General features: G+C 45.2%; 6 protein-coding genes across 12 annotated transcripts; 1 reads left to right on the forward strand and 5 right to left on the reverse strand.

Annotated features, from left to right (window-relative positions):
• Nucleotides 1–2819: 2819 nt before the first annotated feature.
• dnajb12b (DnaJ heat shock protein family (Hsp40) member B12b) lies at nt 2820–6827 on the reverse strand. The gene is made up of 5 exons (XM_064963862.1): nt 6614–6827; nt 5948–6119; nt 3459–3604; nt 3066–3239; nt 2820–2938 (listed from the first exon to the last, which is right to left on the reverse strand). Exons 1-5 carry the CDS (start codon nt 6744–6746, stop codon nt 2847–2849), a joined length of 717 nt encoding a protein of 238 aa, XP_064819934.1. The 5' UTR covers nt 6747–6827; the 3' UTR covers nt 2820–2846.
• A 4628-nt stretch (nt 6828–11455) lies between these two features.
• LOC135537845 (acyl-CoA desaturase-like) lies at nt 11456–32197 on the reverse strand. Its single transcript, XM_064963855.1, has 6 exons — nt 32041–32197; nt 31503–31763; nt 30725–30855; nt 26647–26852; nt 19384–19616; nt 11456–18039 (listed from the first exon to the last, which is right to left on the reverse strand). Exons 2-6 carry the CDS (start codon nt 31732–31734, stop codon nt 17834–17836), a joined length of 1008 nt encoding a protein of 335 aa, XP_064819927.1. The 5' UTR covers nt 31735–31763; nt 32041–32197; the 3' UTR covers nt 11456–17833.
• A 10940-nt stretch (nt 32198–43137) lies between these two features.
• On the reverse strand, nt 43138–72411 carry sec31b (SEC31 homolog B, COPII coat complex component). 4 transcript variants are annotated; one of them, XM_064963848.1, is made up of 26 exons: nt 72297–72411; nt 71022–71136; nt 70334–70457; nt 70020–70215; nt 69692–69787; nt 69055–69195; nt 67004–67146; nt 66506–66605; nt 65954–66115; nt 65403–65555; nt 64648–64881; nt 63893–64060; nt 63540–63675; nt 63114–63292; nt 59541–59667; nt 58742–58887; nt 58388–58561; nt 55856–56032; nt 55300–55543; nt 54337–54840; nt 51508–51563; nt 50791–50949; nt 49064–49183; nt 48836–48907; nt 44522–44720; nt 43138–43711 (listed from the first exon to the last, which is right to left on the reverse strand). In XM_064963848.1, the coding sequence occupies exons 2-25, from the start codon at nt 71098–71100 to the stop codon at nt 44541–44543; spliced, it is 3870 nt and encodes a 1289-aa protein (XP_064819920.1). In that variant the 5' UTR covers nt 71101–71136; nt 72297–72411; the 3' UTR covers nt 43138–43711; nt 44522–44540. The 4 variants fall into 4 exon arrangements, with proteins under 4 accessions (XP_064819920.1, XP_064819918.1, XP_064819922.1 ...); XM_064963846.1 differs by having other exon boundaries at nt 43138–44720; XM_064963849.1 differs by lacking the exons at nt 43138–43711; nt 44522–44720; nt 48836–48907; ... (1 more) ...; nt 50791–50949; nt 51508–51563 and adding an exon at nt 53003–53823.
• An 11980-nt stretch (nt 72412–84391) lies between these two features.
• ndufb8 (NADH:ubiquinone oxidoreductase subunit B8) lies at nt 84392–93292 on the reverse strand. 2 transcript variants are annotated; one of them, XM_064963860.1, is made up of 5 exons: nt 93144–93292; nt 92634–92760; nt 92177–92276; nt 85333–85488; nt 84392–84559 (listed from the first exon to the last, which is right to left on the reverse strand). In XM_064963860.1, exons 1-5 carry the CDS (start codon nt 93253–93255, stop codon nt 84467–84469), a joined length of 588 nt encoding a protein of 195 aa, XP_064819932.1. In that variant the 5' UTR covers nt 93256–93292; the 3' UTR covers nt 84392–84466. The 2 variants fall into 2 exon arrangements, with proteins under 2 accessions (XP_064819932.1, XP_064819933.1); XM_064963861.1 differs by having other exon boundaries at nt 84517–84607.
• Nucleotides 93293–94466: 1174 nt separating this feature from the next.
• Nucleotides 94467–96464, reverse strand: LOC135537847 (glutathione peroxidase 6-like). 2 transcript variants are annotated; one of them, XM_064963858.1, is made up of 5 exons: nt 96369–96464; nt 96117–96210; nt 95563–95693; nt 94932–95062; nt 94467–94775 (listed from the first exon to the last, which is right to left on the reverse strand). In XM_064963858.1, the coding sequence occupies exons 2-5, from the start codon at nt 96199–96201 to the stop codon at nt 94718–94720; spliced, it is 405 nt and encodes a 134-aa protein (XP_064819930.1). In that variant the 5' UTR covers nt 96202–96210; nt 96369–96464; the 3' UTR covers nt 94467–94717. The 2 variants fall into 2 exon arrangements, with proteins under 2 accessions (XP_064819930.1, XP_064819931.1); XM_064963859.1 differs by lacking the exon at nt 96369–96464 and having other exon boundaries at nt 96117–96354.
• A 1025-nt stretch (nt 96465–97489) lies between these two features.
• LOC135537846 (F-box/LRR-repeat protein 15-like) lies at nt 97490–102438 on the forward strand. 2 transcript variants are annotated; one of them, XM_064963856.1, is made up of 6 exons: nt 97490–97657; nt 97926–98104; nt 98227–98729; nt 100673–100820; nt 100970–101054; nt 101936–102438. In XM_064963856.1, the coding sequence occupies exons 1-5, from the start codon at nt 97636–97638 to the stop codon at nt 101009–101011; spliced, it is 894 nt and encodes a 297-aa protein (XP_064819928.1). In that variant the 5' UTR covers nt 97490–97635; the 3' UTR covers nt 101012–101054; nt 101936–102438. The 2 variants fall into 2 exon arrangements, with proteins under 2 accessions (XP_064819928.1, XP_064819929.1); XM_064963857.1 differs by having other exon boundaries at nt 97492–97657; nt 97945–98104.
• The last annotated feature ends 2057 nt before the right edge of the window (nt 102439–104495 follow it).

The raw sequence follows: 104495 nt of genomic DNA on the forward strand, positions 1-104495 counted from the left end.
ACATGGTAAACTATACAGGTTAGTTAGACAACAACAACAACCTGACATGGTAAACTACACAGGTTAGTTAGACAACAACAACAACAACAACCTGACACGATAAACTACACAGGTTAGTTAGACAACAACAACAACCTGACACGGTAAACTATACAGGTTAGTTAGACAACAACAACAACCTGACATGGTAAACTACACAGGTTAGTTAGACAACAACAACAACAACAACCTGACACGATAAACTATACAGGTTAGTTAGACAACAACAACCTGACATGGTAAACTATACAGGTTAGTTAGACAACAACAAACTGACATGGTAAACTATACAGGTTAGTTAGACGACAACAACAACAAACTGACATGGTGAACTACACAGGTTAGTTAGACAACAACAACAACCTGACATGGTAAACTACACAGGTTAGTTAGACAACAACAACAACCTGACATGGTAAACTATACAGGTTAGTTAGACGACAACAACAACAAACTGACATGGTAAACTCACAGGTTAGTTAGACGACAACAACAACAAACTGACATGGTAAACTATACAGGTTAGTTAGACGACAACAACAACAAACTGACATGGTGAACTACACAGGTTAGTTAGACAACAACAACAAACTGACATGGTAAACTATACAGGTTAGTTAGACAACAACAACAACAAACTGACATGGTGAACTACACAGGTTAGTTAGACAACAACAACAACCTGACATGGTAAACTACACAGGTTAGTTAGACGACAACAACAACCTGACATGGTAAACTACACAGGTTAGTTAGACAACAACAACCTGACATGGTAAACTATACAGGTTAGTTAGACAACAACAACAACCTGACATGGTAAACTATACAGGTTAGTTAGACAACAACAACAACCTGACATGGTAAACTACACAGGTTAGTTAGACAACAACAACAACCTGACATGGTAAACTACACAGGTTAGTTAGACAACAACAACAACCTGACATGGTAAACTACACAGGTTAGTTAGACAACAACAACAAACTGACATGGTAAACTACACAGGTTAGTTAGACAACAACAACAACCTGACATGGTAAACTACACAGGTTAGTTAGACAACAACAACAACCTGACATGGTAAACTACACAGGTTAGTTAGACAACAACAACAACCTGACATGGTAAACTATACAGGTTAGTTAGACAACAACAAACTGACATGGTAAACTACACAGGTTAGACAACAACAACAATCTGACATGGTGAACTACACAGGTTAGTTAGACGACAACAACAAACTGACATGGTAAACTATACAGGTTAGTTAGACAACAACAACCTGACATGGTAAACTATACAGGTTAGTTAGACAACAACAACAACAAACTGACATGGTAAACTATACAGGTTAGTTAGAGTTAACTGGTAACACTGCAAAACCAACTACTGACCTTCAGCCTAGCAATCCACTTTGCACAGGCTGATTTCACACACACAAATATATGTACAAAAGTATGTGGACACACTTTCAAATTAGTGAATTCGGCTATTTCAGCCACACCCGTTGCTGACAGGTATACAAAACTGAGCACGCTGCCATGCAATCTCCATAGGAGAACATTTGTAGTAGAACGGCCTTACTGAAGAGCTCAGTGACTTTCAACAAGGCACGGTCATAAGATGCCACCTCTCCAACAAGTCAGTTCATCAAATGTCTGCCCTGCTAGAGTTGCCCCGGGCAACTAAGTGTTGTTAGATTGAAGTGGAAACGTCTAGGAGCAACAACGGCTCAGCCGGGAAGCGGTAGGCCACACAAGCTCACAGAACAGGACCGCCGAGCGATGTAGCCCATAAGAGCATAAAAATTGTATGTCCTTGGTTGCAACACTCACTACCATGTTCAAAACTGCCTCTGGAAGCAACGTCAGCACAAGAACTGTTTGTCAGGAGATTACATGAAATGGGTTTCCATGGCCGAGCAGCCACACACAAGCCTAAGATCACCACGCGCAATGCCAAGTGTCGGCTGGAATAGTGTAAAGCTCACCGCCATTGGGCTCTGGAGCAGTGGAAACACGTTCTCACACTTCACCTTCTGGCAGTCCGTCAGACAAATCTGGTGTTGGCAGATGCCAGGAGAACGCTACCTGCCCCAATGCATAGTGCCAACTGTAAAGTTTGGTGGAGGAGGAATAATGGTCTGGGGCTGTTTTTCATGGTTCGGGCCCCTTAGTTCAAGTGAAGGGAAATCTTAATGCTACAGTATACAATGACATTCCATACGATTCTGTGCTTCCAACTTTGTGGCAGCAGTTTGGGGAAGGTCCTTTTCTGTTTCAGCATGACAATGCCCCTGTGCACAAAGTGAGGTCTATACAGAAATTGTTTGTTGAGATTGGTGTGGAAGTGGAACTTGACTGGCCTGCACTGAGCCCTGACCTCAACTCCATCGAAAACCATTGGGATGAATTGGAATGCCGACTGTGAGCCAGACCTAATCACCCAACATCAGTGTCAGACCTCACTAATGCTCGTGGCTGAATGGAAGCATGCCCCCACAACAATGTTCCAACATCTAGTGGAAAGCCTTCCCAGAAGAGTGGAGGCTGTTATAGCAGCAAAGGGGGGGTACCAACTCCATATTAATGCCCATGATTTTGGAATGAGATGTTGGACAAGCAAGCGTCCACATACTTTTGGTCACGTAGTGTAACAATACAGTTCTACCCAAGTAGATCATTCTCAGTTTGCTGTGCAAAAACAACAAGGACTCCCCCTACTGTACAGCAGCAGTACATTAGAAAACCATTAGAAAATGGCTAAATGTATCTACTTAATGACCTGAACTGGAAAATGTGCAATCACGAAAAAAAAAAACACTGGCATACCTCTCTTTGTTGTCCCCGTTGACCCGCTGGTCTCTGATGCCCATTTCTGTATACATGAACGTTGCCTTGAGAAGCAAAACAGACGACCAATAGATGAAGCATTAGCAGTGGAGGCGGCAGTAAAATTTGTAGATGTAATGGTTTCTAATGACTGTGTGTGTGTGTGTGTGTGTGTGTGTGCGTGTCACTCACTTGCTGGAAAACCCCCTCCGAAGAACATATTGAAGAGGTCCTCAGGTGAAATATCGGCCTGGAAGTCGCCGTTGGTCTGGCCCTGTCTTGACGGATGTCTCTTTTCCTCACCACACTGGTCATACTGTTTCCTCTTGTCAGCATTACTCAAGCAGGCATAGGCATTTCCAATAGCTGGGCGAAAACAAACACCTTTTTAGGTACCTTCAAATTACATTAAATGATATACAATTCATTGGACCGGTTTCCTGGATACAGATTAGACTAGAAAACATTCTCAGTTTAACACGTTTCAGTCCAGGACGAGGCTTAATCTGTGTCCGTCAACCCGGATCCTTTGACTGGTTATCACATTCAAACAATTAAGAGAATAAGTATGGTTTGGGGGCGCACCTTTAAACGCCTCAGTGGCACCCGGTGCGTGGTTTTTGTCGGGATGGAATTTCAACGCTAATTTTCGATACGACTTCTTGAGATCTTCTTCAGATGCATCTTTCTTCACTCCAAGAATCTCATAGAAGTCTTTACACTGTTTTATTCTGGAAACAAAGAAGAAGACCACTATAAAAGACAAAACACTCAATTGTTTCAAGACATTTTCATGTTCCGATAAGGAAGATTCATTGTGGAAAGTGGATGTTAAACAGATGTTTGATGATAATGTTCTGGAAGCCTTGACGCAGTTTCAATATAACATGCCATTTAGCAGATGCTTTTATCAACAAATATATATATACACACTGCTCAAAAAAATAAAAGGGAACACTTAAACAACACCATGTAACTCCAAGTCAATCACACTTCTGTGAAATCAAACTGTCCACTTAGGAAGCAACACTGATTGACAATAGATTTCACATGCTGTTGTGCAAATGGAATAGACAACAGGTGGAAATTATAGGCAATTAGCAAGACACCCACAATAAAGGAGTGGTTCTGCAGGTGGTGACCACAGACCACTTCTCAGTTCCTATGCTTCCTGGCTGATGTTTTGGAACAAACTCCCTCACGACGCCAGGACAGCGGAGTCAATCACCACCTTCCGGAGACACCTGAAACCCCACCTCTTCAAGGAATACCTAGGATAGGATAAGTAATCCTTCTCACCCCCCCCACTTAAATGATTTAGATGCACTATTGTAAAGTGGCTGTTCCACTGGATGTCAGAAGGTGAATTCACCAATTTGTAAGTCGCTCTGGATAAGAGCGTCTGCTAAATGACTTAAATGTAATGTAATGTTTTGGTCACTTTTGAATGCTGGCGGTGCTTTCATTCTAGTGGTAGCATGAGACGGAGTCTACAACCCACACAAGTGGCTCAGGTAGTGCAGCTCATCCAGGATGGCACATTAATGCGAGCTGTGGCAAGAAGGTTTGCTGTGTCTGTCAGTGTAGTGTCCAGAGCATGGAGGCGCTACCAGGAGACAGGCCAGTACATCATGAGACGTGGAGGAGGCCGTAGGAGGGCAACAACCCAGCAGCAGGACCGCTACCTCCACCTTTGTGTAAGGAGGAGCAGGAGGAGCATTGCCAGAGCCCTGCAAAATGACTTCCAGCAGGCCACAAATGTGCATGTGTCTGCTCAAACGGTCAGAAACAGACTCCATGAGGGTGGTATGAGGGCCCGACGTCCACAGGTGGGGGTTGTGCTTACAGCCCAACACCGTGCAGGACGTTTGGCATTTGCCAGAGAACACCAAGATTGGCAAATTCGCCACTGGTGCCCTGTGCTCTTCACAGATGAAAGCAGGTTCACACTGAGCACATGTGAAAGACGTGACAGAGTCTGGAGACGCCGTGGAGAACGTTCTGCTGCCTGCAACATCCTCCAGCATGACCAGTTTGGTGGTGGGTCAGTCATGGTGTGGGGTGGCATTTCTTTGGGGGGCCGCACAGCCCTCCATGTCCTCGCCAGTGGTAGCCTGACTGCCATTAGGTACGGAGATGAGATCCTCAGACCCCTTGTGAGACCATATGCTGGTGTGGTTGGCCCTGGGTTCCTCCTAATGCAAGACAATGCTAGACCTCATGTGGCTGGAGTGTGTCAGCAGTTCCTGCAAGAGGAAGGCATTGATGCTATGGGACTGGCCTGCCCGTTCCCCAGACCTGAATCCAATTGAGCACATCTGGGACATCATGTCTCGCTCCATCCACCACAGACTGTCCAGGAGTTGGCGGATGCTTTAGTCCAGGTCTGGGAGGAGATCCCTCAGGAGACCATCCGCCACCTCATCAGGAGCATGCCCAGGCGTTGTAGGGAGTTTATACAGGCACGTGGAGGCCACACACACTACTGAGCCTCATTTTGACTTGTTTTAAGGACATTACATCAAAGTTGGATCAGCCTGTAGTGTGGTTTTCCACTTTAATTTTGAGTGTGACTCCAAATCCAGACCCCCATGGGTTGATAAATTTAATTTCCATTGATAATTTGTGTGTGATTTTGTTGTCAGCATATTCAACTATGTAAAGAAAAAAGTATTTAATAAGAATATTTCATTCATTCAGATCTAGGATGTGTTATTTTAGTGTTCCCTTTATTTTTTTGAGCAGTGTATATGGTCCCAGCTCAGCAGGAACGTTGGGCGGCAGGTAGCCTAACGGGTAAGAGCGTTGGGTGAAAAATCTGTTCGAATCCAAGCCAGCGACCTTTCGCATTTAACCCCCAACAACTGTTCTCCGGGCAGGGATGACATGGATTTCGATTAAGGCAACCCCTCGCACCTCTCTGATTCAGAGGGGTTGGGTTAAATGAGGGGAGACACATTTTGGTTGAATGTATTCAGTTGTGCAACTGACTAAGTCTCCTTTTCCTTCACTTTCCTTGTAATTACATTTTATATGATAATAATTGCAATGATACTAAATTCCATGCATCCTACTTCTTGACAGCATCCAGTTGATCTGAGGTGTAGGATTTGGCTGTCTGTGAGGCCTTCTCTCCTTGGTCTTCCTCCCCAGGTCTTCGCTGCCTTGGCCCAGTGCCATCACTGGTTCCTGACTGGTTGTCATGTCCAGGGGTGAAACCATTTTTTGCAATCAAGTCCAGCAGTGCTGGAAATACAGATAGAGAGTAACATTTAGAGGAACATTCGAGTATCGTAGTTTCCCCCCAGAAACGTCTCCACTGAGCAGGCCCATTGGGGCAAATCTCAGATGACATCTCCCTCTTGTACAGTCAAAAGCACACGGAGTGAGTGCTTCGAAGTAACAGCGTCAAAGACCGCTAGCTATGCAGCTACACAGTTTGTATTTAACCAGCAACATGAGATTGGGTGCAACTGAATGTACTGACTACATAACTTACGTTAGATAGCTCGCTAATATAACCAGCAGAATTAAACGGACTGTGTATACTACAACAGTGACAATGCAAAATCCAGACAGATTAGATGTTTTATATGAAAACTCGGCGATAATTAGCTAGCTATAGCAGCGAGATGGGTAACGTATTTTCGTAACTATAGAGGGCCCTCAATTTCCCCAGTAAAAATGTAGCCTGGATGCTAGCTGGCATTCATGTCGCTTCTCAAGCGGCCGTCTCTTACCTCTCGCCTTATCCGTCGGAAAAAGTTTCTGTGCCTTTTCTAGAAATCTAACAGCCTTCTCTGCTTGATTATTTGTTAATGCAGCAGTTGCAATGTCAATGCAACGCTCTGCTTCGTCCCTGTTTACTTCCATTGCGGGACGCAGCTTGAGGTAAATAAAAAAAGAACGCTATAATAGCTGTTGTAGGGCGCTTTCTAATGACGCCACGCAGTAAGTAGGGACGAGGTGGTGGGGTCACGCTGGTATTGCCTACTAGATGGAGCCAAACTTTCCATAACAGAGCCATCACCTACAGAGAGATGAACCTGGAGAAGCAGGCTGGTCCTGGGGCTCTGTTGACAAACACAAACAGAGCCCCAGGACAGCAACACAATTAGACCCAACCAAATCATAAAATAACAAAAATATAATTAGTTGACACATTGGAAAGAATTAACATAAAAACAGAGCAAACTAGAATGCTATTTGGCCCTAAACAGAGAGTACACAGTGGCTGAATACCTGTCCACTGTGACTGACCCAAACTTAAGGAAAGCTTTGACTATGTACAGACTCAGTGAGCATGGCCTTGCTATTGAGAAAGGCCACCGTAGGCAGACATGAGAAGACAGGCTATGTGCTCACTGCCCACAAAATGAGGTGGAAACTGAGCTGCACTTCCAAACCAACTGCCAAATGTATGACCATATTTTTTTTTCTTTACCTTTATTTAACTAGGCAAGTCAGTCATATATTTCCCTCAGATTACACAGACCCACAAAGAATTTGAAAACTCCCATATCTATTGGGTGAAATACCAGTGTGCCATCACAGCAGCAAGAAAAGGGCAACCAGTGAAGAACAAACACCATTGTAAATACAACCCATATTTATTTTTTATTCATTTTCCCTTTTGTATTCGTTGCAACACTGTATATAGACATAATGACATTTGAAATGTCTCTATTTCCTTTGGAACTTTTGCGAATGTAATGTTTACTGTTCATTTTATATTATTTATTTCACTTTTGTTTATGATCTATTTCACTTGCTTTGACAATAAAGCCCTTTGAATTGAATTGCCCTTATGGGGCCCCATGATTGAGCCAGATGGTGTTTTAAGTGGAATCAAATCTCATTGAAGTACGGCTACGTACCGTTTTATCGCAGTTCCAGCAAAATGCTTATGTATCTAGTTCAAACAGTGCAGTAATATCTAGCAATACATTTTTTTCCACCTTTATTTAACCAGGTAGGCAAGTTGAGAACAAGTTCTCATTTACATTTGCGACCTGGCCAAGATAAAGCAAAGCAGTTCGACACATACAACGACACAGAGTTACACATGGAGTAAAACAAACATACAGTCAATAATACAGTATATAAAAGTCTATATACGATGTGAGCAAATGAGGTGAGATAAGGGAGGTAAAGGCAAAAGAAGGCCATGGTGGCGAAGTAAATACAATATAGCAAGTAAAACACTGGAATGGTAGATTCGCAGTGGAAAGAAAAATAACAATTACGCACATATTCCAAAGGTTAAAATAATAATAATAATAAAGAACAAGATATTAAGACGTCAGAATGAGCCAGAGTTGGCACCACGTGTTCAAAAGTGGTGTGGAAAAATTAGTAAGTGTCTTTTCTCTGGTTTGGAGTTTTTCTTGATCTCATGACCTGGTCTCTCTGCTGTCTCCTGTAGTCCACGATCATCTCCTTCCTTTTGTTGACGTTGAGGGAGAGATAAGCAAACTGACCTGTATATTTGTCTATGGATTTCAACCGGAATCCCTTATTATTACCTTAATAAAATCATACGGGTTGCAGGTTTGAATCCCGGGTCCGATGAGAATAGTCTGGTGGGATAGCTAACAGAGGCGTGTTATGAAATCCTAGATACCGTGGCTTGATGTTGGGCTGAAACAGGCGGGTATTCCCAAACTGGGGTACACGCGCAATGCCGTCGGGGGACGCAAAATAAAAATGTGATTCACATTTAAAACAATAATTGTAATATTTTCCAACGGGGCTATACATTTGGGTGCATTTTTTTTCTCCCCTAAGTAGCCTCGTTTCACTGCCCCTGTAACAGAGGGGAACCACTACTTCAAGGTCTCAGAGCAAGTGGCGTCAATGATTGAAACGTTATTTAGCGCGCACCATCGCTAGTTGGTGCGCGCTAAATAGCGTTTCACATCCGTCACACCCCCTCGATGATGGTGGAGCAAAAGCAATGACAGGCAGACATAGTGGAGTCGTAACGCGCGTGCCAGCAGTTGCTCCCGACGCCACTTGGGTCCACTGCAGCATCCACTGAGAGGTTCTTGCTGCCAAGGGAATGCTTGACAGCTTGAAAGACGTTTTGGACACTACAGTGAAAATGGATAACTTTGCTAAAGCAAGGCCCCTGAACTCTTGTGTATTTTCTGCATGATGTAGGCAGCAACCATGTAACGCTTTTACAACAGACAGAAGTGGGCTGGTTATCAAGGGACAAATTATTGGCAGGTTTTTCTCATTTTTTTTTTTAATTGAGAGAAGTTTTCTTTACTGACCATAATGTTCACTTGTCTGACCGGTTGCATGATGACGAGTTTCTCACACGACTGGCCGATCTGTGTGATATTTTTTTCTCGCCTGAAAGATGTGAATCTATTATTACAGGGACTCTCAGCAACTATATTCAATGTGCAGGACAAAATTGAGGCTATGATGAATTGAGATCCGCACTTTTTTTAAAACATTTTAGTCTGAAATGACATACCTGAAATCTAACTGCCTGTAGCTCAGAACCTGAAGCAAGGATATGAATATTCCTGGTACCATTTGAAAGGAAACACTTTGAAGTTTATGTAAATGTGAAAGGAATGTAGTAGAATATAACACAATATATCTGGTAAAAAAAAAACGGTTCTTTTTTTTGTACCATCATCTTTGAAATGCAAGATAAAGGCTATAATGTATTATTCCAGCCCAGGTGCAATTTAGATGTTGTCCATGAGATGGCAGCACTGCATGTGCAACGTTTTAGACTGATCCAATGAACCATTTCATTTCTGTTCAAAATGTTTTATGAAGACTGCCCAAATGTGCCTAATTTGTTTATTAATAACTTTTCATGTTCAAATCTGCCCAAATGTGCACTCTCCTCAAACAATAGAATGCTATTCTTTCACTGTAATAGCTACTGTAAATTGGACAGTGCAGTTAGATTAACAAGAATTTAAGCTTTCTGCCAATATCAACAACCTCATGCTAATCGCATTAGCCTACATTAGCTCAACCGTCCCATGGAAGGGACACCGATCCCAAAGAAGTTTTAAGAAGTTGGAGTTCTTCTCTGTCTGCATTAACAAGGACAACACACAGGTCTTTCCATCATTGTATGATTTTTTGTGTGCAAATGAACTCAAGCTTACGGACAATGTCAAATGTGATACAAAGCAAATGGACAATGTCAAATGTGATATATAGCAAAGCACTTGAGTGAGTTGGGTGCGCAAATACGCTTGTACTTTCCCGAAATGGATGACACAAACAACGGAATTCATTATATAACTTTCATGACCTGCCTCCAGTCCACTTACTGATATCTGAACAAGAGAGCCTCATTGAAATTGCAACAATCAGTTCGGTGAAAATTGAATTTAATCAGAAGCCACTGCCAGATTTCTGGATTGGGCTGTGCTCAAGAGTATCCTGCCTTGGCAAATTGTGCTGTTAAGACACTGATGCCCTTTGCCACCATGTACCTATGTGAGAGTGGATTCTCTGCCCTCACGAGCATGAAAACTAAATACAGGCCCAGACTGTGTGGAAAAATATTTAAGACTGAGACTCTCTCCAATACAACCCAACATCGCAGAGTTATGTGCATCCTTTCAAGCTGAGTTATTCACAATTTTTGATGAACAAATACGGTTTTATATGTAAGATGGTTAAATAAAGAGCAAAATTATTGATTATTATTATATTATTATTTGTGCCCTGGTCCTATCGGAGCTCTGTGTCACTTCCCACGAGCCGGGTTGTGACAAAAACTCACTCATTCTTATGTTAAATAAATGTATCGTATAGTGTGTGTGTGTGCGGCAGGCTTACAATGGGAAGAAAAAAAAACATTTGAGAGTGGGCTGACCTTGGTGCTAGAGGGGGTATGCAGCTGGAGGTTGAATATGTGAAGGGGTACAGGACTATAAAAAGTTTAGGGACCACTGATCTACCGTAACTTGTCCAATAAGAAACATTGGTTTTCATTTTCTGTTGCAAAAAGTTTTGAAACGGTGTGCACTGGTGAATACACGACTCAGTTAATTTCCCCTCATCTTTGGAGTGTTGATTGTGTTGATTGTGCTGATTGTGCTGATTGTGTTGATTGGGTTGATTGTGCTGATTGTGCTGATTGTGTTGATTGTGCTGATTGTGTTGATTGTGCTGATTGTGTTGATTGTGCTGATTGGGTTGATTGTGTTGATTGTGCTGATTGTGTTGATTGGGTTGATTGTGTTGATTGGGTTGATTGTGTTGATTGTGCTGATTGTGTTGATTGTGCTGATTGTGCTTGGGCTTTTTATCAGGTCTGTTATTATTGAGATTATTATATAATATTTACAACTTTACTTACAGATTAGGCAAAAGGTACATTGTATTTTTTATTTGACTGGGCATTTGAACAATATATTAATTCATATCAATGTGGCATTTAAATACAGGAACATACAGTATCTTCAACACAGTATATTTCCCACCTGTAGAAAATCTTCTATTTACGGTGCATTACAACATTCCTTGCAAAATGTGTCAAGACTGTTGCTAAGGCATTTCAAGAACACTGGAAAAATAACTGCACAGCAAAACAGTAGAGCAACAACAATTCATTTAATTATACATTTATTGAAAATATCTCTGAATTTTAATTCAGAATATATTTCACATTTTACATATACCAGAACATAAGAATGGTAACAGTTTAGCTTCCCTCAACATGACAGAATTAACCATATTTATTTTGGGATTGTTGAATAATACTGCAAGAGAAGTATTTGAATGACTTGTTGTAATAATTTGCAGTTCAGTAAAACTCTACGATTAGTTCTCACGAGCATTTCACATTAAAGTATCCTGTTCCCAGATCAACGTGTGCTGTATAGCCAACTCCTACAGCTGTTTGGATGTACAGCACAAACCGATCCGGAACTGGGACCAGGCTAACATTAAAGCCCCTTTATGTCCATGCAGATGTCATGTCCTGTCTCTGTACCTCCTTCAGTTCGGCACGTCTATCGGACTCAGCCATTGTCCACTAAAGTACATTAAATACAGTCAACCACCGATTCATTCATAGCTGATGGAGCTAAAACACTTAGATCTGCATTGTGGTACCTGTCATTTCTGCCTTTGGCTGTTTTTAACCAAACGAAACGGGATGTGAACACAGAAAGGATTAGGAATGGATTAAAGTAATCATAAGGCATTGGGCTGTAGTAGAGTATCCCGACTCAGTCTTTTTTAAGTACAGTCAACAATGTCATTTCCTGTGTTATATATATATATATCATGTTAGTGGTAAGAGCTGTTTGAAAAGACTGCCTGAAATTTCAGCCTGTTTTGGTGAGAGGGAGTTTTGGCCTCACATGGTGACATCACCATGTGGTAAATGAGTTAATCGACCAATAAGAAAGAGAGTTCCAGACCTCTCTGCCAATAACAGCTGGTTTTCAGTTTCCCCCTCCCCACTCAGAACCACTTCCAGACAGTTCAAGCTAAACATTTGCTTGAGAAATTACTCTTTGCTACAAAGCTATTTTTCTTTTTGACCATTTTAATTGAAAACAATCACAGTAAGGTAGTTAATTGTTACCCAGAAATGCTAGATATTGCGATAAAAATAGCTGCTTTCAAACCTTTAAAATTGTTTAAAAAGGTGCTCAAATAACTAATTTTAAAGTTCTGTGCTACTGCCAAAGGAAAAAAGTACTTAAAAGCAATACATTTTCATGCCATTTTCTTTCAGTAAATGAAAACCACAAATGGCAAAAAAAATACACAATAAATGCATACAGAACATTGTCAAGTTAACATACAAACAGAATCTTTCAAGTTGAATGAAAAGTAACTCCCCTATTGAACAAGCTCCTAAGTCACAATCTGAGCCTCTGTAGAACATCCAAAGGCCCCTAGATCTTCTATCGACCAAATAACGCCTGGGCCTACTGCATGTGTTACTACCTTACTGAGAAAAACACATCACCAAGAATGCTTCCGTGTCAATGTTATCTTTTGCATGCTATACGACTGTCTCAGGTAACAACTAATTGACTTTATTTAGCTAGTGTCAGGGAAATCAGGGCAGTTGTTTAGGTTATGACAAAGACCACACTTTTAAGCGTTGGCCCAGTAACCAAAAGGCCACTGGTTCAAATCCCAGAGCTGACTAGGTGGGAAAAAATATGCCGATGTGCCCTTGAGCAAGGCACTTAACTCTAATTGCTCCTGTAAGTTGCTCTGGATAAGAGCCGTCTGTTAAATGTCTGAAAACGTTTTAAAAATCATGTACAATCTTATGACCTAAGTAGCTTGCTAAACAGCATTATCCAGCTACAAGCGGCTAATAACGTCTCTATGGTAAGGCTGCACTAGACAATGTCCAACCAATGGCACATTATGGGCACATAGAGGTAACTGGCAAAAATCAAAACAACACCAACATCGTCTCAATAGAACGCTGGCCCGCCACGAGCCAGAACAGCTTCACCTTGGCATAGATTCTACACGTGTCTGGAACTCTGTTGGGAGGGTTCCGACACCACATTTAGGAGAAATTCCACCAGTTGGTGTTTTGTCGGCGGCGGTGTAAAACGCTGTCTCAGGCGCCGCTTCAGAATCTCCCGTAAGTCTTCAATTGGGTTGAGATCTGGTGACTGAGACGGCACATGGTTTACATCGTATTCATGCTCATCAAACCACTCGTGCCCTGTGGATGGGGGCATTGTCATCTTATGGGGACGTAGCCATGGTAACCATAATAATGGCCTGCCCAGCATTTGTATGCATGACCCTAAGCATTATGGGATGTTAATTGTTTAATTAACTCGGGAAACCACACCTGTGTGGAAGCACCTGCTTCAATACACTTTGTATCCCCTCATTTACTCAAGTGTTATTATTTGGGCAGTTAGATTTATTATCAAATATTACGAGAAAAAATCAACTAACATTTTCATGTTATGGCAGAGAGGAAGGTATGGAAGAAATGTACCGTAAAGTAGTTGGTGAATGTTTTAAACTAAATGTGGATTAACTCCTTATATAAGCGTGTTATCAGTAAGTTAAATATTATGATGCTGGGGATACTGGGGCAGGTAGCCTAGTGGTTAGAACGTTGGGCCAGTAACTGAAAGGTTGTTAGATCAAACCCCCGAGCTGACAAGGTACAAATCTATCGTTCTGCCCCTGAACAAGGCATTTAACCCCACTGTTCCTCGACCAGTTAACCCCACTGTTCCTCGACCAGTCAACCCCACTGTTCCTAGACCAGTTAACCCCACTGTTCCTAGACCAGTTAACCCCACTGTTCCTAGACCAGTCAACCCCACTGTTCCTCGACCAGTCAACCCCACTGTTCCTAGACCAGTCAACCCCACTGTTCCTCGACCAGTTAACCCACTGTTCCTAGACCAGTTAACCCACTGTTCCGAGACCAGTTAACCCACTGTTCCGAGACCAGTTAACCCCACTGTTCCTAGACCAGTTAACCCCACTGTTCCTAGGCCAGTTAACCCACTGTTCCTAGACCAGTTAACCCCACTGTTCCTAGACCAGTCAACCCCACTGTTCCTCGACCAGTTAACCCACTGTTCCTAGACCAGTTAACCCACTGTTCCGAGACCAGTTAACCCACTGTTCCGAGACCAGTTAACCCACTGTTCCGAGACCAGTTAACCCCACTGTTCCTAGGCCAGTTAACCCCACTGTTCCTAGGCCAGTTAACCCACTGTTCCTAGACCAGTTAACCCACTGTTCCTCGACCAGTCAACCCCACTGTTCCTCGACCAGTCAACCCCACTGTTCCTCGACCAGTCAACCCCACTGTTCCTAGACCAGTCAACCCCACTGTTCCTCGACCAGTTAACCCACTGTTCCTAGACCAGTTAACCCACTGTTCCTAGACCAGTTAACCCACTGTTCCTAGACCAGTTAACCCACTGTTCCTAGACCAGTTAACCCCACTGTTCCTAGACCAGTCAACCCCACTGTTCCTCGACCAGTTAACCCACTGTTCCGAGACCAGTTAACCCACTGTTCCGAGACCAGTTAACCCACTGTTCCGAGACCAGTTAACCCCACTGTTCCTAGACCAGTTAACCCCACTGTTCCTAGGCCAGTTAACCCACTGTTCCTCGACCAGTCAACCCCACTGTTCCTCGACCAGTTAACCCACTGTTCCTAGACCAGTTAACCCCACTGTTCCTAGACCAGTTAACCCCACTGTTCCTAGACCAGTTAACCCCACTGTTCCTAGACCAGTTAACCCCACTGTTCCTAGACCAGTTAACCCCACTGTTCCTAGACCAGTTAACCCCACTGTTCCTAGACCAGTTAACCCCACTGTTCCTAGACCAGTTAACCCCACTGTTCCTAGACCAGTTAACCCCACTGTTCCTAGACCAGTTAACCCCACTGTTCCTAGACCAGTTAACCCCACTGTTCCTAGACCAGTTAACCCCACTGTTCCTAGACCAGTTAACCCCACTGTTCCTAGGCCGTCATTGAAAATAAGAATGTATTCTTAACTGACTTGCTTGGTTAAATAAAGGGAAAAATAAATACTGCAGGTCCCTCTTCAGGGATTCAGAAGTACATTTTATGGCCATAATCCTAACAACTACATTTTACATTCACCTTTTACTAGTTTACTTTTATCAACAAATCATTTTTTTATTGAGTTGTCTTTTTGTCAATGCAATTAAAAAGTGCTGTAGACTACAAATAGCTTGTAAAAAGTATACACAGCCTACAGTAGAGTGGTCATGGCATAGACAGAGGACTGTTTCATATTCATGGCCGGATTACCAACTGGGAAATTAGCTTTAAAACGGAACATTTTTTATCTCTGCCCCATGGCTAAATGTGTACAATGGCAGGAAGTTAGCTTTTAAAAAAATGTCTTGCTCCACTGCCATGAGGGGAGGGGGGGGGGGCTTCAAAAATACTCTTGCCTTGGTCCCCAGATGTGGTTAATCAGCCCTGCTTCTATAAGCAACAGCACATAAAAATATATTTTGTACTATATATGTTTTTTTTTGTATAGCTCTAACCTGCTTGACAATCTAGGAAGGGGGAGCATGTATTCTTCATTTGTTTTCTAAGATGTATAAAATCTCTTTTTGTGACATTACCGCCATGCCTGTGCTTTATCCAGCTCCACTGTGACCCCTCTCATTTATCCAGCTCCACTGTGACCCCTCTCATTTATCCAGTTCCACTGTGACCCCTCTCATTTATCCAGTTCCACTGTGACCCCTCTCATTTATCCAGTTCCACTGTGACCCCTCTCATTTATCCAGCTCCACTGCGACCCCTCTCATTTATCCAGCTCCACTGCGACCCCTCTCATTTATCCAGCTCCACTGTGACCCCTCTCATTTATCCAGTTCCACTGTGACCCCTCTCATTTATCCAGCTCCACTGTGACCCCTCTCATTTATCCAGCTCCACTGTGACCCCTGTCATTTATCCAGCTCCACTGTGACCCCTCTCATTTATCCAGCTCCACTCTGACCCCTCTCATTTATCCAGCTCCACTGTGACCCCTCTCATTTATCCAGTTCCACTGTGACCCCTCTCATTTATCCAGCTCCACTCTGACCCCTCTCATTTATCCAGCTCCACTGTGACCCCTCTCATTTATCCAGTTCCACTGTGACCCCTCTCATTTATCCAGCTCCACTGTGACCCCTCTCATTTATCCAGCTCCACTGTGACCCCTCTCATTTATCCAGTTCCACTGTGACCCCTGTCATTTATCCAGCTCCACTGTGACCCCTCTCAATAGAGTAAGACTCCTTCCGTATCATTTAAAACACTGTGCTGTAAACTGTAACAAATGTTGAATAACAACCAAGTCAGTTAAAACCTAATAAATCTCATATACTCTATGAAATGGAACATGGTTTTCCACGTTTCAGTACTCTATTCTTCATTAATATCCAGTAAATCACTGAGTATTAAAGTAACTTCCAAATGTTTATGAAATATGAAATAGTTTTCCTTCCAATTTAAAAAGGAAGTCTGTTCAAAAGCAGCTTTTCTGTGTTGGAATGGTGTGGGCGTGTCTACCGGTCATTACAAATATTCATGTGAGTAAACCGCTGATTGGCCAGCACTTCATACTCTATGAGGAAATAGCAAGCCTTTTTTAAACCGTCTTGTTTGAGATATAAGTTTGAATTGGAGTTTTTGAAGTGTTTTTTTTTCTTCTTCCTCCCAATTTATGTTTTGGCCAAAAATACAAGTATAGGACGAGTCCGCAACATTATTTGGGTTTGAGTAAACAGAATATGACCTTTTAAAAGTGAGACTTTCACTGGACAGTTACTTTAAGAATAGAAAAGTATCTGTTTTGGTTGCATGACCCACATTACATGAAAGCTATGGACACAACTGACAGTTTCACTTCAAGACGGGAGATTTAAAAGGTGTCACAACAAACAAGTTTAAAATGTTTTTTTTTTTTTTTTTTTTAAAGCTTTCTTATTTTTCCAATCTCTCCTTTAATACTTGACAGCAGTATTCAAGAGAAACTCTGGATTGATTGCCTTTGCAACATCAATGTAACATTGCAGTAGAAGAAGCATTCACAGCTCATGAACACCTCTCCAGCCTACTGTGGGAGGCTCGACCAATGGCAGCACACCAGCTTTGGCAACAGACAGATTTGTACCATTTCACACAACAGACTATTTGCTGCAGCGAAGAAGAAATTAAACAGTAAAACGTAAGGTGATTTAAAGTCCCTATTTTAAAAGCTAACATGAATCTTTAAGAACTCTTTAGGAAATCCGTAAAAAGCTCACAAAGGAGAAGAGTGAAGCTGTGACTGTAGCTACAAGATCGAGAAGCATCTCTCAAAATTACACTGCAAACTAAACTTTTGTCGGTTTTATATATATGTATTTTTTTTATATTTTTTTACATTGGTTTTGTTTTGGAGCTTTTTTGAGATTGGGGAAAACCTCCTAGCCACTCCGGTTCCGGGTGCTTCTGTCCCCAGTGCGCTGAGCCCGGGCCAGCACTATTTCGGGGGACACTCTCTTGCGGTCCTTTGCCAGGCCGAGGAAACACATCAAGTCGATGAAACAGGTGGTCAGGTTCAGTTTGCAGCCAAACTCACTTGATGCATAATCATATGGGAAGGTGTGGTGATAGTTATGGAACCCTTCACCTGAAAGTGACGGGAAACCACAGTCAGGAACCCTTGGCCGTTATTTACACACCATCATATATTCAAGATATCTTGTAAGATGTGAACACCCCAGACACGGTTTGATATAGAGCTACTAGAAATATTATATTCGGTCAACTCAAAAACCTCAAATTCATGGTCTGCATAAACTTGCTCCTCATCGACAATGAATAACCAATCCCCTTTTGGATGCTAACAGCGGGGGCTGAGGTTTGAGGGCCTCCCGGGTGGCGTAGTGGTGAAGGGCGCTGTACTGCAGCGCCAGCTGTGCCACCAGAGACCCTGGGTTCGCGACCAGGCTCTGTTGCAACCGGCCGCGACCGGGAGGTCCGTGGGGCAACGCACAATTGGCCTAGAGCCGTCCGGGTTAGGGAGGACTTGTCCATTCAGGATATCCTCGTCTCATCGCGCACCAGCGACTCCTGTGGCGGGCCGGGCGCAGTGCACGCTAACCAAGGTTGCGAGGGGCACGGTGTTTCCTCCGACACATTGGTGCGGCTGGCTTCCGGGTTGGATGGTGCTGTGTTAAGAAGCATTTCAGAGGACGCATGTCTTTCGACCTTCGCCTCTCCCGAGTCCGTACGGGAGTTGAAGCGATGAGACAAGATAGTAGCTACTAACAATTGGAAACCACGAAATTGGAGAGAAAAAGGAGTAAAATAAATGTTAAAAATAAACATATTACATTCAATATCACCCAGACAAGCACAGAAGTCAATGCTCGTTCTGTTCTGCGATAATTGTGTAATATAGAGTCATTTATTATTTATTTTTTTTACCCCGTTTTCTCCCCAATTTCATGGTATCCAATTGGTAGTTACAGTCTTGTCTCATCGCTGCAACTCCCGTACGGACTCAGGAGAGGCGAAGGTCGAGAGCCGCGCGTCTTCCGGAACACAACCCAACCAAGCCACACTGCTTCTTGACACAACGGCCACTTAACCCGGAAGCCAGTCGTACTAATGTGTCGGAGGAAACGCCGTACACCTGGTGACCGTGTCAGCGTGCACTGCGCCCGGTCAGGCCCGCCACAGGAGTCGCTAGTGCGTGACGGGATTTCCCTGCCGACCAAACCTTCCCCTAACCCAGAAGACGCTGGGCCAATTGTGCGCTGCCCCACGGGTCTCCCGGTCGCGACAGAGCCTGGACTCGAACCCAGAATCTCTAGCGGCACAGCTAGCAATGCGATGCAGTGCCTTAGACCACTACGTCACTCAGGAGACCCCAGTATAGAGTCATCTACGATATAACTACATGTTATAAAGGAGCGACTTAATGAAAGAGCTTAAGATATTTTGAAATTGAAAGAGGTAGCTAACATACCTATGGCACTAAGGGTGACAAACTTGTTCTCTCGGGGGTTGATGTTGGTGTCGTAGGGCCGGTTTCCCCACATGTGGGCAGCACTGTTGACCAGCCAGGTAGCGTTCAGTACCAGGGTGTACCTCAGTAGACCCGGCACGAAGTAGCCCAGCCACAGGCTCTCTCCCCACAGGCACCAAGGAACAAACATGGGGATGGCGAAGCACATCAGCACCACTGACATCTTGTAATACCTGTGGAGAAGACCAGAGACATATCCTCTATGACATCTAGTAATACCTGAGGATAAGACCAGAGACATATCCTCTATGACATCTAGTAATACCCGTGGAGAAGACCAGAGACATATCCTCTATGACATCTAGTAATACCTGAGGATAAGACCAGAGACATATCCTCTATGACATCTAGTAATACCAGTGGGGAAGACCAGAGACCAGAGACATATCCTCTATGACATCTAGTAATACCTGTGGAGAAGACCAGAGACATATCCTCTATGACATCTAGTAATACCTGTGGGGAAGACCAGAGACATATCCTCTATGACATCTAGTAATACCTGTGGAGAAGACCAGAGACCAGAGACATATCCTCTATAACATCTAGTAATACCAGTGGAGAAGACCAGAGACATATCCTCTATGACATCTAGTAATACCTGTGGAGAAGACCAGAGACATATCCTCTATGACATCTAGTAATACCTGTGGAGAAGACCAGAGACCAGAGACATATCCTCTATGACATCTAGTAATACCAGTGGATAAGACCAGAGACATATCCTCTATGACATCTAGTAATACCAGTGGGGAAGACCAGAGACCAGAGACATATCCTCTATGACATCTTGTAATACCTGTGGAGAAGACCAGAGACCAGAGACATATCCTCTATGACATCTTGTAATACCTGAGGAGAAGACCAGAGACATATCCTCTATGACATCTTGTAATACCTGTAGAGAAGACCAGAGACATATCCTCTATGACATCTAGTAATACCTGTGGAGAAGACCAGAGACCAGAGACATATCCTCTATGACATCTTGTAATACCTGAGGAGAAGACCAGAGACATATCCTCTATGACATCTTGTAATACCTGTGGAAAAGACCAGAGACATATCCTCTATGACATCTAGTAATACCTGTGGAGAAGACCAGAGACCAGAGACATATCCTCTATGACATCTAGTAATACCTGTAGAGAAGACCAGAGACCAGAGACATATCCTCTATGACATCTAGTAATACCTGTGGAGAAGACCAGAGACCAGAGACATATCCTCTATGACATCTAGTAATACCTGTGGAGAAGACCAGAGACCAGAGACATATCCTCTATGACATCTAGTAATACCAGTGGAGAAGACCAGAGACCAGAGACATATCCTCTATGACATCTAGTAATACCAGTGGAGAAGACCAGAGACCAGAGACATATCCTCTATGACATCTAGTAATACCTGTGGAGAAGACCAGAGACCAGAGACATATCCTCTATGACATCTAGTAATACCAGTGGAGAAGACCAGAGACCAGAGACATATCCTCTATGACATCTAGTAATACCAGTGGAGAAGACCAGAGACCAGAGACATATCCTCTATGACATCTAGTAATACCAGTGGAGAAGACCAGAGACCAGAGACATATCCTCTATGACATCTAGTAATACCTGTGGAGAAGACCAGAGACATATCCTCTATGACATCTAGTAATACCTGTGGAGAAGACCAGAGACATATCCTCTATGACATCTAGTAATACCTGTGGAGAAGACCAGAGACATATCCTCTATGACATCTAGTAATACCTGTGGAGAAGACCAGAGACATATCCTCTATGACATCTAGTAATACCTGTGGAGAAGACCAGAGACATATCCTCTATGACATCTAGTAATACCTGTGGAGAAGACCAGAGACATATCCTCTATGACATCTAGTAATACCTGCGGAGAAGACCAGAGACATATCCTCTATGACATCTAGTAATACCTGTGGAGAAGACCAGAGACATATCCTCTATGACATCTAGTAATACCTGTGGAGAAGACCAGAGACATATCCTCTATGACATCTAGTAATACCTGTGGAGAAGACCAGAGACATATCCTCTATGACATCTAGTAATACCTGTGGAGAAGACCAGAGACCAGAGACATATCCTCTATGACATCTAGTAATACCTGTAGAGAAGACCAGAGACCAGAGACATATCCTCTATGACATCTAGTAATACCTGTGGAGAAGACCAGAGACCAGAGACATATCCTCTATGACATCTAGTAATACCTGTGGAGAAGACCAGAGACATATCCTCTATGACATCTAGTAATACCTGTGGAGAAGACCAGAGACCAGAGACATATCCTCTATGACATCTAGTAATACCTGTAGAGAAGACCAGAGACCAGAGACATATCCTCTATGACATCTAGTAATACCTGTGGAGAAGACCAGAGACCAGAGACATATCCTCTATGACATCTAGTAATACCTATGGATAAGACCAGAGACATATCCTCTATGACATCTAGTAATACCTGTGGGGAAGACCAGAGACATATCCTCTATGACATCTAGTAATACCTGTAGAGAAGACCAGAGACCAGAGACATATCCTCTATGACATCTAGTAATACCTGTAGAGAAGACCAGAGACCAGAGACATATCCTCTATGACATCTAGTAATACCTGTGGAGAAGACCAGAGACCAGAGACATATCCTCTATGACATCTAGTAATACCTGTGGAGAAGACCAGAGACCAGAGACATATCCTCTATGACATCTAGTAATACCTGTAGAGAAGACCAGAGACCAGAGACATATCCTCTATGACATCTAGTAATACCTGTAGAGAAGACCAGAGACCAGAGACATATCCTCTATGACATCTAGTAATACCTGTGGAGAAGACCAGAGACCAGAGACATATCCTCTATGACATCTAGTAATACCTGTGGAGAAGACCAGAGACCAGAGACGAGAGACATATCCTCTATGACATCTAGTAATACCTGTGGAGAAGACCAGAGACATATCCTCTATGACATCTAGTAATACCTATGGATAAGACCAGAGACATATCCTCTATGACATATAGTAATACCTGTGGAGAAGACCAGAGACATATCCTCTATGACATCTAGTAATACCTGTGGGGAAGACCAGAGACATATCCTCTATGACATCTAGTAATACCTGTAGAGAAGACCAGAGACATATCCTCTATGACATCTAGTAATACCTGTGGAGAAGACCAGAGACATATCCTCTATAACATCTAGTAATACCTATGGATAAGACCAGAGACATATCCTCTATGACATCTAGTAATACCTGTGGAGAAGACCAGAGACATATCCTCTATGACATCTAGTAATACCTGTGGAGAAGACCAGAGACCAGAGACATATCCTCTATGACATCTAGTAATACCCGTGGAGAAGACCAGAGACATATCCTCTATGACATCTAGTAATACCTGTAGAGAAGACCAGAGACATATCCTCTATGACATCTAGTAATACCTGTGGAGAAAGACCAGAGACATATCCTCTATGACATCTAGTAATACCTGTGGACATCTAGTAATACCTGTGAGAATATCCTCTATGACATCTAGACCAGAGACCAGAGACATATCCTCTATGACATCTAGTAATACCTGTGGAGAAGACCAGAGACATATCCTCTATGACATCTAGTAATACCTGTGGAGAAGACCAGAGACATATCCTCTATGACATCTAGTAATACCTATATCCTCTATGACATCTAGTAATACCTGTGGAGAAGACCAGAGACATATCCTCTATGACATCTAGTAATACCTGTGGAGACCAGAGACATATCCTCTATGACATCTAGTAATACCTGTGGAGAAGACCAGAGACATATCCTCTATGACATCTAGTAATACCTGTGGAGAAGACCAGAGACCAGAGACATATCCTCTATGACATCTAGTAATACCCGTGGAGAAGACCAGAGACCAGAGACATATCCTCTATGACATCTAGTAATACCTGTGGAGAAGACCAGAGACATATCCTCTATGACATCTAGTAATACCTATGGAGAAGACCAGAGACATATCCTCTATAACATCTAGTAATACCTGTGGAGAAGACCAGAGACCAGAGACATATCCTCTATGACATCTAGTAATACCAGTGGAGAAGACCAGAGACATATCCTCTATAACATCTAGTAATACCTGTGGAGAAGACCAGAGACCAGAGACATATCCTCTATGACATCTAGTAATACCTGTAGAGAAGACCAGAGACCAGAGACATATCCTCTATGACATCTAGTAATACCTATGGATAAGACCAGAGACATATCCTCTATGACATCTAGTAATACCTGTGGAGAAGACCAGAGACCAGAGACATATCCTCTATGACATCTAGTAATACCCGTGGAGAAGACCAGAGACATATCCTCTATGACATCTAGTAATACCTGTGGAGAAGACCAGAGACCAGAGACATATCCTCTATGACATCTAGTAATACCTATGGATAAGACCAGAGACATATCCTCTATGACATCTAGTAATACCTATGGATAAGACCAGAGACATATCCTCTATGACATCTAGTAATACCTGTGGAGAAGACCAGAGACCAGAGACATATCCTCTATGACATCTAGTAATACCTGTAGAGAAGACCAGAGACATATCCTCTATGACATCTAGTAATACCTGTGGAGAAGACCAGAGACCAGAGACATATCCTCTATGACATCTAGTAATACCTGTGGAGAAGACCAGAGACATATCCTCTATGACATCTAGTAATACCTGTGGGGAAGACCAGAGACCAGAGACATATCCTCTATGACATCTAGTAATACCTGTGGGGAAGACCAGAGACATATCCTCTATGACATCTAGTAATACCTGTGGATAAGACCAGAGACATATCCTCTATGACATCTAGTAATACCTGTGGAGAAGACCAGAGACCAGAGACATATCCTCTATGACATCTAGTAATACCTATGGATAAGACCAGAGACATATCCTCTATAACATCTAGTAATACCTGTGGAGAAGACCAGAGACATATCCTCTATGACATCTAGTAATTCCTATGGAGAAGACCAGAGACATATCCTCTATGACATCTAGTAATACCTGTGGATAAGACCAGAGACATATCCTCTATGACATCTAGTAATACCTGTGGAGAAGACCAGAGACCAGAGACATATCCTCTATGACATCTAGTAATACCTGAGGAGAACATATCCTCAAGGTACAAATCTGTCGTTCTGCCCCTGAACAGGCAGTTAACCCACTGTTCCTAGGCCGTCATTGAAAATAAGACTTTGTTCTTAACTGACTTGCCTGGTTCAATTAAGGTAAAATAAAAAAATAAATAAACAGCAGATCAGTCTGTCAGTCTAGCAAAACTCTCTCTACAGAACCAAACCCAGCAGATAGACCTCTCTCTACAGGACCCAACCCAGCAGATAGACCTCTCTCTACAGGACCCAACCCAGCAGATAGACCTCTCTCTACAGGACAGAACCCAGCAGATAGACCTCTCTCTACAGGACCCAACCCAGCAGACAGACCTCTCTCTACAGGACCAAACACAGCAGACAGACCTCTCTCTACGGGACCCAACCCAGCAGACAGACCTCTCTCTACGGGACCCAACCCAGCAGACAGACCTCTCTCTACGGGACCCAACCCAGCAGACAGACCTCTCTCTACGGGACCCAACCCAGCAGACAGACCTCTCTCTACGGGACCCAACCCAGCAGACAGACCTCTCTCTACGGGACCCAACCCAGCAGACAGACCTCTCTCTACGGGACCCAACCCAGCAGACAGACCTCTCTCTACGGGACCCAACCCAGCAGACAGACCTCTCTCTACGGGACCCAACCCAGCAGATAGACCTCTCTCTACGGGACCCAACCCAGCAGACAGACCTCTCTCTACAGGACCCAACCCAGCAGATAGACCTCTCTCTACAGGACCAAACACAGCAGACAGACCTCTCTCTACAGGACCAAACACAGCAGATAGACCTCTCTCTACGGGACAGAACCCAGCAGATAGACCTCTCTCTACGGGACAGAACCCAGCAGATAGACCTCTCTCTACGGGACAGAACCCAGCAGATAGACCTCTCTCTACAGGACCAAACACAGCAGACAGACCTCTCTCTACAGGACCAAACACAGCAGATAGACCTCTCTCTACGGGACAGAACCCAGCAGATAGACCTCTCTCTACGGGACAGAACCCAGCAGATAGACCTCTCTCTACGGGACAGAACCCAGCAGATAGACCTCTCTCTACGGGACCCAACCCAGCAGATAGACCTCTCTCTACAGGACCCAACCCAGCAGATAGACCTCTCTCTACAGGACCCAACCCAGCAGATAGACCTCTCTCTACGGGACCCAACACAGCAGATAGACCTTTGTTAAGAGGCTTCTCCAACCTTCTGAGTCATACTGGTGATCTAACGATGAACAGGACAGGTTTAGTGGGGAGTCATGCTGGTGATCTAACTATGAACAGGACAGGTGTAGTGGGGAGTCATGCTGGTGATCTAACTATGAACAGGACAGGTGTAGTGGGGAGTCACATGCTGGTGATCTAACGATGAACAGGACAGGTTTAGTGGGGAGTCATGCTGGTGATCTAACGATGAACAGGACAGGTTTAGTGGGGAGTCATGCTGGTGATCGAACGATGAACAGGACAGGTTTAGTGGGGAGTCATGCTGGTGATCTAACGATGAACAGGACAGGTTTAGTGGGGAGTCATGCTGGTGATCTAACGATGAACAGGACAGGTTTAGTGGGGAGTCATGCTGGTGATCTAACGATGAACAGGACAGGTTTAGTGGGGAGTCATGCTGGTGATCTAACGATGAACAGGACAGGTTTAGTGGGGAGTCACATGCTGGTGATCTAACTATGAACAGGACAGGTGTAGTGGGGAGTCACATGCTGGTGATCTAACGATGAACAGGACAGGTTTAGTGGGGAGTCATGCTGGTGATCTAACGATGAACAGGACAGGTTTAGTGGGGAGTCATGCTGGTGATCTAACTATGAACAGGACAGGTTTAGTGGGGAGTCATGCTGGTGATCTAACGATGAACAGGACAGGTTTAGTGGGGAGTGTCTTCCCAGATTATGGAGTGAACAGATCAGTTATGAAAAAGATAATTCAAGGAATACGGTTGAAATGGATCGTCAGGAAGGAACACCTACTTCCTCTGGAACATGACGACCTTGTCAGCCTTCAGGTCACTGAGCTCCAGCTTCTTCCCCTTCTCAATGACGTCCGGGTGTTTACGCACCAGGAGCCAACCGATGTGGGCGAAGAAGAACCCTCGGACGGCGTTGTGCGGGTCGGCATCGGTCTCTGAAAACTTGTGGTGAACTCTGTGGTCCCGAGCCCATTCAAAGATATCATTCTGTAGTGGGGGGCACAAAGACAAAATATTTAAACATAGAATCCATAGAACGGGCCTGATGGCATAATGGGTGGACTTGGCAGCCATTTTGAGTGTACCCATGTCTAGGGCAGCCATTTTGAGTGTACCCATGTCTAGGGCAGCCATTTTGAGTGTACCCATGTCTAGGGCAGCCATTTTTTTGAGTGTACCCATGTCTAGGGCAGCCATTTTGAGTGTACCCATGTCTAGGGCAGCCATTTTGAGTGTACCCATGTCTGTCTAGGGCAGCCATTTTGAGTGTACCCATGTCTAGGGCACATTTTGAGTGTACCCATGTCTAGGGCAGCCATTTTGAGTGTACCCATGTCTAGGGCAGCCATTTTGTACCCATTTTGTGGGCAGCCATTTTGAGTGTACCCATGTCTAGGGCAGCCATTTTGAGTGTACCCATGTCTAGGTTTTGAGTGTACCCATGTTAATATACTGGTTAAGACAGCGGAATAATCCCATGTGGAGCGTTCGAAAGGAAACAAATTCATTGGACCGGTGCTGATTCGACAGGATGAGCATTGATCACGTGACCAGCGGTCGGGACATCAAGTAATGAAGTGAATTTGGATCATTTGAAAAACATTTAAATGACCAGAACGACAGTTATTCTGTGTTTACTGAGTAGTTAGCTGAAATTAACTACGATTGTGTTTATTCTCCACTTTCATGGCAAACTTTCAGTACGGCTAAAATTCACTTGCAGTCCTTTTTAAATCAACAACGCGGCGCTGGTCCAATGAATTTGTTTATTTTCAAACGCTTCTGCATGGAATTATTACATTGGCCTAAACGTTGTTAGCTTCAAACTAGACCAATTCAGGAAATACAAACAGGAAGTGTACCTTTCAATCTTTGCTGTGTTGCCAACTCAAACTACATGACAAATATCCATTCCATGTGACATATACAGTGGGAATGTTTTCAGACTCATACACTTCTTCCAAACGTTTGTTAGGTTACAGCCTTATTCTAAAATTGACTTGAAAAATAATTCTAATCAATCTACACACAATACCCCATAATGACAAAGCAAAAATATATATACAGTGTATAGATTAAAAAAACAAAACATTTTTGCTAATGTATGAAAAAACAACAACAACGGAAATATCACATTTGCATTAGTATTCAAACCCTTTACTCTGGACTTTATTGAAGCACCTTTGGCAGCGATTACAGCCTCAAATCGTCTTGGGTGTGACGCTACAAGCTTGGCACACCTGTATTTGGGGAGTTTCTCCCATTCTTCTCTGCAGATCCTCTCAAGCTCTGTCAGGTTGGATAGGGAGTGTCGCTGCACAGCTATTTTCAGGTTTCTCCAGAGATGTTCAATCCGGGTTCAAGTCTGGGCTCTGGCTGGGCCACTCAAGGACATTCAGAGACTTGTCTCGAAGCCATTCCTGCATTGTCTTGGCTGTTCTTAGGGTCATTGTCCTGCTGGAAGGTGAACATTCGCCGCAGTCTGAGGTACTGAGCGCTCTGGAGCAGATTTTCATCAAGAACCTCTCTGTACTTTGCTCCGTTCATCTCTGCCTCGATCCTGACTATTCTCCCAGTCCCTGCCGCTGAAAAACATTCCAACGACATGATGCTGCCACCACTATGCTTCACCGTAGGGATGGTTCCAGGTTTCCTCCAGGCATGATGCTGCCACCACCATGCTTCACCGTAGGGATGGTTCCAGGTATCCTCCAGACATGATGCTGCCACCACTATGCTTCACCGTAAGGATGGTTCCAGGTTTCCTCGAGACATGATGCTGCCACCACCATGCTTCACCGTAGGGATGGTTCCAGGTTTCCTCCAGACATGATGCTGCCACCACCATGCTTCACCGTAGGGATGGTTCCAGGTTTCCTCCAGACATGATGCTGCCACCACCATGCTTCACCGTAGGGATGGTTCCAGGTTTCCTCCAGACGTTATTCAGGCCAAAGAGTTTAATCTTGGTTTCATTATAGATTCTTGTTTCTCATGGTCTGAGTCTTTAGGTTCCTTTTGGCAAACTCCAAGCAGGCTGTTTTTATGTATTTGTTTAGTATTTAACCTTTATTTAACTAGACAAGTCAGTTAAGTACAAATTCTTATTTAAAATGACGGCCTACCAAAAGGACACAACACTACATAAAGAGAGACCTAAGACAACAACATAGCAAGGCAGCAACACATGACAAAACAACATGGTAGCAGCACAAAACATGGTACAAACATTATTGGGCACAGACAACAGCACAAAGGCTGTCATGTGCTTTTACTGAGGAGTGGCTTCCGTCTGGCCACTCTACCATAAAGGCCTGATTGGTGGAGTGCTACAGAGATGGTTGTCCTTCTGGAAGGACCTATGTGCCTATGCTGCTCTGTACCATCACTCATTCATATATCTTTATGTACATATTCTGTATCCCCTTACACTTGTGTGTATAAGACAGTAGTTTTGGAATTGTTAGTTAGATTACTTGTTGGTTATTACTGCATTGTCGGAACTAGAAGCACAAGCATTTCGCTACAAAAAATAAAGGTGAAATAAATAAAAAATACACTCGCATTAACATCTGCTAACCATGTGTATGTGACAAATAAAATTTGATTTGATTTGAGGTTGTCCCATCTTCACAGAGGAACTCTGGAACTCGTCAGTGTAACCATCAGGTTTGTCGTCACAGCCCTGTCCAAAGGCCCTTCTCCCCCGATTGCTCAGTTTGGCCGTGAGGCCAGCTACAACTAGTCTTGTTGGTTCCAAACTTCTTCCATTTAAGAGTGATGGTGGCCACTGTGTTTAAGGGGACCTTCAATGCTGCAGGGATGTTTTGGTACCCTTCCCCAGATCGGAGCCTCGACACAATCCTGTCTCGGAGCTCTAAGGACAATTCCTTCGACCTCATGGCTTGGTTTGTGCTCTGACATGCACTGTCAACTGTGGGACCTTATATAGACAGGTGTGTGTCTTTCCAAATCATGTCCAATCAATTGAATTTACCACAGGTTGATTCCAATCAAGTTGTAGAAATGTCTCAAGGATGATCAATGGAAACAGGATGCACCTGAGCTCAACTTTGAGTCTCATAGCAAAAGGTCTGAATACTTATGTAAATAAGTGTATATGTAAATAAGTGTATATATATATATATATGTATATATATATATATATATATATGTATATATATTAATTATTTTTTATACATTAGCAAAAATATCTCAAAACCTGTTTTCGCTTTGTCATTTTGGGGGTATTGTGTGTATACAAATATATTTCATCCCAATTTAGATTACATTTACATTTAACATTTAAGTCATTTAGCAGACGCTCTTATCCAGAGCGACTTACAAGTTAAGTTTTTTTTTTTTTACCTTTATTTAACCAGGCAAGTCAGTTAAGAACACATTCTTATTCTTCAATGACGGCCTGGGAACAGTGGGTTAACTGCCTGTTCAGGGGCAGAATGACAGATTTGTACCTTGTCGGCTCGGGGGTTTGAACTCACAACCTTCCGGTTACTAGTCCAAAGCTCTAACCACTAGGCTACCCTGCCGCCCCAGATTGAGGCTGTAACGTAACAAAATGTGGATAAAGTCAAGGGCTCTGAATCCTTTCCACAGGCACTGTAAAATTAGCATAATTTGAATGAACATTCTACATTACAGCCTGATCTCATGAGCAGCTCACATTCCGAGTGCACGAGGTCGTCTGCTTGACCAGGCTAACAGAATGATACTTCGGGAAAGCTTGTTCATCATAACAATGGAAGAGGTGTGTGTGTGTGTGTGTGTTCCGCTACTGTCTGTCTTCTGATGTTCAACCCGGTTCAATAAAGGTGAAGTGGGGAAGAGCCATGCTGTACCTGAAAGGCCATGGAGTTGGCAGTGGCAAGGAAGATTCTGAGAGGTAACGAGGCCTTGTAGGACCTGTGGCTCCATAGCCGGTGAGCCCCCGCAGTCACTCCTAAAGCACTTGTTAAAAAGCAAAACACAACTGTGTGGAAAGAGAGAGAACAAGGAAGATAGAGGAACTAAATATATTTCAATGGTCAGATGACAACAGCTCCTCGCGCAGAATCATTTGCATGATAAACAGAGGAAACGCGACCATAAACATGAATAGCATCAGGTGGCAGAGAATGGGTCCTGTACTCTCTGTTTTTCCTAAAAACATTCATTCATTTGTTTGCCATCTAATCCAGAAAAAGGGTATGCTATTCCGTAACAGAGTATAAACGAGCGATAGTGAATAATAATATACACCGTCAAACAGAGTGGAAGGGTCAACAGATTAGAATGTCTCTTTTACATAGAATCATTCATTTGGAGTTCATCTCCGGGATACAATAATCATATGTGGAGTAAGAGTTTTTTTTATGAATGCATAAACACAATTGTTTCTAGAACTTTCTACATGTCTGGTTATTATAGTATTACATTTGCAGAGAGATGACAACCATCCGTGTTCACCAGCAGGGGAGAGAGAAAGAGGCAGGCAGCTTGCGCTACGCAGCATTGAAGACTGGCGAATCCAGCTGTGCCGTGTGCCCAATCCGAGGTGAAAATTAACTACGCCATAAAAACAATAGGAATACGAAAACTCATTTGAAATAACAAGTGGGTTAGCTTTATCATACTTACACCAAGCCCAGGTCAAAACATGAGCAGATGGGACGAGGGTGATGCCGTACACGGCTCCAATGTGCAATAAAGTCATCAATATGATATTTCTCCACACGAGTATCATTGAAGGTTTAGGACCTTCTTTCTCTTTGTACGTTTCATCAAAAACATCATCTCTTTTTGCCGCCGATTCTGCGAACACATCACCGATCCTGTGTCTCCCCGGACCCTCTATCTCCGTGTCTGTCATCCTCGCCGTGATTTTGTTGATGAATGAAACTGGCAACGAAAGCAGACATTTTGTTACCTTCAAAATAACGAGACAACACAACAGTCATAAAAATAGTGGCGTGAATGTGAATTAAATGTAATGTTTCTGCAGAAATTGACATTTGTAACTAATGTCACTCTAAATTGTGGTTAAACGTTGCACGATGGTGACCAAACCTGTCTTGCTGGGTGATGCTGAACACTGGCATCAAGACACCGCGTACATTAGTTAACTACTGTTGGATGAAACATCCCCGTATTATATTAAATTAAATATCAAACGTACCTTATGAAGACAACTTTTCTGTTAATTGATGCGAACAAATATGACAGAATCCAGTTTCAAATGGTGGTAAACGGCACTGAATTGAAAATAATATAAGAACACTGTGAAGACCTAAGTTCCAGTGTTGCTGAATCCGTTTACCTTGCTAGGTGCTCCGGGGTTTGGAGAAGATATTTGCGAGACTGTAATTGGACAAGCTGGGTTTGATACCACCTTTCTCGCCTCGTTTCATTGGTTGCCCTGTTATCTGACGTTCACGTTGTTATAAGAACTTGTTAATAGAATATTCTCATCATTTACATAATAATATACTACAGTCTGGTTTTCATGTCTATGCATAGTCACATGTACAAATTACCTCGACTAACCTGTGCCCCCGCACATTTACTCGGTACCGGTACCCCCTGTATATAGCCTCGTTATTGTTATTTTATTGTGTTACTTTTGTTTTTGTTTTTGTAAATATTTTCTTAACTATTTCTTGAACTGCACTGTTGGTTAAAATACGCATTTCACGGTAAGGTCTAAACATGTTGTATTCGACGCATGTGACAAATAAAGTTGGATTTGATTTATGACTACAGTACAATTCTGTACAGTCGTCGTCGTCGTCGCCCCCCCCTCCGAAGATGAATATTGGGTGGAGAAAGTGTAGGCCGACTTTAGTCACATATCATTCATACAATATTGATCAATAATAATCTATTGTACAGGTTTACACAAATAGTTTAGATGTTTTATTGGATTGGCACTCTAGAAATTGAATGCAATACTGACAATACCAGTAGCCCATGCTAAAAACCTCAAACGGTTGGTTTGGATCATCAGTGATAGCGACACTGTCAGCACGATGGGACTATATTCAGCCATTAGATAGTAGATAGGCTGCAGTCGTTCCTCCGCTCTCTGCTTCAGCTTTGCCATGTGATGTTACCACGTCGAGTGCTGTGCTTCCACACCTATATGATGAATTCCACAGGAAGCCTCTGAATGTCACACCACATTTCAGTGGCTTCGGTGGTTCATGCGCTTTGTGAAAATAGGCATGTCTTTAATGTGCTTGATTCATTCATCGTATATATATATTTTTAAATATCACCACTTTCTTTCAAACACTGAAGAAAGAGAAGAAGAATACTTTGTCCATTGATACAGCCACACCCACACCCACACGGTTGCCCTGCAATGATGGGAATGCAGTGAGAGATAATGTCTAAGATTGCTCGACTTGGGCCGGAGCTGTCCCGACGAGCTCCGTACCCGGACTTCACATTTTTTGGTAATTGCAAACCAGCTCCTCTATAAAACAAAGTAGCATGTCGCCGGCGCAGATTCACACACCGAGGCAGAACACGGCGATCAAAACGGAATGGAAGGCGGGATCTGCATTGAATAGGAATGAAAATTGGGCATTCATTTCCTGATTCCGCTTTGTTGAAATTGATTTGCCGTTAGTCTGTGAAACTATGCATGACTGTAGGCTGTTCCAGATTGTGCAGATTGAAAATGCGCCAGTCTGAATGGCATGGTGTCAAATTAGGGTTTTTAAGGTCATGAAAGGTAATTGAAATTAGTTTAATACTTTTTGTTAATATAATTAATGAAGGCACACTTTTAAATATGACCAATCACTTAAAAATCGACATATCAGCCATTACCGGAAGGACCATTCATTGCGTGACTGTTGTACGCTGCACGTGTGAGAGTATGGGTGGTCTGTTGCCGGAGGAGAGAGAGCGCGGCAATTCAGCAGCAGGTATAACATAATGACAGACCACAGACTAACTACCCTGAACTAAAATATAAACGCAACATGCAACAATTTCAAAGATTTTACCGAGTTACAGTTCATATAAGGAAATCAGTCAATTGAAATACATTAATTAGGCCCAAATCTATGGATTTCACATGACTGGGAATACAAATATGCAACTGTTGGTCACAGGTACCGTGTGGATCAGAAAACCAGTATCTGGCAGGGGCGCAACAAGCCCCCACCACATTCCCCTATTTTAGTATTGTAATGTGATACAAACCAAGGAAAATATGTGCTTTTAGGACCATGCAGACCTTTGGAGTGTTTATCTGTCTGGATTTTACAAAATAAAATAAAATATAAATACATATATATATATATGTGTTCGGAAGTTTACATACACTTAGGTTGGAGTCATTAAAACTAGATTTTCAACCACTCCACAAATTTCTTGTTAACAAACTATAGTTTTGGCAAGTCGGTTAGGACATCCACTTTGTGCATGACACAAGTAATTATTCCTACAATTGTTTACAGACAAATTATTTCACTTATAATTCACTGTATCACAATTCCAGTGGGTCAGACGTTTACATACACTAAGTTGACTGTGCCTTTAAACAGCTTGGAAAATTCCAGGAAATGACGTCATGGCTTTAGAAGCTTCCGATAGGCTAATTGACATAATTTGAGTCAATTGGAGGTGTACCTGTGGATGTATTTCAAGGCCTACCTTCAAACCCAGTGCCTCTTTGCTTGACATCATGGGAAAATCAAAAGAAATCAGCCAAGACCTCAGAAAAAAAATGGTAGACCTCCACAAGTCGGGTTCATCCTTGGGAGCATTTTCCAAATACCTGAAGGTACCACGTTCATCTGTACAAACAATAGTACGCAAGTATAAACACCATGGACCACGCAGCCGTCATACCGCTCAGGAAGGAGACGCGTTCTGTCTCCAAGAGATGAACGTACTTTGTTGCGAAAAGGACGGTACAAAAGTATCTATATCCACAGTAAATCGAGTCCTATATCGACCTATATCTTCATAGGAAAAGTGCAAATCAATCCCAGAACAACAGCAAAGGTCCTTGTGAAGATGCTGCAGGAAACAGGTACAAAAGTATCTATATCCACAGTAAAAATGAGTCCTATATCGACATAACCTGAAAGGCTGTTCAGCAAGGAAGAAGCCACTGCTCCAAAACCGCCATAAAAAAGACAGACTACGGTTTGCAACTGCACATAAGGACAAAGATCATACTTTTTGGAGAAATGTCCTCTGGTCTGATGAAATACAAATAGAACTGTTTGGCCATAATGACCATCGTTATGTTTGGAGAAAAAAGGGGGAGGCTTGCAAGCCGAAGAACACCATCCCAATCGTGAGGCACGGGGGTGGCAGCATCATGTTGTGGGGGTGCTTTGCTGCAGGAGGGACTGGTGCACTTCACAAAATAGATGGCATCACGAGGGAGGAAAATTATGGGGATATATTGAAGTAACATCTCAAGACAATAGTCAGGAAGTTAAAGCTTGGTCGCAAATGGATCTTCCAAATGGACAATGACCCCCAAGCATACTTCCAATGTTGTGGCGAAATGGCTTAAGGACAACAAAGTCAAGGTATTGGAGTGGCCATCACAAAGCCCTGACCTCAAGCCTATAGAACATTTGTGGGCAGACCTGAAAAAGGGTGTACGAGCAAGGAGGTCTACAAACCTGACTCCATTACACCAGCCCTGTCAGGAAGAAGGGCCCAACATTCACCCAACTCATTGTGGGAAGCTTGTGGAAGGCTACCTGAAACATTTGACCCAAGTTAAACAATTTAAATGCAATGCTACCAAATACTAATTGAGTGTATGTAACTTCTGACCCACTGGGAATGTGACGAAATAAATAAAATCTGAAATAAATCATTCTCTCTTCTATGATTCTGACATTTCACATTCTTAAAATAAAGTGGTGATCCTAACTGACCTAAGACAGGGAATTTTTACTAGGATTAAATGCCAGGAATTGTGAAAAACTGAGTTGAAATGTATTTGGCTGAGGTGTATGTAAACTTCAGACTTAAACTGTATGTCCCCCCCACTTCTAAAACCAAAGTTGTGCCCCTTGTATCTGGTGTGACCACCATTTACCTAATGCAGCAAGACACATCTCATTCTCATGGAGTTGATCAGGCTGTTGATTGTGGACTGTGGAATGCTGTCCCACTCCTCTTCAATGGCTGTGCAAAGTTGCTGGATATTGGCGGGACCTGGAACACGCTGTCGTACACATAGATCCACAGCATCCCAAACATGCTCAATGGGTGACACGTCTGGTGAGAATGCAGGCTATGGAAGAAGAAACACAGTTTCAGCTTCTAGGAATTGTGTACAGATCCGTGTGACATGGGGCTGTGCATTATCATGCTGAAACATGAGGTAATGGCGGCAGATGAATGGCACGACAATGGACCCCAGGATTGCGTCACGGTATCTGTCCATTCAAATTGCAATCAATAAAATGCAATTGTGTTCATTGTCCACAGTTTATGCCTGCCCATTCCATAACCCCACCGCAACTATTGGGCACTGTGTTCACAATGTTGACATCAGCAAACGGCTCGCCCACACCACGCCATACACGTTGTCTGACATCTGCCTGGTACAGTTGAAACCGGGATTCAAGGTCAAGACCCTGGTAAGGACGACGAGCACACAAATGAGCTTCCCTGAGACGGTTTCTGACAGTCAACTGTCCAGGTGGCTGGTCTCAGACGATCCCGCAGGTGAAGAAGCCGAATGTGGAGGTCCTGGGCTGGCGTTGTTACACATGGTCTGCGGTTGTGAAGCCGGTTGGACATACTGCCAAATTCTGGAGGCAGCTTATCGTAGAGAACATTAGATTCTCTGGCAACAGCTCTGGTGAACATTCCTGCAGTCAGCATGCCAATTGGACACTCCCTCAAACCCTGAGACATCTGTGACATCTGTGACATTGTGTTGTGTGACAAAACTGCACATTTTAGAGTGGCCTTTTATTGTCCCTAGCACAAGGTTCACCTGTGCAATGATCATACTGTTTAATCAGCTTCTTGATATGCCAGACCTGTCATGTGAATAGATTATCTTGGCAATGGTTAAATGCTCACTAACGGGGATGTAAACAAATTTGTGCACAAAATTTGAGAGAAATAATATGTTTGTGCGTATGGAACATTTCTGGGATCTTTTAGTTCAGCTCATGAAACATGGGACCAAACTTTTACATATTGCATTCATATTTTTGTTCAGTGTAGATAGCCAATTCAAAACAACGTGTCGCAGTTATCTCGCTAGTTAATTATAACTAAGCATTAATGTCGTTGTCTCCTTTCCACCCGCACTAGCCTAAATAAATCTGCACCGTTGGAAAACTGGGATTACCCTCTATTAAACCGTAGCCGTGTAATTGCGACAACAAAAATGGTAAGAATTGACAAATGACTTGCTGCGCATCACAGGAGTTTGGTGGTACCCGAACTGGGGAGGACAGGCTCATGGTAATGACAGGAGTGGAATCAATGGAATGGTATCAAACACATCAAACACCTGGTTTCCATGGTTTCCAGGTGTTTGATGCCATTCCATTATGCTCCGTTCCTGTCATTATTATGGGCTGTTCTCCCCTCAGCAGCCTCCTGTGCTGTGCATAGATATCTCCTGAAATAGGAATATTTGAGCCTTTATATATAAACAGTTAAGCCGTGTTCACATTGGCAGTTTGAAGTGACTCAAATCCTATTTATTTGCATAATCTTAGCTTGCTACATAACGTCTGTGTGATAGGAAGCACAAGCACCACCACTAATCAGCCTACACCACTATGGCATACACCTGTTGTTACTATGACGACTAGGGTAGCCTTGTCTGCAAATGACTGCTGTTTGAACACACACAAATCCGATTTGGCCACGCTGTTTGGACAAGTCAGTAGTCCAAAACGGATTTGAAAAACATAACTGATTTGCGCATTAGGGCCTGCAGGAACAAGGCTTTAGATACCTTGCTTTGAAGTATCCTACCTTATCCATCTGATCAATATATCCATCTGCAAAAAGGGGGGCAACCATCCTCCAGGAAAACAGTGGTGAAAAAAAGTACTAAATTCTCATACTGGAGTAAAAGTAAAGATACCTTAAAAGAAAATGACTCAAGTAAAAGTGAAAGTCACCCAGTAAAATCCTACTTGAGTAAAAGTCTAAAAGTATTTTTAAATATACTTAAGTATCAAAAGTGAATGTAATTGCTAAAATATACTTAAGTATCAAAAGTAAAAGTACCAATAATACAAAATTCCTAATATAAATTCCTTATATACAGCCAGGGTCACACGCCACCCTCAGACATAATTTAAAACTAAGCATGTGTTTAGTGAGTCCACCAGATCAGAGGCAGAAATGATGACTAGGGATGTTCTCTGTTTAGTGAGTCCACCAGATCAGAGGCAGTATGGATGACCAGGGATGTTCTCTGTTTAGTGAGTCCTCCAGATCAGAGGCTGTAGGGATGACCAGGGATGTTCTCTGTTTAGTGAGTCCTCCAGATCAGAGGCAGTAGGGATGACCAGGGATGTTCTCTATTTAGTGAGTCCTCCAGATCAGAGGCAGTAGGGACGACCAGGGATGTTCTCTGTTTAGTGAGTCCACCAGATCAGAGGCTGTAGGGATGACCAGGGATGTTCTATGTTTAGTGAGTCCACCAGATCCGAGGCAGTATGGATGACCAGGGATGTTCTCTGTGTAGTGAGTCCTCCAGATCCGAGGCAGTATGGATGACCAGGGATGTTCTCTGTGTAGTGAGTCCTCCAGATCAGAGGCAGTAGGGATGACCAGGGATGTTGTCTATTTAGTGAGTCCTCCAGATCAGAGGCAGTATGGATGACCAGGGATGTTCTCTGTGTAGTGGGTCCACCAGATCAGAGGCAGTAGGGATGACCAGGGATGTTCTCTGTTCAGTGAGTCCTCCAGATCAGAGGCAGTAGGGATGACCAGGGATGTTCTCTGTTCAGTGAGTCCTCCAGATCAGAGGCTGGATGACCAGGGATGTTCTCTGTTTAGTGAGTCCTCCAGATCAGAGGCAGTAGGGATGACCAGGGATGTTGTCTATTTAGTGAGTCCTCCAGATCAGAGGCAGTAGGGATGACCAGGGATGTTCTCTGTTCAGTGAGTCCTCCAGATCAGAGGCTGGATGACCAGGGATGTTCTCTGTTTAGTGAGTCCTCCAGATCAGAGGCTGTAGGGACGACCAGGGATGTTCTCTGTTTAGTGTGCGAATTGGACCATTTTCTATCCTGCTAAGCATTTAAAATGTAACGAGGACTTTTGGGTGTCAGGGAATATGTATGGAGTAAAAAGTACATCATTTTCATTAGGAATTTTGTGAAGTAAAAGTAAAAGTTGTTCAAAATATAAATAATAAAGTACCCCAATAAACAACTTAAGTAGTACTTTAAAGTATTTTTTACTTAAGTACTTTTCACCACTGCAGGATAGCTACTGGGTGTGCAGACTTTAGTTCAAGCCCTGCTCTAACCACATTGTAGCCTAAACATCAGTTGCTCAACAGGACCTTGATAAGCAGACTTGGGTGTTTCAGGGATAGATTAAAAGTCAAGCCTGAACACCCAGAAGCTCTCCAGATGGAGGGTTGACCACATGTTGACAACATGTGACTAAGAGTGCAGGTCTACTTTGAGGTTAAGTGCCTTGATCAAACACCGTGACATCAGCTCAGGGATTCGATACAGCAACCTTTTGGTTACTGACACGATGCTCTAACCACTAAGCTAGCTGCTAAAGGCTTGTAAGTAAGCATTTCACGGTAAGGTCTACCTACACCTGTTGTATTCGGCGCAAATACATTTTATTTGATTACTTAACAGATCCATGGCTGTGCTATCTTTGTCTTTGAGGTCAAAGCTCTCAGTAAATTGCAAGTGAGGGGTTCCCTAAAATTCAAAGCTGGCTAGAGCTCTAGGAATCATGTCTGGGTAGGACTATGAATATAGATATTTTCTGCTCCTCAAATGGCACTCTATTGCCAATATAGTGCTTAACATGACCAGGGCCCTCTTTTCAAAAGTAGTGCACTATATAGGGAATATGGAGCCATTTGGGATATATCCCATATGACACTGACACACCCCACCAACACAATAAGACTGTGTTCATTTCCCATTGGTGAATATAGGATAATTACATATGCATTGTGTTTGATGGAGGTTATGGTTACATCACCTTGTCAAGAAGAGGTTACTTTAGGTCATAATGGCACTAGGGCGGTTCACCTGGTAAAATCACCCGCACAACAGTCTACGTCGTCTGATTCAACACAACCAATCAGCAGCAGTTCTTCAACATGTGTTCCCCTCTGACCAATCCTACGACATGCCTGCAAAGTGAGTGAAAACCTTAGCAAGGCATCACGTCTGAAGTAAAAGGGAAAAAAAGAATCCAACCTATAAATTACGGTCATTCCTATATGAGCTCATTGGGACGTCCCTACCCTAAACCCGAACCTTACCTATAATTTACATTCCCCTTGGATGATAGTGGCACAGATGGTACAATGAGCCAGATCTTTCATTGGCTGTATAAATGTGAAGAAACCGCTCACTACCAAATATGGTGATAAGAGGAACCCCAATAGCCGGCTGTGGGAGAAGATGGAGCCAGATGGATTTTGGCCTACAATCTGCAAATTTTCTCATCGATGAAACATTTGATCTCCATACGGTTCTGTTTCCAAATCTAGAGTCTGTAACAAACATAGTAGATGTGTTGTTGATTTTACGCGTTACCAAATGTTTTAAAAATTGCGTTGTTTAAAAGGAGTGCAAGGGCGAATTTTGATATTGTACACGTACACTTCAGAGTAGGCGTTCCTTTAACAGACATATGCAAATAAACTCTAGAACACGCCAATAGGATCTCACTAGCTCGTGCTTGGCTCTGCCCACATCCTTCCTTGTTCTGCCCACTATGATTCATTTGCTCTCATTGGAAAGGACAGGCTCTGGTATATCTTGGGTTAGTTATAGAAATCTTTGATAGTGGGGTGACGTGTTCCCACCTTAAAAACCTCCAGCTTTGTTGTATGGTTATAGCTTAGTTTTGGCGCCACCTACCTGGCAAGACACAACATGACAAGTCAGAACATTCGTAGTATCACGGTCTCGTAATTGGGTGATTCTGCAACTACGGGCATTTCCATGTTATCAGGTCAATTTTGGGGATTTTATTTAAAAACATATAATATATATATATATTGTAATGACCTGCCTAGATCATAAATGAACAATTGTCCAGACAGAGGCTTGAGTTTGCGAATTGACGGTTTATTAAACCAACTTTACACAGGCTACTGTTTGGGCCGTAGCACACGCCAAAAAAGATGACAGATAACCCACAAGCCAATCGTGACCTTCTCTTGGGAAGCCCAGACGTAAGAGAGAGAGAATAAAGGCTGAACCTGGTCTTAACTTCCAATGCTCCACCCCCCTGCCCAACCCCCCTCCACGCCACTCCGCCAACCACCAGGATGCCCGGCATCAGAACATTCCAGGCATTCCCGTGATTGGCAGATAGCAGGTTGATTGACATGTCGGACCCCGCGAACACCGGGTACTGGTCAGTACAACACAACCACCTCCTAGCCTAACACATAACACACAGCTGTCTGTGCGGGTCGCTACAATATATAATAATAATAATATTATTATTATTATGTTAAGTTGACACTACAAGCGGTTCCATACTAGTTGGTTCCATGCTGTTGGTCCGCTCCATACTCACCACTCAGTTCAGTTCAGCCTGACCTGCTGTTATTAAGTCTCTCGTGCCATTCATTCACCTTCTCTCCTGTTGACCCACATGTACATTAGCCTACTCTGCTGAGGAATCAACCTTACACAATCATAAATCCCTTTATACACTTTCTGCATTAAACATTGACACTTCCTTATTTATACAAGTCCGAATTATTTATTTATTTCAAAACAAAAATATATACAGCAAAAGGATGGCAATGTAAGCATCAATGGATTTGGATAAATATTTTTGTGCAACAAATAATGAGCCCTGGGTGAGGTACTTCAATGCCTTCTGTTGCCACATGAGGTTCTCTGTTCGCTCTCTCTGGCCAACCTGTTTAACATCTCTTCAACCAACCTATCGTACAGAACTAATACACAACAGGGTGTAACATAGTAAATTACATGACCAAAAGTATGTGGACACCCACTTGTTGAACATCTCATTCCAAAATAATGGGCATTTGTAGAGTTAGTCCCCCCTTTTCTGCTATAACAGCCTCCACTCTTCTGGGAAGACTTTCTACTAGATGTTGGAACATTGTTGCTATAACAGCCTCCACTCTTCTGGGAAGACTTTCTACTAGATGTTGGAACATCGCTGTGGGGACTTGCTTCCATTCAGCCACAAGAGCATTAGTGAGGTCGGGCACTGATGTTGGGCGATGAGGCCTGGCTCCCAGTCGGCGTTCCAATTTTTCTCAAAGGTGTTTGATGGAGTTGAGGTCAGGGCTCTGTGCAGGCCAATCAAGTTCCTCCACACTGATCTCGACAAACCATTTCTGTATGGACATCGCTTTGTGCACAGGGGCATTGTTATCATGCTGAAACATGAAAGGGGCCTTCCCCAAACTGTTGCCACAAAGTTGGAAGCACAGAATTGTCTAGAATGTATGCTGTAGCATTAAGATTTCCCTTCACTGGAACTATTGGGCCTGAACCATGAAAAACAGCCCCAGACCATTATACCTCCTCCACCAAACTTTACAGTTGGCACTATGCAGTAGGACAGGTAGCGTTCTCCTGGCATCCGCCAAACCCAGATGCGTCCGTCGGACTGCCAGATGGTGAAGCGTGATTCATCACCCCAGAGAACACGTTTCCACTGCTCCAGCTCCCTCTCAAACATTTGATTTGAATTAGCACATTAGATCTCGACTAATATGAAGTACATATGTAATCATAGGCCACTCCCACTGAGAACAAAACACTAGAATGGGTCAACTTTGGTGTCATCATTTTTTGTGCACAAACCCCCTCCTGAAAAAGAACAAGATGGCGTGGCAAGGTCGTTCCTATGGTTACGCACAATTAGAAACTAAATATAGGATGCAACAGGTCAAATAAGAAATGTCTAATTCCTTATTAAAACAGGGGTAATTGCTAATTCATATTTAAAAAAAAGGGGAAATACTAATTAATTATTAAAACAGGGAATTCGTCAACAACACAAAAATAGGGGGAGTGCAGCTTACGCACCACTTACAATTCACAAAAATATTTCAAGATATTTATTCATGGGTTTCTTTGCCATAATTCATATTTCAGTCGATAACTGCCACGTTCTTCAATCAGCATGAAATGTCAAGTGTAACCACGCCAAAGCTGTTTACAGTGGTGTTGCTCATTACAGTTTATACACAACAGAAGCCAGCACACTATAAACAGGGGGCGAAGCCAACAACCAGGACACACACAGTTCTCATACAGTATCTCAATCACACAAGCTAGCTGACAGCAGCGGGCCGCTCTATAGTGACTAACGCAGACTGACTATTCAAAAAATCCAGCCACTCCACAAGAATCATCAAATTACATTCTGTTGTTGCATAGCTCTGGACCAGGGCGTAATGTGCAGGCTCTGACACAGCTCTGAGTCAACAAGCTGCACGTAACACCCTGGATCAGAGCTAGTTGTTGCAGTGCTTTGGCCTGAAAACGGAACAAAGTAAGAGATGGCACACTGGTCTGTAGAGCACACTGGTCTGTAGAGCACACTGGTCTGTAGAGCCCACTGGTCTGTAGAGCCCACTGGTCTGTAGAGCACACTGGTCTGTAGAGCACACTGGTCTGTCAGTGAAAAATGTAACAATTTCAGCGCCATGGTACAGTATGCATTACAAAAGTGTATATATATCTCATTCACTCTTCCTAACTATTGTAAAAATCAGCTGGACGTTGTGTGGTTTGTTAAGGAGAGATGAGGTAGGAAGGTGGACAAAACAACCTCGCTCTCCAAGTCTTCCCTTCGTTGGATGTGTTACCATGTTAAGAACTACTGACAGCCAGAGAATCCAAGCCCACATTGTTCAGAGACATTTGCGTATCTTTCTCCACTCTCAAACATTACGACATTAAAATCCTCAGCTATCTACAATCCTCCCACATCAGTAACCCCCACCTCTTTAACATCAGGTATCTTCCCATCGAAAAGCTAAAAGGACTCAACTTCTTTAATACTATTGGGTGTTTTGCTGTTGATAACCACCACAGTGACTCGTCTTCTCAGAGAGAAGAACACCTCTCGTCATCAGCCAAGTCAGAAACCTTTCAATGAGTCGGCTTTAGTCAAGCGAAAACCACACATCTGCAATCATGTTTTTTGTTTTATCAAAGCACATTTCAACAGCTGAAAAAGAAATAAATATCTAATCTATAAACATTGTGATCCATCCATATGATAACACTGAAGGCTGTTTTTATCTTGGTGTGTTTTTGAGTGTTTCAAATGGCACTCTACTCCCTATATAGGGCACTACTTTTGACAAGAGCCCTCGGGGGCCCTCATAAATCATAGGGCCCACGGGGCCCGTAAAGAGCCCATAGGGTCTGGTCAGAAGTAGAGCATTATAGGAAATAAGGTTTATTCTAGAAGCCTGCCTTGGTGTGGGATCAGTGGTCAGACGCCCAGCTTGTTGGCGATGGTCATGACCACTTTGAGGATGGGCATGAAGGCTTGGATCTCGCTGAAGTTGCTGCTGGTGACCACAGCAGTGTGGACCTCTAGGCCTCGCTGGTAGTTCTGGCCCGCCACACAGCGGCTGATCTCATGTAAACCCCCCAGGATGTTGTTAGACAGCTACAGGATGAGGGGAGAATTTAAAGTTATTATAGGCATGTACAGATTTCCTTCGGTTCTGTTATGTAGTTGGCTAACTTGACTGGGTCTGTTATGGAGTGGACTAACTTGACTGGGTCTGTTATGGAGTGGACTAACTTGACTGGGTCTGTTATGGAGTGGACTAACTTGACTGGGTCTGTTATGGAGTGGACTAACTTGACTGGGTCTGTTATGGAGTGGACTAACTTGACTGGGTCTGTTATGGAGTGGAGCACCATGACTGGGTCTGTTATGTAGTGGAGCACCATGACTGGGTCTGCTATGGAGTGGAGCACCATGACTGGGTCTGCTATGTAATGGAGCACCATGACTGGGCCTGTTATGGAGTGGACTAACTTGACTGGGTCTGTTATGGAGTGGAGCACCATGACTGGGTCTGTTATGTAGTGGAGCACCATGACTGGGTCTGTTATGTAGTGGAGCACCATGACTGGGTCTGTTATGGAGTGGACTAACTTGACTGGGTCTGTTATGGAGTGGAGCACCATGACTGGGCCTGTTATGTAGTGGACTAACTTGACTGGGTCTGTTATGGAGTGGACTAACTTGACTGGGTCTGTTATGTAGTGGAGCACCATGACTGGGTCTGTTATGGAGTGGAACACCATGACTGGGTCTGTTATGGAGTGGACTAACTTGACTGGGTCTGTTATGTAGTGGACTAACTTGACTGGGTCTGTTATGGAGTGGAGCACCATGACTGGGTCTGTTATGGAGTGGACTAACTTGACTGGGTCTGTTATGTAGTGGACTAACTTGACTGGGTCTGTTATGGAGTGGACTAACTTGACTGGGTCTGTTATGGAGTGGACTAACTTGACTGGGTCTGTTATGGAGTGGACTAACTTGACTGGGTCTGTTATGGAGTGGACTAACTTGACTGGGTCTGTTATGGAGTGGAGCACCATGACTGGGCCTGTTATGTAACGGAGCACCATGACTGGGTCTGTTATGTAGTGGAGCACCATGACTGGGCCTGTTATGTAGTGGAGCACCATGACTGGGCCTGTTATGTAGTGGACTAACTTGACTGGGTCTGTTATGGAGTGGACTAACTTGACTGGGTCTGTTATGGAGTGGAGCACCATGACTGGGTCTGTTATGGAGTGGAGCACCATGACTGGGCCTGTTATGTAGTGGACTAACTTGACTGGGTCTGTTATGGAGTGGAACACCATGACTGGGTCTGTTATGTAGTGGACTAACTTGACTGGGTCTGTTATGGAGTGGACTAACTTGACTGGGTCTGTTATGTAGTGGACTAACTTGACTGGGTCTGTTATGGAGTGGACTAACTTGACTGGGTCTGTTATGGAGTGGAGCACCATGACTGGGTCTGTTATGTAGTGGAGCACCATGACTGGGCCTGTTATGGAGTGGACTAACTTGACTGGGTCTGTTATGTAGTGGACTAACTTGACTGGGTCTGTTATGGAGTGGACTAACTTGACTGGGTCTGTTATGGAGTGGAGCACCATGACTGGGTCTGTTATGGAGTGGAGCACCATGACTGGGTCTGTTATGGAGTGGAACACCATGACTGGGTCTGTTATGTAGTGGACTAACTTGACTGGGTCTGTTATGGAGTGGACTAACTTGACTGGGTCTGTTATGGAGTGGAGCACCATGACTGGGTCTGTTATGTAGTGGACTAACTTGACTGGGTCTGTTATGTAGTGGACTAACTTGACTGGGTCTGTTATGGAGTGGAGCACCATGACTGGGTCTGTTATGGAGTGGAGTAACTTGACTGGGTCTGTTATGGAGTGGAGTAACTTGACTGGGTCTGTTATGGAGTGGAGCACCATGACTGGGTCTGTTATGGAGTGGAGTAACTTGACTGGGTCTGTTATGGAGTGGAGTAACTTGACTGGGTCTGTTATGGAGTGGAGCACCATGACTGGGTCTGTTATGGAGTGGAGCACCATGACTGGGTCTGTTATGGGGTGGAGCACCATGACTGGGCCTGTTATGTAGTGGAGCACCATGACTGGGCCTGTTATGGAGTGGAGTAACTTGACTGGGTCTGTTATGGAGTGGAGTAACTTGACTGGGTCTGTTATGGAGTGGAGCACCATGACTGGGTCTGTTATGGGGTGGAGCACCATGACTGGGCCTGTTATGTAGTGGAGCACCATGACTGGGTCTGTTATGGAGTGGAGTAACTTGACTGGGTCTGTTATGGAGTGGAGTAACTTGACTGGGTCTGTTATGGAGTGGAGCACCATGACTGGGTCTGTTATGGAGTGGAGCACCATGACTGGGTCTGTTATGGGGTGGAGCACCATGACTGGGCCTGTTATGGAGTGGAGCACCATGACTGGGCCTGTTATGTAGTGGAGCACCATGACTGGGCCTGTTATGGAGTGGAGCACCATGACTGGGTCTGTTATGGAGTGGAGCACCATGACTGGGTCTGTTATGGAGTGGACTAACTTGACTGGGTCTGTTATGTAGTGGACTAACTTGACTGGGTCTGTTATGTAGTGGACTAACTTGACTGGGTCTGTTATGGAGTGGAGCACCATGACTGGGTCTGTTATGGAGTGGAGCACCATGACTGGGTCTGTTATGGAGTGGAGCACCATGACTGGGTCTGTTATGGAGTGGAGCACCATGACTGGGCCTGTTATGGAGTGGAGCACCATGACTGGGTCTGTTATGTAGTGGACTAACTTGACTGGGTCTGTTATGGAGTGGACTAACTTGACTGGGTCTGTTATGGAGTGGAGCACCATGACTGGGTCTGTTATGGAGTGGAGTAACTTGACTGGGCCTGTTATGGAGTGGACTAACTTGACTGAGTCTGTTATGGAATGGAGCACCATGACTGGGTCTGTTATGGAGTGGAGCACCATGACTGGGTCTGTTATGTAGTGGAGCACCATGACTGGGCCTGTTATGGAGTGGACTAACTTGACTGGGTCTGTTATGGAGTGGACTAACTTGACTGGGTCTGTTATGGAGTGGAGCACCATGACTGGATCTGTTATGGAGTGGAGCACCATGACTGGGCCTGTTATGTAGTGGACTAACTTGACTGGGTCTGTTATGTAGTGGACTAACTTGACTGAGTCTGTTATGGAGTGGAGCACCATGACTGGATCTGTTATGGAGTGGAGCACCATGACTGGGTCTGTTATGGAGTGGAGCACCATGACTGGGTCTGTTATGGAGTGGACTAACTTGACTGGGTCTGTTATGGAGTGGAGCACCATGACTGGGTCTGTTATAGAGTGGAGCACCATGACTGGGTCTGTTATGGAGTGGAGCACCATGACTGGGCCTGTTATGGAGTGGAGCACCATGACTGGGTCTGTTATGGAGTGGAGCACCATGACTGGGCCTGTTATGGAGTGGAGCACCATGACTGGGTCTGTTATGGAGTGGACTAACTTGACTGGATTAAAATGAGAACTAAGTGACATCATGGTACAGGAGTCACGTTAATACAGAATTGTGTGATTTTGTACAGCAAATCTAAAATGCTTCTCATTGTAATTTCCGCTGTGCATCAGACTCATTTTGTGCTTCAGTTGCATTTCTCCACTCGGATGAGACTTCAGGAACGGCGTTCTATCAGCGGATAGCGCTCTGACTGATGTGAAGCTACTTTTCCGTGTAGCCAACAGATTAACTTCAAGCAAAACATTGGGAAATATAGCTGGCTCCATTGTCTCTATGCTAAAACAGAAATATGATGGCCGTGCATTGTTTTTTTGCAACAAAAAAAAAGACAGTACTTTTTAATTGTAAACTCATGCATTTACTTGTGTGGCTGCCAGCCAAATGGCGTTCCACTTCTGTTGTCGTCTGATGAAAACGAAGCTATTTTCTGCCAGAATGTGTTGCACTAATGTATTTTCTGTGAAGGCAAACTCTAGTTTCATGTCCCTGATCACTCTATTGAAGCAAAAAAAATAATCTAAAAACAGACGAATTTCAATATAAAAACGCAGGTGAAATGGTTTAAAAACACAGATTCTTTTTTTGAAGGTGTGTGTTTTGAAACAGCAGATTTGTGAACTCTGAGGCTGGGGCCCTGTGGTAGAGTATCTGCTCCGTGTTCTCACCGTTTGCTCTCTCAGCTTGTCATACAGGTACCCAAGGCGTTTCGATGCATCGTCAAGTTTCCTTTTTGTTTGCTGAGGGAAAATAAATAAATATATTGAATACCAGGATGTCAGACTCCAACAGCAGCACCTTCAGAATGGCTCTGTGTGTCTTAGGCAGATAGACGGGTAGAAATGATGTCTTTTGAATCACAAGAGCCGATACCACAGTCTTCTGTAAAGACTTACTGGGTCTTGTGCGGCGAGCTGGCAGCGCTGTACCAGGCTGTCGAAGGTCTGCTTGAGGACCATGTGCTCTGCAGGGATCTCTCTCTGCTCCACCCTCTCAGCCGGCAGCGCCTGGAGGAGCTGAAGGGACACACAGGGGTTAGAGGTCGGCCTGCCTGTAAGTGACTGGTAGCCTGACTTTAGGGGTTAGAGGTCGGCCTGCCTGTAAGTGACTGGTAGCCTGACTTTAGGGGTTAGAGGTCGGCCTGCCTGTAAGTGACTGGTAGCCTGACTTTAGGGGTTAGAGGTCTGCCTGCCTATAAGTGACTGGTAGCCTGACTTTAGGGGTTAGAGGCCGGCCTGCCTATAAGTGACTGGTAGCCTGACTTTAGGGGTTAGAGGCCGGCCTGCCTATAAGTGACTGGTAGCCTGACTTTAGGGGTTAGAGGTCTGCCTGCCTGTAAGTGACTGGTAGCCTGACTTTAGGGGTTAGAGGTCGGCCTGCCTATAAGTGACTGGTAGCCTGACTTTAGGGGTTAGAGGCCGGCCTGCCTATAAGTGACTGGTAGCCTGACTTTAGGGGTTAGAGGCCGGCCTGCCTATAAGTGACTGGTAGCCTGACTTTAGGGGTTAGAGGCCGGCCTGCCTGTAAGTGACTGGTAGCCTGACTTTAGGGGTTAAGGCCGGCCTGCCTGTAAGTGACTGGTAGCCTGACTTTAGGGGTTAGAGGCCGGCCTGCCTATAAGTGACTGGTAGCCTGACTTTAGGGGTTAGAACTGGCCTGACTTTAGGGGTTAGAGGCCTGCATGCTATAAGTGACTGGTAGCCTGACTTTAGGGGTTAGAGGCCGGCCTGCCTATAAGTGACTGGTAGCCTGACTTTAGGGGTTAGAGGCCGGCCTGCCTATAAGTGACTGGTAGCCTGACTTTAGGGGTTAGAGGTCGGCCTGCCTGTAAGTGACTGGTAGCCTGACTTTAGGGGTTAGAGGCCGGCCTGCCTATAAGTGACTGGTAGCCTGACTTTAGGGGTTAGAGGCCGGCCTGCCTATAAGTGACTGGTAGCCTGACTTTAGGGGTTAGAGGCCGGCCTGCCTGTAAGTGACTGGTAGCCTGACTTTAGGGGTTAGAGGCCGGCCTGCCTGTAAGTGACTGGTAGCCTGACTTTAGGGGTTAGAGGCCGGCCTGCCTATAAGTGACTGGTAGCCTGACTTTAGGGGTTAGAGGCCGGCCTGCCTGTAAGTGACTGGTAGCCTGACTTTAGGGGTTAGAGGCCGGCCTGCCTATAAGTGACTGGTAGCCTGACTTTAGGGGTTAGAGGCCGGCCTGCCTATAAGTGACTGGTAGCCTGACTTTAGGGGTTAGAGGCCGACCTGCCTGTAAGTGACTGGTAGCCTGACTTTAGGGGTTAGAGGTCTGCCTGCCTATAAGTAACTGGTAGCCTGACTTTAGGGGTTAGAGGTCGGCCTGCCTATAAGTAACTGGTAGCATGACTTTAGGGGTTAGAGGTCGGCCTACCTATAAGTAACTGGTAGCCTGACTTTAGGGGTTAGAGGTCAGGCTGCCAGGCCTTTAATATAAAGTAAATGGTAGCCTTACTAGGGGTTAGAGGTCGGCCTGCCAGGCCTTTAATAAGAAAGTAACTGGTACTGGGTTAGGTCGGCACTAGTCTCATGCTACCAGAAATCCCACTGTATTCTGGCTCCAGAACTGGGCATGGAGAAACACAGAAGAGACGAGGTTGTCACTGACCTGTACGCTGGGCTCCTGAGGGGCCCCTGGGGGGAACTGCTGCGTGCGGCTGGGGTCGTGGCCCTGCTGTCCTTGGGGCTGATGATGGCCCTCCATGGGGAAACCCCCCATAACAGGGGCGGTGATGGGAGCCGGAGGGGTGTAGTTGTCTGGGACAACCTGAGACACGGACAGAACACAGATTCACACACTAGCAGGTTTATTACACAGACATAAATAAAGATAAATAAAGATAAAATAAAAAAGCTTTTAACTAGGCAAGTCAGTTAAGAACAAATTATTATTTTCAATGACGGCCTAGGAACAGTGGGTTGACTGCCTGTTCAGGGGCAGAACGACAGATTTGTACCTTGTCAGCTCGGGGATTTGAACTTGCAACCTTCCGGTTACTAGTCCAATGCTCTAACCACTAGGCTACCCTGCCGTCCCAGCTTCATCTTATACTGGTTAACATACAGCTAAGATCTTACTGCATGTTTAAACACGTGATACTGAAATATCAAAAGACCGTCTACAACATCTGGAGAAGATGGATTCACTGAATACTGGTTTACATACAACTAAGATTGTAGCTATTAACATTTCCAAGATGGTCAACTGGTCCTGGACTGGGTTGGACAAATTGGAACTGGTCCACATTTGTCCAGTCGGAGCTAGTCCGTGTTATCAGAGAGGATGTGGAATCCGGTATGAAAGTCATTTATCCAGAGGAGATACCTTTTTCTTCCTAGAACCCCCCCGTACTGCTGGTGGGTCATTCCATCCATCTTGTCCTATAGATAGTGAAAGATGAATAGTCAGCCACAAGACACCTGAGGCTTTTTAAGAATCCAGACAGCAGCCAAAGCCAAGAGCCTAGAGATCCATGGAATGTTCTGGGACATTAAGTTGAGCAGGGTTATTTCTCAATCTCTAAGGAGGATAAATTAGTCTTAAAAATCACTTTCAACTCTGAAAAACAAAAAAAGGTATTTCCACTTGAGTAGCAACAAACAGGTCACTTCAACAGGCAGCGGGCCACGGCCAGGCAGCAAGCCACGGCCAGGCAGCAGGCCACGGCCAGGCAGCAGGCCACGGCCAGGCAGCAGGCCACGGCCAGGCAGCAGGCCACTTCAACAGGCAGCAGGCCACTTCAACAGGCAGCAGGCCACTTCAACAGGCAGCAGGCCACTTCAACAGGCAGCAGGCCACTTCAACAGGCAGCAGGCCACTTCAACAGGCAGCAGGCCACTTCAACAGGCAGCAGGCCACGGCCAGGCAGCAGGCCACGGCCAGGCAGCAGGCCACGGCCAGGCAGCAGGCCACGGCCAGGCAGCATCACAGTGCACTTAGATTGGACACACTGACTGACAATAACACATTATTGTTGTTGCATTATCTTCACTTCTTGGTATAGCCTAATACTGTGCTAAATTTACATTTTTTAGTACTCAACTATCATAAACTTAAAACAGATATTTCGGTATTAAATTAGTAAATGTAAATCACCAACAACAGTAATTTAGCATGGATTATTTCACTACATCGTTACATTGTTTGTTAGAAATCAAAGACCGGCTCAACACGTTCCTGTAAAATCATGTGACGGCACAAGCAAAAACCTTTCTACATGTTTGCATTAACAGTCTTATCCCACCACATCTAAACCTAGCCCTGTCTTATCCCACCACATCTAAACCTAGCCCTGTCTTATCCCACCACATCTAAACCTAGCCCTGTCTTATCCCACCACATCTAAACCTAGCCCTGTCTTATCCCACCACATCTAAACCTAGCCCTGTCTTATCCCACCACATCTAAACCTAGCCCTGTCTTATCCCACCACATCTAAACCTAGCCCTGTCTTATCCCACCACATCTAAACCTAAGTCTTATCCCACCATATCTAAACCTAACAGTCTTATCCCACCATATCTAAACCTAACAGTCATATCCCACCATATCCCTGTCTGCATTAACAGTCTTATCCCAACATAACCCTGTCTGCATTAACAGTCTTATCCCACCCTATCCCTGTCTGCATTAACAGTCTTATCCAAACCTATCCCTGTCTGCATTAACAGTCCTATCCCACCACATCTAAACCTATCCCTGTCTGCATTAACAGTCTTATCCCAACATAACCCTGTCTGCATTAACAGTCTTATCCCACCATATCCCTGTCTGCATTAACAGTCTTATCCCAACATAACCCTGTCTGCATTAACAGTCTTATCCCACCCTATCCCTGTCTGCATTAACAGTCTTATCCAAACCTATCCCTGTCTGCATTAACAGTCCTATCCCACCACATCTAAACCTATCCCTGTCTGCATTAACAGTCCTATCCCACCACATCTAAACCTATCCCTGTCTGCATTAACAGTCCTATCCCACCACATCCAAACCTATCCCTGTCTGCATTAACAGTCCTATCCCACCACATCTAAACCTATCCCTGTCTGCATTAACAGTCCTATCCCACCACATCTAAACCTATCCCTGTCTGCATTAACAGTCCTATCCCACCACATCCAAACCTATCCCTGTCTGCATTAACAGTCCTATCCCACCACATCCAAACCTATCCCTGTCTGCATTAACAGTCCTATCCCACCACATCTAAACCTATCCCTGTCTGCATTAACAGTCCTATCCCACCACATCTAAACCTATCCCTGTCTGCATTAACAGTCCTATCCCACCACATCCAAACCTATCCCTGTCTGCATTAACAGTCCTATCCCACCACATCTAAACCTATCCCTGTCTGCATTAACAGTCCTATCCCACCACATCCAAACCTATCCCTGTCTGCATTAACAGTCCTATCCCACCACATCTAAACCTATCCCTGTCTGCATTAACAGTCCTATCCCACCACATCTAAACCTATCCCTGTCTGCATTAACAGTCCTATCCCACCACATCTAAACCTATCCCTGTCTGCATTAACAGTCCTATCCCACCACATCCAAACCTAGCCCTGTCTGTCACTCTCACTGTCACCTTCATCATCGTCAACAAGGGGAGTACTCAGCCAAGGGAAGTACCCTGAAAGTTAAACAAGGGGGACAGCTCAATCAGAAGCATTTATGAATTAACATTACGTTATTCACGTCTCAAATCTCACTACACATGATTTAGTATTTATAAAAGAGACAAGTGTTAAACAAGAATCCACCATTTCTTCTTGAAGCATAAATGAATAAAGATATTTTTAAAGATGACTATCATAACAGATAAACAGTGGTGTTACAGGCCTGTGTCCCAAATTACACCCCACTCCCTTTATAGTACGGTCCCCGGTCAACGGTAGGGTCCTACCAACCGTACGATCCCCGGTAGGGTCCCACCCGACGACCGTACGATCCCCGGTCAACGGTAGGGTCCCACCCGACGACCGTACGATCCCCGGTCAACGGTAGGGTCCTACCGACGACCGTACGATCCCCGGTCAAAGGTAGGGTCCTACCGACCGTACGATCCCCGGTCAACAGTAGTGCACTCTACCAGGCATAGGACGGCATTTGGGAAGCAACACATGAATTGCATCTTAGTCAGTACCTGTAGGAGGAGCAGCAACCGACGGAGCAGAGAAGGACTTGACGGCCGGGGCTCCAGGACCTCCTTGTGGGTACCCAGGTCCCAGGGGTGGGTACGGACCAGAGGGGGGACCTGCAGGTGGGCCCTGGCTGTGAAGGTGAGACCCTCCTTGTGGGTATCCAGGTCCCAGGGGTGGGTACGGACCAGAGGGGGGACCTGCAGGTGGGCCCTGGCTGTGAAGGTGAGACCCCCCTGGTGGGTACATGCCGACGGGGGCCCCAGGCTGCTGGTAGCTGGGTGGCATGGGGCCTGCAGGTAGCGAGGTGGGGGTGAAGCCTGACGGAGGTGGCCCTGGGCTGGGCATGGTGGGGAGGCCGCCAGGGGCAGAGAACGGAGGCAGGGGGGGTCCAGATAGGTTGGAGCCTGGCATAGCAGGTCCTGGAGGGAAGGCAGAGAGGCCGGGGCCACCTAGTCCTGCAGACATGGGCTGCTGTTGTGGCTGGAATGGCTGGAGTGGAGAGAACCCTGAGCAGACAGGAGACAGACATGTTACATCAAGACCAGTCTGGAGTAGTGTCTGGCAGGTGACAGAGTAGTACCTGGTTCAGCAGGGCACAGCTTGTATATTACGTTCAGATAGAAATATATTACGTAGAACAAACACGTTTCAATGTCACATACACAAGTACAGTGCTTCTACACCTGCATTGCTTGCCGTTTGGGGTTTGAGGCTGAGTTTCTGTACAGCACTTTGAGATATCAGCTGATGTACGAAGGGCTATTTAAATACATTTGATTTGATACAGTGAAATGCCTTTCTTACAAGCTCCAAACCCAACAATGCAGCAATCAATAAATGTAGCACTAAAAATAACACTGTAGAACAAAAAAAACAAGATGAAGTCAGTAGGCATACTACACACAGGGTCAGTTCCAGACGTAACACCTGCTGAACACGGCCCTGGACGGAGGACGAGTGACTACCTGGGGCAGTGGCAGGATGTTGAGGGTAGGCTGGCCGTAGTCCTGTACGTGGCAGCCCACTCGGTGGAGGAGCAGGGGAGGAGGGAGGCAGACCGCCATACGAAGGAGGAGGCGGCCCTCTGGAGAGAGCAGCAGCTTGAGGAGTGAAGACTGTCGTCATAGGAGGCTGGCCACCCACTGACATCACAGGAAGAGGAGGCTGGCCACCCACTGACATCACAGGAAGAGGAGGCTGGTAGGGCCCCTGGAGAGGAACATCATTTACACACAGCCAGCGTCCCAAACGGCACCTTATTCCCTTTATAGTGAACTACTTCAAAAAGTAGACTGGACCGCAGCCACAGAAACACACATGAGAGAATAACAACATACCAAGCTGATGTTTCACAACATGAACTCTAGCAACTGCTATGATATCTTCAAGTGGAGATTAGACTCATCCATGTAAATACATCTGTTTACTTTGGGGTTTTCCTCAGTCATTTGTGTGTGTTTATTGTTGCATTCTCAAGACTGAGGCAAAAGTGTCAAATAAAAAGCATTCATTCCTAAATACCGGTGTCTGTGCTGGTGGTTGTGCTTGGACGGGGACAGCAGGGGCCAGAGCGGGGGCAGGTTGGCCCCCAGTCACCCTGACTCTGTTGTAAGGGAACGGTGGGGGCTGTTGCCCCCCTGCAGATCCTCCCTCTCCCTGGGCGTGGAACAGCCGGTCTCTCATCATCATGATGCAAGCCTGCAGGAAGACAAACACCACAACACAGTTATAATAGTACTTGAAACATTTCAAACAGTTTGATGCGTCAGCCTGCCTGAGGGGTAAACTATAAACCAGGGAGTTAGCAGGCTAACTTGCCCATTTCAAGCTTATCAAAAAAACACAATAATAATAATAAATCATAATATTTAGGCATGGTTTTATTGACTCAACAGCCAAGAACACATGGATGTTTAGCTTTGTTAATGAACCAGAAAATGTGTAGTAATTTCTGGTTGTTAATCAAATTTAGCTGGCTCACTCATTGATCCTGCTCTGCAGTACAGCCCTCTGGAGTAACAGATGGTAGGACAAACCCTTTTTAATTTATTTTTACCTTTATTTAACTAGGCAAGTCAGTTAAGAACAAATTCTTATTTTCAATGACGGCCTAGGAACAGTGGGTTAACTGCCTGTTCAGGGGCAGAACAACAGATTTGTACCTTGTCAGCTCGGGGATTCAAACTTGCAATCTTCCGGTTACTAGTCCAACGCTCTAACCACTAGGCCTCTTTCTGGACGACAACAACATTAGTCCCAAGAAACAAAGAGATCTTCTGTTGAATCTGACAATTAATCTTAATGGTTGTACAGTCGTCTCAAATGAAACTGTGAAGGACCTCGGCGTTACTCTGGACCCTGATCTCTCTTTTGAAGAACATATCAAGACCATTTCAAGGACAGCTTTTTTCCATCTACGTAACATTGCAAAAATCAGAAACTTTCTGTCCAAAAATGATGCAGAAAAATTAATCCATGTTTTTGTCACATCTAGGTTAGACTACTGCAACGCTCTACTTTCCGGCTACCTGGATAAAGCACAAAATAAACTTCAGTTAGTGCTAAATACGGCTGCTAGAATCCTGACTAGAACCAAAAGAAATTGATCATATTACTCCAGTGCTAGCCTCCCTACACTGGCTTCCTGTCAAAGCAAGGGCTGATTTCAAGGTTTTACTGCTAACCTACAAAGCATTACATGGGCTTGCTCCTACCTATCTCTCTGATTTGGTCCTGCCGTACATACCTACACGTACGCTACGGTCACAAGATGCAGGCCTCCTAATTGTCCCTAGAATTTCTAAGCAAACAGCTGGAGGCAGGGCTTTCTCCTATAGAGCTCCATTTTTATGGAATGGTCTGAACCTTTAAGTCTTTACTGAAGACTCATCTCTTCAGTGGGTCATATGATTGAGTGTAGTCTGGCCCAGGAGTGGGAAGGTGAACGGAAAGGCTCTGGAGCAACGAACCACCCTTGCCGTCTCTGCCTGGCCGGTTCCCCTCTTTCCACTGGGATTCTCTGCCTCTAACCCTATTACAGGGGCTGAGTCACTGGCTTACTGGGGCTCTCTCATACCGTCCCTGGGAGGGGTGCGTCACCTGAGTGGGTTGAGTCACTGATGTGATCATCCTGTCTGGGTTGGCGTCCCCCCTTGGGTTGTGCCGTGGCGAGGATCTTTGTGGGCTATACTCAGCCTTGTCTCAGGATGGTAAGTTGGTGGTTGAAGATATCCCTCGAGTGGTGTGGGGGCTGTGCTTGGGCAAAGTGGGTGGGGTTATATCCTTCCTGTTTGGCCCTGTCCGGGGGTGTCCTCGGATGGCGCACAGTGTCTCCTGACCCCTCCTGTCTCAGCCTCCAGTATTTATGCTGCAGTAGTTTATGTGTCGGGGGGCTAGGGTCAGTTTGTTATATCTGGAGTACTTCTCCTGTCCTATTTAGTGTCCTGTGTGAATCTAAGTGTGCGTTCTCTAATTCTCTCCTTCTCTCTCTCGGAGGACCTGAGCCCTAGGACCATGCCTCAGGACTACGTGACATGATGACTCCTTGCTGTCCCCAGTCCACCTGGCCGTGCTGCTGCTCCAGTTTCAACCGTTCTGCCTTATTATTATTGGACCATGCTGGTCATTAATGAACATTTGAACATCTTGGCCATGTTCTGTTATAATCTCCACCCGGCACAACCAGAAGAGGACTGGCCAACCCTCATAGCCTGGTTCCTCTCTAGGTTTCTACCTAGGTTTTGGCCTTTCTAGGGAGTTTTTCCTAGCCACCGTGCTTCTACACCTGCATTGCTTGCTGTTTGGGGTTTTAGGCTGGGTTTCTGTACAGCACTTTGAGATATCAGCTGATGTACGAAGGGCTATATAAATAAATTTGATTTGATTTAGTCCTCTTTCACCAGGCAAGATCAACGAAGCACAACTTTCATATTAAAATGCAGGTCTGAACACGATCCAGGAGAGAGAAAACACGGCGTCTTCGAAGCACGATGACACGTTTAAAACATTTCCCGGTTGATAAGGTATCTGAAGAGGACTGGAGGTTGCGTTTACCTGGTCTGAGGTGTCTGGCAGGTAGGACAGGGCTGTAGCCAGGCTGCCTTGTGAAGCGAGGAGACCAGCGTAGTGAGTCAGCTTGTCAGCCAGGACAGGACTCTGTACAGCCACCTCGTTGTTCCTCAGACGCTCCACAGACTTACGCAGAACCATCATCTTCTCTACCAAGTCCTGGCGGTCAAATCACACAGACCACATAATGTTACCACCTGGTTACTACCACGTCAATAGAGATGGTATCTGTGGCCATCATCATAACGCTTGGGTTCACTTGGAAAAGTGACTTCCATGGTTAAATTTAGGATAAATATATAGATAGATATAAAAATAAAAAATAAAATGATTTCTTACCTCTAAAACCAGGGGAGATGAGCAGTCCCTCTGCAGGGCCCAGCATTCCACTAGTTTCTCAATGTTCCCAGAGCAAATGTAACAGAGACATGCCTGCAGACAGCGTTTCTCTGTCCTCTCCCCCTCCAGACGCGACCCCAGGGTCTCTACAGTACCAGGAGAGGGTGGGAGAGCAAGGAAGAGAGGGAGAGAGAGGAGGAGAGGTTAGATAGAAGATGTAACAGAGATCAGTTATAGTCCTACCAGGAGAAAGGGAGGGAGGGGTTAGGAACAGGAAGCAGAAGAGCTACACAGCACAGAGATCAGTTACAGTCCTACCAGGAGAAAGGGAGGGAAGGGTTACGAACAGGAAGCAGAAGAGCTACACAGCACAGAGATCAGTTACAGTCCTACCAGGAGAAAGGGAGGGAGGGGTTAGGAACAGGAAGCAGAAGAGCTACACAGCACAGGGATCAGTTATAGTCCTACCAGGAGAAAGGGAGGGAGGGGTTAGGAACAGGAAGCAGAAGAGCTACACAGCACAGGGATCAGTTATAGTCCTACCAGGAGAAAGGGAGGGAGGGGTTAGGAACAGGAAGCAGAAGAGCTACACAGCACAGGGATCAGTTATAGTCCTACCAGGAGAAAGGGAGGGGGGGGGGGGTTAGGAACAGGAAGCAGAAGAGACCATCAGGTACAATCAGGTCTCTCTTCTGAAATAGATTTCTAGTGACTTGCAGAAATAAGCGCTGAACTCAAGGTAAAAGCAAGCCGGGGTTGACTGATGCCTTTGTTACGATCCTCAACAGCTCGTTCTTACCACACAGATGAGCAAACTCTTTGGGGTGAGCGTAGGTTAGGAGAGCAGCGAGAGCCTCCTTCCAGTTATCCAAGGCACAGCTCTGCACGATGTCTCCCCAGTTCTGGGTCACCACGGATGAGATCAGCTGAGGACGGTCGATAGTAAACTTAACCATGTTGTTTGTATTCATGTTGACTCAGTAAAATCAGATTATTTTGCACTGTTGATACAAAATAACTATATTCTGAACTAAACTTTGCTAGCTAGTAATCAAGTCATACAAATTGATATATATCAAATAGCCTTGAGGGTATGTCCCAAATGTCCCGTCTTACCATAGAGATGCTGTTCCTCTGCTCGTCCAGGTATGTCCCCCCCGTCTTACCACAGAGATGCTGTTCCTCTGCTCGTCCAGGTATGTCCCCCCCGTCTTACCACAGAGATGCTGTTCCTCTGCTCGTCCAGGTATGTCCCCCCCTGTCTTACCATAGAGATGCTGTTCCTCTGCTCGTCCAGGTATGTCCCCTGTCTTACCACAGAGATGCTGTTCCTCTGCTCGTCCAGGTATGTCCCCCCTGTCTTACCATAGAGATGCTGTTCCTCTGCTCGTCCAGGTATGTCCCCTGTCTTACCATAGAGATGCTGTTCCTCTGCTCGTCCAGGTATGTCCCCCCCGTCTTACCATAGAGATGCTGTTCCTCTGCTCGTCCAGGTATGTCCCCCCTGTCTTACCATAGAGATGCTGTTCCTCTGCTCGTCCAGGTATGTCCCCCCTGCTTACCATAGTGATGCTGTTCCTCTGCTCGTCCAGGTATGTCCCCCCCTGTCTTACCACAGAGATGCTGTTCCTCTGCTCGTCCAGGTATGTCCCCCCCGTCTTACCATAGAGATGCTGTTCCTCTGCTCGTCCAGGTATGTCCCCTGTCTTACCATAGAGATGCTGTTCCTCTGCTCGTCCAGGTATGTCCCCTGTCTTACCACAGAGATGCTGTTCCTCTGCTCGTCCAGGTATGTCCCCCCTGTCTTACCATAGAGATGCTGTTCCTCTGCTCGTCCAGGTATGTCCCCTGTCTTACCACAGAGATGCTGTTCCTCTGCTCGTCCAGGTATGTCCCCCCGTCTTACCACAGAGATGCTGTTCCTCTGCTCGTCCAGGTATGTCCCCCTGTCTTACCACAGAGATGCTGTTCCTCTGCTCGTCCAGGTATGTCCCCCCTGTCTTACCATAGAGATGCTGTTCCTCTGCTCGTCCAGGTATGTCCCGTCTTACCATAGAGATGCTGTTCCTCTGCTCGTCCAGGTATGTCCCCCCTGTCTTACCATAGAGATGCTGTTCCTCTGCTCGTCCAGGTATGTCCCCTGTCTTACCACAGAGATGCTGTTCCTCTGCTCGTCCAGGTATGTCCCCCCTGTCTTACCATAGAGATGCTGTTCCTCTGCTCGTCCAGGTATGTCCCCTGTCTTACCACAGAGATGCTGTTCCTCTGCTCGTCCAGGTATGTCCCCCCGTCTTACCACAGAGATGCTGTTCCTCTGCTCGTCCAGGTATGTCCCCTGTCTTACCACAGAGATGCTGTTCCTCTGCTCGTCCAGGTATGTCCCCTGTCTTACCACAGAGATGCTGTTCCTCTGCTCGTCCAGGTATGTCCCCCGTCTTACCACAGAGATGCTGTTCCTCTGCTCGTCCAGGTATGTCCCCTGTCTTACCACAGAGATGCTGTTCCTCTGCTCGTCCAGGTATGCCCCCCCCTGTCTTACCATAGAGATGCTGTTCCTCTGCTCGTCCAGGTATGCCCCCCCCTGTCTTACCATAGAGATGCTGTTCCTCTGCTCGTCCAGGTATGTCCCCCCCTGTCTTACCACAGAGATGCTGTTCCTCTGCTCGTCCAGGTATGTCCCCTGTCTTACCACAGAGATGCTGTTCCTCTGCTCATCCAGGTATGTCCCCCCCTGTCTTACCACAGAGATGCTGTTCCTCTGCTCGTCCAGGTATGTCCCCCGTCTTACCACAGAGATGCTGTTCCTCTGCTCGTCCAGGTATGTCCCCCGTCTTACCACAGAGATGCTGTTCCTCTGCTCGTCCAGGTATGTCCCCCCCTGTCTTACCATAGAGATGCTGTTCCTCTGCTCGTCCAGGTATGTCCCCCCCCTGTCTTACCACAGAGATGCTGTTCCTCTGCTCGTCCAGGTATGTCCCCCCCCCCGTCTTACCACAGAGATGCTGTTCCTCTGCTCGTCCAGGTATGTCCCCTGTCTTACCACAGAGATGCTGTTCCTCTGCTCGTCCAGGTATGTCCCCCCTGTCTTACCACAGAGATGCTGTTCCTCTGCTCGTCCAGGTATGTCCCCCTGTCTTACCACAGAGATGCTGTTCCTCTGCTCGTCCAGGTATGTCCCCCCTGTCTTACCACAGAGATGCTGTTCCTCTGCTCGTCCAGGTATGTCCCCCCCGTCTTACCACAGAGATGCTGTTCCTCTGCTCGTCCAGGTATGTCCCCTGTCTTACCATAGAGATGCTGTTCCTCTGCTCGTCCAGGTGTGGCCCCCCCCCCTGTCTTACCACAGAGATGCTGTTCCTCTGCTCGTCCAGGTATGTCCCCCCCGTCTTACCACAGAGATGCTGTTCCTCTGCTCGTCCAGGTATGTCCCCTGTCTTACCATAGAGATGCTGTTCCTCTGCTCGTCCAGGTATGTCCCCTGTCTTACCACAGAGATGCTGTTCCTCTGCTCGTCCAGGTATGTCCCCCCTGTCTTACCACAGAGATGCTGTTCCTCTGCTCGTCCAGGTATGTCCCCCCCCTGTCTTACCACAGAGATGCTGTTCCTCTGCTCGTCCAGGTATGTCCCCCCTGTCTTACCATAGAGATGCTGTTCCTCTGCTCGTCCAGGTATGTCCCCTGTCTTACCACAGAGATGCTGTTCCTCTGCTCGTCCAGGTATGTCCCCTGTCTTACCACAGAGATGCTGTTCCTCTGCTCGTCCAGGTATGTCCCCTGTCTTACCACAGAGATGCTGTTCCTCTGCTCGTCCAGGTATGTCCCCCTGTCTTACCATAGAGATGCTGTTCCTCTGCTCGTCCAGGTATGTCCCCCCACCCCGTCTTACCACAGAGATGCTGTTCCTCTGCTCGTCCAGGTATGTCCCCCCTGTCTTACCACAGAGATGCTGTTCCTCTGCTCGTCCAGGTATGTCCCCTGTCTTACCACAGAGATGCTGTTCCTCTGCTCGTCCAGGTATGTCCCCTGTCTTACCACAGAGATGCTGTTCCTCTGCTCGTCCAGGTATGTCCCCTGTCTTACCACAGAGATGCTGTTCCTCTGCTCGTCCAGGTATGTCCCCCGTCTTACCACAGAGATGCTGTTCCTCTGCTCGTCCAGGTATGTCCCCCGTCTTACCACAGAGATGCTGTTCCTCTGCTCGTCCAGGTATGTCCCCCCCCTGTCTTACCACAGAGATGCTGTTCCTCTGCTCGTCCAGGTATGTCCCCTGTCTTACCACAGAGATGCTGTTCCTCTGCTCGTCCAGGTATGTCCCCCGTCTTACCACAGAGATGCTGTTCCTCTGCTCGTCCAGGTATGTCCCCTGTCTTACCACAGAGATGCTGTTCCTCTGCTCGTCCAGGTATGTCTGCTGGGTCCTCTGCAGTAGCTCCTGTCCTCCACTGATCGCCAGCAGGATGGCCTCAGCGTAGCGCCCCTCATTCAGACACAGGTCCACCGCTCCCTCAAAGTTTCCCACCAGCAGAGCCATGCTGATCAGACCATCTGCATCTAATACAACAGGAGCATGAAGCAACTGAATGAGATGCGGGAGAGTTACAGTCATACACAGGGCCAGTTACCAGGACAACAGATTCATATTAAAGACAAAAAAAAAAAAAAAAAAAAAAAGGTTTTACGTTGAACATTCTATTTGTTATGTGTCCGGGAAACCAGTCCGTACTGTTTAGATTTCACAGGAAGAGAGAGCTGAAGTCACGTCCAACTGCTGGGATACTGAACGGAAGACGAGCAGTACCTGCTGAGACAGGGATCGGGAAGCTGATCTTCTCCTTGTCTTGTGGTTGTGGTGGGATCTGACTGAAAAAGTCAGAGGGCGAGGATGAACCCGGAGTCTTGGTGGAGTCAACCTCATCCCCGGATTCTTCTGACCTCTGGAAATGAAACGAGGACAATGTACTTTTATGGAAGGTTGGTGGTGATAATATAAAAAGGTGACAGGATTCATGTTGTTATGAACAGAGACCACATATCACTTCTGACACTCGTCACTGCCCTCTAGTGGACGGTGGAAGAACTGCAGTCTAGACGAGAAGTAGGACGACTATGAAAGAGAATGGGCTAATGAAGAGGGTTTGTTCCTGGACTGACCTGAGTAGAGAGAAGCTGTATCTTCTCAGCCAGATCGTTGGCATCCACTCCATGTCCGTTAGGCTGCAGGTTCTTCCCTAAGCAGGTGGATATCTTTCTCTCTAAATCCTCTTTGCTGAAACCCAAAAGTCTCAGGAATTTGACTCGGGCTTCATCTTCAAAGTTGACCTGTAAACATCAGGAGGCGGACAACATTAGAAACGTAAACAACCCTTGCAGAAGTGGTGTTCATCATATGTTGGTCTTGGCTCCCGAGTGCCTTTTTATCCAAATACATTGTACAGAGAAGCCTAGTGTTCATGGAAATGCGTCATCTCCATAGGTGTTCTGTGAGTCCTACTACTGTCCAGTCAGAAGGACAGACAGGGACACAGATAACTGGACTTTAAAAATAAAAAAAACATTTTGGCAATTAAGCAACTTTTCTACTTAACGAGGGTCAGATTAATTCATGGATACCATTTTAGCATGCTAACAGTTCCAGGAGACTTCCAGGCATTGTGCTAACGCTAGTTAGCAATGGCTCCCAAAACTACCTTCAAAACTGCATGCAGAGGCAAAAAATGGTATCCATGAGATCATATGACCCTGGGTGAGGAGAAAAAGGGATTAAATGCCCAAAATGTCACACGGTCTTTATAATGTTACATTGTATGACCCTGGGGTATGTAGAAAAGTTGCCAAAATTGCCAAAATCGTCCATTATTCCTTTAAAATGAACCTTTGGTGCCACTGTGCAGTGTCATCACACCTACCAGGAGAAACCTCCATATGTCCTGTTCAGAGTCTGTGGGGGCCTTGTGGATCTTGGCCTGGCAGTAGTCTGACAAAGATCCAGATTGCAGAGCAGCCTGCAGCTCTCTGGAACGTTGGAGGAGCTCTGTTTCCGTGGTGACCTGGCTCACAAACACCTGCCTGGGGACAGGGACGGGCTGTGGGCTCTGGACTGGAGCCTTAGGACTCTCAAAGGTGATCAGCTTCCCACCAAACTACAAGGAGAAGAGGATGGGAGGGTACTATTACTATGATGCAGTTATAATACATTGTAAGACTTGTCATAAGCACGTATAGTCCCTTTAAGAGTAGAGCGTGACCAAAGAGTAGCACTATGTCATGCCTAAGAATAGACTTTAACCGTGTGTTTCTACTATAATCCGCAGGTTGTCATGCCTAAGAATAGACTTTAACCGTGTGTTTCTACTACAATCCGCGGGTTGTCATGCCTAAGAATAGACTTTAACCGTGTGTTTCTACCATAATCCGCAGGTTGTCATGCCTAAGAATAGACTTTAACCGTGTGTTTCTACTACAATCCGCAGGTTGTCATGCCTAAGAATAGACTTTAACCGTGTGTTTCTACTATAATCCGCGGGTAGTCATGCCTTACTGATTAAACATATTGGGGTTCCTCACAATACGCATTTACTGATGTTATTTACCTTCTGAAATACAAAAAAAAAATATATATATATATATATATATTTTTAAAGGTCAGGTACATTGCACTTACAGCGAATGAGGCTCCTACGGGCCTACGAACCCACTTGGGGGGCTTCTTCAGCGGAGCGACGAGGGTGGTCTGAGGGCTGGGTTGGGGAACTTGCAGAGGGGGCAGCACCTGGCCTGTCCCAAACGGATCCATGGTGTCAAAGGACGAGGAGATCTGTGGGAAAGCACCACACAAAGACTGCATTCCCATCTAAATATTATATAAAGGTATGATAAATGAGCGGAGGTCTTTAAATGAGAAGGTCTACAACCATACCCTACCATTATAGCAGCAGTAGCAACCACATTCAACACCAGGCTAGACACCTGACTACGGCAAAATGTTACAACAATCAAATCATATCTATTCCATAAAGTGTATTAAGTAGTGCACTACAAAAGAAGTAGTGCACACTACATAGGAAACAGGGAGCCTTTGACGTTTTAGCATTTAGCAGACATTCTTATCCAGAGTGACTCCCAGCGGCAACACTGGATTGTGGATGGTTTCCTTTAGACAGTAAACAGACATGGGTCACAGATAGAGCTGTAAGACAGATGGAGGCTCTCTACCTGATCAGCCCTGCTCTGCTGCTGGGCCTCCAGGCTTCCTCCCATCACGCTGTAAACACTGATCCAGCCGTCAAACGAGGCGGCCGACAGCAGCGCCGGGTTCCTGGGACACCACTGGATGTCAAAGCACCACTGATTGGTCGTTGGTAATTCATAGATCACCTAGAGAGACGGGAGAGAGAGAGAGAGATTGGATCACCACGACATTGTAGAAACAGATCAACTAGACAACAGAGGCATCTGAAGATGCCCTGGGCAGGGAAAGATGGCGGGGGCTTTGTGATGGGAGAGAGAGAGATTGGATCGCCACGACATTGTAGAAACAGATCACCTAGACAACAGAGGCATCTGAAGATGCCCTGGGCAGGGAAAGATGGCGGGGGCTTTGTGATGGGAGAGAGAGAGATTGGATCGCCACGACATTGTAGAAAAAGATCACCTAGACAACAGAGGCATCTGAAGAAGCCCTGGGCAGGGAAAGATGGCGGGGGCTTTGTGATGGGAGGCCACATACACCACGAGGCCTTTAGAACAGAGCAGAAAAGCAGGTACCTCTCCAGTGGTTGGGTTCCAGCAGAGGATCCTGTTGTCTTTCGCACTACTGAGCAACAGCTCTGGGTCTGCTTGGCTCCACGCTATGGACAGAAGTCCCCTGAGGAGGAAAAACACCAAGCCTTCATCACCGACGGGCGAGGCTTTCTCTCTTAACTTCAACTGTGAAACAACAACAGCCGCCGAGCTGGAAGATCTCGCTGGACTTTATTAATCCACAACAAAAAGGAAAATGTGATTGAACCACGTAACACATACAACACCAATAAAAACACAACCAACGACATACAGACAATTAAAGTAGCACAACACCAACGTATAAAAAATAAAATAATGTTTTATTATGCGAATTACTATGGTTACATGTTACTGCACTGTTGGAGCGAGAAACATGAAGTATTTACCTCCACCTGCCAGTACAGAGACCATATCATCACCGTCATCACACATAACATTTCCAGTTAAAGTGATGAGTGGCACAACGTCCCAGAGGCTCACCTTGTGTGGTTCTCCAGGACTTTGAGAGGGGACGTGGCAAAGCGCAGGTCCCACATCTGAATGACTGGCATGCGGTCATCTTCTGAGGCCAGGACCAACTGGGTGGCCACCTCAGGGTGCCAGAGCATCCCTGAACAGTGCATCTACAACACAACATCAGACCAGGGCATCCCTGAACAGTGCATATATAACACAACCCCACATCAGACCAGAGCATCCCTGAACAGTGCATCTACAACACAACATCAGACCAGGGCATCCCTGAACAGTGCATATATATAACACAACCCCACATCAGACCAGAGCATCCCTGAACAGTGCATCTATAACACTACATCAGACCAGGGCATCCCTGATCAGTGAAACACAACATCAGACCAGGGAGTCTACAATACAACACTACATCAGACCAGAGCATCTACAATACAACACTACATCAGACCAGAGCATCCATGAACAGTGCATCTATAACACAACCCTACATCAGACCAGAGCATCCCTGAACAGTGCATCTACAACACCACACCAGAGCATCTACAACACCACACCAAACCAGAGCATCTACAACACCACACCAAACCAGAGCATCTACAACACCACACCAAACCAGAGCATCTACAACACCACACCAAACCAGAGCATCTACAACACCACACCACACCAGAGCATCTACAACACCACACCACACCAGAGCATCTACAACACCACACCACACCAGAGCATCTACAACACCACACCAAACCAGAGCATCTACAACACCACACCAAACCAGAGCATCTACAACACCACACCAAACCAGAGCATCTACAACACCACACCAAACCAGAGCATCTACAACACCACACCAAACCAGAGCATCTACAACACCACACCAAACCAGAGCATCTACCACACCACACCACACCAGAGCATCTACAACACCACACCAAACCAGAGCATCTACAACACCACACCAGAGCATCTACAACACCACACCAAACCAGAGCATCTACAACACCACACCAAACCAGAGCATCTACAACACCACACCAAACCAGAGCATCTACAACACCACACCACACCAGAGCATCTACAACACCACACCACACCAGAGCATCTACAACACCACACCACACCAGAGCATCTACAACACCACACCACACCAGAGCATCTACAACACCACACCAAACCAGAGCATCTACAACACCACACCAAACCAGAGCATCTACAACACCACACCAAACCAGAGCATCTACAACACCACACCAGAGCATCTACAACACCACACCAGAGCATCTACAACACCACACCAAACCAGAGCATCTACAACACCACACCAAACCAGAGCATCTACAACACCACACCAAACCAGAGCATCTACAACACCACACCAAACCAGAGCATCTACAACACCACACCACACCAGAGCATCTACAACACCACACCAAACCAGAGCATCTACAACACCACACCAGAGCATCTACAACACCACACCAAACCAGAGCATCTACAACACCACACCAGAGAATCCCTGAACAGTGCATTTACAACACAACAGCCTTTCAACATTTCTACATGCCAATCTACTGTACCCACCCGGTTGCCGTGGTCACCAATCTACTGTACTCACTAGTCTACTGTACTCACCCTGTTGCTTTGGTCACTAGTCTACTGTACTCACCCGGTTGCCGTGGTCACCAATCTACTGTACTCACTAGTCTACTGTACTCACCAGTCTACTGTACTCACTATTCTACTGTACTCACCCGGTTGCTGTGGTCACTAGTCTACTGTACCCACCCGGTTGCTGTGGTCACCAATCTACTGCACTCACGCGGTTGCTGTGGTCACCAATCTACTGTACTCACTAGTCTACTGTACTCACCCGGTTGCTGTGGTCACTAGTCTACTGTACTCACCCGGTTGCTGTACTCACTAGTCTACTGTACCCACCCGGTTGCTGTGGTCACCAATCTACTGCACTCACGCGGTTGCTGTGGTCACCAATCGACTGTACTCACTAGTCTACTGTACCCACCCGGTTGCTGTGGTCACCAATCTACTGTACTCACCCGGTTGCTGTGGTCACTAATCTTGATGATGGGCTCGTTCTTCCTCAGGTCCCAGACCACTGCTTTCCCACTGGGGTTTGCAGAGGCCAGGATGTGTTGCACCTGTCTGTTCCACGACACCACACTGATATCTTCAGGAGGCTAGGTGGATGGGGAGAGAAGGAACAGCACTGTTACAGATATTCCTCCAGGAATTATTGAGTGGAGAAGGTCACGGCACACATTTTAGAGATTAACAAAAATACAAGGAAAAAAAACAGGTGTTATTTCACATCAAAAAGCAGAGCTAAAATTCCCAACACTGCCACACTGTGGAAGACTATTGTCACAGGCTATTTCTCTGAGACTTCAGTAATGTCTTGATAGGGGGAAGTGTTAGGATATTTAACCTTCCCACCAGCCCACACATGTTAAAGCCACCACACACCAGACAACAACCACACACACACACACACAGGCTTTCACTCTTACCTCACAAAGCTACAAAGAGGGGAAAACATGGAGAAAACGGTTCAAAATTAAATTAAGACTCATTCCAGGGATTTAAATCACCTGGAATTACCCACCATTTTGATTTAGAGAAGAAGTTGAATGGAAATAGAAGAGAACGGGACAAACTTCCCCCAGAGACATTTACCTGTGACTTTGTCCCGGGTGTCATTGGATTGCTGAAATTGTTCAGATCCCAGATGTAGATCTCTGAATCGTTTGCCCCTGACGCCAACAGATTACTCTGAGAGTGTGAGAGAGAGTGTGAGAGAGAGTGTGTGAGAGAGAGAAAGTACATGCAAATGAGAGAAAAAAATACATGTGAGGAATATGATACAGAACATTGGATTGAACATATCCTTTAAGTGTTCATATTAAAAGCTTCATTTAATGTAATTTAGTAGCCATTTTAAATTGCATGTCAAACTACAAGTGAGAAATGGGCCAAAGCCTTGACTGGCTGCTACCAGTATTACCTGAAAGGGGTTGAAGTCTAATGCTCTGACAGGCCCAGTGTGTTTGTCCGACTGTCCTATTATTGCCTCTGCCCCTGATGTTACAATGGCTTCTGGGCTATACACCGTTACCGTGCCATTATCACTGCCTCCAATCAGTCTCCCTCCCAAACCGTCTTCTCCTGCTCCAAAGTTTACCCAAACCAGACTATGGAGCCTAGGGCACAGACATCAAAAATCAAATGTTATAGGTTGAATCGTATGTATCGATACAATAATATATTAACTTGTTAACTCGTATAGTATTGGGTTAGCAGGTCATTGTTGTTGCTGACCTGTTAGAAGTAGGTAAGGACCCCTTGAGCTTCATGCCCAGGGAAGGATCGGCAAAATCCACCTGGAATATTTCCAAGGCGGCAGTGGTGTTGAATGACGCATCCAGCTGCTGAGCTGACGTGCCTGTTCCTCAACAACAACAACAAACACAGACCAACAAAGAAATCTAATAAATCACAACAACTCAAGAAGTATGTTAATCAGAATTAAAAGTGAAGCCTGTTATCATCAGTTACACAACTCCTGATTTTTAGAAGCCTGCTCCCAAGTCTGTTTATGGATGCTTGCCAAGTTAGGCAAGTTGGCTAGATCGCATAAATAGATCTGGGAGGCTACTGGCAAGAATGCCTAAACATCTGGAACTATCTACTGTATAAGTGCATGAAAGTCCTGATACACAAAACAGTTCTACCCTACCTAAGACAAGGTAGAAGGGTTAGAGTTACTACCTAAGACAAGGTAGAAGGGTTAGAGTTACTACCTAAGACAAGGTAGAAGGGTTAGAGTTACTACCTAAGACAAGGTAGAAGGGTTAGAGTTACTACCTAAGACAAGGTAGAAGGGTTAGAGTTACTACCTAAGACAAGGTAGAAGGGTTAGAGTTACTACCTAAGACAAGGTAGAAGGGTTAGAGTGCGTGCAGGACAGGTATGGACAGGCCTGATACAGGTAACATTTGTGCCCTACCTAAAGCCAGGCAGATAGGGTGGTGGGGGGCAGGGCTCCATGCTGGATGAGCGGTCCTCTGGATCTCTTTCAGCCTCATCTTCCTCTATTGGGCTAGGATGCCTCTATCAAAGTCCTAAAAAAAATGGAAAACAAGCACTTTTAATGACGCTTCAATACTGGGGTGCATTCAGTTCAGTTCAACGTGTGCAGCATTCTTCAACAACTTTTGAGGTCTGTTTGCTTCTGTTTGGTGGGTGTACCCTGATCAATATGGGTGTCACACATTGAGATACATAAATCACCAGTGTGACCATTTGTAGCTAATCGCACAATATTGTGCAGCCCACCATACACAATAGCCCTCTGAGCCACCATAATCACATCGTTCTTCTCTTCAGCACCGTTTCCATTGACTAAAACATTGAACATAGCCAAAACATCTCGAAATGTTTTTGGCTACGTTGACCAAAGTTTTGTCATATTGAACATACCACGTTATGACCCCTGGAGTGTATTCATTACGCAAATTCTGCTGCAAAACGTTTCCTCCAAACTGAAAAAGTTTTGCAACGAAAACGAGAGATTCTATCGAAAAAACTCAGGTAGGTCTGTCTCAGTTGACTTTTTAATAAACGGTACAAAGTTTCCGTTGCAAGACGTAAGGAATAAACCCAAGGTAAGCGCCTTGCATTGGGCAGTAATGGACGTCATATGGGGATAGCCGATTTCTAAACACTATGAACCCACCTACAGCTAACTAGCAAACGTTAATAGTTTCTGAATAATCAAAACAACATATTGTAGGGCGTTACAGTAGCTAGCTACGTAACATGTCGGGATGGTTAATAAACTGAAACAATTTACTAAACGTTAGAAGAATCAATTTCAATCACGTCTCATGAATCAACAACACGAGAAGGAAGCGAGCCGTTAGATGGAGAACTGCTGGGTGATGAGAAAACGTTGAGCTAGCTAACACCCATCATTTGGTTAGCTAGTAATACACGTCTGTCTTCGCCGTAATGTATATGTTCTATAAATAGATAGGTAGTTAATGCTGGTTGAGCTATTAGCTATAAACCATCCCTGGTTCAACCAGTTTCTTTAGTTAGCTAACAGTAGCTAGCTAGGCTAGTTACCGATACGTGTCGTTGGCTTCAGCTAGAGCTTGACAGCTAAATCATGCAGACGTGTCGTTCAGCTTATAAATCTAGCAAGCTAGCTAAAAGCTAGAATAAATATATTCTAACACTATATTGTTAGTACCCCCATATCTTCATGTAAAATACTTACGTCGGAATTGATGATTATCAACCTTTCTAGTTTACAAATGATGTAGAAAACCACCGGGCACTCCCAACGTAATCCTGGATGTTTATCGTCTTCTACGGTGGCCGACATGGTATCAAATATCACAGCAGTCAGTGTCTTGATTTGACCTGTAGCTGTGTTTTGCAATGTTTTCAGTTCAGCAAAGATTGTCTCGCTTCTTCATATGTCAGTAGTTGAAAGTACTGAATAGATATTTTTCATTTTTTTTTCAAAATAGTATTACATCTATAACTATAAATTGTAATTTCCTGATGAACAATGTTGCAACTAGCTTCAGCCAGACAAACATACAGTGCCTTCAGAAAGTAATTCATACCGCTTGATTTTGTCCACATTTTTTTTATACACACAATACCCATAATGAAAACATGTTTTAGACATTTTTACAAATGTATTGAAAATAAAAATACAGATATCTCATTTACATAAATCTTCACATCCCTGAGTCAATACAAATTAGAATCACCTTTGGACGTGATTACAGCTGTGAGTCTTTCTGGGTAAATCTGTAAGAGTTTTGCACACCTGGATTGTACAATATATGGTAGTGAGGAAGCCCGATGGCGGGCAGCGGGAGAAGATGGAACCGGATGGATTTTAGCCGATATTCTACACATTTTTCTTATCGATGAAACGTTTGATCTCAATACAGTTTTTTGTTCCCAAAACTATATGTTATGAAAAGAGTGGCCTAAGTTTTACAGACTTTTGCCTTTTGCAAAAGTTTAGAAAAAAATATCGTTGTTTAGAAGGGGCGCAAAGGCGAATTGAGTTATTGCACACGCACACCTCACAGAGTAGTGGGTCCCTCACCGACATAACGCAGATGTGTGCAAGAACACGCCAATAGGATCTCGGTAGCTCCTGCTTGGCTCATTTGTTCCCATTGGAAACGAGAGGGTGTGGTCTATCTTGGTTTACTTATAAAATCTTTGATCCATTGACGTCTTGGTAAGCAACTCTTTCTTCTTCTTTTTTTGAGATCGGGTTGGCAGATCGCTACCAACTTTTAAGATGCATCACCGCCACCTACTGTAGTGGAGTGTGAGGCCAGTCACAGCCCTTCTCCTTCTTTGTCTTCTTATTCTTCTGTGGGGGTTGGTCGACGGTTGGCATCCAACATGATGGTACATTACCGCCACCTACTGTACTGGAGTGTGGGCCAGAGACGGAGAAACTAAATCTTACATGCCAGCCCCATTACTCTTAAAAAAATCTAAAATATTTGAGACTATATCTAATGATGTTCTACACAATACCCTCTTTAAACTAATTTCCTGTATCCCCTTCTCCCTCATACTAGATCTCAGCCTCTCTTTCCCTCTGATACTGCCCACACTATAGCAATACATGCTCCACTGTCTCTGTTTCCTGGCAATGATCACACTTTCCTGTTGGATGCTTTCATCCATCACATCTTATTCAACCGTCTGTGTCCCACCCTTAATCTTGTAAAAATAGCCTGCTATTTTCTGTCCCTTCCTGCCGTCCTCCCCACTCCAACATTCCTCTGTACTTGAAATAAATGCCTGCCTTTAGTATCTCTATTCCACTGCTCCTGCCATCTCTACACCATCACTGTCCATATCAGGCTTTTAACCTGCCATCTCTACACCATCACTGTCTATATCAGGCTTTTAGCCTGCTCCTGTCATCTCTACACCATCACTGTCTATATCAGGCTTTTAGCCTGTCATCTCTACACCATCACTGTCTATATCAGGCTTTTAGCCTGTCATCTCTGCACCATCACTGTCTATATCAGGCTTTTAGCCTGTCATCTCTGCACCATCACTGTCTATATCAGGCTTTGAGCCTGTCATCTCTACACCATCACTGTCTATATCAGGCTTTTAGCCTGTCATCTCTGCACCATCACTGTCTATATCAGGCTTTTAACCTGCTCCTGTCATCTCTACACCATCACTGTCTATATCAGGCTTTTAACCTGTCATCTCTTCACCATCACTGTCTATATCAGGCTTTTAGCCTGTCATCTCTGCACCATCACTGTCTATATCAGGCTTTTAACCTGCTCCTGCCATCTCTTCACCATCACTGTCTATATCAGGCTTTTAGCCTGTCATCTCTGCACCATCACTGTCTATATCAGGCTTTTAACCTGCTCCTGTCATCTCTTCACCATCACTGTCTATATCAGGCTTTTAGCCTGTCATCTCTGCACCATCACTGTCTATATCAGGCTTTTAACCTGCTCCTGTCATCTCTGCACCATCACTGTCTATATCAGGCTTTGAGCCTGTCATCTCTACACCATCACTGTCTATATCAGGCTTTTAGCCTGTCATCTCTACACCATCACTGTCTATATCAGGCTTTTAGCCTGTCATCTCTGCACCATCACTGTCTATATCAGGCTTTTAGCCTGTCACCTCTACACCATCACTGTCTATATAAGGCTTTTAACCTGTCATCTCTACACCATCACTGTCTATATCAGGCTGTTAACCTGCTCCTGTCATCTCTACACCATCACTGTCTGTATCAGGCTATTAACCTGCTCCTGTCATCTCTACACCATCACTGTCTATATCAGGCTTTTAACCTGTCATCTCTACACCATCACTGTCTATATCAGGCTTTTAGCCTGTCATCTCTACACCATCACTGTCTATATCAGGCTTTTAACCTGTCATCTCTACACCATCACTGTCTATATCAGGCTTTAAACCTGTCATCTCTACACCATCACTGTCTATATCAGGCTTTTAGCCTGTCATCTCTACACCATCACTGTCTATATCAGGCTTTTAACCTGTCATCTCTACACCATCACTGTCTATATCAGGCTGTTAACCTGCTCCTGTCATCTCTACACCATCACTGTCTATATCAGGCTATTAACCTGCTCCTGTCATCTCTACACCATCACTGTCTATATCAGGCTTTTAACCTGTCATCTCTACACCATCACTGTCTATATCAGGCTTTAAACCTGTCATCTCTACACCATCACTGTCTATATCAGGCTTTTAACCTGTCATCTCTACACCATCACTGTCTATATCAGGCTTTTAACCTGTCATCTCTACACCATCACTGTCTATATCAGGCTGTTAACCTGCTCCTGTCATCTCTACACCATCACTGTCTGTATCAGGCTATTAACCTGCTCCTGTCATCTCTACACCATCACTGTCTATATCAGGCTTTTAACCTGTCATCTCTACACCATCACTGTCTATATCAGGCTTTTAGCCTGTCATCTCTACACCATCACTGTCTATATCAGGCTTTTAACCTGTCATCTCTACACCATCACTGTCTATATCAGGCTTTAAACCTGTCATCTCTACACCATCACTGTCTATATCAGGCTTTTAGCCTGTCATCTCTACACCATCACTGTCTATATCAGGCTTTTAACCTGTCATCTCTACACCATCACTGTCTATATCAGGCTGTTAACCTGCTCCTGTCATCTCTACACCATCACTGTCTATATCAGGCTATTAACCTGCTCCTGTCATCTCTACACCATCACTGTCTATATCAGGCTTTTAACCTGTCATCTCTACACCATCACTGTCTATATCAGGCTTTAAACCTGTCATCTCTACACCATCACTGTCTATATCAGGCTTTTAACCTGTCATCTCTACACCATCACTGTCTATATCAGGCTTTTAACCTGTCATCTCTACACCATCACTGTCTATATCAGGCTTTTAACCTGCTCCTGTCATCTCTACACCATCACTGTCTATATCAGGTTTTTAACCTGTCATCTCTACACCATCACTGTCTATATCAGGCTGTTAACCTGCTCCTGTCATCTCTACACCATCACTGTCTATATCAGGCTTTTAGCCTGCTCCTGTCATCTCTACACCATCACTGTCTATATCAGGCTTTTAGCCTGTCATCTCTACACCATCACTGTCTATATCAGGCTTTTAACCTGTCATCTCTACACCATCACTGTCTATATCAAGCTTTTAACCTGCTCCTGTCATCTCTACACCATCACTGTCTATATCAGGCTTTTAGCCTGTCATCTCTACACCATCACTGTCTATATCAAGCTTTTAACCTGCTCCTGTCATCTCTACACCATCACTGTCTATATCAGGCTTTTAGCCTGTCATCTCTACACCATCACTGTCTATATCAGGCTTTTAGCCTGTCATCTCTACACCATCACTGTCTATATCAGGCTTTTAGCCTGTCATCTCTACAACATCACTGTCTATATCAGGCTTTTAACCTGCTCCTGTCATCTCTACACCATCACTGTCTATATCAGGCTTTTAGCCTGTCATCTCTACACCATCACTGTCTATATCAGGCTTTGAGCCTGTCATCTCTACACCATCACTGTCTATATCAGGCTTTTAGCCTGCTCCTGTCATCTCTGCACCATCACTGTCTATATCAGGCTTTTAGCCTGTCATCTCTACACCATCACTGTCTATATCAGGCTTTGAGCCTGTCATCTCTACACCATCACTGTCTATATCAGGCTTTTAGCCTGCTCCTGTCATCTCTACACCATCACTGTCTATATAAGGCTTTTAGCCTGTCATCTCTACACCATCACTGTCTATATCAGGCTTTTAGCCTGCTCCTGTCATCTCTACACCATCACTGTCTATATCAGGCTTTTAACCTGCTCCTGTCATCTCTACACCATCACTGTCTATATCAGGCTTTTAGCCTGTCATCTCTACATCATCACTGTCTATATCAGGCTTTTAGCCTGCTCCTGTCATCTCTACACCATCACTGTCTATATCAGGCTTTGAGCCTGTCATCTCTACACCATCACTGTCCATATCAGGCTTTTAGACTGTCATCTCTACACCATCACTGTCTATATCAGGCTTTTAGCCTGTTATCTCTACACCATCACTGTCTATATCAGGCTTTTAACCTGCTCCTGTCATCTCTACACCATCACTGTCTATATCAGGCTTTTAACCTGCTCCTGTCATCTCTACACCATCACTGTCTATATCAGGCTTTGAGCCTGTCATCTCTACACCATCACTGTCTATATCAGGCTTTGAGCCTGTCATCTCTACACCATCACTGTCTATATCAGGCTTTTAGCCTGTCATCTCTTCACCATCACTGTCTATATCAGGCTTTTAACCTGTCATCTCTACACCATCACTGTCTATATCAGGCTTTAAACCTGTCATCTCTACACCATCACTGTCTATATCAGGCTTTTAGCCTGTCATCTCTACACCATCACTGTCTATATCAGGCTTTTAACCTGTCATCTCTACACCATCACTGTCTATATCAGGCTGTTAACCTGCTCCTGTCATCTCTACACCATCACTGTCTATATCAGGCTATTAACCTGCTCCTGTCATCTCTACACCATCACTGTCTATATCAGGCTTTTAACCTGCTCCTGTCATCTCTACACCATCACTGTCTATATCAGGCTTTTAACCTGTCATCTCTACACCATCACTGTCTATATCAGGCTTTAAACCTGTCATCTCTACACCATCACTGTCTATATCAGGCTTTTAACCTGTCATCTCTACACCATCACTGTCTATATCAGGCTTTTAACCTGCTCCTGTCATCTCTACACCATCACTGTCTATATCAGGTTTTTAACCTGTCATCTCTACACCATCACTGTCTATATCAGGCTTTTAACCTGTCATCTCTACACCATCACTGTCTATATCAGGCTTTTAACCTGTCATCTCTACACCATCACTGTCTATATCAGGCTTTTAACCTGTCATCTCTACACCATCACTGTCTATATCAGGCTTTTAACCTGCTCCTGTCATCTCTACACCATCACTGTCTATATCAGGTTTTTAACCTGTCATCTCTACACCATCACTGTCTATATCAGGCTGTTAACCTGCTCCTGTCATCTCTACACCATCACTGTCTATATCAGGCTTTTAGCCTGCTCCTGTCATCTCTACACCATCACTGTCTATATCAGGCTTTTAGCCTGTCATCTCTACACCATCACTGTCTATATCAGGCTTTTAACCTGTCATCTCTACACCATCACTGTCTATATCAAGCTTTTAACCTGCTCCTGTCATCTCTACACCATCACTGTCTATATCAGGCTTTTAGCCTGTCATCTCTACACCATCACTGTCTATATCAAGCTTTTAACCTGCTCCTGTCATCTCTACACCATCACTGTCTATATCAGGCTTTTAGCCTGTCATCTCTACACCATCACTGTCTATATCAGGCTTTTAGCCTGTCATCTCTACACCATCACTGTCTATATCAGGCTTTTAGCCTGTCATCTCTACAACATCACTGTCTATATCAGGCTTTTAACCTGCTCCTGTCATCTCTACACCATCACTGTCTATATCAGGCTTTTAGCCTGTCATCTCTACACCATCACTGTCTATATCAGGCTTTGAGCCTGTCATCTCTACACCATCACTGTCTATATCAGGCTTTTAGCCTGCTCCTGTCATCTCTACACCATCACTGTCTATATAAGGCTTTTAGCCTGTCATCTCTACACCATCACTGTCTATATCAGGCTTTTAGCCTGCTCCTGTCATCTCTACACCATCACTGTCTATATCAGGCTTTTAACCTGCTCCTGTCATCTCTACACCATCACTGTCTATATCAGGCTTTTAGCCTGTCATCTCTACATCATCACTGTCTATATCAGGCTTTTAGCCTGCTCCTGTCATCTCTACACCATCACTGTCTATATCAGGCTTTGAGCCTGTCATCTCTACACCATCACTGTCCATATCAGGCTTTTAGACTGTCATCTCTACACCATCACTGTCTATATCAGGTTTTTAACCTGTCATCTCTACACCATCACTGTCTATATCAGGCTGTTAACCTGCTCCTGTCATCTCTACACCATCACTGTCTATATCAGGCTTTTAGCCTGCTCCTGTCATCTCTACACCATCACTGTCTATATCAGGCTTTTAGCCTGTCATCTCTACACCATCACTGTCTATATCAGGCTTTTAACCTGTCATCTCTACACCATCACTGTCTATATCAAGCTTTTAACCTGCTCCTGTCATCTCTACACCATCACTGTCTATATCAGGCTTTTAGCCTGTCATCTCTACACCATCACTGTCTATATCAAGCTTTTAACCTGCTCCTGTCATATCTACACCATCACTGTCTATATCAGGCTTTTAGCCTGTCATCTCTACACCATCACTGTCTATATCAGGCTTTTAGCCTGTCATCTCTACACCATCACTGTCTATATCAGGCTTTTAGCCTGTCATCTCTACAACATCACTGTCTATATCAGGCTTTTAACCTGCTCCTGTCATCTCTACACCATCACTGTCTATATCAGGCTTTTAGCCTGTCATCTCTACACCATCACTGTCTATATCAGGCTTTGAGCCTGTCATCTCTACACCATCACTGTCTATATCAGGCTTTTAGCCTGCTCCTGTCATCTCTACACCATCACTGTCTATATAAGGCTTTTAGCCTGTCATCTCTACACCATCACTGTCTATATCAGGCTTTTAGCCTGCTCCTGTCATCTCTACACCATCACTGTCTATATCAGGCTTTTAACCTGCTCCTGTCATCTCTACACCATCACTGTCTATATCAGGCTTTTAGCCTGTCATCTCTACACCATCACTGTCTATATCAGGCTTTTAGCCTGTCATCTCTACATCATCACTGTCTATATCAGGCTTTTAGCCTGCTCCTGTCATCTCTACACCATCACTGTCTATATCAGGCTTTGAGCCTGTCATCTCTACACCATCACTGTCCATATCAGGCTTTTAGACTGTCATCTCTACACCATCACTGTCTATATCAGGCTTTTAGCCTGTTATCTCTACACCATCACTGTCTATATCAGGCTTTTAACCTGCTCCTGTCATCTCTACACCATCACTGTCTATATCAGGCTTTTAACCTGCTCCTGTCATCTCTACACCATCACTGTCTATATCAGGCTTTGAGCCTGTCATCTCTACACCATCACTGTCTATATCAGGCTTTGAGCCTGTCATCTCTACACCATCACTGTCTATATCAGGCTTTTAGCCTGTCATCTCTTCACCATCACTGTCTATATCAGGCTTTTAGCCTGCTCCTGTCATCTCTACACCATCACTGTCTATATCAGGCTTTGAGCCTGTCATCTCTACACCATCACTGTCTATATCAGGCTTTTAGCCTGTCATCTCTACACCATCACTGTCTATATCAGGCTTTTAGCCTGCTCCTGTCATCTCTACACCATCACTGTCTATATCAGGCATTTAGCCTGCTCCTGTCATCTCTACACCATCACTGTCTATATCAGGCTTTTAGCCTGCGCCTGTCATCTCTTCACCATCACTGTCCATATCAGGCTTTTAGCCTGTCATCTCTACACCATCACTGTCTATATCAGGCTTTGAGCCTGTCATCTCTACACCATCACTGTCTATATCAGGCTTTTAGCCTGCGCCTGTCATCTCTTCACCATCACTGTCCATATCAGGCTTTTAGCCAGTCATCTCTGCACCATCACTGTCTATATCAGGCTTTGAGCCTGTCATCTCTACACCATCACTGTCTATATCAGGCTTTTAGCCTGCTCCTGTCATCTCTGCACCATCACTGTCTATATCAGGCATTTAGCCTGTCATCTCTACACCATCACTGTCTATATCAGGCTTTTAACCTGCTCCTGTCATCTCTACACCATCACTGTCTATATCAGGCTTTTAACCTGCCATCTCTACACCATCACTGTCTATATCAGGCTTTTAGCCTGTCATCTCTACACCATCACTGTCTATATCAGGCTTTGAGCCTGTCATCTCTACACCATCACTGTCTATATCAGGCATTTAGCCTGTCATCTCTACACCATCACTGTCTATATCAGGCTTTTAACCTGCTCCTGTCATCTCTACACCATCACTGTCTATATCAGGCTTTTAACCTGCCATCTCTACACCATCACGGTCTATATCAGGCTTTTAACCTGCCATCTCTACACCATCACTGTCTATATCAGGCTTTTAGCCTGTCATCTCTACACCATCACTGTCTATATCAGGCTTTTAACCTGTCATCTCTACACCATCACTGTCTATATCAGGCTTTTAACCTGTCATCTCTACACCATCACTGTCTATATCAGGCTTTTAACCTGTCATCTCTACACCATCACTGTCTATATCAGGCTTTTAACCTGCCATCTCTACACCATCACTGTCTATATCAGGCTTTTAACCTGCCATCTCTACACCATCACTGTCTATATCAGGCTTTTAACCTGTCATCTCTACACCATCACTGTCTATATCAGGCTTTTAACCTGCTCCTGTCATCTCTACACCATCACTGTCTATATCAGGCTTTTAACCTGTCATCTCTACACCATCACTGTCTATATCAGGCTTTGAGCCTGTCATCTCTACACCATCACTGTCTATATCAGGCATTTAGCCTGTCATCTCTACACCATCACTGTCTATATCAGGCTTTTAACCTGCTCCTGTCATCTCTACACCATCACTGTCTATATCAGGCTTTTAACCTGCCATCTCTACACCATCACTGTCTATATCAGGCTTTTAGCCTGCTCCTGTCATCTCTACACCATCACTGTCTATATCAGGCTTTTAACCTGCTCCTGTCATCTCTACACCATCACTGTCTATATCAGGCTTTTAACCTGCCATCTCTACACCATCACTGTCTATATCAGGCTTTTAACCTGCAATCTCTACACCATCACTGTCTATATCAGGCTTTTAGCCTGTCATCTCTACACCATCACTGTCTATATCAGGCTTTTAACCTGTCATCTCTACACCATCACTGTCTATATCAGGCTTTTAACCTGTCATCTCTACACCATCACTGTCTATATCAGGCTTTTAACCTGTCATCTCTACACCATCACTGTCTATATCAGGCTTTTAACCTGCCATCTCTACACCATCACTGTCTATATCAGGCTTTTAACCTGCCATCTCTACACCATCACTGTCTATATCAGGCTTTTAACCTGTCATCTCTACACCATAACTGTCTATATCAGGCTGTTAACCTGCCATCTCTACACCATCACTGTCTATATCAGGCTTTTAACCTGCTCCTGTCATCACTACACCATCACTGTCCATATCAGGCTTTTTGCCTCTGCCTTGCTCATTGAAACTACAACATTAACATCCCCACTACTACGTGCTTGTTTAGCGAGTACATCAACTGCCTCGTTCCCCTCCACCCCCACATGGGCTGGGACCAAGTAAATCTTATCTGTATTCCCATCTGTCTAATCCTGCCATGGGGTTTGTAGCACCTCATACAGCAGGTCTTGTCTTCTACATGACCTAAAGGACTGAATACTCATTAACACTGCACATGAATCAGAGCAAATAGCTACTCTGTCTGGCTTGACTTCCTCCACCCACTGCAAGGCCAACAGTATGGCCCTCAGCTCTGACAGAATATCTGTACCACGTTTCCTGACTGTTTCCTGACTGCCACTCCACATTCCTGCACTACAAATGCTGACCCAGTATGTCCTGTCCTTCCCTGGCTTCCGGATTGGTACCCCTAGTGCTCCTTCCAGCTGTCCGGTAGTTTCTCCTATTCCCAGATTGGTACCACTAGTGCTCCTTCCAGCTGTCTGGTAGTTTCCCCTATTCCCAGATTGGTACCACTAGTGCTCCTTCCAGCTGTCTGGTAGTTTCTCCTATTCCCAGATTGGTACCACTAGTGCTCCTTCCAGCTGTCTGGTAGTTTCCCCTATTCCCAGATTGGTACCACTAGTGCTCCTTCCAACTGTCTGGTAGTTTCTCCTATTCCCAGATTGGTACTACTAGTTTCCCCTATTCCCAGATTGGTACCCCTAGTGCTCCTGCCAGCTGTCTGGTAGTTTCCCCTATTCCCAGATTGGTACTACTAGTGCTCCTTCCAGCTGTCTGGTAGTTTCCCCTATTCCCAGATTGGTACCACTAGTGCTCCTTCCAGCTGTGTGGTAGTTTCCCCTATTCCCAGATTGGTACTACTAGTGCTCCTTCCAGCTGTCTGGTAGTTTCTCCTATTCCCAGATTGGTACCACTAGTGCTCCTTCCAGCTGTGTGGTAGTTTCCCCTATTCCCAGATTGGTACTACTAGTGCTCCTGCCAGCTGTCTGGTAGTTTCTCCTATTCCCAGATTGGTACCACTAGTGCTCCTTCCAGCTGTCTGGTAGTTTCCCCTATTCCCAGATTGGTACCACTAGTGCTCCTTCCAACTGTCTGGTAGTTTCTCCTATTCCCAGATTGGTACTACTAGTTTCCCCTATTCCCAGATTGGTACCCCTAGTGCTCCTGCCAGCTGTCTGGTAGTTTCCCCTATTCCCAGATTGGTACTACTAGTGCTCCTTCCAGCTGTCTGGTAGTTTCCCCTATTCCCAGATTGGTACCACTAGTGCTCCTTCCAGCTGTGTGGTAGTTTCCCCTATTCCCAGATTGGTACTACTAGTGCTCCTTCCAGCTGTCTGGTAGTTTCTCCTATTCCCAGATTGGTACCACTAGTGCTCCTTCCAGCTGTCTGGTAGTTTCTCCTATTCCCAGATTGGTACCACTAGTGCTCCTTCCAGCTGTCTGGTAGTTTCCCCTATTCCCAGATTGGTACCACTAGTGCTCCTTCCAGCTGTCTGGTAGTTTCCCCTATTCCCAGATTGGTAGTTTCTCCTATTCCCAGATTGGTACCACTAGTGCTCCTTCCAGCTGTCTGGTAGTTTCCCCATTCCCAGATTGGTACCACTAGTGCTCCTTCCAGCTGTCTGGTAGTTTCCCCTATTCCCAGATTGGTACCACTAGTGCTCCTTCCAGCTGTCTGGTAGTTTCCCCATGTTGGGAGTAGTTTCCCCATGTTGGGGGTAGTTTCCCCATGTTGGGGGTAGTTTCCCCATGTTGGGGGTAGTTTCCCCATGATGCATGTTTTTGTAATATTTGTTATTCTGTACAGACTTCCTTCTTTTCAGTCTGTCATTGAGGTTAGTATTGTGGACAAACTACAATGTTGTTGATCCATCCTCAGCTTTCCAAAGAATAAGTTCAAGGTTCAAATATCAGGAATGTGACTGAGGTCACACTAACAACTCTTTATTAGACAGAAATATACACATTTAGAGAAGCAGACATTTAAATGTTAAAATGTTTGACTTCTTCAGGTTGTTTCTCGGGATCCTCTCCTCTCTCTAGGTGCAGGTTGCTGTAAGGATATTGTTTGGGGGCCTGGAACAGAGGACAGGGGGCATCACAGGATATACCCATTCACCTCTCCTACAGAAGAGGACATTTGAAGACCTTTGTACTTTAAAAAAAACAGGTGTTTGGTGAGTGTGTGTGAGGTGCTCAATGGTCTTCAGAAATATATCATAAGGAAATGAAATAGCAAAATATGGTAGAATATGATAAATGCACTTCAGTTACCAATGCATGTCTTCACACTATTGAATTGGTAGCAGGGCAAGGAAACAAATGAACACTAACAGCAGTAGCATCATCTCCGAGTCCGTGTACACCTGTCATTAAACTGTATTCAGGGATCAGATCTGTTGCTGCAACTGTGAAATCCAATCTTAGTGTCCACGGGACACATATGAGGGGTAGACCCAAAGGCTGATAAATCCTTCTCAAATCCAGATTTTTTTAATGTTTTATTTATTTTACCTTTATTTAACTTGGCAAGTCAGTTAAGAACAAATTCTTATTATCAATGACGGCCTAGGAACAGTGGGTTAACTGCCTGTTCAGGGGCAAACAACAGATTTGTACCTCGGGGGTTTGAACTTGCAACCTTCCGGTTACTAGTCCAATGCTCTAACCACTAGGCTACCCTGCCGTCATAGTAGAAAAAGGTCTTGAGATACCAAAATGGGATAGGGTTTCAATACAACAGGAAAGGCATATAATTATATTATCTTCTGGTCTGTGACATCTTAGGGGGTTACAACAGCGATTACAACGGAGACAAAGACTGATGCTTTGCTCAATGCCAAACTTACCACCGGCTGGTAAGATGGAAACTTCTCCCCAAGGTAGAACATGAGCAGCATGAAGCCAACGAAACCAAACAGATGTTTGCACATGGTGTGCCAGGCCACAGGGCTGGGCGACGTGTCCACTCGATTCCTGATGAACATGTCAAAATCCCAGTGGATCTGGAACGAAACCATGCAACAGGTGAGAACCCACTGTCAAGGAGTCAGGGGGGAAATACATGAGCAGATAATGAGTCGTAGCTTACACACATTCACGTCCTGCCATTTCAAATGTCTACGTGCATAAATGTACACAATACTTCACAGTAAACAACAAGTGGCGCACTGTGAATAATACACAGTAGGGCTGTAACGACACCAGTATTGTCATATTGTTCTATTTTTACACGAAGCAGCTCAAACTCTTTGGTTCTTTATAAAAACCTGCTTTGTGTAAAATGTTGTGTGCTATAGCTTGGAAAATAAATACAAAATGTGACTCTGGGTAACATGTTTGTTTCCAACATTAGCGCTGTTTTCCTAAATGAGTTCATCCGCTGTGTGTTGTTTTCTTGTCACAATACTAAACAAGTATCGGGATACTGGTATGGTCCCAGACCTAATATATAGTCTTATTAGTCAGTTGTGTCGTCATGATACTAAACAGGTATCGGGATACTGGTATGGTCCCAGACCTAATATATAGTCTTATTAGTCAGTTGTGTAGTCACGATACTAAACAGGTATCGGGATACTGGTATGGTCCCAGACCTAATATATAGTCTTATTAGTCAGTTGTGTAGTCACGATACTAAACAGGTATTAGGATACTGGTATGGTCTCAGACCTAATATATAGTCTTATTAGTCAGTTGTGTAGTCACGATACTAAACAGGTATCGGGATACTGGTATGGTCCCAGACCTAATATATAGTCTTATTAGTCAGTTGTGTAGTCACGATACTAAACAGGTATCGGGATACTGGTATGGTCCCAGACCTAATATATAGTCTTATTAGACAGTTGTGTAGTCACGATACTAAACAGGAATCTGGATACTGGTATGGTCCCAGACCTAATATATAGTCTTAGTCAGTTGTGTAGTCACGATACTAAACAGGTATCGGGATACTGGTATGGTCCCAGACCTAATATATAGTCTTATTAGTCAGTTGTGTCGTCACGATACTAAACAGGTATTGGGATACTGGTATGGTCCCAGACCTAATATATAGTCTTATTAGACAGTTGTGTAGTCACGATACTAAACAGGAATCTGGATACTGGTATGGTCCCAGACCTAATATATAGTCTTAGTCAGTTGTGTAGTCACGATACTAAACAGGTATCGGGATACTGGTATGGTCCCAGACCTAATATATAGTCTTATTAGTCAGTTGTGTCGTCACGATACTAAACAGGTATTGGGATACTGGTATGGTCCCAGACCTAATATATAGTCTTATTAGTCAGTTGTGTCGTCACGATACTAAACAGGTATTAGGATACTGGTATGGTCCCAGACCTAATATATAGTCTTATTAGACAGTTGTGTCGTCACGATACTAAACAGGTATCGGGATACTGGTATGGTCCCAGACCTAATATATAGTCTTATTAGTCAGTTGTGTCGTCACGATACTTGTTGGCAGATGTCTTTTATTTTTTAATATACACTGAAAAAGAAAAACATGCAAAGATTTGACTGAGTTCCAGTTCATGAGGAAATCTGTCATTGAAATAAACGACTTCGGTCCTGATCTATGGAGTTCACATGACTGGGAATACAGATATGCATCTGTTGGTCACAAACGCCTTTACCAACAAAAGGTTGGAGTGTGGATCAGAAAACCAGCGTGCAGCGTGACACATGTCCTTCACATAGTTGATCAGGCTGTTGACTGGCCATGTGGAATGTTGTCTCACTCCTCTTCAATGGCTGTGCAAAGTTGCTGGATATTGGCAGGAACTGGAACACTCTGTAGACGTGGATCCAGAGCATCCCAAACATGCTCAATGGGTGACATGGTGAGTATGTAGGCAATGAAAGAACTGGGACATTTTCAGCCTCCAGGAATTGTGTACAGATCCTTGTAGTAACATGGGGCCTGGCATTATGCTGACACATGAGGTGATGGCAGCAGATGAAGAGCACAACAACAGACCTCAGGATCTCATCACGGTATCTCTGTGCATTCAAAATGGCCACTGATTAAATGCAATTGCCTTCATTGTCCGTAGCTTATGCCTGCCTGCCTATACCATAACCACACCATGGGGCACTCTGTTCACAAAAAAAAAAAAAAAAAAAACGCTCGCCCACACAACGCCATACACATACATCTGCCTGGTACAGTTGAAACCGATATTCACCCGTGAAGAGCACACCTCCCCCTCTTTCCCAGTGGCCCTCTGCCCACTGAAGTCAGTTAAGACACCAAACTGCAGTCAGGTCAAGACCCTGTTGAGGACAACAAGCACGAAGATGAGCTTCCCTGAGATGGTTTCTGACAGCTTGTGCAGAAATTATTTGTTTGTGCAAACCCACAGTTTCATCAGCTGTACGGGTGGCTGGTCTCAGACGATCCAGCAGGTGGAGGTCCTGGGCTTGCGTGGTTACACGTGGTCTGTGGTTGTGAGCCCGGTTGGAAGTACTGCAAAATTCTCTAAAATGACGTGGAATCGGCTTATGGTAGAGAAATTAACATAACACTGGTGGACATTCCTGCAGTCAGCATACCAACTGCACACTCCCTCAAAAATTGAGACATCTGTGGCATTGTGTTGTGTGAAAATACTTGACATTTTAGTGGCCTTTTATTGTCCCCAGCACAAGGTGCACCTTTGTAATGATCATGCTGTTTAATCAGCTTCTTGATATGTCACACCTGTCAGGTGGATGGATTCTTGTAAAAGAAGAAATGCTCATCAACAGGGATGTAAACAAATGTATCAAAATTGGAAAGTAATCCGCTTATTGTGCATTTGAAACATTTCTGTGATATTTTATTTCAGCTCATGAAACTAACATTTTACATGCTGCATTTATATTTTTGTTCAGTGTAAGTAGAGTGAGATCTGACACTGTATGTAGAAATAAACCCCACGGCTATCTTACCGCCTCCCCCAGTTCCTCCTCCATCTTACAGCCTCCCCCCCAGTTCCTCCTCCATCTTACCGCCTCCCCCAGTTCCTCCTCCATCTTACCCCCCCCCCAGTTCCTCCTCCATCCTACCCCCCCCCCCAGTTCCTCCTCCATCTTACCGCCTCCCGCCCAGTTCCTCCTCCATCTTACCCCCCCCAGTTCCTCCTCCATCTTACCGCCCCCCCCAGTTCCTCCTCCATCTTACCGCCCCCCCCCAGTTCCTCCTCCATCTTACCGCCTCCCCCAGTTCCTCCACCATCCTACCCCCCCCCCAGTTCCTCCTCCATCTTACCGCCTCCCGCCCAGTTCCTCCTCCATCTTACCCCCCCCAGTTCCTCCTCCATCTTACCGCCCCCCAGTTCCTCCTCCATCTTACCGCCCCCCCCCAGTTCCTCCTCCATCTTACCCCCCCCCCCAGTTCCTCCTCCATCTTACCGCCTCCCGCCCAGTTCCTCCTCCATCTTACCGCCCCCCCCCAGTTCCTCCTCCATCTTACCGCCCCCCCCAGTTCCTCCTCCATCTTACCGCCCCCCCCCAGTTCCTCCTCCATCTTACCGCCTCCCGCCCAGTTCCTCCTCCATCTTACCGCCCCCCCCCAGTTCCTCCTCCATCTTACCGCCCCCCCCCCCAGTTCCTCCTCCATCTTACCGCCTCCCGCCCAGTTCCTCCTCCATCTTACCGCCCCCCCCCCCCCAGTTCCTCCTCCATCTTACCGCCCCCCCCCAGTTCCTCCTCCATCTTACCGCCCCCCCCCCCCAGTTCCTCCTCCATCTTACCGCCCCCCCAGTTCCTCCTCCATCTTACCGCCCCCCCCCCCCCAGTTCCTCCTCCATCTTACCGCCCCCCCAGTTCCTCCTCCATCTTACCCCCCCCCCCCCAGTTCCTCCTCCATCTTACCCCCCCCCCCCAGTTCCTCCTCCATCTTACCCCCCCCCCCAGTTCCTCCTCCATCTTACCCCCCCCCCCAGTTCCTCCTCCATCTTACCGCCTCCCCCCAGTTCCTCCTCCATCTTACCGCCTCCCCCCAGTTCCTCCTCCATCTTACCCCCCCCCCCCAGTTCCTCCTCCATCTTACCGCCTCCCCCCAGTTCCTCCATCTTACCGCCTCCCCCCAGTTCCTCCTCCATCTTACCGCCTCCCCCCAGTTCCTCCTCCATCTTACCCCCCCCCCCCAGTTCCTCCTCCATCTTACCGCCTCCCCCCAGTTCCTCCATCTTACCGCCTCCCCCCAGTTCCTCCTCCATCTTACCGCCTCCCCCCCAGTTCCTCCTCCATCTTACCGCCTCCCCCCCAGTTCCTCCTCCATCTTACCGCCTCCCCCCCAGTTCCTCCTCTATCTTACCGCCTCCCCCCCAGTTCCTCCTCCATCTTACCGCCTCCCCCCAGTTCCTCCTCTATCTTACCGCCTCCCCCCAGTTCCTCCTCCATCTTACAGCCTCCCCCAGTTCCTCCTCCATCTTACCGCCCCCCCCCAGTTCCTCCTCCATCTTACCGCCTCCCCCCAGTTCCTCCTCCATCTTACCGCCTCCCCCCAGTTCCTCCTCCATCTTACCCCCCCCCCAGTTCCTCCTCCATCTTACCGCCTCCCCCCAGTTCCTCCATCTTACCGCCTCCCCCCAGTTCCTCCTCCATCTTACCGCCTCCCCCCAGTTCCTCCTCCATCTTACCGCCTCCCCCCAGTTCCTCCTCCATCTTACCGCCTCCCCCCAGTTCCTCCTCTATCTTACCGCCTCCCCCCAGTTCCTCCTCCATCTTACCGCCCCCCCCAGTTCCTCCTCTATCTTACCGCCTCCCCCCAGTTCCTCCTCCATCTTACAGCCTCCCCCAGTTCCTCCTCCATCTTACCGCCCCCCCCCCCCAGTTCCTCCTCCATCTTACCGCCTCCCCCCAGTTCCTCCTCCATCTTACCGCCCCCCAGTTCCTCCTCCATCTTACCGCCTCCCCCCAGTTCCTCCATCTTACCGCCTCCCCCCAGTTCCTCCTCCATCTTACCCCCCCCCCAGTTCCTCCTCCATCTTACCGCCTCCCCCCAGTTCCTCCTCCATCTTACCGCCTCCCCCAGTTCCTCCTCCATCTTACCGCCTCCCCCAGTTCCTCCTCCATCTTACCGCCTCCCCCCAGTTCCTCCTCCATCTTACCGCCTCCCCCCAGTTCCTCCTCCATCTTACCGCCTCCCCCCAGTTCCTCCTCCATCTTACCGCCTCCCCCCAGTTCCTCCTCTATCTTACCGCCTCCCCCCAGTTCCTCCTCCATCTTACCGCCTCCCCCCAGTTCCTCCTCTATCTTACCGCCTCCCCCCAGTTCCTCCTCCATCTTACAGCCTCCCCCAGTTCCTCCTCCATCTTACCGCCCCCCCCCCCCCCAGTTCCTCCTCCATCTTACCGCCTCCCCCCAGTTCCTCCTCTATCTTACCGCCTCCCCCCAGTTCCTCCTCCATCTTACCGCCTCCCCCCAGTTCCTCCTCCATCTTACCGCCTCCCCCCAGTTCCTCCTCCATCTTACCTCCTCCCCCCAGTTCCTCCTCCATCTTACCGCCTCCCCCCAGTTCCTCCTCCATCTTACCGCCTCCCCCCAGTTCCTCCTCCATCTTACCGCCCCCCCCCAGTTCCTCCTCCATCTTACCGCCCCCCCCAGTTCCTCCTCCATCTTACAGCCTCCCCCAGTTCCTCCTCCATCTTACCGCCTCCCCCCCAGTTCCTCCTCCATCTTACCGCCTCCCCCAGTTCCTCCTCCATCTTACCGCCTCCCCCAGTTCCTCCTCCATCTTACCGCCTCCCCCCAGTTCCTCCTCCATCTTACCGCCTCCCCCCAGTTCCTCCTCCATCTTACCGCCTCCCCCAGATCCTCCTCCATCTTACCGCCCCCCCCCCCCAGTTCCTCCTCCATCTTACCGCCTCCCCCCCAGATCCTCCTCCATCTTACCGCCTCCCCCCCAGATCCTCCTCCATCTTACCCCCCCCCCCCCCCAGTTCCTCCTCCATCTTACCGCCTCCCCCCAGATCCTCCTCCATCTTACCGCCCCCCCCCCCAGTTCCTCCTCCATCTTACCGCCTCCCCCCAGATCCTCCTCCATCTTACCGCCTCCCCCAGATCCTCCTCCATCTTACCGCCCCCCCCCCCAGTTCCTCCTCCATCTTACCGCCTCCCCCCAGTTCCTCCTCCATCTTACAGCCTCCCCCCAGTTCCTCCTCCATCTTACCGCCTCCCCCCCCCAGTTCCTCCTCCATCTTACAGCCTCCCCCAGTTCCTCCTCCATCTTACCGCCCCCCCCCCCAGTTCCTCCTCTATCTTACCGCCTCCCCCCAGTTCCTCCTCCATCTTACCGCCTCCCCCCAGTTCCTCCTCCATCTTACCGCCCCCCCCCCAGTTCCTCCTCCATCTTACCGCCTCCCCCCAGTTCCTCCTCCATCTTACAGCCTCCCCCAGTTCCTCCTCCATCTTACCGCCTCCCCCCCCCAGTTCCTCCTCCATCTTACAGCCTCCCCCAGTTCCTCCTCCATCTTACCGCCCCCCCCCCCAGTTCCTCCTCTATCTTACCGCCTCCCCCCAGTTCCTCCTCCATCTTACCGCCTCCCCCCAGTTCCTCCTCCATCTTACCGCCTCCCCCCAGTTCCTCCTCCATCTTACCGCCTCCCCCCAGTTCCTCCTCCATCTTACCGCCCCCCCCCTCCCCCAGTTCCTCCTCCATCTTACAGCCTCCCCCCAGTTCCTCCTCCATCTTACCGGCTCCCCCCAGTTCCTCCTCAGGTCTGGATGGTCCCAGGAATACCATGGGTCTCTCTCATGCTGGGATCTGTCTGGCAATTGTGGGTAGTCTCCATACCTACAGAAACACAACAGGAAAAAAAGTGAAGTGTGTAGGTGAATAACCTTAGGTAATGCACATATCCTGAAATGTTAAAACTCCCATTGCTGTCCAATATTTGTTCTCATACCTTATATATAGTGCATCCCATAGGGCTCTGGTCAAAACTAGTGCACTATGTAGGGAATTGTATACCGTTTGGGATGCAGAGCCTCAGTCATTTCAGTGAGTTCAACCCACAGGTTGAATTACCAAATCAATTTGCTAGTTGTCTGGCAAAGCGACATTGCTCCTGCTGTAATGAGGTGGTGTATAGATGACAGGAAAACAATGGCATGTGTGTCCTTCCTTATCCACGGTACCCCGCTTCCTTACCCCTCGCCATTATCCGGGATTGGTTCATAATCCTCCACCCTCATGTTGTACTTCTTCGCTGCAGCTGCTCTCTCCTCGGGCGTTTGGGGGTATGGCCCTGGCAGCATGCCCTTGGAAGGTCCAGAGGCTATACAACATTTGGAAAGAAGTTACTACAGTACCATTTATCCCCATGATCAACCAGAGTGGGATTGTTAGCTAACTAGCCGTTTGAGAATAACGTTAGGAATTGCTGGTATATATATATATATATATTCCTAAAGACCGTAACGTTGGCTGGCCAGGTAACCGTGTATGAGATCTAGCCTAATATTTGATCGTAGACAGTTAGCTACGTAATACTGAATGAAGCTTTTACTAACGTTAGTAAACCACTGAACGAGATGCAGCTCTGTTGTAGGCTAGCTCAAGGTTAGCGACACTTTGCCTGGCATGTTCGAACTTCCATTCCAACTTGATGCAGGCATTTTGCACTTGTTCAACAATATCGATACAGATCCATGAACCAACCTGCTCTGACTTGGGAGAAAAGCGCCGAGAAGCCTGGCTGTTTCCCCTTGGAAAGAGCTCGAGCCCAATTTCTGAAACCCACGGCAGCCATGTTCAATTGTTGCGGTGACATTGAACAGTGAAATACGCATGCGTCCGGTGACAACTTCGGGAAATCCAATGTATGTTTTTTCTATTTTTTTTCCCTCTTCGCTTCTTCTTCTTTGGGATTTGGTTGGTGGATTGCATCCAACTTGAAGTTGCATACCCCGCCATCTACTGTACTGGAGGGTGAAGCCAGTCACAGCATACCTACACGGCGGGCGTCACAAACACCAGGAATCTTCAACCGCTCCATCTCCACACTTAACGCTACCCTTTCAATGGTGTCCTGTTCCTAAGAGCAAGCAACACATCTTGACTCAAGTTGCGTGACACGGAGTGCCTGCTCCCTCTTTATTTATTTTTATTTAACTAGGCAAGTCAGTTAAGAACAAATTCTTATTTTCAATGATGGCCTAGGAACAGTGGGTTAACTGCCTGCTCAAGGTCAGAACAACAGATTTTGTACCTTGTCAGCTCGGGGATTTGAACTTGCAACCTTGCAGTTACTAGTCCAATGCTCTAACCACTAGGCTACCCTGGCACCTCATCTGACCAGAAGAGACACACAAAAATATCACGTCCACTACTCGTTTCTTTAATCCTTTCTCACCCACCCTGAAAATACAAATGGATCCGCAAGCGTCCACTTTCTCCAAAAATGTCACTCCTACTGGATCAGATTGTACTTTATTCAAACTCGGCGGTCCTCCCCATACTGCATCCTCACTCTCAGGTTCCATCTCTGAGCTACTGGAGGACGTGTCCCTGTTTTCACACATGATGCCAAGCTCCCTCACCACACCACCTGCCACCGCAGTTAATTCCACCTCACTTTCAATTTCCTTCTGTAGCTTTTCCAAAGGTTCTGTGATATCCTCCATTCCATATCCACTCAAAACATATTCCACTTTTCTTCCTTGTCTACCATCATTACCACCTTAAAAAAAGAGGGTATTTTTTACAGAATAGCAGTCTCTTTGATCGGAAAAATGTCAAAGTATAGAAATGTCAAACATAAAACAATCCAAGTAGTGAATTGTATTTGATTCTCAAACATCCACAGTGCTCAGTTAAATTGTGTATATTGTATATCTTTACACACAAGTAGACTTGAGTTTCTATGCAGCTGGAGACTTGGGTTTCTCCTACTGTAGTCTACACATGTTGTTTTAACAATGTTAAACAATTACATGGACAACACATTTTAAGATTTCAGCCAAAATATTTATTGACTTCCTCTGTTTTGCAACAATAACAAAAGGGAGCAGTTAGTTATATTGAGACCATAGTGATATGCCTCCTGGTCACCAACAGGGGCTGGAGGGATCTAATATTCTGAGTGAATGCACTGAAACTCAGAGTCCTTCTCCCTTCTCCATCAGATCCAGCTCAGCTGCATTTAGTCTGCATTTACTGAGGGATCGTCATCCTGCCTCCGCTGATGAAGGACCCACTTTCTTGACAGCCATAAAGGGAACAGATGACTCCATTTATAGTAGGCCTGCAATGTCTTTTTCCACTTTCTCAGTAGGGCCATGAAGTTCATAACTGGGGAAAAGGAGAGGCCATTATAGAATAGGACATTAAGTATTTTCAAGTCTTATTTGTTAATTAATTAATTAATTGAATGAATGAATGCATGAATGATTGATACATTTTATATATTTACTGTCAAATCATTTTTCATTCATGTGTTTAACTTACCGCCTGAAAGGCGCCCCATCAGAATCGATTAGAAACTTCTCAAAGTTCCAGCGAATGTCGTTGACTTTGATGGGTGACCAGTAGAACTTCTTTACATCTCCTATGACAGGGTTCACATAGGGCAAAGACTCCTGTTGTACGAGACATTATGCCGTTAGTGAGGTCTAATGTCCATAAGGTATTCAACTTGCCCCCAGAGTGCAGTACATAATAGTGCATAAGGACATGTCAAATATACTACCTTGAGATAGGCGAAAAGAGGACATGTCACATATACTATCTTGAGATAGGCGAAAAGAGGACATGTCACATATACTATCTTGAGATAGGCGAAAAGAGGACATGTCACATATACTATCTTGAGATAGGCGAAAAGAGGACATGTCACATATACTACCTTGAGATAGACGAAAAGAGGACATGTCACATATACTATCTTGAGATAGGCGAAAAGAGGACATGTCACATATACTACCTTGAGATAGGCGAAAAGAGGACATGTCACATATACTATCTTGAGATAGGCGAAAAGAGGACATGTCACATATACTACCTTGAGATAGGTGAAAAGAGGACATGTCAAATATACTACCTTGAGATAAGCGAAAAGAGGACATGTCACATATACTACCTTGAGATAGGCGAAAAGAGGTTCTTCATTCAACCCATTGACCTCGATCTTGCCAAACACAGGGAACTTGGGGACAAACCCCCCACCTGGCCTTACATACTTGAGAAGGTTGAGGGTTTCATGATTTACCTCTGAAGGAAGAAACAACAACAAATGCAACAGACCAGTGAGCTTATTAGTTCTGAAACAGAGGCATTTATAGAAAACAGACTGGTCTCATCATTACGCATGACAAACAAGCATACTATTTAACTTGGCAAGTCATTTGAGAACAGATTCTTATTTACAATGACGGCCTACCCCTAACCAGGACGACAATGGGCTAATTGTTCGCCACCCTTTGGGACTCCCAATCACAACTGGTTGTGATAAAGCCTGGAATTGAACCAGGCTTTAGTGAGTCTGTAGTGAGATGCAGTGCTTTAGGCTGCTGCGCCACTCAGAAGCCCACACATGAGTGTTTTGAAACATAGTATTACTCCTAGAGACAAAGTAGGCCCGTGAGTTACAACAGATCAAAAACCTTTATTGTTATTTCAAAAAGACTCTCTTACCAGGTGCCTGGAGACCAAACTGATTGCAGGGGAATCCCAGGACAGTGAAGTTGAGGTCACCAAACATTTCCATGAGTGCATTCATTCTGTGGTACTGTTAGATGACACATACAATTAGAACACCACCTCAACATTCCCCTTGGGCTGACTCTAGAATATCTCTAACACTACAACACAATCAAAAGTTTGGCCTATGCCAGCATTAGGCTTTTAGCCTGTTTAGGCTAGCACCATGAATCCTCGTTAGCCTACCTCCTCTATCGTTGACCCTCAGAAGGTGGCCAGGTTGACAATGAGGAGCACCTTGCCCCTGTAGATACTGAGAGGAACGCTCTGACCATTCAAGGTCTCAGCGCTGAACTCATAGATTGATTTAACGCACGCCATTAGATGTTATACTTCTGCTTTAGCTTGAAGCCTATATCCAGAGCAGAGCAGTCAGCGGTAGGAATTCACTCAGCCACCCGGTTGGTCCTCCTCATTCAGACAACCACAACTATAGGCTCAGCAATTGTTCAGCATGGTTGACTTCATTGTGTCGCTGCATGCTAAGAGATGAATTGACAGGATGGTTATTTGTTCAGCAGTTTGCATGGGTATGCATATCATGTTAGTGACAGTTTGTCATTGGTTATCTCTCATTATTCACTTGACAGGTATGTAAAAAAAATAAAAAATCGATGCATATATTGGAAATACTGTAGAACCATAGTAAACTAATATTGGTGCTGTTCCTGGGGTCAGTATAGGACATATGATCTATTTTACAATAAAAATAAAGTACTATATCGTCATATTATTGATTATTTTATACATGGTAGAGAATTAAGTATAATCAACATAACCAAAGCTTAGAATGTAATATTTAATTAATTGAGCCTATTGGTTATTGCTGCGTCAAAGATTGGCCTATACCTTTTGTTTGCCATACATAACACATTGCATTTGTAGAACACTTTTCATTTACTGACATGAATCAAAGCTCTTCACATTGTGAGCAACCATTGGATAATAAAAATAATTCCTTCTGATAAAGAACTGATCAAGTCATTCCTACGATTGTCAATATGACAAAAGAAAAGCAATGCTTTTCCTTGTTTGGAGCGGTTACAGCGAAGATATTATTTCTCTCGTGTAACAGACATTGACCGGTGGTGCGTATCGGTAAAATCCACAGGCGTCGAATGTCACTTGGATCCTAACGCTCGGCCGTATATTTTTTAACCAAAACATCGCACATACTTGTCAAAGACCATCAATAACCACTCCAATGTATTATTTTTCTCAGCTTTATTTCTCCCAAAACAAACACATTTACTGAGATTTTGATTCCCTTTTCCTGCGCAGAGAAGTTGACTCTGCATTCTGGAACGTACCCAGTGTACGAACCCGGAAGTTTGGGAATACAGCCAAAAAAGCTGTCGCCGATCCAGAAAGCTTCAACCAAGGCTCACAAGATAGCTAACAAACTGTCGTTGTACATGTAGCGATCTTGCATATTTCTGCGGATTCAAAATGGATGCGGAAACAGAGTGTTGCAAGTATGTATTTTGTAAGCACACATGTATTTTTGTTTTAACGTTACAATAAAAACGTGTCAGCAGAACTAGATAACCGTTAGTTACCTATTCTTACTACTGTAGCTTGCTACGGCAGTTGGAGAATGCATGTCCTGCAGAATCATCACATGCTTTACGCTTGAGCTAGCTAGCTACATATCTAGCCATCAATCTTTGTAAAGCTAGTTCGAACGCGAGGCAGACGTTGATGTGTGACTGTGCTAAATTTGTCCATTAACTTGTTCATCAGTTGAAATGTCTGTTGGCAGATGTCACCTCTTGGATTTGCCCTGGGAGGATGTGTTGGTAACACACATCTTCTGCTACCTGCCGTTACGCCAGCTGGTGCGGCTACAGAGAGTGAGCAAGCAGTTCTATGCCCTCATCCAGGTGTACCTGGCCAACTGTCACACCTTTGACCTCACACAGGTAGGCCACACATGACCCATTCTATTTATTTTAGGATTTCCTTACAGTTTCTTGTACTTAAATGCTCATACACTATTTAGCCTAATACTCAGTTGAAGATCACACTCCTGTAATGTTCACAGATAGGGCCTAGCCTTCCCAAGGAGGCATTCTGCAACATACTAAGGGACAACAAAGTCCTACAGAACTTGTCCGTCCAGAACTGCTCCGATTGGGTGACAGATACGGAGCTGCTGCCTGTGATTGGTCAGAACCAGCACCTGCTGAGAGTAGACATGAGGGGGTGTGACCGGCTGACCCGTCACTCCTTAGTAGCCGTGTCGTTGAGCTGCACACACCTGCAGTACCTGGGCCTGGCCCACTGTGAATGGGTGGACAGCCTGTCCATCCGCAGCCTGGCTGACCACTGTGGGGGCCTGAGGTCCATCGACCTGACGGCCTGCCGCCAGCTCAAAGACGAGGCCATCTGCTACTTATCCAAGAAGTGTCTGAAGATGAGGTCGCTGTCTGTGGCGGTCAACGCCAACATTACAGACGTGTCTGTGGAGGAAGTGGCCAAGAACTGCAGGGAGCTGGAACAGCTGGACCTGACAGGCTGCCTGAGGGTTAGGAACGACTCCATCAGGTGCTGTTGTTTTGATACACTGACTGTTCAAATCATTGGTATCCTCTCTCTCTGTCTGTGTCTGGGTGTGTTTGTATTTTGCTAATGTAGGTTATCTATATACTAGTCATATACTATTTAGGTTCTAGTCAGGTTAATATACTTAGTCAGGCTCGTATACTAGTCAGGTCTGTATACTAGTCAGGTTAATATACTAGTCAGGTTCATATACTTATTCAGGTTCTAGTCAGGTTCATATACTTAGTCAGGTTCATATACTTAGTCAGGTTCATATACTTAGTCAGGTTCGTATACTTAGTCAGGTTCGTATACTAGTCAGGTTCGTATACTAGTCAGGTCTGTATACTAGTCAGGTCTGTATACTAGTCAGGTTAATATACTAGTCAGGTTCATATACTTATTCAGGTTCTAGTCAGGTTCATATACTTAGTCAGGTTCATATACTTAGTCAGGTTCATATACTTAGTCAGGTTCGTATACTTAGTCAGGTTCGTATACTTAGTCAGGTTCGTATACTTAGTCAGGTTCGTATACTTAGTCAGGTCTGTATACTAGTCAGGTCTGTATACTAGTCAGGTCTGTATACTAGTCAGGTCTGTATACTAGTCAGGTCTGTATACTAGTCAGGTCTGTATACTAGTCAGGTTTTTGTACTAGTCAGGTTTTTGTACTAGTCAGGTTTTTGTACTAGTCAGGTTTTTGTACTAGTCAGGTTTTTGTACTAGTCAGGTTTATATGCTAGTCAGGTTCATATGCTAGTCAGGTTCATATGCTAGTCAGGTTCTAGTCAGGTTCATATGCTAGTCAGGTTCTAGTCAGGTTCATATACTAGTCAGGTTCTAGTCAGGTTCATATTCTAGTCAGGTTCTAGTCAGGTTCATATTCTAGTCAGGTTCTAGTCAGGTTCATATACTAGTCAGGTTCTAGTCAGGTTCATATACTAGTCAGGTTCTAGTCAGGTTCATATACTAGTCAGGTTCTAGTCAGGTTCATATACTAGTCAGGTTCTAGTCAGGTTCATATACTAGTCAGGTTCTAGTCAGGTTCATATACTAGTCAGGTTCTAGTCAGGTTCATATACTAGTCAGGTTCATGTACTAGCCAGGTTCATGTACTAGCCAGGTTCATATGCTAGTTTGGTTCACATGCCAGTCTGGTTCAGGTTCTAGTCAGGATCCTATACTAGTCAGGTTCTAATCAGGTTCATATACTAGTCAAGTTGATATACTAGTCAGGTTCATATACTAGTCAGGTTGTAATCAGGTTCATATACTAGTCTAGGCTTTATACTGGGAAGAGAAAGACATGTTTCATCCATCTCCAGCCAGTTGGGCGTGGCCACTGAGTGAGCATAAAATGACTTATGAAAACAATTCTCTCATTTAGAAAGATAAAATTAAATTTCATATTTTCACAAATAGTTTCATATTTAAACATTTCAATTGCATAACAATTTCATGTGAATCTGATAACTAGAATGTGTAGACTTTCCAAGATACAATTTATGTCGTCCTGTCATCAGTAGTAATGTCCCAGACGACAACTGATCTGACATCATATTCTTTAAGTAACAACGGACACTTTCAGCTGGTTGGATTACAGAAATATTGTCCCATTCCCCAACCTTTTGATGTTACCATACTATCTCTATGTTAAAAAAATGCTTTCCAGAGTCCATTCTGTAGAGTAGCGAGAGAAAAGGTATTTATGGGGAGGAGGGGAGGTGGGTCATAAACCTCACCCAACAGGGTAATGTCATGACATATTTTTTAGATCTGCAATGGCACACCTGTAAGAACCCTCTTCGTGCTGTGTCCAGGACGGTTGCAGAGTATATCCTGCTCCAGCTTGCTTTGGATGAAGGGAGACTGGCACTCCTACTTTGATATTCACTGGTAAACCTGTCCTTACACCTTTTGGTCCTGCTGTGTATGTGCGTGCAGGACTGTTGCAGAGTACTGCCCCAAGCTGCAGTCTCTGAAGGTGAACCACTGTCACAACGTGACTGAGTCCAGTCTGGACCCCCTGCGGAAGAGGAATGTTGAGATTGACGTGGAGCCACCACTACAGAGGGCTCTTGTGCTGCTGCAGGTATGAGGGCGAAGGACACACTGTTTCACTGAGGCATTGATGAAAGCAATTGTACTGTAAGGACCATACAAAATTTCCATCTGAAAGGATATGAAGTATCATCTATAATGTATTGTTGTTGTCTGTCTATTTCCCTGGTGATACTGCAGGATGTGGTGGGGTTCGCTCCCTTCATCAACCTCCAGATCTAGGCTAAAGGACATCTGTATTATTCATCCAACCAATTGGAAACAGGTAGGCTAGCTAGGCTAAGGCACATCTGTATTACTCATCCTTCCAACCAACTAGAAACAGGTAGGCTAGCTAGGCTAGGATACATCTGTATTACTCATCCAACCAACTGAAAACAGGTAGGCTAGCTAGGATACATCTGTATTACTCATCCTTCCAACCAACTAGAAACAGGTAGGCTAGCTAGGCTAGGATACATCTGTATTACTCATCCAACCAACTGAAAACAGGTAGGCTAGCTAGGCTAGGATACATCTGTATTACTCATCCTTCCAACCAACTAGAAACTGTTAGGCTAGCTAGGCTAGGATACATCTGTATTACTCATCCAACCAACTGAAAACAGGTAGGCTAGCTAGGCTAGGATACATCTGTATTACTCATCCAACCAACTGAAAACAGGTAGGCTAGCTAGGCTAGAATACATCTGTATTACTCATCCAACCAATTGGAAACAGGTAGGCTAGCTAGGCTAAAGTACATCTGTATTACTCATCCTTCCAACCAACTAGAAACAGGTAGGCTAGCTAGGCTAAATCACATCTGTATTACTCACCCAACCAATTGGAAACAGGTAGGCTAGCTAACGCTTCTCAGAATCAGCTAAATATTTGAACCTTGTTGCTCTAAATACCTGTTTAGGTGTGTTCCTATGAATTCATGCAGTATAAATGCTATGTAACTACAAATCTCCTGAAGTGTGCACTTGTTCACTACTCCCCATATGTAAAGTATTGGATAGGTGTAGGTACGGGCTAGACAGTTTCCACAATATGTATTTGACCAGTAAAAGCAGTGCATACTGAGGGACAAAGGACAGAATATTGGACTCTACTTTAATGTTCTGCATTCTATGTAACCAGAGGTATTGTTTTTGTTTGCAGGTTTTCCTCCACTAGGAGAATGACCTGTTTCAATTGAAACATACCCTGTGTATGCTGGGACATCCATTAAGCAATTCAAGGACAAACAAAAACGGATGTATATGGGAAATATATTGTGAAACTTGTCTCTTTATTTATTACAGTGATGTTGCAGATTATAGTCATGCACTTAGAAAAGGACTGAAGGGAGCCGTGCACTTTTCAGTACCACTGTCATGAGTCCAAAAGATTCCTGCAGTATTTATTCTTTATCTCATCACACACTAACAACACTTTCGATGGTCTTGTGATCTATAGCTTTTAAAAAAGGGACTATTCCAACCAAAGGAGAAGCCGTAACTATAAGAGCATATTGTTGAGTTTTTGTGTGTTTATTGACATGTTACTCTGCTAAATGAATACTGCATACACCTCTAAATGTTTCATTCAGATTAGCTTGGTAAACTTTTATAAATTAGGTCGGTAAATGTTTTATATTCGGTAAATAAACGTTTTATATTGTGTGTTTGCATTGAGTTTACATTGACTGAAACTATTCTCTTCTTACAATATTATTTTTAATGGTAGTTGAGCTGATCAGTCTTGGCCCAGCCCACCATTTTGTTAAAATGTCATAAGACTCTGTATACCGTGATCTTGAAATCCTCCTTTTGCCTGTTTTACTTCAGGAAATCTGCTTTTCCATTTAAATGTCTGAAAACATGTAGGTCTAGTTCTAAAAACGACATTTAGTTCCCATAAGCTTTCTCATATGGTAGGCTATGAAGAAGGACACATTTCTGTTTGTTTTTCAATAGTCACATATTACAATCTCGTCTCGATCTCCATCAAGAAACATGAGAAGAACATGCCGTGTAAAGTACACCTTAATGTGATTGGCTGATCAACTCACGTTGTATTGTTTCACTGAGGAGTTGCAGTAATTGAAACTAGTTGTATTCAATGTGTAATGAGGACCATCCAATCATGTCTATCTGAGAATATAAAGCACTGTCTATCACCTATGAGCGTTTTATCTTTGTCTTGCTAGTTATCTTACTACGTTCTCTGGGTGGCAGTTGGAAGGAACAGGACTTCTCTTTGTGTAAACAACATTACAACCAGAAGGAATGCTCTCTTCCTGTAACGAACAGATGTACATGTGAACGCCATTGAACTTCAAGTGAAAACATACTTAAATTCAGGCATGGAAGGTCCCACTGTTCTTATAATTATCCCACAATGCTTCACTGCGAATTGAGAAGTGGGGTATTTTTACTGTCACAGTACTCGGCCTCCTGACTGTTAATGCAACAGGCTAGGAGCCACACAGGGTCAGTTTTACAGCCTTACCCTTGAAACAGTTTAGGGGTTAAATGCCTTGCTCAAGGCCACAATGGCAGTAGGGGATGGCACCAACCCTGTGCCTGTTGTCTTTCAGATGCTGTGCTTGATTTAGTTTGCCTGGTGCAATGCAATCAATGGAATAGTCCAAAAAGTGCAAACCCCACTCACCCATCTGGAACTCCCAGACAGGCTCAAACAAACGCTCAAACAACAAGCTGAATGAAATCAACTTGAACTTTTAACACTGTTGGTCCTACTTCAGGAACCCTCACATGCTGACAGCTCTCTGACGCGCTGGAGGACCCAGTGTTACACCTAAACAGGGATATTATAACCCTCACATGCTGACAGCTCTCTGACGAGCTGGAGGACCCAGTGTTACACCTAAACAGGGATATTATAACCCTCACATGCTGACAGCTCTCTGACGCGCTGGAGGACCCAGTGTTACACCTAAACAGGGATATTATAACCCTCACATGCTGACAGCTCTCTGACGCGCTGGAGGACCCAGTGTTACACTAAACAGGATATTATAACCCTCACATGCTGACAGCTCTCTGACTGGAGGACCCAGTGTTACACCTCCAGGGGATATTATAACCCTCACATGCTGACAGCTCTCTGACGCGCTGGAGGACCCAGTGTTACACCTAAACAGGGATATTATAACCCTCACATGCTGACAGCTCTCTGACGCGCTGGAGGACCCAGTGTTACACCTAAACAGGGATATTATAACCCTCACATGCTGACAGCTCTCTGACGGCTGGAGGACCCAGTGTTACACCTAAACAGGGATATTATAACCCTCACATGCTGACAGCTCACCTAAACAGGGATATTATAACCCTCACATGCTGACAGCTCTCTGACGCGCTGGAGGACCCAGTGTTACACCTAAACAGGGATATTATAACCCTCACATGCTGACAGCTCTCTGACGAGCTGGAGGACCCAGTGTTACACCTAAACAGGGATAATAACCCTCACATGCTGACAGCTCTCTGACGAGCTGGAGGAACCAGTGTTACACCTAAACAGGGATATTATAACCCTCACATGCTGACAGCTCTCTGACGAGCTGGAGGACCCAGTGTTACACCTAAACAGTAATATTATAACCCTCACATGCTGACAGCTCTCTGACGAGCTGGAGGACCCAGTGTTACACCTAAACAGGGATATTATAACCCTCACATGCTGACAGCTCTCTGACGAGCTGGAGGACCCA

Source organism: Oncorhynchus masou, unplaced genomic scaffold (genome assembly GCF_036934945.1).
Source record: "Oncorhynchus masou masou isolate Uvic2021 unplaced genomic scaffold, UVic_Omas_1.1 unplaced_scaffold_856, whole genome shotgun sequence".
NCBI classification, from domain to species: Eukaryota; Metazoa; Chordata; class Actinopteri; order Salmoniformes; family Salmonidae; genus Oncorhynchus; species Oncorhynchus masou.

Excerpts from the sequence above, each read along its gene's own strand:
- LOC135537846 (XM_064963856.1), top strand. The coding sequence starts at position 97,636 with ATGCGGAAACAGAGTGTTGCAA. Across the intron at positions 98,105-98,226 it reads ACACCTTTGACCTCACACAG|ATAGGGCCTAGCCTTCCCAA; the intron begins GTAGGCCACACA and ends TAATGTTCACAG. Across the intron at positions 100,821-100,969 it reads GGGCTCTTGTGCTGCTGCAG|GATGTGGTGGGGTTCGCTCC; the intron begins GTATGAGGGCGA and ends GTGATACTGCAG.
- ndufb8 (XM_064963860.1), bottom strand. The coding sequence starts at position 93,255 with ATGTCACCGCAACAATTGAACATGGCTGCCGTGGGTTTCAGAAATTGG. Across the intron at positions 92,277-92,633 it reads ATCCCGGATAATGGCGAGGG|GTATGGAGACTACCCACAAT; the intron begins GTAAGGAAGCGG and ends GTGTTTCTGTAG. Across the intron at positions 85,489-92,176 it reads GGAGGAACTGGGGGGAGCCG|ATCCACTGGGATTTTGACAT; the intron begins GTAAGATGGAGG and ends GTTTCGTTCCAG.
- LOC135537847 (XM_064963858.1), bottom strand. The coding sequence starts at position 96,201 with ATGAATGCACTCATGGAAATGTTTGGTGACCTCAACTTCACTGTCCTG. Across the intron at positions 95,694-96,116 it reads GTTTGGTCTCCAGGCACCTG|AGGTAAATCATGAAACCCTC; the intron begins GTAAGAGAGTCT and ends TTCTTCCTTCAG. Across the intron at positions 95,063-95,562 it reads CTCTTTTCGCCTATCTCAAG|GAGTCTTTGCCCTATGTGAA; the intron begins GTAGTATATGTG and ends CTCGTACAACAG.
- LOC135537845 (XM_064963855.1), bottom strand. The coding sequence starts at position 31,734 with ATGACAGACACGGAGATAGAGGGTCCGGGGAGACACAGGATCGGTGAT. Across the intron at positions 30,856-31,502 it reads TGTTTTGACCTGGGCTTGGT|TTGTGTTTTGCTTTTTAACA; the intron begins GTAAGTATGATA and ends CTTTCCACACAG. Across the intron at positions 18,040-19,383 it reads TGTCACCCTTAGTGCCATAG|GTGAAGGGTTCCATAACTAT; the intron begins GTATGTTAGCTA and ends CGTCACTTTCAG.
- dnajb12b (XM_064963862.1), bottom strand. The coding sequence starts at position 6,746 with ATGGAAGTAAACAGGGACGAAGCAGAGCGTTGCATTGACATTGCAACT. Across the intron at positions 6,120-6,613 it reads TCCGACGGATAAGGCGAGAG|CACTGCTGGACTTGATTGCA; the intron begins GTAAGAGACGGC and ends CTGTATTTCCAG. Across the intron at positions 3,240-3,458 it reads TGCCACTGAGGCGTTTAAAG|CTATTGGAAATGCCTATGCC; the intron begins GTGCGCCCCCAA and ends GTTTTCGCCCAG.
- sec31b (XM_064963848.1), bottom strand. The coding sequence starts at position 71,100 with ATGAGGCTGAAAGAGATCCAGAGGACCGCTCATCCAGCATGGAGCCCT. Across the intron at positions 64,882-65,402 it reads CCGTAGGAGCCTCATTCGCT|TTTGGTGGGAAGCTGATCAC; the intron begins GTAAGTGCAATG and ends TTCTCCTTGTAG. Across the intron at positions 56,033-58,387 it reads TGCCAGACACCTCAGACCAG|GCTTGCATCATGATGATGAG; the intron begins GTAAACGCAACC and ends GTCTTCCTGCAG.